The 144,179-nt window shown below is 27.1% G+C and overlaps 6 protein-coding genes and 1 pseudogene across 11 annotated transcripts in view; 2 read left to right on the forward strand and 5 right to left on the reverse strand.

The window, feature by feature from the left end:
- Positions 1 to 54,462: 54,462 nt before the first annotated feature.
- LOC119685288 (dynein regulatory complex subunit 3-like) lies at positions 54,463 to 56,759 on the reverse strand. Its single transcript, XM_038099530.1, has 7 exons — positions 56,619 to 56,759; positions 56,376 to 56,556; positions 56,024 to 56,307; positions 55,781 to 55,959; positions 55,141 to 55,717; positions 54,755 to 55,089; positions 54,463 to 54,656 (listed from the first exon to the last, which is right to left on the reverse strand). Exons 1-7 carry the CDS (start codon positions 56,619 to 56,621, stop codon positions 54,509 to 54,511), a joined length of 1,707 nt encoding a protein of 568 aa, XP_037955458.1. The 5' UTR covers positions 56,622 to 56,759; the 3' UTR covers positions 54,463 to 54,508.
- A 1,079-nt stretch (positions 56,760 to 57,838) lies between these two features.
- On the forward strand, positions 57,839 to 57,959 carry LOC119686559 (annotated as a pseudogene).
- Positions 57,960 to 58,867: 908 nt separating this feature from the next.
- Positions 58,868 to 61,783, reverse strand: LOC119680245 (dynein regulatory complex subunit 3-like). Its single transcript, XM_038092962.1, has 7 exons — positions 61,640 to 61,783; positions 61,397 to 61,577; positions 61,042 to 61,325; positions 60,799 to 60,977; positions 60,155 to 60,731; positions 59,745 to 60,079; positions 58,868 to 59,036 (listed from the first exon to the last, which is right to left on the reverse strand). The coding sequence occupies exons 1-7, from the start codon at positions 61,640 to 61,642 to the stop codon at positions 58,907 to 58,909; spliced, it is 1,689 nt and encodes a 562-aa protein (XP_037948890.1). The 5' UTR covers positions 61,643 to 61,783; the 3' UTR covers positions 58,868 to 58,906.
- A 2,242-nt stretch (positions 61,784 to 64,025) lies between these two features.
- LOC119680246 (dynein regulatory complex subunit 3-like) lies at positions 64,026 to 67,591 on the reverse strand. 2 transcript variants are annotated; one of them, XM_038092965.1, is made up of 8 exons: positions 67,445 to 67,591; positions 67,152 to 67,335; positions 66,800 to 67,083; positions 66,557 to 66,735; positions 65,919 to 66,495; positions 65,511 to 65,845; positions 64,992 to 65,002; positions 64,026 to 64,281 (listed from the first exon to the last, which is right to left on the reverse strand). In XM_038092965.1, exons 1-8 carry the CDS (start codon positions 67,445 to 67,447, stop codon positions 64,187 to 64,189), a joined length of 1,668 nt encoding a protein of 555 aa, XP_037948893.1. In that variant the 5' UTR covers positions 67,448 to 67,591; the 3' UTR covers positions 64,026 to 64,186. The 2 variants fall into 2 exon arrangements, with proteins under 2 accessions (XP_037948893.1, XP_037948891.1); XM_038092963.1 differs by lacking the exon at positions 64,992 to 65,002 and having other exon boundaries at positions 67,445 to 67,590.
- A 4,377-nt stretch (positions 67,592 to 71,968) lies between these two features.
- On the reverse strand, positions 71,969 to 113,706 carry LOC119673879 (protein NDRG3-like). 5 transcript variants are annotated; one of them, XR_005252195.1, is made up of 9 exons: positions 113,349 to 113,706; positions 96,863 to 97,255; positions 83,018 to 83,101; positions 81,534 to 81,727; positions 81,351 to 81,471; positions 79,043 to 79,607; positions 78,891 to 78,975; positions 76,391 to 76,601; positions 75,271 to 75,355 (listed from the first exon to the last, which is right to left on the reverse strand). XR_005252195.1 is itself a non-coding variant. In XM_038084977.1 (8 exons), the coding sequence occupies exons 2-8, from the start codon at positions 97,075 to 97,077 to the stop codon at positions 72,132 to 72,134; spliced, it is 1,668 nt and encodes a 555-aa protein (XP_037940905.1). In that variant the 5' UTR covers positions 97,078 to 97,255; positions 113,349 to 113,706; the 3' UTR covers positions 71,969 to 72,131. The 5 variants fall into 5 exon arrangements, 4 of the variants coding, with proteins under 4 accessions (XP_037940905.1, XP_037940906.1, XP_037940907.1 ...); XM_038084977.1 differs by lacking the exons at positions 75,271 to 75,355; positions 76,391 to 76,601 and adding an exon at positions 71,969 to 72,535; XM_038084980.1 differs by lacking the exon at positions 76,391 to 76,601 and having other exon boundaries at positions 74,593 to 75,355.
- A 12,684-nt stretch (positions 113,707 to 126,390) lies between these two features.
- LOC119682289 (zinc finger FYVE domain-containing protein 9-like) overlaps positions 126,391 to 144,179 on the reverse strand; it is a 225,511-nt gene continuing 207,722 nt past the window's right edge. The window contains exon 13 of the transcript XR_005252573.1: positions 126,391 to 126,729. The gene's annotated coding sequence lies outside the window, so the exon portion shown is untranslated. The remainder of the gene's footprint in view (positions 126,730 to 144,179) is intronic.
- LOC119682296 (FK506-binding protein 2-like) overlaps positions 130,576 to 144,179 on the forward strand; it is a 204,481-nt gene continuing 190,877 nt past the window's right edge. Inside the window, exons 1-2 of the mRNA XM_038095706.1 lie at positions 130,576 to 130,730; positions 140,655 to 140,835. Of these exons, the coding sequence (XP_037951634.1) occupies positions 140,657 to 140,835 (179 nt within the window). The 5' untranslated portion in view covers positions 130,576 to 130,730; positions 140,655 to 140,656. The remainder of the gene's footprint in view (positions 130,731 to 140,654; positions 140,836 to 144,179) is intronic.

A 144,179-nucleotide genomic window follows, 5' to 3' on the forward strand; every position in this document is an offset into this window, starting at 1 on the left:
TCATACAGACTGTACTGATATCAATACGGTCTTGGAATGATCTTAAAACGTACGATAAATAATTTTATCTATATTAGAAAGATTGTACGATCTCTTGCTGCTGTACGATCTTTGCTTTTGGGTAGAGCATAAAATGGTTTAAAAATAAACTACACTCAGCAATCCTGAGCAATTAATGAATTTATCAAAGACACTCGTTGAAATCGTTATACACAGATTTTTTTTTATCCATTCACAATCGATTTGATTTTATAATATACATACGACTTTTTTGTAATTTTAATGTTTAAATCTACTTCAGGAACTGTAAAATTATTTGATAATATAAAATTGAATTAAAAATTATATTTTGCATTAAAAACTATTAAACATTTTTCCTGACCTAACTTATCATATATATGATTATTTTCTTTATATGATAAATTACAGATTTCTTGATATATATATTGATATAATTGTAATTGAATTGTAATTAGTATATATTCATTATATATTTAACATATAAATATTTTTTATCATAATTATTTATATTGCGTAATATTATATAAATTTTATAGATTACATACATATTTACGTTCTAGTTAATGTTGAGTGATGCCTAACTACTTAGGCATATATCACAGATATTGCTTGTGGTACATGTCTACTAGCGCTCGAGGAAGAGACACAGGAAGATCTGTTGTATTTAACATATGTTCAAGCTTAAGTTTTTAGGCGCCTTAATCTTTAAATCACCTAGCGATATTTTCAACATTCATATTAGCCAGATGCTTGCATTTATCAATACGAACAGCTGGTTCAAACTTTTCAATTTTAATGAGAAATATGAAATCAAAACGGCTTTCGTAACTAATTAAGAAGGATTCTATCTTTCTTCCACTTTGCATATCTAACTACCTACCTTATTAAACATTACTTTTTTTGACTTTTAAATGGATTGTAGAACTATTTATGAGTAATCAAAGAAGTTTATTTTGGTTTAAATAAAATTTTATGTTAGGACAAGTGCTACATTTGAAGACAGAGATGTCATATTACTTAAAAGTTATTTTACAGATTCATTGGGAAAAGCTTTGTCGAATCGTACTCAGTAACTATGAGTTAATAAAAAAATCTATTTTTTTTGTTAAAAGGTAAGAGAAGAGAACTTTAATATGGTGGATCAAGAGACGGGCACTATAAGTTATCATTAATTATTATTTTGTAGCTATTTGAGCCAGTGCACTTGAGCACTTTTACTCTCTATTAACTGCGAGATATCTTCAAAACCCCTCTTTACGACTTGACTGGATTATTATTTATCTCTTCATCAAACTAAGCCATAATTGACCTCAGATCTGCATACCTCCCCGAGGAGCCTGTAACCATTCTGAGTTTCGATAACGCGGTATTCGTAAGTCTGTCAGTTTTCGTAAATAATTTCAGGGCTCTATCCTTTATGTACTTTTTGATGGGATCAATGTTGAGCTCCCTGAAGATGTCATTCGTCCTAATGTACTATGGTACCTTAAAAAGTCTTCTCAGAGCCTGGCTTTATGAATTTCTAGCTGGCGAATAGTAGTGTTTGAAGCTTTGCTAAAAGATACACATCCATATAGGTGCCAGAGTGCCGGACGAATTATTTTAAATTCGTATATTTTTAAGTTAATTTTTATTCTTTTTAAATTAAAATTTTTATTCTGTTAGTAGATATTTGCGAGCTCTTAAACCCATGAATAATTGATCTTCAATACTTCAATCCTTTCATAATAATCTACAGAAAACTTCCCTTAAACATTACATCAAACACTTCTCTTAGTGAACACTTGCACTCCTTTACCCTTTACGTACTAAAGTTCATTTGCACTCTCGGTTCTTTTGTGCTCTGCACTTTGGTTAAAAGGTGGAAGTGGATTAGAGGAAGCTAATTGCCAGGCAAAAGCATTTTCGCACGAATATCGATATCTTGTTTTATTGATTTATTTGTTACATTATTTTTATTTACTTACATTATTTTTATTGTTTTTTTTATTTCAAATTTTTTTATATTATTTTTAACATTTCAATATTGGCAATTAAATTTTTACGAGTTCTTAGAAAAATATCAAGGAAATTTTTTTAATTTTTATTTAAATGCTCGTTGCAGTCATTAAGAGTATTTAATTTATTTCTGATAAGATTTTAAATAAACAAAATTTATTTTCATGGAAATTTAATATTTAAAATTTAGTTAAAAGTCGAAATATTATCAATTTCATTTAATTAACTTGACAAAGGTTGCGCACTGACGAACCTCAATAAAATCTTCCCAGAATATAAATAAAAACCAAGCAACTCAACAGTTCAACAGCTCAACAGATCCACAGCTCGACAATAAAGATGCTACTTATTATGATAATCAAATGAAATTTTGTGGTTTTAGTACTGTGGATAGATGAAAGCGGTTCTAAAATTTCGGATGCTATTCTGCCGCTAAACACTTATCACACTCACTTAAGGTTATCAACATGTCAGTATGGAATTTTAAAGGTTTTTTGACCAACAAATTATTTGTTGAGACAAAGAATATCGAGAAGAAGAAAAAAACAGAAACACAGATCATAAAAGAATCTAACGAAAATTGAAAAGGTAAGAAAGCTAACGCAAGAAATTATGAGAAAAATAACTTAATAGTTTCCGGTCAGTCTAAACTAGCCTCCTCACTTACCACTCTACTACTCTACCAGTCACTAGTCTTCAGACAACATTGGCTACTGAGTGGTTGACAACGAAACGAAACGCAACGTAACAGGTTTCAGCTCACACAGAAATTTCATCTGTCGTTTGGCTATAATTTGAGCATCCTGCTAGTGCGCTTAGTAATGAGTTGAGCCGCGGGTATAAATTGCAGGTTGTGCACATTGATTAGATATTGGCTGACTTGTTTTGGGGGGCTTACACAACCCCACAGGAAAATCGCCATCGTATGCGTAACAATGCAAATCAAATTTGTCATAGCGTGTAATTTTCAATTATTCCATTATAAACGTTTGTGCAGTCTGACTTTCGTGAAAAGTATCTGAACTGCCATTGCTAAGTGCTTATCTATTGTTCACTATTATTTGGTCCACACCCACAGCTGTTGCGATATTGAAACGCTACCAAGTACGAATACGGACAGCACACATGCTCAATGCGCGCCATCGAACAAAACCGATCATTTAAATTCATTTAAGCAATTAGTAATTTTTTCTCATTTTTTCTATTTTTTTGCATAAAATCAATGCAAATTATTTTTTTATTATAAATTTGCATTTATAAAATACTTTGTTTAACGAAATTTTCAGCGTTTATAAGCTCTCCACTGCATGACTTTGTTGAAGTGTTTAACTCAGCGAGAAAACGAAACAACACCTTCAATGTCAACTGAGACAGATGCTGCGTGATATTGTTTTAAAGTTGAATTTTATTAATTCTAGCTTAGATTCTTTATTGCAATTTGAGGGAATCAAGCATTTCTACTATAGGTTATATGTAAGTCATATAAGTCTGCACTCAAGAAAGTCAAGCAGCACTAAAATCACTGATGACATTCACATTCCAATCGAAGTTGGTTTGGGTGTGTTTCAATCTTCTCAACACCCTAACGACGAGAAATTCTGTGACTTTGTTATGGTTACCGGGACAATGAAGGCAATGAAAGGACAGATGTGTTTTAATCTTCTTAACACTCTAGCGACGATGAATTCTGTGATTTTGCTGTAGTATCCGGGACATGAGGGGCGCGAAGGTAATGAAAGGGCGAATGTTTCTTGCCAAAAAGAGAGCAAGAATACCTTTTTTAGGCCCGGAACCCTTCAGCAGAGTTAAGAACAGCTTCAAAACCAGCTTAGTACGCCAAAACTAAAAACAAAACCTAACTGACTTCTAACCTAACTGAGCCCAAAAAGGCATGCGACAGTCAAAAATGCTTATTATCCCTCAACATATAACAGTTGAAGCTGTTCTAAACTTACAGATATCAAACTCTACAGTGAAGTGATACCACCTAAAAAAGATTGGTCTGGCAGACAGCGATTCCTGCGGATTCTGTCAGGAGCAACAGGACAAAGCAGAACACGTTTTATGCGCCTGACTTGACTATCTAGACAGTGAAGTTATGAGCCCTAAGCACCTAGCTAAATTATGGCCCACAGTTGACACGAAATTCTTTAATAGTTAAGAATTACGCTAGTTAGTGGAGAGGCTGCACAAAAAATCTGAAATAAACTACTAAAACAACCCAAAAACATGGTATCAAAAGTATCCCAGATACGAGTATATGCGACTATTAGTGGCTGACATTGCTACTTTAATCACCGCTAGATGTCAAATGACTTTAAGCCTGCGTAAAGAGTTGCACCCTCAAGCGTGCATTTAAAAATATATTATTTAAAGTTGAGGTCTTGAGACTAATACAAAGGCCACGAATCTATTGCTGCTTTCGTAACAACACAAAATTTATAAGTGAACGCCACTGAAACTAAATGGAACTTTATTAGTATCTAAAATTAATGTCAAGCATTACACAAATCCGTACATAAGGTTAAGTTTTACCTACGATTCAAAAGAATCCCCTTACGACTATTAGCCCATTGTGTTACCATATCAGGGTCATACTCAGATGTTTAAAATCACCTGGAACCCATACAAAGGGATCCCCTTACCATATTACCATATAAGGGTCATACTCAGATATTTAAAATCACATGAAACCTTTGGCAAAGCTTAAAATGCTATTGAATGGAAGGTCTTTTAATTGACCAAGATCCTCAAAAAAATGGCTTCTTAAGTAGGCTTCTTAATCCGGCACTGCGCATGTAATGATCAATAACAAATCAGATGAGAGACACCGTTATAGTTGTCTCCACAACTGCGACAAATATAAGTAAAGGAGAGATTCAAACTCTAGGACGATTTCTCAATTCACAATGTCCTAAATGCGTCGTTCTTAGTTTAAAAATTCCGAGCAACATTTCTAATAATGAAGTATTTAACGTTATTATTCAAAAATATCTGTCGAAACATGAACTATAGTTAAAGCTTCTTTTAATATTTTTAATGCAAATAAAAGAGATCTCCACATTTCATATATTAAGGACAGAATAGACCTTAACTATTTCCTTAAGACATCAGCAATAAATATATAGCTTGCTGTCTCTTTTATTCTAGAGGCAATATTTATATTTTCCCTATGAAGGGGTTTTTCTATATTTAATGCAAATAAAAGAGATCTCCACATTTCATATATTAAGGACAGAATAGGGCCTTAACTATTTCCTTAAGACTTCAGCTATAAATATATATAGCTTGCTGTCTCTATTTTTTGAGAGGCAATATATATATTTTCCCTATGAGGGGGTTTTACTTTAGGTTATAAAATAACATTAAAAAATATATAATTATGTTTAGTGTTAATGAAGAACCTCCATATATCGCTGAAGTCATTACTACACAAGGAGTATTGAGAAGTAGCATAACAGATTTCATTGATCGCAGTGTACCATTATTCCTTCTATTAATAAAAATATGATTTCATGATCGATGTTATATTTTTTTGAAATAAATATAAGTCACTCCAATACACTGAGGTTATAAACAATAATAAAATATTCAGTGTTAACCGACTACATTGGAGTTATTGTTTGCGTGATTTTTTTTTAACTTTTTAATATCTTTGTGTTAACAAACAATTGCTATATTTTTCAGCATAAGCTGATTAACCACAATTTAAACAATAGCAAGAAAAAAGTTAAGTAGAATAACAAACACGACTGCGCTTCTCCAAAAACGATGAGTGATGATCAATCGATCAATATTTACCGAAACTCATAAAAACGAGGCATGAAACAAGAAAATTATTGTCTCTTCAGTGTTCATTCTGGATTTCTAGACTTATTTCTTTCACGTCTATTTTTTTATATCTTTCAAACAAAAAATACCTTTTTACGCTTTCAGAGCTGCGGTTGTGAATATTGAACCTTTTTGTTAAAAAAGTTTTTTACTACTTTTTTATATTCAAAAAAATATATTTACGCTTGTGTATTCGCATTCTGCGAGTACGAGTATCTCAACATTTGCTCGTATGTCGTATATATTATTTTTAGTTTTGTGGGTTTTTATTTCGTTTTGCTATTTATTTTGCCATCATTGCAGCTTTTGAAAGTCTGAAATTTTTGTCTATTCTTAAACAAATGCCGGTAACAATCCCACAAACACAGATTTATCTTCGCGTTTATATAAGCAGATATTTACGTTTGTATCTCGAAATGTGATCGGCCAAGCGTTAAGTTTTGGGTTTGAATATTTCAACGCTTTTAGCGTCATCAACTGTTTAGACAATTTTATATTTAATTATTTTTGGTTTTTTTTTATTTTGTTTTGTTTTTATTTACTTGTTTATTTTTGAGTTTTACGAGTATTTGTTCGTACAATGTTTTAATGGGTTTTCAATGAAAGTCAACCGACACCAAAACTAGGTCCAGGGCTTTGTCTACTTTAACAGTTCTCCGTTCCGTTGTGGTGCTGGAATACCGAAGTGCCGCACAATTATTCCATTGTCTGCTTTGTGGAAATCCACACATCTTTGTTGGTGCCTTTCAACTGCTGCCTGACTTTTCCATTTATATGGCTTTTGTGCCACGCGGCATGCAACAAAGTGTGTTGCTGCCGGAAATAGTGGAGTAGATCTATTGAAGAATCTGGTATGTACTAGCGTGTAGTGGAGTACATATAATGCAAATAATGAAACCTATGATAGTTTGTGTTTAAAACTTTATATCACATTATTTTAAATACTTTTATAGATTAAGGCTACATTACAGTGTCGGAACTAAATAGAAAACCCCACATTTTTGTGGGATCCTTTGATTGTACCATTTGGTTCATGTACCAATTAATAAAAATGATTACAAATAATATCGAAAATCGTGAAGTTGAATTAGTACAGAATCTGGTCTATAATAACACGTAGTGGAGTATATATAATAAAAATCGTAACAGAAATCCTGATGAAAGTTTAATATTTGTGATTCAGAGACACTATTTTAAATACTTTCACAGTATGAAGCTCAAACACAATATGAAAATTAAGTGTAAATCCAGACATCTTTATGGGTGGCTTTCATTGTAACATTTGGTTCATGTGTCATGCAATCAAAATAATAACGAATGATATCGGAAATATGGAAAAAGATATTATAAAGAAACTAGTAATGTATGTAATAGCGTGTAATAAAAAAAAGATGAGTATTTATTGAAAATAGTGAGTATTTATTGAAAATATTTATTGAAAATAATAGTAGGAATTTCACATCCTTCATATAAAAGGAAGACTTTATATTCTTCTATACTGAATACGTTTCTATACAGTTTTACGCTACAGGCTATAAAATTCCTTGCATATTTTACAAATATATATATATATTATTTTTCATAAAATGATGAAGATTTTTGCTGGATACACACAAAGTTTGGTTTGCGTAAAGAAGCCAAACTCAGCCATAAGAACCGAATAACAGAGATCTCGATCACTGGTTCAGACTCGCTTAAAACAATACCTCTGCTGAGTTATATTGGAATAACTGTATAAATATCCTATAGATTGCTATGATTATGAACTATAAACTAAAAATTGATAACTATAAGATAGTTGCTGGTGACCTTTATTTGGGGCATGGTATTTGTATTGCAGAATTTGCGACATATGGCATGTAATAAACGGATTATTTTGAAAGATGTCAAATATAAAGGAGTAGATCGAATATGGAATTCAGTATTTAATAACATGTAGTACAGAACTCACTATTCAAAATAGGTACAAATAAAATTTTAGGTTCATCCATAACAATACTTGTACCGAACGGCTAAGTATTTTAGGTGCCTGGAACTTAGTAGTATTTTAAAGCGTCTGATAAAAAAAAAACATTAGTTATAGTTATTTTATTCAAACAAAAAAACATAAAAGTAACTTAAATCCACGTAATCATAAAAACATCGCAATTCTCGAAATTTTAATAACGATCGGAAAACTACTTGTCGCTATGTTCCTATCCCGCCTTTAATCTGCCATACTCTATCATTGACGTTTTCTTCCCATATCTTTTGTTTATTTAATTAATTTATTTAACAAAATTTTAAATATTTTCATTAATCCATATTTTTTCGTTTACTTAATGTGTATTTCGTTTTTTGTTTTATATTATTATATTTATTGCTAATTAAAATACTTAACACTTGTCACAAGTGCAATAATAAACTCAGTAATCCAAATATTTTTGGTGTCACGTAATCGAGAAATATTTCAATGTTTTTCGTTAAATATATATAATAATTTTGTATATAATATATATTAATTATAATTATTAATAAATAATTATATAAATCTCTGTAGAACTTATAAATAAATAATTATGAATAAATATTTATATGATTCTTTGAGCTAATCATTTCCTCGTAATTAAAATTGTTAAAAATGAAATCATGTAATGAGATGTCACGACTGCATTTTCTTATCATAATATAATATATTATGATCTCTCTTTTTTTAATAGAACAAATAGTTGTTCGTAACAGTTATATTAGGCAGGGGATTAAATGATCATCAATCACCAAATTTGTTGTTACTTTCAATTTTTAACTTACATGAAAAGCAACAACAAGTGCGCGGATCCATGATCATTTGATCGTCTATAACATATTATATAGACTGTATATAATATGGCACTAAAGTTTGTTCTGAAAATAAATCTCTTCTATTACTATTAATGATTGAAACTATGATTTCTTGACATAATGAACTAACTCCTTAAAAAGTTTTGGATTATGGACTTTCCATAAAAACAATCATTTTTGAATCATATTTTATAGATATGTGTGGTCGATTATAAATAGTTTTCCCATCAACCCAAAATGAAATCGGTAATGCGGCCAGAAGAGTCCTATTAAATCAAAGCCAAAATTTTATAATCACTGAAAAAAGAATAAAGTGTAAGCGATCCACAATTGAAAGTGTTGCTATATTTGCTAAATAGGTCTCAATTCTGTTTATGCTACCAAAAAGCAAAACCGTTTATCTTTTAATTATTACAATTAAAAACTTAAAATATTTTAATAATTGTCAGAAATATCACTTTTACTGTACTGTCTCTACTCTTTGTTCCTTTACTAATTGCGTTTTTTCACAATTTTCTAATCCATCTAAATTCAAAGACTTATCTGATCTCTAGAAACCTCTTGCTGAGTAGAGTTCAAGCTCCACCCAATATTTAAAATTCACAAAAACGAAATTGGTGATAAGGAAGTTAAAACAAAACATTGGTTTTTTTTTTTAAATACTCTCATTTAAGTAATTTTTTTATCAACATTATTTTTTACTGCTCTTTTCCTTTTCCTTAAGTAAATTAAATATTTTATCGAATTATATCTTAAGAACATGCATAATTAAGATTGTCACTTTAGTGCAGCTATAATCTCTCTTGGCGTCATTAAATTTCGCGTTAATATATATGCCGCCGCGTCACTTTCGATCCACATTCAAATTCACACGCTGCTCGCCCATACGCAAAAAATTCTCACGACACTGAAAATGTCAGTTTAAAAACTATGCCATGGAAACATTTAACAGATACGGAATGGAGAAGAATAACACAGAAAACTTCAAGAAGATAAAAACAAAACAGAAAATTTTAAGATAAAAACAAAATAAAAATTTAAGATAAAAATAGACAAAAACAAAAATATGGAATGATCTTCCATAATCTCTGGGCATGTCGCCCACATTTCGGTGCTGTAAATCCTTGTATGTGAGGTGGTTCTTACTTTCGGATGATGATTTTGTGATGTTGGAGGGACGCTTTTCATTTAATCGTAAATATCTTCTGAGGCATTCGGAAAATATGACACATTTTTGAGGGGTTATACCATAGTTGGAAGAGCTATGTACAAAGAAAGACTGGATTAAACTTTGAACGTCAATATTTATAAATAATATTTTAAATCCATTAATCTCTTCGTAAAATGTTTTTTATTATATTAACGGCAAGAAATGAAATATATTTTTTTTAAATTGATTTTAGGTATACAATTATAAATATTATCATTTTGATACATTTTTATTAAAATTATTTTTTGGAATAATTGATCCACTAGATATGGTCATAAGTATAATTAAAAGCAGAGCTATAGCCACATTTTAAATACATATGTCAATATTTATGTAAATTATTTTTTGAAATAATTGAATCAAAAGATATAGATTTAGATTGTTGATATGCATTTCGAAGAAAAATAATTTAATATAATTCTGGAATAATTGATCCAGAAGATGTAGTCTTAAGTATGTTTTAAAGCAGTGGAGTAGCCAGATTATTGATATGCATTTTAAAGAAAAAATAATATAATAAGCACAATTGATCTAAAAGATTTGATGTACTTTATTTTCAAGAACTGTCGATTATGTCGATTATGCTGGTATATTAGCTCTGCGAAGTCTATTCGGATAAGTGGTCTTAAAGTCAATTTCTGTACTCAAAATGAAAACATCTATTCGCAAATTCTTTTAATAAGCACATAACATACATATATGTACATTTATATTTAGCTACAAATTTATTCCCATGATCTCTTTCATTTATATACACAATTGTGTATTTTAGGCAAATAAAATGAAGTTTTGAATAAAAAATATCAACCATGAAGTAGTGAACAACATGTATGCTGCGAACAGGCCTTGCAATAATTAGTTTACTAAATCTAGACACGATTGTATTTACAACCGGTAAGCTTTTTTTTGCAGGGAGTGGAAAGCCACAATGTTCTACTTTAATCCACTTAAATAACCTCTTAGGAATGTATGGAAAAGGTTTCCAACGCAAGGAGGAAACTTCATTCTAGTCATTAAGAGGGAGAGATATGGCCAAGAGGCGTAATACTTAGAAGTCTGGGTTTATGTAAGCCAAAAAACATGAGGATGCCACGGGTAATCCCTAAGAACACCGTTTATGATAATACGATCGATAAGCTCCGCTGTTATTGAAAAGTTTCAAAATTTTTAAAAAAGCACAATAAGGCTTTGTTATAGCACTTTTTTTATTGAACATTATAAATAACAAAATGTAAGTCGTTGATGGTAACAGCTTTTAATATAAGATTTTTGTGTATGGAATATAATTAGGTTTTATTTAAATAATTGAATTTTATTTGGGATTCAATAATTTTTTTTTGGTATTTACTAAATGTAAATTGTTATTTGTTGAAAAATACTAATACTAATATGTTATAACTCATAACAAAGATGCGCGTAACTTTCTTAACTAAATACATGTGAAAAATAAATTGATGATATATCATCAACTATATTTTTTATCAGATATATTGTATTTTCCTTAAAATGATTTAGTAATTTTTTTTCTTAATCTCTGCATATTAACTCTATTATTTACGACTCTATAGCTAATGGTGCATATTCAAACAGGATGTGCACTTAAAAAAACATATGACTACAAATGCAAGAGTATCGGATGAAGGCATTAGAAGGTACTTAAAAATTGTCAGATATGAAGTATGGATTTGAAGTGCATTTCCAGCTGCATTGAGATTTCAACTGATGTGAACTGTTTTTCAATTATACGAATTCGCTTATTTACAAAATTTTCTCAATTGTTTTAAAAGAAAATATATTTACCAAAATATAAAAAATATGTGTGTGTAATATTCATATTTTAAACTACAAAAACAAAACATAAAAATAAAAATAAAATGACATTTTCAACACTTCAAAAATTCTCACGCAATTTTCACAAAATGTTTAACATTTACAAAGATACTTTTTCATATTTGTCTTGCTGTTTTTTTCATTATTTTTTTTTTTAATTTTTTTTGATAATATTACTTAGTAATTTTTGTTATTTTTTTTTTTTTTGATTTTTGTCTTATGCATTCATAATGACATATGCCATACATGCATACTATCAGTGCTCTTTATCCATGGGATACGAAAATATGAAATTATACAGTTCAGCTGTGAAGCAAACAAACTGTGCAAGCCTGACTTTGGGTTTAATTTGAATAAATTTTTAAAAATTCAGTTACAAATTTTGTATCTGAAATACAATAACGACTTTAACATGTTGCAACTCAATAAAGAAACACTGCCACTCGCTGTTTTGCATTAGTTAAGCTTTTGTTGAGCGAGTGTTTGTTTGATCGCATAAAGATACGAAAAACTGTGTTGAATATCTATCAATCATAAAATTAAGCTACGCTATAGATACTTCAAATACAAATTTGTATGTATTATAAACTAATGGCAATGTATCTGAAACTATCCGAAACTTGTAATATTAGTTTCAGCATCCAATATGAAAGCTTGTTACGAGTTACGAGTTGGCATATGTAAGCAGACAGAGTATCTCCACACTGTGTGCTACATATTTGACGCAATTAAAAGATATTTAAGTAAATGAGCCAAAGCCAAATGCCAGTGAAGTGAAGAAGGGGGAGTGAAGTGGTGGCGAAAGATGGCTGGCATCATTCATTCTTTCAACCATTCATTTGTTAAATTTGTGTAAACAAATTAAAAGAGTAAACCACACACTTTCACACCCTAAGACGAGGGTGCTGCTACACTCGTATCATATTATCTATTGGTTTGGAGTGAAGCAATTAATGTTGGGGGCAATTTAAAAAGTGACGTAACAATTAACTTATAGCAAAAATGAAAATAATTTTAAATTAATTTTAGAAAAATTTTCCTTACATTTATTTAGATGCAAATTCGCGTGTGAAACGTTAGTGCCAAACTAGGCGTTTTGGTGCCAAGTTGCGTTTTGGTGCCAAGTTACGTTTTGGTGCCAAGTTGGGTTTTAGTGTCAAGTTGCGTTTTGATGCCAAATTCATTAAAAACATTAAATAGAAAGATTATCTACACTTGCTGTTGATCATTGCCCGTTGTCTAAATAACAAAAAAATTTTACTTTTGACTCGAGCTATAAAAAATATCTGATAATCAGCTTATTTGAACGTGAATTTCACGTATCTCTGATGTCAAATGTTATCTACGACAGCATTTAAATATTATAGACTCAATCTACGTTGCACAATTTTGTTGAAGTTTCAAAATTCTAAATAATTTTATATTATTTGCTTTCATATATTTTATTTAAAAATAAACAAATCTAAACACACTTCAACCGAAAAATACGTTAATCAACAAATTGAAAAAAACATATTTTTTATTATTTATATTTTAATTGCTGTCGGGTGTTTTTCTTCCAACATTCAAATTATTATTTAACATAATTTTGAAAATAAAAATAATAAAATATTAGTCTTTGGAAGAAATAACACATATTACAAATGTATATAATTGATATACCATACATACTATTACATCCCATAAAATGTACTGTACATATATACATATACGTATACGTATATTATATTTATATACATTATATCTATAAAAATTGATTCCTAGTCATCTGAATTTTTTTTAAACGAAGAGATTAAGTCCCGTAATTAAGAGAGTATTTCATTTTAAAGTGCGTATAAACTTCGAGATCTAATGCCTTTTCCTAAGAAAAGTAAAAAATCATATACGTAAACAGCAATTTTCATAATTATAGTGTAGGTATTAAAGAAAAGTCTACCAGAAAATTGATTTATATCAGAGACCTGAAGTACCTCAAAAGTCATATGAAAAATACATACATATATAGTAGATTAAATATTGGTTATTATGTTTTCGTCATGAAATAATAATGATTAAAAAACTATAATGGTTCGATTTTATTATATTTTTTTTTTTAAGGACTTAATTTCTTTTTATTGAAAACTGCATTTTCATTCTTCATGTTTCCAAATTATTTTTTTTTGGTTCATTTTTTGCATATCAATAGTCTTTATCAACAAATATTTCTTATGAAAAAAATTATCCTTCCATAATGCACCATTGAAATCCGATGGGTTTTTTTCAACTTATGAGAAACTTATGGGCTCCCACTTTTTCAACTTTTTTTACTTATGGGAATTATGTTTCAAAGAATATTATCGAAACATTATTGCCGGAAAGTGATCGGAACTATTAAATTTCTTATATTTACTATATTTAATATATATTATATTCTATATTTATATATATTTGTTTTTATATTTGTTTTTTTATGTTAGACCTCAAGGTTTCAAAAGTTTTTGACAAATATATCGTGAGGAAAACTATCTCAAGAGCTATAATTTGGCTAATTGGGAGGTAACGAATTAGTAGAATGGAAATAGAACTCATTAAATATTGTAAAGAAACTCCCAACGATAGATAGCGTATTTTTATGTTTTTTAGTTAATATCGTATATTATTAATAATTAGACTCTACTATCAATTTAATGAGTTCAAAACAAATCGTCTTAACATTATGATAGAATTGTTAATACATTGATAATGCTTTTAATTATATACTCGTATAATAATTGATATAATTATTGCTCTGAACGAAGTGATAGCATCAGATGCAGTTTTAAGTTCTTACTACTTAACAATCCTAAGTGTAATATAGATTTATTGCCAATATTAAAAATTTTTAAAGTGTTCATAATAGTTTTAATACAAGTTTTATCACTTACTTGTCAGTTATTTTAAAATTATTCAATTTAGATAAGTATTCCATGCCAAGTAATTATCATTTTTTCAGTTTAACATACCTGTAAAAAAATAAATAAAAAATGTTATTAACATATATGACAACTAAAATATGAAAAAAAAGTTTTGAATACATTAAAAAAAGCTATATTATAAATCATACTTTTAAAAACTTTTAATTTCAATAATATAGTAGAGATATATGTATTATAATCTTTAGTTTTTTTAATATAAGATTAAATTTAAGAGATGATACTAACTCAGATTCATTAAAATTTATGTAGTAAGAAATAAACAACTTATTTTTAAGAAACCTAGCTATGAGTAGGATAATGCAAAGTCAACAAAGCATTTGTTTTTTTAATTTTAATATATTTTGCGACATTGAAAAGTATTCGCAATTTTTGTCACTAGATGGTGTTGGAACCCATGTACCTGGCAACTCTAATCCAATTATGTGAAGCGATAACGTGTTTGAAATGTAATATCTAGACTAAATTTGATTTGTAAATGTATAAAGTATCTAAAAAAAATACGCTAAATGATGCTTTATTAACATAAAAAATGCTAAATATATATAATACTTAGCATTTATATAAAAGCTCAAAAGTTAATTTTGATACAGCATTAACTCATTTATTATCCTTCTTCTTTGTATAAAAATTATTTTTAACTTGTTAATAATACATGAAGTTTTATTAAAATTATTATAAAGATCTTTATCAAGATTGTATTACATGTACGTATTTTATGGACTTAAAAATACTTAAAACCAGTCTTTTTTTTCTTAAAACAAGTTTGCTTCTTCACACAAATATATATAAAAATTATACTATATATTTTTAAGTAGTTAACTAAATATTTTAAATATTTGCTGTAATAACCTTTCTTAACTTTAATTTTTTATTTATTTTATTTTAAATTAAAAGTTAGATAAAAATATTCTTTTAGTTTGCACTAAATTGAGTGCTCTGAAATGGTCAATTTGGACATTTTCAAAAAAAATTTATCTTTTAAAAGAAATCTCTTATGCTGGATCGTTGAAAATCCAGCATAATAGTAAAAGATATAGATAGAATGGCACAAGCATTTAGTGAGGGTTAAGATGTAGGATAATGCTAGAATAGGATAGTTAACATATAATTTGTTATTGTTTCAAGAACTTTCAAGTTCCAAGAACAACGAAAACACCAACAAAATCATGAAGTTGGAAATTATCGTATGACACTTAAAGAATTGGTTAGGATGATGGGTATATCATTTCAGTCCCTTCATAACATAAATTTGTTTGGGCCATGAAACGATTTTTGCGAGAAGAAAACAATTTTGTTCATAAATAATATCGAAATCAACAAATTGAAAACATAGCATCCCGTGCTCTCATGGACCCTAGGTTTTTGCAATGCATTATAACAAATGATAACTTTTATGCACATTTTTTAAAGTAATAATTTCGGATACTTTTTGCAAAGTTTGTGCAGACGTATAATATTTCAAAAATAGTTATGAAGATGTTTTAGATTCCTTATAGAAAATGGAAAGAAAATATTTTTTTCTCTGAGGAAGTACAATAGGTAAGCACAATATATGAGACTCTTGAAACCTTTTCTTATTTTAATTTGTATAAAAGCAAAACATATGAATTTTTTAAACTATTTTAATCAACTTTAAAATGTACTGCTATAAGGCTAAAATACTCTATACATAGAGAAATTCATTTAAATCTATTCACTAGTAATCAATGAAGCATTCTATTAATTAAACAGCATCACTTGCATTGAAGAATTTTTCCCTATTCAATACTTTTCATGAATTAATTTAATGCTTTTACTAATTAATGCTGCACTAACGTTAGTTATAATGCAATAAATTAATACTTATTTGCACTAAGATTGCAGTTTCCTTAGTCACCATGTTATAGCCACTTTAATCACAGACAGGCTTTTACAGAGCTCACCAATCAACATCCAACGGTGCAGTAAACGCAATTGAGAAAATTTCAATCATTGCCTATTACCAAATAAGCAGACGTTCAACGAGAATGGCTGTCAACATGGTACCAAATTTAGCAAGCCATCTTTCCTGATGATGATGATGACAATACCATAAGTGAAAATTAAATAGTCAACATTACAACAACATTGTACCAACAATGCTCCATCGTACTGCACCATCGTGTACTCCAAGCGGTCTCAGACACAATGCGATGCAATCAGCAACATCCAACAGTAATGACAATGGCCAAATTTAATATTGCCACGCTTGTCAGTATTCAAGCAAAGGATCATTTTAGGTATTTGTGATATATACAATATCTACACATTTGGTTTGGACAACATAAGAACAAGCTTTAAACTACTTTATTTATGGATAATGCTACTACTATCTGCACATATTTGGTTCATATAAAAATAAAATAAATTTACAGAAAAAAGAAAGCTTCAATGTTGTTAAGTCAATTGATTGAAATCTTGACTTGTGATTTGTACTGCAAAAAGATTCAACAACAGCCTCAGTACTTATAAGTATCTTATAGCTGATACTCGTATAGTGATTTATATATACCACGTAAAACATAAAATTTATTATATTGATATGTTTATTTCTAATGAAATTAATCGAAGTATAAATTGATCGGACAATATTTAAATTTTTAAAACAATAGCTATTATTAAAAGTTTAAGTAAAAAAATGAAACTAACTAGTATTCGCTTTTTTTTATATAAATTAAATCTAATTTAAAGCAAGATTTTATTATAAACAAATTTGCAGCCATTTTTCCGACATAACTTGTTGTTCCAGAACGCCTTTATTTAATTTACTCTGGTATTTGCTAAACGATTTCTATCATTTTATAAACGTTCACTTCGTTGTTCATCAATATCAGATTTATTTTTATATTTTCCCTTCTTTTTCTCTTCTATAGTTTCCAATATTATTTTTATAAAGGTCATACCTATATGAAACTTTTCTTCTTATTATAACGAAAAAAAATTATTTTTGAAAATAAAGTCAAAAAATTGCTTTTAAAAAAGTTTATTCCGTTTTTTTTATAAAAATTGTGTGTAAAATATTTTTTTGACTTAATTTATTTAACTTTTAAATTTAAAATTTTAAAAATATATGTAAACATATTTTTATATTTTTTTCATCATTTTTTTCATCAGCTCCACTTTTCAAATTCAAATCAATCTCATAACAATTAGTTATATTCCATTCTAAACTCCATTAGATTACATGCAAAATCAGTCGAATATATTCCGTTTATAAAAGCAATTAACAAATATTTGCTATGTATATATAAATTTTTCTGAAGCCAATTTTTTTCAACCCTCCTGACATAGCCACCTATTTATAAGTTCAGGAAAAAGTGTTGTATCCATAACTCGGTGTAGATCGTTAACCAGTTCATCATTACTTACTAATTGATTCAGTCTAAAAAATCTATGTGACTAAATTGTTTTCAGTTATCCACTCCCAGTGCGACTTTTTAGTCTACTACCTCCCTACAGATGAAGACCGCTTCATTATGCTTTTTAATAGTTTGCTAAACACATAATTTGTTTGCAATATTAAGTTGATAAGACAGAAAAACTCCATACCATGTGCTTAGGGACCGCCCGGTACTGATGCACAAGCGGAAGAAACACCTAGGAGAGTATTTCATGGATCATAAAGATTCAAGATTAGGAAACGTAGGCTCTATACTGTCTTTCATTAAAGAAATCGGACATGGAGAAACACTCTAACACAATAGATCTTTTAGGTCGCAGTGCACGATCATATCTTTTTAATAATAATAATACGTTGATTATGATCAATCATCTTCAAAATTGATAATAATTACTTTTTATTACGACACAACTGAAAGCAATGAACTTTCCACAAAATTTGAGAAGAATCGATACTTTTCCCATGATTTGTATTGCTACTCCCGTCCGTTATTTAAAGAAACTTTCCATAAATTGTTTATATTAACTTCATGTAGAATTTAAAGTTGTATTAAACTTAAAGTTATTATATTAAAGGATGAACTGATTAATTTAATCAAGTGGTTTTAAACTTTTGCACAGTTGATTTTTGATTTGGTTCTCAATTCTCTCAACTGGTCCTCAATTCAAAATTGACAGGGTTTAATTCCTGTCAACACAAATTGTATACACAAATCAAGGCAACAGATTTTTCCAAAGGCTATTGATGATGCATTCTTGGCGACATCCGAAACAGCTGCATGCTTAGCCCAAGATACAAATCGATTAAAAAATATCTTGTTGATTTGAAAAGTTTCTCACTATTATCACTTTTTACTATTTAATCTTAAATTTTGTAATATAATATTTCAATATAACAAAAAAAAATTGTATAAAATCGTTTAAAATATCGTTTACGTGTGTATATCAGTATTCTTGTATCTTGTTTGAAAAACGGAAGCTTCGAACTTTTTTTTGTGATTCAAAAAAAATTGTTTTTATTTATTTCCAATCTAAAAATTGAAAAAAAATTTACTTTAATTATTCAATCAACAACATCAACAAAAAACGTATTGAAAATTCATTCAAAATTTTCGACATTAAGTTGTATTAGCTACGCCTCTGTCTCCATGCCTTCCAATCTATATAGTTACCACTATAGAAGTTCATTTTAAAAAATTAATTTACGTATATGTGTATAAATATGTTATATATTTATTTTTACCAACAAAATTTTTTTAATTTAAGTTCAAATATTAAAAAACATTAAAAAAACCATCTTCTCTTTCAAACCACAAAAGAAAAAACCTTAATTTCTTCCGGCACAAACAAAGCATTAGCCCTCATATCTCGACCAACTCAAGCTGCTTTGGCCAGTTTTGCGTCGTATCTTCATATTTTTTTGGGGTCAAGTTTTGCCTTTTGTTGCAAATAAGAAAAAATATTTTGAACTTAAAAAAATATGTATATATAGAAATACATAATCTGAAATATAAAGCAAAGCACGCAAATTTTTTTATCATTAAAATCAGTTGTGAACTTCTTAAAGTTCTGTTTCGAGACGAAATGAGAATAATATATAAATCAAACTTTAACACATTTAAAAATATAAACAAATAAATTATAAATTTGAAAAATATGAAAAATAAATTTCACACAAAATGTGTAAAAAGTTTAAATCGATTTTTTTACAGAAAAAATAAATTATTTTTTCTTGGTTTAAGACAAAAAAAAATTAGTTCTTTCCTTATTAACAATGTTAAGATCTTTGAGCCTGAAATCATGCTGAGCTGCTTTAATGGTGTTTAACCTCTCCTCTTATTTGTATCTTGTATCTCACATATATCGATATGTATCCATATGTATGTGCGTTTGTCTGTCTCTATAACCGATCAAGCAAGAAAAATGATTTAAACTCACATCCTGTACCCATTTAACCATTACAGGCAAGTGGTTGTCTGTCTGTTTGTCTTTATTTGTCAGACTGTTTGTCAGTTCTTCGATCAAAGAAATTACTTCAATTTCTTCGATTAATAATAACATGACGAAGCAAAATATTTGATGTAAACATATGTTTAATGTTATATGAAAAATATTTATGTGCAGCATACATATAAATTTAAAAATTTATCATATACTCGTATCTTTCTTTGTTCCGTTGGGAACCTAACAAGTTAAAAAGGAAAATAATTTTCTGGAATTTTTCATAGTAAAGTTGAATACGAAAAATTGTAATTCAAATATATCATTTAATTTCAATATATAAATTCTTTATAGAAGAAATGCATACACCATTAAATTACAATTTTAATATCTTATACCTGCTTGATTATCAATCATTTCTCCGAATTGAATACGCAATAGTTTCCCACTTTCCTTAAAAGTGAATAGGATAAATTAGAGTGAATTATCTAATAAATTTTTACTTGGTCTGTGGTAGAGAAATTACAAGAGCTGCAGTGTTTTAACCAACATAACATATCTAATCGAGATCAGTGTATATTAATTATTCATAAGACGTTTGAACTGTTTCAGTTCTTTTCAACCAATGTACTATGCAGGTGAGGCACCCACATACCGTATCAAATTTTAATTAAAAATTTCTAAATATTTTTAATATTTCCTAAATCGTATGGTAGTTTTTTTGTTGAACTTTAAATATAAATTCCACTAAAATTTAATGTTCATATTCCACTGCTGTATATATATTATTCGCTTTCAGATAACCTAAAGCTTCCTCTATGGAGATCATCTCCACCTGGAAAATACTGCAATGATTTATTGTGAGAAATGACGTGTCAAAACACGATAGGTAACTGCATTGAATTTATACGATATCAAATCGGTTTAGGTTTAGTATATTCAGATCGATTCGGATCAGTAGCTGTTACACAAAGTAAAATTTAGGTAGATGATTCAATAATGAGAATTCTTCTTTTTGTTCATATATTTGAATTATATACATTTTATCATATTTGGGATTACAAGTATATCAATTTATATTATCTTTACAATTTCTTTGTTTTTTAGATTTAACACCATGATAATGATCAAGCCATTAAATCAATTGATCATTTTACCTGAACTCAAAAAAACGTTTGAAGTAACTAAAATTTAACTTGACTTTTTCAACTTTCTTAAGGGATCTAAGAAGATGGAATAGAAGAACAGAGAGAGAGTATAAGCATTGTTTTTCTCAAGACATCTTAACCCAACAATCTCAATTTAGTTTTGGCAAATGCTAAACAATAACAGAAGAAATGTCTTGTTCGTCCACATTCTGGATTCATGATTGATCTGTTGAATCTTTAATTAAACCTTTTGCAGTTTTTAACATTGTTTAATTATTAGAATACATTTTAAAATTAAACTAAATATAATATTCTTAAATTTGATCGATCTAAAACATTTGAGTAAATTGAGGTTACACACAATTCTGCTTCCATAACTCTAACTTCTATAACTCGAATAAAAATATTGTCACGTGTCGATAGGAATGTGGGAAAGTTCATTCTATTAGTCGAATTTATGTATTATTATGTATTATTTTGTATTATACATTTTTTAGTTATTAAACATCTTATGAAATTTTCACAATGATAATACCTAATTTACCTAATTTTTATCTAATTTATACTATTCGAAATTGTGGTAAATACCAAGATTCACTGCCATACCGACATAATTTACTATTTCCCTCAATTTACCATAAATTTACTCGAACTCGCACACGGCGCATATATGCAATGTATTGAGTAAGTTGGTTTTTTTTTATTTAAAACATTGTTTTTTTCAGTTTTTAAGATTATATAAATATTAAATTTTTCAGAATTAAACCAATTATTGTTCTCTTAAATATTATTGATCGAATTGATTTTCAAATAAATATTTAAATGCTAGAAAATGCCTTAGTTGGTCTACGTAAAAAGTACCTAAGTTTCTACAAAGCCGAAACAAAGTTTATAATTATATTAATATGTATATAAGATATTTGAGGTGTGGCCTACAATCTTTCGTACTTATCGATAAAGTTCAGTTTATTTAGAATTTCAGTAATAAATATCAGTAATCCAAGTTTTGAGTCTGTCAACGAAATTCTAAAGAAACCTTATTATCAGATATGAAAAAAAAATAAATCCTCCTTCTCCTCCAATAAAATAATTATATCAAAAATTCCTATAAGTAATTTAATTTATTTCCATGCTTTCCAAAACCGGTCATTTTCGTTCAATAAATGCTCAAAAATGCAGAAAAGCAAAAGTTAATAATAAAAATATGTGACAACGCAACTGAAAACTACCAAAAATGGCCAACGATTCACATAAAAAATTCAAGAAAAAAAAATGTAAACGTAATCGTACTTAAAAAACAAATCAATAATGATTCTGCCATAGAATTTTAAAACTTTACCTACAACAACACTAACACTGAGAACTGAGGACTGAGGACAAATCCAACATTACAAATGAGTTTTGTAAGTTAAGCCGAGCCTAAGAATACCACAGTAACAAAAACTACATAAAACAACAAAAACAACAACAATAATAATAACAACGCGAAAAAGAAGAGAACAATTTATTCATTTTTTTCTTTGTTTTGATATTTCTCAAGTCAGCATTTAATGAATGCATAAATCAAATCAAAAGAACTTATTTAACTGAAACGAAGCGATACGACAAGACGAAACGAAACGAGACGCAACGCGACGCCATGCAGTGCATACGATTACTTACGAACGCTTACAATTATTTGTTGTACACACAAATCGGTTACGTTCGTTGGTGTTGTTCGCATTATCGATAATAGCAAGCAAAATAAGATTTAATATCCATATTGTTGTTGTTACTGCTACTGCTGTTGTTGCTGCTGTTGTTGTTGTTGTATTTACATATCTTGTACAACAATTGTGAGACGTGATTTTCATGACAAATTCCATAAATGAAATGTAATGGCCATAACCTCAAAAAAACTGCAAAATGATTTTAAAGTACGTCGTCGTCTATGAAAATCGTCGTTAAGTTTGATTACAGATAAAATATCTGTTAACTGCTATTGTTGTTAAGTAAAAGAAGATAAATATTGTATATAAAGGTAGATTTAAAAATTTTATTAACGTATTTTGTATAATTGGTTTTAAAATTAAATTAAAAATTGTTATAAAGCGAGAACAATAATAAAATATTTTATTTATGAAATTAGATTAATAACAGCGTAACTGGGTATCTCGCACATTTTTTTTCTAAACTTTTAGTATTTTTTATAGTTTTACTAAACAAAATTGTTTATTATAACAGAAATAAATATCTGCAATACTTAGAAATCGGTATAGGAATTCATGCAGAGAAACTGCGTAAAAAGAAACCAGAATACATATTCTCTGTGAATGCCCATCTTCGGCGTCCAGAAGACATACGGTTCTTAAGAATATAGTTCTTGAATAGTTTATCAGACTGTTCATCTGTGAAGACGAAAGACCTATTCAATTATCTAAATTCGGTGGGATGAATTTAGTCTTTATTATTCTATATTAGGGTTCTAGCGAGGAATGTGGTAGCAAATATCGTAAATTGAGATTAATGGAAGTTATCTAATGGTCTGCCACTGCAACTAACCAGTTAACCAACATAGAAGTCAGAATTTTAACCGTAAAAATTCAGTAAGACATTCAAAAATTAAAAATATTAAATTCATAGATATAAAATTATAAAATATAATTTGTTATATTATAACACAAATAACTTATTTTCTAAAATTTTGCAATACCTTGAAGTCAGGATTTGAAACGTAAAAAAAAAAAGTAACTACTGAATTTATAGATGAAGCGACAAAACCTTGTTACTGTAGAGATAAGTGGATGACGTCTAATTATATAGGCAGGCAAAGAAGTTGAAATCTATTTATATAGATAAGCAAATTGCACATAAGTCTATTTTTCTCAATAAGCTAGAAAAGGCTTTTAATTTTATATTCTTCGTAATTTCGGAAAAAATTAACTGTTAAAAACTCAGTTAGACGCATTAAGGCCACTTGGCCGATTTTAAAAGTGAATATGCTACAGAGTATTTCAAACTGAAACCAAGTAAATGCGTATAATGGCATAAAAGAAATGTTGATGGTATTTGTGAGCGAAGTATTTGATGATCGGATTGAACTGCTGTTGTTTGTGTTTTTATGCTCTTTCCTTGTTTTACGTATTGTCATTTACATTTTCTACGCGTATGACAGCTAATTCAATATTTATCAAATCTCTTATATATTTTTGTATGAATTATGTATTGAATTTATATGCAAAATTAAACATGTTGCTAAATATTTGTTGAGTTAACTACAATAGTCTAAACATAGCATAATTGGATGTATTATCTTTTACTTTTTATTGGAGTTCTGATAACAAAAATAAAAATATATGCAGATATAAAATTAGGTAATTCATGTCGTTTTTAATGGGCGTTCAATATAAATAGAATATAAAATTCTATTTATATGTTGTTTATTGTCTTTGTATAGTAAATACATATTTCTCTGTGCATATAAAATTCTGCAGCTTTCTAAATACTTCAGTTTGACGACGAATATTTGTAAATTTTACTAACCAACTATTCCAACTGTGGGTCTATGTTATATTACATTTTAGTTAAGTTTAAGTTATGAAACTTTTATTTAGTAAAATTATTTTACAATAACTACGATCGTATGATTATTCGAAGACGATCTTGCGCAAGAGATTACAATAATAAGCCCTGTTAAGTGTGCAAATCACTATTAATTTCAATTAATAGTGATTTATTTATTATTATTGATTAATTACTATTAATATAATATTGATTCCTCTGATTATTGGTTATTATTCAATTTTACAGTTTCACTTTGCATTGTTTTAAATGAAATAATCTATATGTTTGCCAAAAACTATGGGAAACTGATGAATAACATAAGAATATACTAAATTTACTTTTAACTATACAAATTCATTTTATATTTAAACTAGCATAGAAAATAACGAACCCACAAAACCAAGAGAAACTCTTCAACAAATAGCAAATTAAGGGCGATTACCTTGTGGTTAAAGAAATCTAAAAAGGTTTTAAAGGTTATGTGAGGCAATCTTGCAGTACAAAAGTACATTAAGTTTTAACCACATTAATTGAGTATAAAAAATATATTTCAATAATTGCAATTCATTTAAACTTTTTTTATTTTTATATTAATAATACAAAATTTTGGTCTTAATGTTGCTGGTATGTAAATTCATTTATATATCAATACGTGTGTAATTATTTTGTTTTTTTCTGTATCTGAATAATATTACCTTTGCTGACTTGCAATATCTGTTAATGTGAAAATCTGTTTTCACCATAGCAAATCTGTGTAGATATTAACGCTAATATATTTTTTTCAACCACAAACAATTGCCATTTAACTGAAACACAATATCAGTGGCGACAACAAATTATTATCAAGTCTAACAGCAACACTAATATCTAATGATGATAGGTAATACCCCGTCGACTGTAATACCCATTTCCACAAACTCATATCGAATTCATAGGTACGTGTTATATATAAATATATATTTTTCTACAAATTATCATTAAATAATTAATAACGCCAGAGACAGGCAGAAAAATCTCAACAGCAATGCAACTAAGAAAAACAACAAGAAGTATTAACATGCACTACAAATTGCATCCGTTGTACAATTTCCAATGACAAGCGAACATAGCTGATCCTTACTTACTCAAGATAGGAAGCTGAAGCGGTGTTCACGCATGCGCCGCAATACACAGTACAGGTAAGACTAGTAGTGCAGTCGGACTGAATGTGGCATAATTGTGCAACGGAAAGTGGATGGAACCAAACAAAAATACTAATGATACTCGTACTCAAAGCGCTGTGCTCATAGTTAGAAACATAGTTTTAAATGGACTTTTTGTTCTTGGTTGAGTAGATGAGTTGAAAAAAGTACTTAACTAGTGATGGTACATATTGAAAATACCGGATGCCACTAAATAATGTACCAATATGTGTACACACTAGTGGCCGTACTGTAAGAACAAGTACAGGAATGTGTGGTAAGCCTGCTTCTTAACTTGTCCAAAGCACGATTTGTTCACTTGAAATGCGCGAAGATTAAAATTATTTCCGCTTGTCAAAAAATACCTGCACTGTTTAGTGCTACAAACTAAGCTCTTATGGAATAACAAGCTTAAAGTCATCTATCTAAATAAAGCGGTATGAGTTGATCACAAGTTAGTTTCCTCTCGACAAATAAATAAAGGAAGAGCACTAATGCATTACGGAAATAATTTTAGTTTGTTTTAAAGAATAAAATAAACGTGAAATATTAAGAATATAAAAAATCTAAAAGAAATTCCGATCGGAACTCATTCAGACATACCAATTAATAAGCTAAAGCATTTACTATAAATAAATAAATTAAAAGGAAATAAGTTTTTATTATATTGGAAGAATTTGTAGTGTGATCCAAATATCGTTTTTTTATGGATTTAGAGTGTTTCTACAACTCCAACTTTCTCTATAAATTGTAGTATTGAACCTACATTACAGAGTTTTATTTCTTCATCCGATATGAAATATTCCTAGGTAAAGAAATAAATAACATCCATATCGTACGATCTAAATTATGGATTAATTATTTTTGAGTTTAGCTCAGAATTGAAATCTTATTGGTAAATGAGCTACTATCTTATTCATATACTCTGCACACATAGGTTTCAATAACTATACGTTTTAATGACAAATGTATCTATTTCCATATAAAGTAGGTTTCAAAGTGCAAAAAATGAATTTTTGGGTTAACCATATGGCTGTTAATATTTAACTGCACTAGTCTTTCTAAATATTTATAGATTTAAACCATATATATCCATATATAAGACACAATCTGAACCTAGTTAGAAGTGTATTAGAATTAAACCAACCATATTAACACATAATTAAAAATTTTTATATATATAAGAAACTTTATACAAATAATTATACTTTAAATCAATAAAAATCTTATTATTTCGTATTTATTTCGTATTTAACTTAATATAAATACAATGAAGCTATTATACACAAGACAACATTGTTGTTATTGAAAATTTGTTGTTTTGTTTTTGTACATTGTGTTTGCAATTCTATTTTCTGTTCTCTCATACATCTCGTGAATAGCGGCTATAATCTCAACTCAACATTATTTAATTAAAAAAAAGAAAATGATAATTAGCTAATAAAAGTACTATTGGTATTACAAAATTTTTTTAGGCAGCCTCTGCTTAAACATTTTCAATATTAAAACACTATTAATGTTAATAGTTAATTTTAGTCAATTCATATCAATTACGAAGTAAACCCTATGATTTGATTTAAGTTATTCATTCAATTAGCGCTCAAAATTATAATACATATTAATAAAAACAACAAAGCAATAAAAAATTAAAAAAAATATAAACAAGAAAAAAGTGCCAACTAAAAGCACTACAATTATTAGAGCAATAGCTTCAAAAGTTTTTCTGTAGAAACTCTAGGAAAGCCTTTAAAACCCAATTCATATATAATGAAACATTAATTATAAAGCAGCTATATCAATTTATCGACTTGAGTACAGAAACGGAGTCAGTTTTATGTCATCAATATCAACTTCTTTGAGGTATACAGAATACACAAGATCATTCTAAATCCTGCATACAAACTTTAATATAAAAATGTATCTAGTTAATAATTAATATGATAAACGAAATTTCTGTACATTTAACTATCACTTCTATTCACCTATCATATTTAGTTAACCAGTTATGTGATAAAGACTTATGAAAACAAAATTGCAATTGAATTTTGCTTAAAATAATGAAGAAAGAAGATGAGATTCCACAACTTAATCTATATACATATAATATTACTCTAAAAGTCATTGTTCCGACTGAAGAAAGATGATCAGATGCAACTATTTAGTTTATTTTAAATATGTATTTTAAATATGTATAAAAAATATGTGAGCGGTAAGAACTATTTCGACAAATAGTCGCATGTGAGATTAAGTTTTTTTTATGAAACTAAAAAATCTATATTTTTCATATATTTCAATTACCTGAATGAGTACACAGAAATCTTTTACCAGATCGATATTCCTAGCTCAACTAAAGAACAGATCACTGAATCAAAATATGTCCTTTTTTCATATTTAAATATTATAAAGTCTATAGAATTAAAATTTATTTTTATACACATTTTTTGCCATACCATTCCACAAATCGACGCAAATGGATTATTATAACCATATATCATGACCATAACCAGTTTTATACATAGCTATGTTATTGGATTAGATAAATGAGGAGAAACTAAACTAATTACCTTCTGCCATAGCTACAATGTTAACGACTTAGTAATAAAGGTTTTACAATTTAATACACTATCTAATTAAATTGCTTGTAAAATGTAATTATGCAAATCTAATGCAAACAGGCCATCTTATCTATATTCTTACGCATGTATACCGGATTATATCTGTAATTACAGTAGATTACAGTAGCCCTGAATTACTTTCTTTTACTTTAGTTTTCGCTCTTGTATTAAACTTAAATTAATAATTTTAAATAAAAAACTGTAAAAGGTGCAACTTGCATTTTTTTATTTGAATGGATCCCGCAAAAAAACTTTAATCTGCTTTTATTCAGTACTTTTTTTTATGTCTTTAATTTCTGCAAAGTATATACGAGTATACAGGTATGATACGTGTATTATGTATGTCGATGTATCATATAACGACGTCATAAATACTGAAGCAAAATAACAAAAGTTTTAACAGGAAACCAAACCGGCTATAAAGGAATACTGATGTGTGTAAGCCACACAAAGCAATACATATACAATTCCCAACAAATGTAGTTGGGAATTGTTGTGAATTATTCAGAAGAAAGGAGTGAAAAAGAATTTGTGGACTCGTTCTTGCAAGAAAAATCATAAAATAAAATAAAATAAAATAACAGAAACCGAAAATTTTTACATGTCCAGTAAGACCACAAAGGGCATCGAGCGAGTGTTAACGGCAAAGGGCATAGGTATCATAACCTACTACCGCAGGCACGTTGTTTATGACCGACAGAAAGTAGGAGTTCAAAATACGAGTATCTATAAAAATGATATTATGTGTGAAATTAAAGTAAATGAAAAATAATTTAAATTTTAATTTGAATTTGGTTTCGATATAATATTAATATATATAGACTAGGTTGCTACACTTAATCAGTATATAACTATTTATATGTTTCAATTTATTTCTAAATCTTTAATATGTGTGTTTACTCATATCTTTTTTTGTCTCGAAGAGCTCAGCATAAGGGGTATCAGTGAGTATGCAGATGATATCGTCTTTTACACAGTTTTTGCTTCCAAGATCTCAATATTAGAGAGTTGACCATGCAGATGATATCGGTTTTTTATCAGATGATATTTAAAGAACCCAAAAAATAATATATTGTCTAAAAACTTATTTTAGAGTTTGGAATATGAAAGTTGACTCAAAATTACAACTAATTGTGTTTACAAGAGGTGGCCCTTTAGTAGCTAAAGAAAAATTATTCAATAAAAGCCATGGCTAATATCAGTAACAACACCAGGATGAGGACACACCAAAATTTCAATAGTTAAACTAATATTTGTCACACGTTTATAAAAATTTTCCTCACGGATGATATAAATGTTATGCTGAGATTATCTAATAAGCAACAGAAAACCTAGTGTAACCGAAAAAGCACGTGAAGTTCATTTAGAAAAAGATCTGAGCAATCGTTTGAAAGTGTTATTGAACATAAAAAAGAACTCAGAGAATATACTGATTTAGCTATGGCTATGCAAGCAAATATAGCTATAGTGTAGCTAAGTCATCATTGGAGAAATACATAATATTTAAATAAAATTTCAAACGTAATCTACCAATAATATATTCTTCAAAAAAATACGAAATATGGTAGCATATATATGATTTACTCAATCTATCTTAACTAGTTTCCATAGATTTCTGTCTCATTTTGCACCGTTTTTGATTTAATTTAATTTTTTAATATCGAATTAATCAGTTTTTTAGATATGATTAAAAGATGAGGAAATATGCTAACATATATGTGATCGCCTCGATCTTTTTCCACCAATTTCCATACGTTTTATTTATCTTATATTACCCGATTTTTTGTTTAATTTGTCTAATTGAATAGGTTTTATTTCAAAACTTTATTGACTTTAAAATGTGTCCAATACAAAAGACCAATGCAGTAAAGATATTTATTCGCTGTTCGACACAAACGTTTTAGTAATGATATAACGACATATCAAAATTGTCTTCAAATTAAACCCTGCGCATCCACTTCAAGCCCACTTATAAGTTCATCTTCGATGCTGTCGATTAAATATTGTTATTAAATTTAATAAGCAAAGAATATCTTAATATATTCTTTACTTGTCCACAAGTCTCGTTTAAATTATTTCAAAAGAGATAAAAAGATAGCACAGTCAACTTAATTTAACGTATTGATATGTATCTATTGTTTTCATAGAGAGACAATCGGATTACTGGATTTTTTTTATATTGCAAATTAGAAATAGATTTTTTTCAGACCTTTACTGTTTAAAAAACCAAAAAACCGATTTCTTAAAAAAGTCAAATAACCGATCAGCTCTCATATTAGAAACGTACCAATCAGATTTCAGGTGATTTTGAATTATTACTAACCTGTGGAAGGCAGATTGGCCTTTCTGTCGGTTTGGCTAAGTTACAGTGGAAGTAGTGCTCCAAAAGACGTCAAAAGATCTCATTATATGTAACTATATATCTATCATTCCATTGCAGTTAGTAAATATGGTCGAATATATTTATATACTTATAATACTTATGCATACAAATGTTTAAATTTAAGTTTTATACCAAAGTGAATTCAGGAAAAACTGAGAGAGGAAGAAACCAATTCTTGTACAGTATTTCTACCAATCATTGAGCACTTACTGTATTTTTTTAACCATTTATTTTCATTATTTAATTGTTTTTCTTAAAGGTCTTTACAATGTACGAGTGAATTAATTTTAAGTGACTTTTCAGTTGAAATGCAACAAATAATTTTATTAACAATTAATTTTACTGTCAATTCTCATTTTTTTCCAAATAAATGTGCCACTGGTTGCATGTGTTAATCCCAATTAACCACAATTAAAATCATCATCAAGTCCATACATATAAAAACCAAAAATTTATGTGGATTGTGTGAGTTAATGTCGTTCCATAATTTTATGACTGCAAAAACAAACATAAAACTTTAACTTCAAGAAAACATAATTTAACAATAAAATGGACTGCTATACTTAGTGTTGTAGTTGTCTTTAGCAATAATTTCTACATAAACGCCCCTTTGGCAATACTGCAAGTGCCGACCCATATACAGACCACGAGTATTTATTAGTTGCAAAACCTTTTGCTTTCACACTCTCCGATTACGCTCAATACAGACTTCCGAGCTTGGCCCCTTTTCAACTGTCGGCTTAAGTGCACTATTCTATTGAAGAAGAACAAGAGGAGAAAAAAATGCCCGAGCGCCCCTAACACTCTAAATGATAGAATATGAAATTCAGAAATGTACATATTGGTGCGCCATGACACGCTTGCCCTGTATCTTAATTGTTTTTAATTAATGGAACGCTTTTCTTGAAATTGTACAAATTCATCCACAAATATCAATGCTTGGTGTATGGCATCAAACGAATACCAATACTCGTACTTCTCATGTGCATATCTACTCAGCTAAGAAAAGCTTTTACGAGTATTTAACAGAATTCAACTAAAACAAAATTTTTCAATTTGAAAAAGAATTTTATTTGTACAATATTTGAAGCGAAACTGAAACGAAATCGTAAACGTTATGAAACGAAATGAAAATTCTTTTATTGAAGAATTTATGCCATACTGGGTGGGGTCAACATATTTTATAAAAGTGAATTCAATGATTCATTACTTTCTGATATTGCGCCTATTGATATTAAAGCTAATTGAAGAAGACGTTGTTGTTGATGATGATCGCGTTATTGGTGCACGAAGTATGACTAACTTTACATGTGATCGACTGACGTGAGCATTTAACCCTTGCGTAAAAAGGGTTAAATAGCCCAACGATATGTGCCGCTCTATATGATCTTCTAGAATCAGTTGAATATATATGCGATTTTGTCGGCTTCTTTATTGTAAAGTTATTTCATTTAGTTATTAGTTATAACACAAAAAAAAAATTATTTAATTACACAATTATCATTTTTTGATATTGTAATTATGCAAGATCATTGTCATGATCTTTCAACATCACAAAAAGTATTGTATCACCTTTTGATCATTTATGTAGACGCATGTTTTCAACTTCTCATACAAAATAAATGCGTATGTTGAACTCACGAACTTGTTATAAGTTTTGTATTTTTCTATTATCATTTTATAATGTATCTTTTCTTTACGATTTTCACACATTTCATTATACATAACAAACAACATGTATATGTACATATATGTGCCTTAAGATATTTTCACCAATTCAACATTGAGAAAAATAAAATCTTTTTATAGCAGATTTTGTCAAGAATTGAATAAAAGTATACATACGTCCGGCTCAAGCAAGTTTGTGCCTTGCAACAAGATCAAGGGATCAAATCTACGCTACGTGTAAATACTCTCTTGTTATCTTTATAGTTTGGCAACTAAATATTTATAAACACCATCAAAAGCTTTATACTGCCATATTGTCTATGGGCTATGCTGGTATTGTTGTTGTCAACAGCGATCATTGTGACATGATCCACTCCGATGGACTACCATTGTTTTGTGCAGACTCCTGTCGTTGTTGCAGTCACGGTTTTGCTTGCTGTTGTCTGTTTTTGTAGTATAAACTATACAAGCTAATATTCAAGTACGAGTATCACTTTATATTCACTTTATATCTGTAGTAAATATACCTCAAGGAGCATCAACTTGCTTTATTTTGAAAATTTTAGTAAAAAAATAATTGAGAAAAAAGTTTTGACAGAGCATATGGTAACATATCTGACACATGAGCTGTGCACGTATTGTATTTAATCACTGAAACAATTTTGAGATGTCCCTTTTCAGAAAACATAAGAAACTTTCTGCTACTCATCACTGCAACAGCAAGATCACCCGCACACAGTTTGTTTAGTTTGTTACAGTTACTACACAACGCAAACGTACTCACTTTCATCATGCCTTGCAGATACTCGTTCTTTAGCTCTTGGTTATGGTCAGTGGTTTCAGTTGCTTACTTCAGTTAAGTACAGTTCTGTTTAGTTGTATTTTATTTTATTTGGTTTAGTTTGATTGCCTTAATACATGCAACAGCTGGTTCCATGCATATGTAAGTATTACAAGCACGACCCTTCCTTCCATCGTTCTCAATTGCTACATTAATCGTCAGTAATCGTAAAAGCGAAACCCATTATATTGCATATTCTATTAACTGCATTTGTTACTTTATTGGCTGTCAACATTAACAACTACGAAAAGGCATATTATCATGCAGCATAAACATAAAAAAATTTGCTTTTATTAACATTTCTCTTTTATTATAATATTTTATAATAAAAACACTTAAGACTTTCAACTTCGAATTTGTTAATCTCATCGGTGTTCTTAGAGACATTAGCATAAAAACGACAGTCAACACCCAGCAGTGATGTGTGATGTACAAAAACAAGAAATCATTAAATATTCACTTCACTTCGAAATAATATAAAACACTTTTAAATTTTGGATTATAACACAAATATTTCCGGTATCTTTAAAATTTTATTTTTATTCTAATAATATTTAAATTTACTTATTATACCACAACTTCATACCTCATTTAAAAAATAGACACGAAAATAAAAAATTTTATGTTATAGTTTAAAATATTTTAAATAATAAACAGATCACGAAAAACAGATCAAAAATCTTCTTAATATGCGCATATCTTTATAACATACATTCATATATCATATATTTATATATATGTATATATCAACATATACAAAAATGATGGCTTGTAATAATTACTAACGTATATACATGTTATATATGTATATATCAACATAAACAAAAATGGTGACTCGTAATAATCACTAACGTAAAATTCTAGAATTGCTGTGAATAACCAGCTTCATATAAATCATCCTATTCCGGAAAACAGTTGTTGACCCTAATCACACTTTTCGAAAGTACTTCAACTCTGGAATAGCTGTTAACAACAAGCTTCATATTCAGCATCCTGTTCGAAAATCAAGTATTGACTCTGATCAAACTTTTCAAAAGAACCAAAATTCTAGAATAGCTCTGAATAACAAGGTTCATATTCAGCATCCTATTCCGGAAACCCAATCCAAGAAGCCAAAAAGATATATAGATTGAGGTCCCAGATAAATAAACAAAAATACAAACGCAAATGTTGAAAACCAATATATTAAATATGAATTACCAGCTTCATATAAATCATCCTATTCCGGAAAACAGTTGTTGACCCAAATCACACTTTTCGAAAGAATTTAAACTCTGGAATACCTGTTAACAACAAGCTTCATATTCAGCATCCTGTTCGAAAATCAAGTATTGACCCTGATCAAACTTTTCAAAAGAACCAAAATTCTAGAATAGCTCTGAATAATAAGGTTCATATTCAGCATCCTATTCCGGAAACCCAATCCAAGAAGCCAAAAAGATATATAGATTGAGGTCCGAGATAAATTCACAAAAACAAAAACGCAAATGTTGAAAACTAAAATATGAATGAAAAACCACGAGTGATGAAAACAAAATTAATATATCGGGATATTCTTAAAGAAATCAAAAATATTGTTAAGATTCACAATCCTTGAAAACGTTTGTTAGTGGTAATATGTTCATGAAGAAACCTCCGTACACCACATTTTAATTTTTTGATCTATATAAATGATTATACTATGTTATTGTACGAAATGCATTAATTGTTTTAAATTTTTGCTTCTTTTGTATTTATTAAACAAATACATATATTTACGATGATAAAAAAATCAGCTGTATTTGCAATAATACTTTTGAGTGCTCTGCGATGGCACACAGCCATTATAGTATAAAACTGTTTGGCAAAAAATTCATAAAGTGTCATCGATCAAACACCATGGTCTTCTGTTAATTTTTTCCGTTAACGAAGCTAAAATTACCATTTCGTCGAAGATGTTTAGAGTCAATTTTGGCCATACATTTAAATTGTTAAAAAAGTTAAAGGCTATACATTAATCAGCTTACAAAAAATGCATGAAGACTTGTAATCATTAGGAGTTTTTTAAAAGCGACAAAATAAAATTTGATTGATTGATGATTTTTGTGTTTATTATTTAGTAATTATGTATTATTTTTATAAAGATTGTATTATTTGATTTTAAAATAGAAGCAACTATTGATATAAATAAATCAAGTTTGAATTAAATACACACAATTTTATAATTAGATTAGTGCATGCACAGCGTATCCATCTTGTTGGAATAAAGCGACTACGTATCGGCTACTATATATTTCCGTTGACGATACTTTCCATAAATCGGGTTCAAATTGTATGCCTAAATAGCTCAGCGTTTTTTATATTAGTTACTGAAATCTTCATGATTTCATAAATTGTATTTTTTTCATATAACCAATAACGCCACCAGCTTCTTATTTAAAAAAAATTCCTTGTTATCCGTTGTATTGAAATGACTCATTGATTTTTTTTAAAGATTTTATTAATTATTTATTAATTTAATTTAGTTGGACTTGTATTTTTATACATATTCGCAGGTCATTGCACAGATTATTTAGGTATGTTTTTTTTTTATTTTATCACATTCATAAAATATATTGAAATTGTAAAGTATTATAAATCTTTCCTTTGAGAAAAATCCAACTATATATTATTATACTCGAGACTCAACTTTTTATAAAAATAGTTATTGTTCAATTATTTTAAATTCACTGAGTGTGAAACCACTACTGCACCATTAAAAAAATATTCCACCATTATAAATTTTAAAATAATTATAGAGTTTGTTATCAATTTTAATTACATTTACAAAAAACACAAAAAAAAACTGAAAAATTTTATTTAAAAATTTTTTTCCCTATTTTCATTTCCATTTAATAATTTTCTACTTTACACAGCGACTTTTAAGTGAAAACAATTCTGTCAGCACGTGTTCACTAATAACACGTAAAAATGTATAACATCTAAATTAGGAAGATACACACATCTACATAACTACAAAATTAAGTATTGTAATTATAAGCCAACAATTTCATTAGACTCATGACAAAGTACATAACTCCTCACTAACTCAAAGTTAATGGCACATACTTCCTGCAAAAAGGTTAGCTACTGGTTTGGAAAACATTTCTAAAATCAAATAAATTAATATATAATATATTACAATCATGCAGTTTAATTGTAAGATATATACATTTAATAAATAATTGAAATAAATGAGTAAATAATTAAAATATAAAAGCGCAATAAGCGCCACTGAAAGAGACTCCAAGAATTGCAGACTTCAGAATTAATATCTTTTTACTGCTACGACTACAATGGTTTTTTTGCAATGGTTTCTCTACTGTAACAGCGCAACCAAGAAAAAGTGCATCTTTCAAGTATCTCTGCATGGCCCAACGAATTGTGGGTTCGATCCGTCGTTGCAGTAGCAACGCAATACAACTGAACACCTAAATATGTGCACAATTAAAACAAACTATAAAAATCAAGTTTGGATCTCATGTGAAAATGTTAAAGTGATCATACTGTGTTGAAGTAGCAAACTGGTTCCAAACAAACTATCCAAAACAATCACAAGATACGAGTATGTTCGCCTGCAGTAATAAATATAAAAACAGACAGACAGACAAACAGACAGACACATCCATCTGTACTTCACACGAAAAAAAAAGTTCACATCAAATTAATAAGAAATCCATAAATTTCATTGAGTTAAGTTCCTGGGAAATGTACATATAACGTAAATTGATTGCTAAAAAATTCAATAAAATTTCTAAGCGACAATATAATTTGCATAAATTTATATATATACATATATATCTATACATATATTAATATCTACTTCGAATATAACAGATTTTGAATTATAATAACTTCACGAATTGAGAAGAATATAATAAAAATTTGCAACCTAAATAAATATAACAATGAAATTTATAACTTCCACTGTGTTATTGATAGCCCAATCCATTTTCTTAATCATTAGACATATAAGTTAGAAACACTGTAAGTTCCTTAGTTTATTATGAAAATTATTAAGTAAAATAATTTTAAGCTCTTGATTAATAATCTAATACAGAACTTCTTAATAGCAGATCTAGGGTTCGCTCCTGATTTGCGTTTTTGCTACTATTGAGTTATACAATACTATACTTTTGGCATTACCGATATTATATTTTGGGAAGATATTTTACGGGATCTTAAAATGCAGATATTTTTTATTTCGCTAAATATTTAGACGGTGATATAAAATCCGATATTATATTTTGGGAAGATATTTCACGAGATCTTCAAAAACAGATATTCTCCGTTTCGCAAAACGTTCAGACAGTAATCTATAGCGCAAAATTAAACCACAATATATTTTAAAATAAAATCAAGATAAATCAGGAAAAACCTAAAAGTATTTAAGCTTATCGCTTAACCGAAACAAACTAAATTCTAAAACACTTCTTAATATAACAGAGGATTACTTAAAATGTTTGCGAGTTATTTAATAAAATGTTATAAACTCAGATATTATTTAAAAAATATTGACCTTTCAAATACAAATACTTGTCACTCGGTGGATAGGTTTGTCTATTTTATCTTATATTCTCAGAGAATGTTCAATACTCTATAGAAAATATAGCTATATGGAAAATAATATTTAGGAAGAAGTATATGCTTAGAACTTAGTATACCATAAAACGCAATTTTGAAATACGGTAATACATTCTTCGAGTATTGAAGAATTTTTGTATCAAACCAAAAGAGATTCCAAAATGCAAAAATTTTGTACCAATTTATTAATCTCGCAATGGTACATTCAAAAAAATACTTCATACGGACCAATAACCTTTAAAAAGTTATTGAAAAAATGATGTGATATTGTTGGTCCGAGTCACAGACTGCAATGCTATAGTTTATATGAGCTCATTATAATAATAGTAATACTAACATTTATCATTAGGTTTGTCTTTTAGCGGTCTTTTATTTTTTTCTTTCATCTTGCTACTTTAATTTTGATTTCAAATCCTGCTACTTACTGTGTGTAACAAATTAATTTTTAAATCTTGCTACTTACTCTGTGAGACACTATATTTTATAAAGCAAATAAAATTTAACTACTAAAATAAGTATTTCTTATAATATGAGCCATATTATAGACATACGCCACTGAAGTCAGTTAATATGTGAAGACTTCTATGAATATCTTCATTCCTTATACAGTATAAAACACAAGTGGTGGTTCTTAATATACCTATATATGATTGAGTTCTTTACACCATTTGAGTTCTTTGAAGGTTTTACGAAATATAGTATATGTTATAAATAACAATGTAGTAAAAATTTACTGGAACGAAATATGGATCTTCCAGATCACGGGATATGTTAGTCAAAGTTATAATAACAATTGTGCTAATAATAAGAAAACTATTTTCATTAAATGAGAATGGGTTTTTCAAGTTACTATTTATGTGGACCCATTAAACTATAAAAATATATTAATATTAACAATATTAGAAACATGCGAGTTTATTGGATGACATAATAAAATCTACATATAAAATAAACTAAATTTTTAGGTTACATTTTATATGAACCTATTATATAAAAATTAATAATAATATTTTAATAAGCTTATTCAAGATAATAGTTAGCAAAAACAATTTAATTTTTAATTAATTAATTATATAGAATATATGTTTTAAATTTTAAAATACAAATCAGTTTATTTTTCTTCACGACATTTTTCCAAGAAATATAATTTGTTTTTCTATTTAATAAATTTTTAAACAATCTGTTTATTCAAAATGTATATATTGATGTGATTCTAGGAATCAATCACTCACATGAGTACTTGAAATGATTTTAAATTATTGCTTTTCCAATATTGTTGCTAAGATGAAACATCTTTCAATGTGATTAGGTTTAAATGTTTAAATGTTTAATAATCAAGAATTGAATTAATTATATTTGTGCACATAATTGTTATATTAAACTTAACAAATAAAAATATGTACTTGTGTTAGATAATCAATTACAACAGTAATAATAAAACATTCAGTTAAAATGAACATTTTTCAATTTATAACTATTTAACATTAAAGTGCGAATGGCTTCTTATGACCACAAAGTTGCTTCTTTTATAAAAGTTAGAAGGGTTCAAATAGAAAAGAAAAGACAAAACAACACTTTTAGTTAATTTATTGAAATTTGGCTTACGTTGGTATTGTATGTACTGTTTCGAGTATTGCCAAATACTCATCATCAGTGATCTTAGCAAATATTCGAATTTTTATTTAATTAGTCTATGGTCCTAATATAATTTGTTTAGACTGCAAGTGCCAGGCTTAGAACTCGTGCCTGTCATATAAGAAGCGATGACTAATCATGTTTTTCCACAAATAGCCAAGACTGCACAAACTTTTAATACTCAAGTTTTAAGTTTTTTGTCACTTTCTACTTTTTAAGCGCCACTAACCAAAGCACTTACCGTGCTTCAAATTATGATATTATTTATTATAAAATATTTTAAAAACTAAATTTTTTTTGTAAAAATTAACCCACATTGAAGAAGAATTTAAAAAAAACTTTAAGTCGGATAAAGATATCAATAATATATATCTTCTAATTATATAATCTATATCTAAGCTATACAGATATTATATATTATATGTAATCCTTTAGTTTTTACACACTTTTATATTATTCATACGTGTATAAATTATAATAATAAACATATATAACAGAAATCAACAATTAAAAGGCAATATACATATATGTTAATAAAAGATTTCAACAATATATAAAATTATGTTTTAGTTCATATATATTTTTTATATATAAACTTCAAAAATCGTCAATATAAATCTAGTAAAAGATCTCAACAATTTATAGTATTGTGTCTTAGTTCTTATATATTTCTTATATATATTAAATATAAAAAAAGTCAACACAGAAACTTGAAAAATCGTCAATATAAATCCAAAAAAAAGTCTCAACAATATATAGTATTCTGTTTTATCTCTTATACAGTTTTAAATTCATCATAACATATATATAAAAATCATAATAATCATAATATAATAATATATGTATATAACAGAAGTCAACAGTTTTTATATTATCATTGTTGATTGCAGCTCATATGGTTTTCATGGTCTCCTGTTCCCTTCAAGTAGCCATGCCAAGTGTTGTAATTACAGATTGTGCAAACTAAGAAAAATTATCATACCCAGAAGACCTCAGATAAAAGATTTTCAATTGTTTCAATTAATGAAAAAATATCTTTTTTATTTACATTAAATTCATTTTCTTTTTGTTTTTGTGTTTATTTCAATCACTTATTTATTGCACTTTTATTGATGCGTTCAAATATTCGTTTGTTCTTAAATAAATGCCACAATAACGAAGTCAAAACGAACTAATAAGTGGCGCACAAATCAAGAAACGTGGAGTACTGCACATGACCGTTGGAGGCAATCTGTTGACTCGGCACAAATGCAAACAATCGAGCTTTGAGCTATGCAAAAATATATATATGCACACGCGAGTATAAGATAAAAACTAAATTAAAAGATATATGAGTTTGTGTATGGAAACAATACGATTGGTCGGCTGATAATGCCATCTCGGGCCAAGGAAACAATTGAAGTAAGCAGCAGCGTGTTTAGTGCTAAAATAAAGCACAATCCACTTGTACTCGTACCAGTGCCAGTAACAGAAACAACAGCAATAGCGACAGCAAGAGCAACGGCAACTACAGCAGCTGCTGCAATATGTTCTTTAAAAGAAAACGTGCAGCAATGGCAATGGCAGCGGCAGCAATTGCTGTTGCGTACTCTTTGATGATCTGTTTGTTTGCTTGATTGTTTATTTGATTTTCATGAATATTTTGCTCTGTGAGACTTATTGTTTGGCTTGATTAAATGTTCATTTCATCCAAATGGTTGCAAATGTTTGGTATCAAAATGGATATAATAAATAAGCAAGGCGTCAGTTGAAACAATATTTGGCAGCAGTCAAGTAAAAACAATATGTTTATAAAATAATTATTATTTTAAGGGGAAAAACATTTTGATTTCTGCTTATTTAATTATATGTATTGTAGATAGAAATTTATGAAAAATGGCGTTATAAATTAATTTTATAAGATTCTTCATAAGAATCAGTAGACATTTACAGGAATTCTAGGTATTATTATAACTGCATCAGGAAGTTCACAACAGCTTCAAACATATTGCATCCACAAAACGCATACATATTGCGTGTATGAGTACTGCACATTGTTGTAAGACAAAAAAGAACAAACCAAGCACTCAGTCGGTAACACTTATGCATGAATTATGCGTTGTTGGGTATATATATGCCCTCAAAAAGCAACAACAACAGCAACCAAAAAAAACAATGAATACGCCTACATTATTGAAATTAAATCATATCAATATGTTCGGTATATACTTATATCGAGCCACAGGAAACATTTTTCAAGTGTCCGTCAATAATTAACAAAATTCCTTTTTTTAAGTGCTTACAATGTAGCTCATAATAATTTGAATAAAATCAAAAAGAAAAAAAATTTAAAGGAATTTAAGTACCATAACGCATATGAATTAAAAAAAATATATTTTAAATATTTTAAAAAATTCTTTGGTTAGGAAAATGGAAGTTACTTATACAGGGTATTCTTCCCTAATACAATGTACTATATTTCTTTTTAATACACCAGCACTGAAACAATTGCTAATTGCACTATATACTAACAATATATATATCATACTACATAATATTTGGCAACTTATTATAGTCAAATTTGGAGTGAAGAAGGTCTAAAGACGATCCTTGACGTACTTATACAGCTTAAAAAATGCATTGTTTATAAAGAGGTGGTAGAACTGAAGCATACTACTTTAAAAATAAAGAAAATAATACAAACAACTCATAATTACAGTGTTAGCTAACAGTATGTTTTTGGCAATATACAAACAGCGTTTAAACGTTATTTATTATGTATCCAAAATGCATAATCAATTAAAAATGCTTGCAGAATGCTAGTAAAAGCCTTACTTTTATCATAATAATCTTGTTAAGAAGAAAAACTGTCAAGTATGACAACAAAACGACAAAGTCAATTCATTACCTAAAGAACTTAAAAATTGCACTATTTAGTGATATTACCATTAAACCGTACTACTAAAAAAAATAAGAATACCTGATTGTCATCATTAATGTGGAGAGAGTCTACTACAATCTATTTCTCCAAAGCTAGTTGAAAAAAAAGTATTCGATTTTTTATTTCAACAAGATGGTTTATATTGTAAGCATAATTAATATTTTATTAAGACATAAATACCATGACTTTATTGTCTCCAGAAATGTGAAATAAACTTCAAGATTCTCAGGAATAAAGGTACAGTATTTTATAATAAAATCTTTAGTATGATTTCAAAGTGTTACTATAATTGTCTTAATAGCTCTGATAAAAAGAAAAGTTACCAATTTTGAAATGCAGAAGATCTAAAGACTATACTTGCTAAACAGATGCTTCTTAAAAAATGCACTATTTATTGTGTTTTTTTCAAAATGCACTAGTATTGTTTATGAAGTTGTGCTGCAGTTAAACTTACTACTTTAAAAATGAAGGAAATCAAATGTGTGTCAATAGTGACTATATTGCCTCTCCAGAAATGTGTAATAATCTTTAAGACTAAAAGAAATAAATGCGGTGTTAACTGACGCCGGTATAATATTTTATAATGAAATCATTGATTTATGCTGACAAGATAACAACGATTTCTTCATTGTCTTTCAGCAGAAATTAAGTAATTCCTTCTTCAAAAACTATCTTAAACATTTTAAAATGAAAATTTTGAGAACCCAAAATACAATTTCTAAGATCCTTTTGGATTACTTTAATGACCAAAATAGTTTTTGATCAGTAATATCAGTAAAATATTTAACATTTTTGTTCCAATTAAGTTTGTTGTCTTATATATAGTTTCCAAACCTAAAACTCTTCAATAAAAAAAAACACCCTGTATGTATAGATATATATAAATTTTTAAATTCATTTATATTTTGCTTATGTAAAGTAGCATATCTCTGCAGCAAAGTGACAGCGCATAAAAATCACAATATATACTTATGAATTTTAAGTACTTAAAAAGTCAGGTATAAAGTTGAAAAATTTATCTACATTTTGTCGGTCATTTTATGAAAATGAAATTCGATACTTTTGATTTACAGCTAAATATGTCCTTCAACGACAGCTGCCAACACTGAAGAAAAACATATATCAAGTGAACAAAATCAGTTAGCCATAAACCAGATAAAATTTAATGTATAGAAAAGGTATAGAGGAGATATTAATAAATGCTACCCGAAGAAAGTAGCAAGTAGATGACGTAGCCAGCACAGTGCTAATACGAAAGTACTTATCGCTTATCAAGCTACTCGTCTAAATCGATCAAATTGCAGTTTGTACTATGTATAGAAATGACCAAACATTATTGTATATATTTTGTACTAATAACACAAAAAGTTTCATATTTCAAAGCAGTCGATACTAAGAAATCAAAAAATAAATTGACTGCAAAATCAAAAAAAAAAAAAACAAGAAAGTTGATTTGTTTGCGACACAATTTCTAAAAGTATCTATAAGTATGCAGTTACTCCTGTTATCTGCAATTGCGAAATAGTACAAAATCTATGTATGAAAAAAGGTAATAATTGTAAAAATAAAGAAGAAAAAAACAAGTAAATTAAGATTTTAAAGGTAATGCGGTATATCATTTTACCTTTATCGCTAAAGTAGCAAACAAAAACAAAGTTGATAAGAAATACTTCAAACTTAATGAATCATTTATAAGCATATGCAATATATAAGAATAATTAAAAAAATATATTAGTAAGACAGACGATAATAATACTTAAGATACGTTTATAAATATAATATTATATTTATAATATGTCTAGACCGAATTTTAGGTCTATGTATACATACAATACACAAAAATTGTAAAAGAAACTTGTTAATGCACTTTTTCAAATTCAACTAACAGAAGCATTAAAATCATTTCTGGGTTAATTACAATTCTATGAAAAAAATAATCAGTACACTTCGTTAGAAAGTTAATCTCAGCATAAAACCTAAGAAAATCCATGCAATAAAAAACTGCAAAAACTACTGAAACATAATGAAAAACCAAAAAAAAAATTGTTTTCTGTTTTCTAAACATAAAACAAAAAAAAATTTGTAAAAGTTTCATATCAACAACTTTTCATTTGAATTTGAAGGCACCTTTCAGCAAATGCAGTTTTCGAACTTAACAGAAAAAGGTTTGATCAAAAAAGAATTGCCACAATTGTTATATTTACTTTGCTTTTTTATACTCGTAATATTTTCATATAAAATTTTGCAATCTGCCAATCTACGCAAACACCTGCACCACTAGAGCAGATTTAACTAAGCCAACAACGGCAGACCTCACCAACCGTAACAACTTCACATGTATGACAGTTCACCTGCAACAGCAGAGTGCAGCAGAATGCAGCAGAATGCAGCAGAATGCAGCAGAGTTTGGCTTAAAACAATGCAACAACCATAATTGTAAACTAAAAACAAAAACAAAAACAAAACAAAAAAAAAGATATTTTTATATAAAATACCAAAACTAACATACACACTCCCATATATGCACATATCAGCATTCACACACTTAATCTGTACACGAGTATCCAAGTATCCAAGTATCTAAGTATCTTTTAATTTTAAATTAACAAATACGTATAAAATAACCTAACAACGTCTTGGCCAAAGTCGGTCATCAGTTCGTTGGTTTATTCTTGCTGTTAACATTACAGCAGCAGTGTTGCCACTTCACTTGTACGCGTACTTCTTGTTAACTCGTTTACTTTACCATTTGCGATTCTGATAAAAGACACAACACAACAGCGCAAAGCTGAGCTTGACTGTAATTTATACAGTCACATACGTACCTACTAGTATGTACTATGTACGTGGCATAAATTATGTGCCGAATTCACAAAAAATTTTAATTAAATTATTTAATTTATATACTTTGTAGCGCTATAGGTTGTTCGCACGAAGTACGAATACTCTAAAATTCAGTGCTTTGGTATAAATTATTATCGTTCAAACACAATAAAAATAATTTTGGTAAATTATACATGTAAAAATGTGGTAAAACAAAATGAATTTACATACTGATGTCCAAAAAAAAAAACTTTGTGGAATTATCTATAATCTATATATACCATATTAGTCATTATTTAAAATGAAATTTATACAAAATTTTATTTTATTTTTTTTTAGTTTATTTGAGCGACTTATCTAACTTGTCAAAATAATGTTAACAAGCAAAAATTCATACTGACAGATATTCGCAGTAAACATAAAACAAGTATAATATCAGTTTTTAATAATAAAAATATCTTATGTTAGATTGGATATAACAAATATTTTAACACTGAATATTTTAATGCAAAGGTCTTCTACAGAAATTATTACTAATACTTTTATTGTGAGTTAAGTACTAACGTCCAGAATTATTAACGTGATTTCCATAAAGGCTCAACATCACGGTGTTCTTCACACATGCATCCGTAAATTGTGCCGATGAACACCCCATTTAAATCTCTTTAGTAACTCCGCCCATAAAAAAATGTGTGTAGGACATAACATACACCTTGTTCTGATGCGAGGACTACCAATACCAATGCTACAATGTGGGTTGTAGCACCCGGTGTTGAATACGCAACTCCACGTCAAATGCAACCAAAACTGAACATTCTTCCCGTGTAAGTTTGGGTATTAACATAAACACAGCCACTACGAGTCCAATCTCAATTGGGTGGCACAGCCGAAGCTTAATAAAACTAAATTTAACATTATAACCGTATTTTTATTTTTGTTGAAAACAACTATGAACGTATGTATTTGTTTCTGTGACCGTCCAATCTGTACATTGATTTGAATTAGCCCGCGATTGCATCTGGTCTAGACAGCGCTGGTTTATGTGAAATTGTTTGCTAGCATTCCGCGTTTTATTTATTTTAATACATAGATGCTAGACATAAGCTAAGTTGTTGAGCACTACCTACATGATCTATCAAACTATAAAAAAAAGTGGAAACTTTCAAGAACCTTATAATAGAGTCTACTCATAAAATTTAGTTTAGCATCCATCTCTAATACTTCCTCTAATACTTACTAATACTAAAGTTGAACCTGCATCTTCTATTTCACTTTAATGCAAAGACTTTCGAGAACTCTATAATAGAGTCTGTTCTCAATATTAAGCTAGCAGTATCCATCTCTAACTTTCAAACCACCTTCTCCAATACTCCACATTAATTATTTTTACCACGATTGTGGGTTTAAAGAAACTCCAATTGCTTAATGTACACCCCATCCCATTTGTGTCCAATAATTTGTGTGGAATTTCGATAATAGCGCTATTCTGGAACCAAGTAGCAATTTTGTCACATTTTATTTGTCGAATGATGCATAAAATTGTTATAGATTTAGTGGAATAATTATGTTGATGTTGTAGAAATGAACTATAGACGTTTATACAAGAAAAAGTCGATTATGATAAAGTCGTTTTAGGTACTTTTAAAAGTTCATCAACGTCGCATTTTTAAGTATTTAATAATATATAGCTCTAGTATTATAAAATAAAATAAAAATATAGAATGACTAACGTTTTGGTACTTTTTTAAAAATTTCTTGTTTGACTATATAAAGATATTGTATAAAACTTTTTAATTCTTACATAAAACATTTAATCTTGAATTTATTATTTACTTAAATGTCTGTAGTAAAGAGATTACGTAGATAAGTAAATGGAAACCAATAAAACGTTTCCAGTTCAAGGTTAATAATTTATGTAGTTGTGATACCGACTTCCAATAAAATAATATATAAATAATTTAAACTAATTCTATGACTTTAATTAATAAGGAATTTGATCATATAGCACTCTACCTCTCCCTCATATCCTGTATTAATTTTTTACTAAATATTTATTGAAACGTTGATAATAACAAATATTGAAACCTTAATTAATGTATAAATACGGGGTGTATTTATGGTCTGTAGTGTAATATATAGTATATTAAATATATTTCACGTTTTTTAATGCAGCCTTTTTTCATTAATTTCTTTTTGTTTTTAAGATATATTTATTTATTATATAAATATATATTAATATATTTATTATTTAATTTTTGGCAATTTTTTTTGTTATTATTTATTACTATTGTTATTATTTGAAACGTGCTTTACTGCTCAAAGCCAAACCAAACAAATTTTAATCTATAGTTTTTGGAATGAGGAACACACATAACCATACTCTTAAACATGTCAGATATTAACATTAGCTTTACTTAACATTAAAATTAGAAATTAGTCTTACATGGACTAAGTCTCTGTAATTGTACAGAGATCAGTTAGGAATTCTTTAGATCAACATAATAAGCATATGAACTATATATGTACATAAATTATACATAAAAATTATAATGAATAATTTAAGCATAATTTATTCAAAAAATAAATTTATTTAACTTCTTTATAAATAATTTCTAAAGTTCTGAGATGGAAATATATAGACTCAAATCTAGTAGATTTACCTATAATAATCAGGTACTGTCTAATACTTAACATTAAAATTAGAAATAAGTCCCGCATGGACTAAGTCTCTGCAATTATACAAATGTCAGTTAGGAATTTTTTAGATCAACCTAATGAGCATATAAACAAAGAAATGTATTTAATATAATAAGAAAGTGTTAATAAAAAATTTTAGCAAAATTCATTCGAAAAGTAAATTCATTGCACTTCTTTATAAATAGTTTGCAAAGTTCTGAGAAGAAAATATAAGGGCTCAAGTCAAGTCACGTCAAATCTAGCCTATAAATGGATACTGTCTAATACTTAAAATTAAAACTAGTAATGAGTCTCGCATGGATTAAGTCTCTGTATTGTACAGAGTTAGGAATTTAGATCAGTTAGGAATTTTTTAGATCAACATAAAACACATATAAACAAAGAAATTTTTTTAATATAATAGAAAAATGTTTTTTAATGAAAAATTTTAACATAATTCATTTGAAAAATAAAATCATTTAACTTCTTTATAAATGTACTATAAAGTTTTGCGATGAACATATAAGGGCTCAAATCTAGTTGATCGTCTTATTGGCTATGAATGGGTACTGTCTAATGCTTAAATGAATGAGAGTATCAGTATTATGCGGAATTCCTCTTATAAAATGAATGAGCCATGAATGCTTACAAATATTAAAAGAAAATGCACAACGCACAATCAGTGCGTTTGTTCATTTTTCTTGTTTGTAATGAGTTCAAGATATGAAAATATACAAAACCATTTGTTGTTTACGGATAGATAGCAGGACAGATGAAGGAAGCAAACACAATGGCACAGTAAGCAAATAACATCCTCATCCCCGTATTTACTACCTGTGAACGCAAACAATGCACATAAACATACACAGTCACCAGTAGAACGAATTCAAAAAGGTAGGAAGAGAAAAAAAACATATACCTATAAGGTCTGTTCACGAATCATGGTAAGAATGGTAGTCATGGTCAGGCATGGAGAGATACGAATATTGCATGTGCGCAGGAATACCTTGCGCATACAAACCATGGGAAATAATAAGTAAACCTGTTTGCCAGCACTTTTAACAACAATGACTGGACTTATTTACACAAAGAACAGAGCAAATCAAGCAGGAACAGATGCATTTCCTCCTACTGTTAATATTTTAACGATTTTGATTAAAATGCTGTGTAGAATTATTGAAATGATGATTTTAAAGATATTGTATGCGAGATATTTTTTTCAAATATCGCTTTAATTCAAACAATAAGTTTTTTAGGAACACAAAAATCAAAGCAAATGTTGCATAATTAAATTTTTAATAATATCTACTGTACTTGCCTTTCATGTTTCCATGATCTCCATAGCCTGCAATAGTATCCGCCATAATAATATCTACCAACAGCAGTGTCAGCAAAATTCCTAACATTAATCCGTACTTTTGAATATCCATATTGAAATAATTTAACTGAAATCAGCAAATTTGTACAGAATTCTATCTAAAATTACTATTCACAAATTTTCAGTGTTTACAAAATATAATGAAATCCGTTGAATTTTAACGTTATTATGTTAGTTTTGTTGTTAAGTGGAAATTAAATTTTCTTTCATGGAATTTTATATATTGCTTTTAATATTTTTGCAAAGAATGAATTCCAGCGAGTGTTACAATACTCGGTGAAGCATAACGTATCCAACACTCTACTGCGTATTCATTACTACAACACTCGAAGAGCAGGAGAACGTTAGACTTGTCTCTGGAACAGTCAACGAAAATGCCCAAATCAGCATATTTACACTAAACTCATATAGTTTCAATATATGATATACAATATATGTATTTGCTTTATACAATTCGATGCATGCAAAGGGCTCGAGTTATACCAATGCATGAGCACATAAAATCTATTTCTGTTATTTATACTTTTAGTTTACTGCTTTTACGTCGAAATTGACCAAGATGCACTGAACCCGAACCAGCGAAAATATGAATTAAGAACCGTGAATGCAGTAAAATATATCGGTATATCGGTATACTATAGCGTGGTATTAAATATAAGCACACTATTTTTTTCTATTAGCATATTTAGTTTAGGCCGCATTCGCATTCGTACACGCACTTCTACAACCCCAACGTTACCATAGGCGGTATTTGAGAGTAGCCGTTACACTTGTTGATCACTGTTCACTACTAAATAAGAGGAAAAAAAACCCATTTCGTTGACATACAAACTTCGCTGGAAGCGTGGCCATAAAACTTGCTCTCTCCGTATTTGTTATTATTATTTATAATATTTTATTAGGAATTTATATTAAAACTATATTTTAATTAAAAGTAACGAACTTTGTACTTTCGGAAATTGAGCAATTTACGTATTTTGCACAAATTTAAAAAATTTATTTCGCTTACGAAAACATTTCCAGAATGTTGACAAAAATATCAAAACTTTTTTTTCAGCACTTGACGATTTTGCACTTTTTAAAATGTGTTAATAAAATATCAAACTTATATTGTTATTTAAATTCATTTCAATTATTCAATATGTACTACGTATACACTTCCAAACACACATAAATTTTTTAATTATTTTTCCATAAGATATTTAGTTTTTTTTTTTTTGTTTAATATTTAATATTTGAATCTTAATAACCGAAACCAAAGCTTGTTTTAAAATTGTTCGATTTGAGTCAAATTTCGTAGAACCGACCGTCAATCATCCGTCGCGCAAAGAGGCAAACAACACAATGACAACTAAGAGATCGCAACAAAACTTAACAAGTTGTTTGAGTTATTTTTAAAAAGGCAATCATATTACACAGCACACAATGTTAAAAGACACAAAGATAACATATACGTATTTACAGCCTATGTTAATAACAGAGTAAAGATCACATTTGTGTTATACAGACATTTCACTGGCATATTATAACAGACAATAGAACACAGTAAACTATTAAATCTGTCACACTGTAGACTGTGGGGCACTGTAGACTAAAACACCACCTTACAAGGCTGGCCACACATGTGCTGTTAGAATGCCCTACGCTAATGCACATATGGAATAGACTTCTGGGAATATATATTCTTACGGAAAAGGCAATAAAACTCCGTAAAATAGGTTCTATACTACCTTTTATTAAAGCAACAGGGCTTAGAGACCTACTCTAAACCCAGAAAGTGGCACAATAGACGGTCGCAGTCCAAATCCCCTAACAATAATAATAATAATAGCGTCTTAACATAAACGATTTATTAAATGAAAATTCTTAAAACTATGCAAAAATTATTAATAATCACAATTATTTGCAGATCAAATTTAGAGATAATAAAAAAATAAACAAATTATTTATTTTTATATTACATTACTGAAAATAATACGACATGCATATAAAAACGGTTTGTGGGTTATGAAAAAGTAATAATGAGTATTTAAATGCAATAAGTTTTGTAGGATTATGATAAACTATTTATACCGATTAAGACTTATATACACAAGCAAACCTCAAAGATGAAACAAGGATGAGATGAAACAGATAAAAAAAAGGAGCCAGATAAGCGACTGAAAACCTGAAACAAGCCCGGATTAGGGCAACATATAGTGAAGGAGTGTAAACAAATAGACAATTTGATTCCACGTAACTTGAAGATAACTGACTTACAAAAACGATCGAAAATAAATATAGATTGAAATATATATCAAAATAAGATTATTAGATTAATGTCGCTATTAGAAATTATAAGATTTGCATTCTCACTATCCGAGAAATTTTTTAATTTAACTTAATAACTGATTAATATTATATACACTAATTAATTTTATTAACTAATCTACGAGCAGAGTTATAACCTTCAAACATGTATTAACAAAAATATTTTATCATCAAATAAGATAAGTGATCCTTCTATTCGCGAAAGTGTCTGTGCTGAAAAATTAATTGGACTCTATTAATATAAAAATATAATATATAATAATAAAAATAATAATAAATAATAAAAATATTTTCAAGGGTTGTCTAGTATTGTAATTCCTTTAAGTCTAGCTCGCAATATTTACCCTCAGTAAATATTGAATACAATATTTACTTATATCATTTATTTACTTAGTACCTAATTAAAATGAAATACTTATTTACTGCCTTATTACATCCATAATCGATCTAAATCATATTCCATTTGGCAATGTTCTTATGATATCATATAACATATATCCATTAATATCAATTTTTTAATCAGTTAGACGCCATGTTTTTCTGGAGGGCCATCCAACACAACTCGTGTTAAGGTAATTTTTTTCAGATCCTCTAAGCGTATAGCCAATCTAAACCACCTATAATTTCGAGTTATATATGTTGCTTGTGTTTTATTTGACCAGATACCTAAACTTGATTGTTACATCAAAAAATAAAATTAATTTACAAAATTAGTTTAAATGCTTCTTAAGTCAAAGGAAATTCAGAAAACTCACCGAAAAGAAACACTGCAAGACGTCACTATGTTTGCATTGTGAATACAACAGAAGATAAGAATCCAATAGGAGTTTATTTAAATCAATATTTAATACATTTAATATATATATAATATATATGTTTCAAACTATTAATTACTTCACAGTTAATATAAATTTTAGTTAATATAAATTTTAATTTATATTAAACATACTGCATACATACATACACTATAAAACGAGTTAACATAATCAGCAATTAACATTATTAATTAACATTAACATTATCTATTCTGCAAACCAATTATGTTCACTGTTACTGTTGCCTCAGAAAAAGACAAACTTAACAGAATTGTACACGTTATTCATAAAATCAAAACACCATTATATTCATAATATATATGAATATAAGTTTATATACATATATATATATACATATATATTAAAAATTATTTATTAAAATAGAATACATACTAAAACTGTTTTCATAACAAGTAAATGTATAATATTTGTGTAAGTACATATTATTATGTAATATCTAATTTACATTATTATAATATTTAATATTTTGATATGATATAATTATACATAATACAATTAATATAATATAATTAATATATTTTTTTAATATATAAACCAGTTAGCTTAAAACATTTTCGATGTTTTGAAACGAAAGAATGAATTAAAAGTATGTGTTTATAGAATAGTTTATAGGAAAATATACATATGAAAGATAAAGATATATGAAAAAATTGTATATTCTCTACCTTTTTCAAATCATTTTACAGTAGTTTTAATTCAATAAGTTGTATATTTTTATGTAAGACGTTGCAGGTTAACGATGTAATTATACGTTCTAATATTATTCGTTATAAATACATAAAGAACTCCCTGGTTTGGGAGTTTGAAAGATCACTGCTAAAAAAAAACATGCAATTAATAACTCAAAAGTGACTAGGTCAAACATATTGAATATCCGTTAAATATTCTATAAGAAGTTACAGAATATTGCGTTTTACATTTGTAAAACTGGATACAGCATGCTGGTTCCACTTACCTTTAGTACTTACTATAACTGTAATAGTTCTCAATATGTTTAAAAAATATTTAAAATTAAAATTATATTTATTTTCATAAATCAAATAGTTTCTTATTAATTTGCTGTTTGTCTCTCTATATTAGCCGTTTCTTACCGCTCAATCTTTTATATATATATTTGTTCCTTTTTTTATCTCCAATTTACAAACAGTTCAATCGCATATTTTACAACTGTATTTAGTGGCAATGCTTATTTACTTAATAATACTAATGTTCATTATTATATTCTATTATTTAAACGATACAATGCAACTATTTTCGACAAACGATTGTTTATATATATGAAATATATAAATATGTATTTAAATATATGTTGCTAAAACACCTCTTAATATTTTTATCGTCTCCCCAACTTTATATTTGAAAGAACATTATATTATTTCCAAATACTTTTTCCAATCACAATTTATTATCAGTTTTAAACCTATTAACTTTTCTAAATATGTCTTTAAAAATTCATATATGTAAAACAATTCTAATAATTTTTCCTTATATTAATAAGTATTTTACAATTTTTGTATAGTTCTTAGATTCATATTTATAACATTAAATATTTTTAAAGGACTTTTCTTTTAATTTAGTCAGCTATAATTTTATAGCTATTGAACCGCACTCCCTGTTAATCTAACGTACATAATATCTCATTTTATTTTTATAAAATTACTAGTTATTATTAATTTGTTCAAATTTTTAATTAGACATCCTTATTTAATTTTAATACATTCTCTGCAATTTGTAAGTTTAATTAAATATTTAATTACTACAAAATGTTTCGACTGTATGCGTTTCTTCACAGCATTATTTTATATACACGAATACACATGAGAAAAATATTAATATTTATTATAAAAAGAAATTCTTATATTTTATTTTTAAATGTCGCTTTAGTATAAAAATATGTCATTTACAATTAAATATATCACTGCCAAATTTATTTTGAACTTATCGAATTATCTTTGTCACCATATCTTAAATAATCTTCTCTAATTTCGTCACGAAAAACATCCCATCTGTCCGTAGTGTAGTCGATAAATTCATTAATTTCCAGAATTTTATGTCCATGTCTTTCTTCCTCCTTTCTGTAAATTTTAAAACACATTACATTTTCTATATGTATACATATATGTATATTTACAAATATATATAGCAGAGTAAGGTAAATACAATTATTACTAACAATTTCAGCTCTTCAATTAGTTTTTCAACATATTCCCTACTTCGAGTTATTAAACGATCTTCACGTTCGTCAATCCGTCCAGTATGTACGTCTTTCATACCTGCTAATAAATTATCAAGAGCATCGCGATCTTCCATACAGTGTTTTAGTTCTGGTAAAACATTTTCATATTCTTCTGTTCCTATCGTATTTATCAAATACTCAGAGACCTCGTCTTGCAAATTATTCACAAAAGTATGCACCACATCCCGAAGTTGAGAAAAATATGATTGCACATACTCCACAAATTTTGATATTAAGTCATATAAATTTCGTCCAAATAATGTAATTGTGTCCTTAAACAATTTATAAAAATTAAAAAATCTAAAAATAAATGTGTTTCGTACTTCAATAGATTCATGTAAATGTAGTTCAACTGTCATCAGAATTATCCATACTTCATCAGTTTTTTCTTTAAATTTTTCCATAATCTCATCAATACGAAGAATTATAGTTGCAAATTCTAAAGATTCTTCGTCTCCACCATCCAATAAAAATTTCTCCAATTTTCTTAGAATTGGAGCGCTTTTTTCTATTGACTTATCTGTATATGCTATATATTCCTCAATTTCAAATTGACATGTCTCTTGAAAACCTTTGTTACATTCATCAACGCATTCAGCAAATTCCTCCTCTTCTAAACAACGCTCGTGATATTTCTCCAAACCATGTTTATATATTTCCTGCGTTAATTCAAACATCTTCTCGTCATATTCTGTAACTATTTCATCTGCAGCATCACCAATGCTTAAAAGTATACGACCATCTTCATCATTTTCCCATAGTGAACGGAAAAGTTGATGACCATTTAAATGTTCCACAAAAGCTCCCATCAACTTCTCAGCATCAGATATTTCCTTCTCAGCTTCGTAACGTTGTTTCACTTCATCCTCTTGTTCTGCTTCAATCGCACGCAGTCGATAACTTAAAACAAATATTAGATATTAATAAAATCTTACTTACTTACTTATATTTTACATTACTTACATATATTTTTCAAGCCCCAACTGTCGATCTTTGACAGTTATGTATTTGAAATCATAATATTCTAAGTTCGGTAGTATTGTGATCGTATAGTATTTCAAATCAATATCCGAATTACTAGCTATAGGATTGCCTTCCAAACTTATTGCTTTGAAATGTTTAGAGAAACGTAAACGATCTAACTGTAAATTTAGTATATTTTTAGATCTTGGAAATTTATTTACAATAAAATATTAGTTAATTTACCCCATCTATTGTTTTAATCTTATTGTAGCTTAGGCTAAGTATTTTCAACTCAACCAAATTATCTAAATTTTCTATTTTTGGGATTAAATTATGTGCTAGTAGAAGTCTCTTTAAGTTAACTAACGTATCTAAGTTTTCAATTCTCTCAATTTTGTTAAAACTTAGATCTAGTTCCTTCAGTGATGTTACTTTTTCTAAGCATTCTATGTTTTCAATATTATTGCCAGACAATACAAGTGTAGTAAGATTAGGCAACATCTCAAATTGTCGAATCCGTAAGATATCTGAGAATGTTAATTTAACGATTTATAACTAATATCTTATAATACAATATAAATAAATGAATGTTTACTTTTAAATTCCATACGCAATGTTTGAATATCCTCAAACCTGATTTCTTCCAAATTATGCAGACGTTGCTTTTCACCAACAAATACATTTAAATATGCATCCAAAATAACTTTCTGGTTTATAACTAATGGCTCATATTGTGGAAATATAACAACATCTACGGGATCCTTTTTTTGGGCTAACTATAATACATATATATACATATTTCTATAGTATCTGAAAAATTTGTGTAAATAGAACTTACCATTTTTATTGGTGGTTTGTTTAACTGAAAAAAGTTCAATAATTTTCTATTCCTCTATATAAATATATATTGTCATTGTCTTGTACATTAGATCAACTTAAGAAGTATAATTAAATCAAAATCAAAAGATAAAGGAACACAAAAATGTAATATTGATTAACAATAATGTTTTTATATTTTGAAAATTAGTGTACAATATAAAAAAAAATTATTAAAATCACGGCTTACTTTAATTTTTAAATTTTAGTATCGTTCAAAGTGCAGATAAATTCACAGGTCACTATTGTATGCTTGTAGGCTATAAAAAGTATTTTATTCTTAACGATAACTATACTCTGGTCTATACTGAAACACATTATTGTCACAACATTCTATTAAAAATAATATATATGTACGTATTTTCCTGAAAATACTTATGATGACTTCTAATCAAAATGAAATAAGAAAAGATAAAACCCAAATATAACATCGTTTAACGAACTTTGACATTATGCACCAGAAAGATGACTGTAGCAATTCTACATTTATAGCCTAAATTACTGGCACAAATAATATGTCCTAAAATGTTTAAAGTAGTGCTAACCTCCGCAACGCATGCAACATTGTTTCTGTTCACAAAGTATTAAGTATTGCTCTGTTTAACAATTGATACTTAATTTCTACCATTTCAGAAAGCTTTTTGCTAATATAGAACTTTTGATTTCTATTAAAACAGAAAGGTTTTTAGTAATATAGAACTTTTGACAATATGACCGGTTTTCACTGATCACTTTGAGCTAACTCTAATCATTTCTCTCGTATTCAATTTATTTGCCCTTGAGTGTACTTATCTTGTGTATATAACAATGCTCAGTGTATATCCTACCAAGCTAGTTTAAGCGAACTCATTCATTCCTTTATGTTCAAGTGACCTTGTTGGAATCTTGTTGTTGCGAGTTATAGAATACGGCACAGTAATTACTAGCATATCTTCATAACACCATATGACTCGAGGAATATTTCCAGATAAATAGTTTCTTAATTGAAAGTTCACCGAATTTAGTTCTATTACAGGGAATACCTACATATAATATATTACGTAAGCAGTATACTTAGAAAAATGTAGTTATAGAATTCTAAAGTATTATCTAAAACACATCTATCATACCATCATATTAAACTAGTAATCCGCTTTTGTTTTACGATATGACCTATTATTTAGTATATTATACTGTACAAAGGTCGCTTCTCGACCTTATGGCTAAGATCAAAGTGTAGTATCTGTTCTTATAAGCTTAACATCTGATAGATCCTCCATCGGAGGACAACAAATGTTATACTGTACAAAGATCTCAAATTTTTATTTAAATGTTACTTCAAGTAACAATTTAAATAATAATAATAATAACAATTTTAAGATATTTCTGGTTTCTTTATTTGGTGTGCAAAATGTCTATACAAGATTTTCTTTATATTTTTTGTGTAAAGGTTTTCATCTATGTTTATATATTTTGAATTATGGGTGCAGTAAGTTAGCGCTAAGATATATGCTTTTTTTACTACATGTAAGTAATTTAGGCATAAACTATTACCCGTTTTCATACCTCCATTTTCTATATAATTAAGATTCATTCCCTATCTATAATCTTGTTACACATTCTTAATATAGTTCATTCCAGCTTACACTATACAATCGGTATCATTGTTTTAAATCATTGAATATATGAATAATTGAACTTAACATTAGTCTTACACATAACACAATTCTTTCATCAGTTATAATCTCCCGGGCAGATACGTTTAACCTTCTGAAGTCTCCTACTGGTTCCTTTAGAACCACTTTGTTGAAAGCGTTTACAAGAAATAGTTTCAGTAAGTGCTAGGGTTACACTGAATCTGTTCATCACTTCAAAAAAGTGAAATAATATATGAAGAGTAAAGAGGTTAACTTTATTAATTATTAATATTCAATTAATAAGAATTAAGTTTAGTATTGCAATTTATAGTTAGTACAGCATTTTTGATATGATTTAATTAAATATGTGATGTTAAGATTTTTTTTTTATTAATTTTATACATTTTATTTATTCTTATAAAATACATTTTAAAATAAAATTATGAATAATTATATAAACAACAAATCAACATTTTATAAAAAAGATTCTATAAGCATTAAAAAATGCTTTTTAGTTGATTAAAAACTTCAACTTATAAAATATATATCAAAATAATACAAACTAAGAAATATTTTAAATATTTATTTCATATTCTTAAATAATTTTACTAACAAAATATTTTTAATTCATTAGTTATATATTGTCACCGTGATGTAGCAAGTCCTTTCTTATTTCATCGCGATATGCATCCCATCTATCGACAGTGTAGGCAACAAAATCATTGATTTCCAGAATTTTTCTACTATGACGTCCTTGCTCTTTTCTGTAAATAATTTTTTAATTTATCTGTACTTAACAGAAGAGAATATTTGTATAAGTTAATATATGTATAATATGAATGCATACATGTGAGTAATATATATAATAAAATAGTATACTATATATAAACTCTATATATATATATATATAAATACAGCATACTGTTGAATAAATATATATAAATATACATATGCTTGTAATATACATGTATAAATATAAAATATATATTTAAGCTTATGTCACATGTATTCTTAAATTTAATTATAAATCTATTGGATGAGTTTAGAGGATAAATAACTAATATTTTCAATCAACAAATCAGTTATGAACAAGATACAACTACTATTTTTCGTTTCTTGGGGCGATTTTTTAACAAATTACTCGAATTTTATTTTGATTATTACTGAGAAGAAATATAACTTTAAGCATAAATAAAATAATCATTGATGTAGAATATTATACTTCGAAAAATATCATAAACTGGAACAAACAATTTCAGTGCCTAAGTGTGCCTCTAGTATTTTTCAATGTTCTCGATACTGCTACAAAATATATAATCAATATACAAGTATCTTTTGCATGATTATATTGCATCTATTCCAAAAAACTATGAGTAAAATTCCTAATAAATATTTAATAAAAAATTTAAGCCACATTCCAATAAAGGTCATAAGATTATTATAATGAATACATTATACTACATTAAACATACTGCTGTAGATCCTCAATTAGATGTTCAACATATTCCCTACTTCGAGTTATTAAACGATCTTCACGTTCGTCAATCCGTCCAGTATGTGCGTCTTTCATACCTGCTAATAAATTATCGAGAGCATCGCGATCTTCCATACAGTGTTTTAGTTCTGGCAAAACATCTTCATATTCTTCAGTTCCTATCGTATTTATCAAATACTCAGAGACCTCATCTTGCAAATTATTTACAAAAATCTGCACCACATCCCGAAGTTGAGAAAAATATGACTGAACGTGCTCGACAAACATTGATATTAAGTCATATAAATTGCGGCCATAAATTACAATTGTCTCCTTAAGTAATTAATAGAAATTTTAAATTAGGAAATTAGAAGACTACTTAATTAATAATATATATAATATATGTACTTCAATAACTTCATGCAAATGAATTTCAATGTTCATCAGTTTTGTCCACACAGAATCAGCTTTCATATCAAATTCATCCATAACATCACCAACATAGAAATACATTGTGGCATATTCTGGAGATTCTTCATCACCACCCATCAATAAAAATTTTTCTATTCTTTTTAGAAGTGGTGCGCACTGCTCCAAAGCTTGATCTGTATATGTTGCAAATTTTTCAGTTATACTTTGGCCTTCATTTTGAAAATTTGTTTGACATTCTTCCATGCATACAGCAAATTCCTCCTCCTCTAAACAACGCTCGTGATATTTCTCCAAACCATGTTTATATATTTTCTGCGTTAATTCAAACATCTTCTCGTCATATTCTGTAACTATTTCATCTGCAGCATCACCAATGCTTAAAAGTATACGACCATCTTCATCATTTTCCCATAGTGAACGGAAAAGTTGATGACCATTTAAGTGTTCTACAAAAGCTCCCATCAACTTCTCAGCATCAGATATTTCCTTCTCAGCTTCGTAACGTTGTTTCACTTCATCCTCTTGTTCTGCTTCAATCGCACGCAGTCGATAACTTAAAACAAATATTAGATATTAATAAAATCTTACTTACTTACTTATCTTTTACATTACTTATGTACATATATTTTTCAAGCCCCAACTGTCGATCTTTGATAGTTATGTATTGGAAATCATAATATTCTAAGTTCGGTAGTATTGTGATCGTATAGTATTTCAAATCAATATCCGGATTACTAGCTATAGGATTGCCTTCCAAACTTATTGCTTTGAAATTTTTAGAGAAACGTAAACGATCTAACTGTAAATTTAGTATATTTTTAAATCTCGGAAATTTATTTACAATAAAATATTAGTTAATTTACCCCATCTATTGTTTTAATCTTATTGTAGCTTAGGCTAAGTATTTTCAACTCAACCAAATTATCTAAATTTTCTATTTTTGGGATTAAATTATGTGCTAGTAAAAGTCTCTTTAAGTTAACTAACGTATCTAAGTTTTCAATTCTCTCAATTTTGTTAAAACTTAGATCTAGTTCCTTCAGTGATGTTACTTTTTCTAAGCATTCTATATTTTCAATATTATTGCCAGACAATACAAGTGTAGTAAGATTAGGCAATATCTCAAATTGTCGAATCCGTAAGATATCTGAGAATGTTCATTTAACGATTTATAACTAATATCTTATAATACAATATATTAAGTAAATGAATGCTTACTTTTAAATTCCATACGCAATGTGTGAATATCCTCAAACCTAATTTCTTCCAAATTATGCAGACGTTGCTTTTCACCAACAAATACATTTAAATATGCATCCGAAATAACTTTCTGGTTTATAACTAATGGCTCATATTGTGGAAATATAACAACATCTACGGGATCCTTTTTTTGGGCTAACTATAACATATATATATACATATTTCTATAGTATCTGAAAAATTTGTGTAAATAGAACTTACCATTTTTATTGGTGGTTTGTTTAACTGAAAAAGTTCAATAATTTTCTACCCTTCTATATAAATATATATTCTCTTTGTATTGTACATTAGACCAACCTAAGACAAATAAATAACTATGAAGATGAAGAAACACAAATATGTAATATTGATTAACAATAATGTTTTTATATTTTAAAAATTTATTTACAATATAAAAAAAATGATTAAAATCACAGCTTACTTAATTTTTAAGTTTTAATATCGTTCGAAGTACACATTGTACGCTATAAAAAGTATTTTATTCTTACTGATAACTATACTCTGGTCTATACTAAAACACATTATTGTCACAACGTTCTACTTAAATTATATTTTATGTATGTATTTCTATGGAAATTCTTATGACGACTTCTAATCAAGAAGAATACATTAAATACGAGATTAGTCAGTACCGATAAAATTGATTAATAAATATGTAAATTACTGGTTATAAGTATATAGAACTGAATTATTCTTTAGTCCTGCTCTAAGAAATATTGACTTCATCTCTCTTATTTAAACAAAAAATTTGATATCGATTTTCCATCTGGAGATTTTTGGCTGTTAGGATGTTTCTCATTAGGGGTCGATTTAATCATACATACTCACGATTCAAAAGTAGGTGTTGGTGTATACAGCGGAATTTTCTCGGAGCGATTGAATAAAGATATATATAATAGGCTTCCTAATTATTGTAGTATTTTTCAGGTAAAAGTGATCGCTATGTATAATATATTGAATAGGAATGTACTTATATTCAAATATTCAAGCTGTTTTAAAGTTCTTAAGTTTAGAGTACTACAATCTCTGAATGAGATGTCGATGTAGTTAAACATTTACTCTCAGATGCACTTAAACATTTCTCAGTGGTATGGATATTTTGAGCAATTACAAAGCAGACAGGCTGATCAAACGGGGTGGCTGTAACAATAGTTTGGAACATGTGAAGGATTATGGCATATCGCTGACATCATGCAAATAGTTGGTAAAATCTGTCTGTATTAACAATTTAATACAAAGTGGAAATTCTCAACAATATTCAAATTTACCGCATTCCACTAAGAAACAATATAACGATCTCATTAATGTGCCCCGTAAAAATATCAGTCTCGCAGGAGGTTTGTTATCGCGTCGGAGCCGTTCAAGAAACCATGCTAGAACTTCCCATTTAACAATTACTATTACTGTTCAGCGTATTGTCGAAGTCGAATAACTATTCTTTGGGCTTACTTTTCTGACAATTTTGGCAAGTGACAGGAACTTCTTATAAAGAATATTCAAAGATTTGCTAAAGGATCAATGTGGTTTTTGAACCTATTAGTTTCTATGGAATATTTTTCTTAAGATCGCTACTTTATCTAACATAATCTATTATATAGAATACATATGTAAAACATATTTAGTCAGCTGTATACTTAGAAAAATTAAAAGTTCTGGCATAAAATTCTAAACAAGTACTATCTAATAGTGCTGTTCGTATTCGGTTTTAAAAAGTATTCGGAGAATCCGATTAATCGGACAATAAATGAAGTCTCCAAAGTTGAAAATAAAATCGGAATTTTTGTAAATACGGTGTCTTCGAATATCCGAATTTGCAGTTATTATTCGCAGTGAAATTATTCGGTGACTTCGTAAGCAAAAGCAAAGGAAGAGTACCAAATGCAAACAAATAAACATAAATTGTTTTAAAGATCATTTCTAGGACAGATTTAGGACAGATCTAAAACAGATTTACTTGAATGCGTTAGTGATTAGCGGATGTTTTTGATTTCACCACAAAAGAAATAAAACAAAACAGCTTTCTACCACGAATTTTAAATGATAAAACTTTTTTTGGAAAACTTTTAAGCCAGAATAGCTAAAATCTTACAAACGATCTTACGATCGGCTTTACAATGATCTTACGCAAGATTTTTAACGATCTTCGTCACAATTGTCCTGTAAATTCAATTCTGAAACTTTCTGGCTTCTTTATTTTTTTTAATATTCAAAATATTGGTTAGGATTCAAAATTGTTGATGTTTTCCGCCTTTTTAACATTTTTGAATATAGTAAATTACCACTTAGATATTTGCTTCTTTTACTACATGTAATTGAGCTATATTAGATATAATCTGTTACCTATGTTCATAACTCCTTCTTCCATATAATTTATCTTCCATATAATTTAGCGCAACTTCATTCAATTCCTTCTTCTCTGACTTAATGTGACTCAAGCCATTCGCACTTAAATTTCACTATACAGTCAGGGTCATTGATTTAAATACTGGAATGCATTAATAATCAAACTTAATTTGATAAAAAATTTAATAAATTTTTATAAATTTCTTTAAAGTTAATTAAAAACTCTCACTTATAATTTATCTACACCAGAAACATTTATTATATATGAATTGATAAAGTTGCATAGAAATATACATAACAATCATAAAAATTAAACAATATTTTTTTTAAATACAATTTTTACAATTAATTAATCTTAAGTTCACTTTGCAGTTATAATGTCACCGTGGAGTAGATAGTCCTTTCTTATTTCTTCGCGATATGCTTCCCATCTATCGACAGTGTAGACAACAAAATCATTGATTTCCAGAATTTTTTTACTATGACGTGTTTCCTCTTTTCTATAAATTATTTATATATATATATATATATATATGTGTGTGTATATTTATAATTTTGAAATAGAGAGAAATATATGCTTAATAACGAAATATAAATATATGAACAATAATATATATATATATAAAACAATACTTTATATGTAAATCTTGCATACGCATATATATATTTATATGTACATATATTCCCAAATTTAAGTATAGATTTATTATAGATTTATAGAACAATATATATATTCAACAATATTTTATATGTGCATTTTGCACATATATATGTGCAATATATTTATATATATGTATATATATAAATATATACATATATTACCAGCACATATACTGAAATTTAAGTATAGATCTATTGAATAAGTGGACAAATAATAATAAGGGGACAAATAATTCATTTTCAATCAACAAATCAGCTACAAACAAGAAACGACTATTGTTTCTTCGATTCATGAAACATTTTTTTTTTAAATTTCTCGATCTTTACTAAGAAGGAAAATAAATGTATGCATAAATGGAATAACTTTTGATGTGGAATATAATTGTTCGAAAAACATCCTATGCCTCTAGTATTTTTCAGTGTTCTTGATACTAGAACAAAATGTATAATCAATAACAAACCCCATTGTATAGTGTAGGCGCTCGGCTATGCTAACTATATAAGTATACTCTTACATCAACGTACTTATATCTGCAAAATTTCGTCTCACCATAAATATTTCTAAAATAACAGTAATGACCATCATTAGTTTTATATTTAAGAACAACAATTGAAAAAATGTAAATCACAAAATTTTTTCCACAATTAACAAGGGAAAAATTACATAAAACCAAACAAACTTAAAAGTACTTTTCAATCACTCAATCTCTATCTATTATTAGGCTTAATATAACTAAAATCGTTTACCACACATGGATACTTAATCGAATGACGACATTTAGACTTAACCTAGCCTCACTATTGGATTTTTTTGTCACAGTTTTTTAGGTGTACGTACAATCCATCAAAATTTGTAATCTAAATGAAATGTTTAAATTGTATTGTAATTCTACGATGCAAATTTTAATACATTGCATGAATACCAGAAAAACTGTGTAAAAAATTTCCAATTAAGTGGCAAGGTTGATTTAAACTTATGTGATAAAATATTAAATGAGAAATGTAATCAGCATTCCAATAAAGATCATAAGACTATTATAATAAATACATAGTACTATATTAAACATACTGCTGTAGATCCTCAATTAAATTTTCAACATATTCCCTGCTTCGAGTTATTAAACGATCTTCACGTTCGTCAATCCGTCCAGTGTGTGCGTCTTTCATACCTGCTAATAAATTATCAAGAGCATCGCGATCTTCCATACAGTGTTTTAGTTCTGGCAAAACATCTTCATATTCTTCTGTTCCTATCGTATTTATCAAATATTCAGAGACCTCGTCTTGCAAATTATTTACAAAATTCTGCACCACATCCCGAAGTTGAGAAAAATATGACTGAACGTGCTCGACAAACTTTGATATTAAGTCATATAAATTGCGGCCATAAATTACAATTGTCTCCTTAAGCAATTCATAGAAATTTTAAATCAGGAAATTAGAATACTAAATAATTAATAATATATATAATATATACTTCAATAACTTCATGCAAATGAATTTCAATCTTCATCAGTTGTGTCCACACAGAATTAGTTTCTATATCAAATTCATCCATAACTTCACCAACATAGAAATACATTGTGGCATATTCTGGTGATTCTTCGTCACCACCCATCAATAAAAATTTTTCAATTCTTTTCAGAAGTGGTGCGCACTGCTCCAAATCTTTTTCTGTATATGTTACATATTTTTCAGTTATACTTTGGCATTGATTTTGAAAATCTGTTTGACATTCTTCCATGCATACAGCAAATTCCTCCTCCTCTAAACAACGCTCGTGATATTTCTCCAAACCATGTTTATATATTTCCTGCGTTAATTCAAATATCTTCTCGTCATATTCTGTAACTATTTCATCTGCAGCGTCACCAATGCTTAAAAGTATACGACCATCTTCATCATTTTCCCATAGTGAACGGAAAAGTTGATGACCATTTAAATGTTCTACAAAAGCTCCCATCAACTTTTCAGCATCAGATATTTCCTTCTCAGCTTCGTAACGTTGTTTCACTTCATCCTCTTGTTCAGCTTCAATCGCACGCAGTCGATAACTTAAAACAAATACTAGATATTAATAAAATCTTACTTACTTACTTTTCTTACATCACTTACAAATATTTTTCAAGCCCCAACTGTCGATCTTTGACAGTTATGTATTTGAAATCATAATATTCTAAGTGCGGTAGTATTGTGATCGTATAGTATTTCAAATCAATATCCGGATTACTAGCTATAGGATTACCTTCCAAGCTTATTGCTTTGAAATTTTTAGAGAAACGTAAACGATCTAACTGTAAATTTAGTATATTTTTAGATCTCGAAAATTTATTTACAATAAAATATTAGTTAATTTACCCCATCTATTGTTTTAATCTTATTACCGCTTAGACTGAGTATTTTCAACTTAACCAAATTATCTAAATTTTCTATATTTGAGATTAAATTACGTGCTAGTAGAAGTCTCTCTAAGTTAACTAAAGTATCTAAGTTTTCAATCTTCTCTATTTTGTTAAAACTTAGATCTAGTTCCTTCAGTGATGTTAATGTTTCTAAGCATTCTATAATTTCAATCTTATTGCCAGACAATACAAGTGTAGTAAGATTAGGCAATATCTCAAATTGTCGAATCCGTAAGATATCTGAGAATGTTTATTTAACGATTTATAACTAATATCTTATAATACAATATATATAAATGAATGCTTACTTTTAAATTCCAAACGCAATGTTTGAATATCCTCAAACCTGTGTTCTTCCAAATTATGCAGACGTTGCTTTTCACCAACAAATACATTTAAATATGCATCTGAAATAACTTTCTGGTTTATAACTAATGGCTCATATTCGGGAAAGACCACAACTTCCATTGGATCACGTTTTTTTGTGAAAACCTTTAAGATGATATTACGAAATATTTATTAGGAACAAGGATAGACTTGTTTAATAAAAATGTTGACATAAAATAATTTTTCATATAAATACACTATTATCGGAACTTACCATATTTATAGTGTTTGTTCAAATATTTGCAAAGATTAATATATTTATTGTAAAGTTAATAAAGTAAGTTAATTCACATGCACTAAGTTTAATACAAAATATATATTCATATATAGCTGCAAAGTATGTGACTATATAGCAGAATGAAAATTTATTTATAAGATATTTGTATAGTATCAAAAATATTATGTCAAATACAAGTATTACAAATCCATGCCTACTTAACTTTTTTTTGATAGTGGTTTCGATTAGTTGTACCTTATGTACCTTATTAATACCAAAAATCATATAAACGACACGTAAGTTTTAAAAACACTACTTTAACTATTACTTAAGATATTTTGCCTTCAAACGATAGAAACCTTGTTAATAATTTACCTAATAAAAATGCTACTTATTATTATAGCATAAAAAATTATATTTACTATAATTACAAACTATCTTCAATTGTTTACTTTAGTAGAAGAACTTTATAGTTGATATGTATGCTGATGATGATGATATATTTCTTTTCTTCTAAGTGGAGCATGGAACCTCAATTAACACATATTTAATAAGGATATTATATATTAATATATATTAATATATAAATTATTATTTCACGAAATATTACTATTAACTTATATTATTGATTAAATTAACTTAATCAAAATTTTGATTCTATACCTAATATTTAATTATTAATATTTAATTATTAATTGAATAAAGTCATCAATATATATATCATCAAAAAACGACGTCAGCTACAACGTAAAATGTACAAGCTGCGTACACTCTGTCAAGAACAGACTGTAAAATGTCGGTAGAGCTACTAACAGAGCATTTTCTATTATTATCATATTTCTTGAAAATAGAATTGGTCGACAGCGACATATACAGGAAATATGGTATACGAATCTCAAAGAAAATGATAATTTGTTAAGACCGCTCGAATCTTTTTTTAATTGGCAGAACCGCTATCTTTGTTAACTGGTTCGCACTGATATCACTAACTGCCAAGTTGAACTATGTGACGACCTCTTGAACCAGAAAATCAAACGAAACCTAACTTAACCTATACCATATATTAAATTAAAGTCATAAAAATAATAAACTAAATTTAAAAAATATTATAATTAACATTCTATTATTGTTTTTGTTTAATTTTATTTATTGATGTAAGAACTCTAATTACGCTGGTTATACGTTTTTGAGATAGCCCTTAACTACGTTAAGTCCTTTTATTACAGCATCAGATTATCAATGGTGTGATATCTACAAAGATAAGACCCCAGAATTCTAAAATAAGGGAAGAATAGTTCTCGCTGAAAAATTACAGAATTTTGTAAAAAATTGAAAATTATTTTTTTCATTATGATTGAAAACCCTGAATACTTGTTGTCCAATATAATATTTATTGACCATGGATCACTTTCAGATTATTATTATTATTCAGATTATGTTGCTTAGTAAAAATAGCTTCATAGGAAGCTATTAAATTGAAATTTAAATAATTAATTAAAAGGGTTTTATATTAGTAGGTATTTTTTTTAATATACCGTCACACAAACCATAGATAATTAATATGTCAGCTTTTTTGATATATATTCGAAAAGTAAAACGTAATTAATTTTTAAAAATTTACCATTTATTCTAATTTTGCGAACATCTTTAATAGTCTTCCTTAGAGAACTGTTGCCCAATATTATCTTTTTTTTAATGTCTGGTAAATCATTATATAACGCTTTACTTCCGAGCATGTCTTTTATATTATTTATGTATGTATATGAACGACATCATAAACCTATAGAGTTCATAAGACACATATATTAAAAAATAAAAATTATTAACAATAAAATAATATTGTCAAATATAGAGTAAAAAAAATCATAAGCAATCATCAACTATCGATGCATCCAGCAAAATTCACTGTTTATATATTGGTAGTTCTTATTCAAAAAATAAAAAAATATTTATTAAAGAAAATCGGAACGATACTGCTAACAATGCATGGAACTGTACATACATTACAACGACGTATATTTCCCGCATAGGTAAGCATGATCAAAATGGATTTTGACCTCAAAAAAACTGTGCTATATGTTGTGTTATAACAGAAATCAACAAGCTTTTGATAACTATATTGTCTCTAGAATTGAAGCTATGTCATGACTCATAGATTTTATGATTACCGTCCAGTATTTGATCCATTAGATTTCATGATTACCAAACAGCATTTGAATTAATATAAAATTTTTATAGTATTATAATTTTAATTATATGCTATTATTTGCTACTTTTTTCAACTGGAAAGAAGCCCATAATAAAACATTAGCTTTTTTGCATGCGTTTATACTATGCAAATGATGATGACACTTGGTAATTGTAATAATCCCGGCAGCGCATATATCGTTCTTTTAAACTGTAAAGTCCGGATACAGCAAAGAAAGTATTACCTTAATGATTCGAATAGTAAATTTTTTACACTTTAATTAAATATTTCTTTTTATTTTATTAATTTTTTTTTTATTTTCAACTCTAATAAAAAGTTTGCTAAAATGTTAAATAGATACAATATTATTATTATATCATTCGATGTTAATTAGTAAACACATAAAAACATGGTATTTATATTATTGCTTAAAACAAAAACCTATCAGTCATTCTAACATTTCGGTAATTCAGACAATCTTTAGAACTTTATTATCACAATTGTCGAGAAATTGAATACTGCATATATCCTTTATTTATTTGTTTTTTGCTATGTAAAATTATTTCCAGTCACCAAACATCACCGGGCAAGTGTTAAAAGCGATGTACTGAGGGCATGGGTTTATAGCCATTAAGATGCATATATGTAGATCCATGAGGGTAGAGGCACTCCAATTGGAGGTCTGGACGCCAACACAAATGAAAAAATTTATTGAAATATACATATTTTTTTTAGATAGAATCCATAGCGTTAAAATCAAAACCTACTAATAGTAACCACCAACTTTAAAAACTTTTACTCAAATATACAAAATAATTAGATACAAATTAGGTTTCAAAAATTTATTTTATTTATTGTAATGTCATTTATATATTATTGTTTGCGAACAAATATAGTTTATTTTTATTTTAAAAAGCAAAATTCATATAATTTTTACTACATTTTTTCTGTAGCGATGTAATTTTTTACTACAGTTGTTTAAAAATAATTATTATTTTTATATATAATAAAATGTCATATTATTTTTGTTCTTCAATCTGTTACTAGAGTCTGAAACGAATTTCATTTTATTTATTACAATATCTATAAGTATTATTTATAAAGTACTTTTTCGAAATCATAAAATTTGTTTTATTTCCTTGAGAACAAGCGTTTTATGCCAATTTCAAAATTATTTCTAAATAAATATAAGAAAAATAGATTTCCGATGAAACGTAAATTGAAATTTTGCAAACATTTATATTTTTTTATTTTATTTTTTTTTTACAACACTTAGAGGAATTTTGATATGCTACACAATGGTTTTACCCATTTCAATTTTTTTATTTTGATTTTTAATGCAATGATTCGTATTTTTTTCACTTAAATCAATAATTATTTTTAATTAATTCATTTAAACATTAAGCAAATTTGTTTACAACAAGAAAGCTCGCTTTTAATTTTTTATTTTCTTTTTTTTTGTTTTTGAAAATTTAATATTTATTTGTTATTAATCAAATATATTAAATAAATTGTGTATCAGGCACAAAGTGAAATTATTTGATTTATTTTTTATATATATGTATAAATGACTGCAATATTAAAATTCAAACAAATCAAACAAAAAAATAATATCAAAATATTGCAACTGTTATAAAGTGTTATAAACGCGTTTTCTTATGGCTAATAACTTGTCTAAATAACAAAGACCGTATTGAGTATGTGCTCTATATATTGTATATGCGCGGTCGCTGTTATACATCATTTTACTCGTAAGTTATGTTAACTGAATTAATTTTTATTTGATTTTGTTTATATTTTCGTAAATTAAATATATATTACTATTATTATTATTATTATTATTATTATTATTTTGCAGTAGGCAATGGCAGGTGTACAATATTTTATTTCGTAATTATATGTTTACAAATAAATTAGACGACCAAATTAGGTCATTGGTTGTTAAACCTATTTGAAAACAGTTATATATTATTTATATATATGTTACTTAAGTCTGCTCTTCTGAAACGATTAATGTACTATACTAGAACATATATACTCCATATATAATAACAAGGTTACATTGAGAGATATACAGTAACTAATAAGCCAATAATATTATATATAAAGTCGAACTCTCATTGCAACACTTATATTTTATTGATTTTGTTTTTTTTTTTTTGTTATTAATTCAGTTTAGTAATTTGAGCTTGAATATAGAGAATAAAACTAATCTATTCGGATTTTGAACGTTTCTACAATTATATAAACTTTAAAAACAAAAACAAATTTAAATTAATTTTAAAAACTATACAATAACATCGATAACGATAACGATAACGATAACATTTCAGCATGAAAATTTCATTTGAAGTTTAGTGAAATATCAATTAGCATTGCAGATTTAGTTTTACACTACGAGTAATAATAATTAACAGCGGCAAGTTTTAGTTGTTTATTTCGTTTGTTTATTGTTTTTCGATATATTTATGATGCTGTCGATATATATTTGTGCGTTTAGCAACTAACTGTCTCCGGTATAGGGTTTTCGGTGATACGTATTTTATTTGCATTTGTTCCGCTGTACAGCACAGGTTCACCTGCATTGGCAGTGGTTTTCAATTCCAAATAATTCATTGTATTATTATCTTCATCATTTTCATTTGAATCATCGATATCGATAACATTATTGCCATTATTGTCGTTATCAGTTGCTTCAATTGAATTGGCATTGTTGCTGCTATTGTTATTACTATTGGATTTAATTGTAGTCTCTTCATGTTGTGAATTTTGTTGAGATTTCTGTTGATTTTCCTTTAGCATTTTCTCCTGTTGCTCCTTAAAATTTGCAAAAAATATTGAAGAATAAGTTTGATACTTGTTGCCACATGGAGATGTTGCAGGTGTTGATAATGGAGTAGCTGTTTGTTGTACGGCGATGGCGATACCCAGATGTATTAGAAGCGGCACAGGTCACAAGGGGGAAGCAGTTTCTTTTGTTATTACTAATTTTGATCTTCGTGAAAGTTGGGATTTGGAAAAAGAGTTTATGTGTTTTTGTGTATATGATTTTTACAAGTATTTATGTAAGCTTATTAGAGCAGTTTCCAATTTAAAATGTATACGAAATAGCAATTTTATGAGAATAAATTAAGAAAAAAATTCATATTTAATAAAGAAAAATTTAATGGTATTGTTTTGACTGTTTCTGCATTAAAAAAGATTAGTTAAGTTGCCTTATGTTGCTATCCGTTTACGAGAAAGTAGATGGAGATGACCTAATGACAATGATGATGTACAATTGATAAAACAGTCACATATTGCTAAAGCACTTAATAAAATATACAAAATAAATAAATAATATTTTCAAAATAAATGGAACACAATAAAGTATACATAAATCGGTGCCATAATACATTTATAATTTAAAATACAATGCATCAAATATACAAACTTTTATTTGTACAACAATAAACATTTAAGGAAATAAGTAAATTTTAAAACACTTAAATTTTAAATATATTTCAAAAAATGATTTCTTATAAGAACTAAAAACCCTTCCACTTCCAATAAATGCAGCCCTAAACAGTGTCAAAAACAACAAACTGAGTTGCATTATAGTGAAAATATACATTTAAAAATAAATTTTAGCTGAATTAAAAAGTTTCGTCATAAACTACTACCGTATAATAATATATACTTATAATTATACTATGCGACGCTAATTTTCCTTTTTTGATTTTTCAATAGTGTACGGTAAGTTTGGAGCTACTGCGCTCAAATCTATAACTTATTTTTTTCCTAGATACGTAAGTACCCAGCAATAACGGCTTAAAGCAATAACGGGCTTAATTAAAAGTTTTTCTTAAAAGAAATGAATTTTGTTTCTTGAGAAATACTAAATAAATATTTTTGCCTTCGAAATCCTTTACAAAAATTCCTTTCTTTCCTCTCAATAAATAAAGAAATTCAAATATTTCGTAAAACTGTGTTTTTCTACAAGTTGATTTTGGGAAAAATATTATATTTATATAATACATATTTAATAAATTTATAAATTTAAAAAAAAGAACAAATTTATCAATTAACACTCTATATTTAACCCATTATTCCATTATTGTCAGACACGTAGATGTCTGGGAGAAAAACGAATTACTAATTTAAATTTACCAGAACCAAATCTTAAAAGAGGATTTATACTAAATGTCTATATGTCTGGGAAAAAACGGGTTACAAATTTAAATTAAGTAGACACAAACTAAACGAAATCCATCGAAAAAGATTTTTCAAGTCTTCAATTTTTATCGCACATCGGTACTATGTATATAGAGATCGATACCATTAACACTTATTGAGATAAAATCACTTAAAAAACACAAAATACATATATTAACGCATACAAAAGTTATGTCCCAGAATTAAATATTGTAGTACAATAGAGAATATCAATTTAACTAATATATGTATAAATACATCAATTTCAAGTAACTATAGAAAATTGTAACTGAATTGGTTAAATGAAGTATTGTATTGTTTTATTTTATTATTAAAATCGTTTATACAATTTAAATGTATAACAAAACTATGATTGTTTTGGAAAGTTAATATTAATCTATACTGTCTCAATACTGGCAATTTATCATTTTATTTCCAATGGATCAGAATCCAGTACAAATATATCTATTCCTCTATTCTTTAAGTTGGTTTATTGTTTGATCTTAAAGAGTATTTTAAAAAAGTTTAAGACACACTTCCTTCCTATCAATATTATATTAAAAAAATCAATATCTACATTTAAATAAAGTTTATTTTGGGTAATTATAAGTGATTTAATTGGACAGCTTACAAACAAAATTCATATAAATCTGTAATTATACTGATACTTCATATAAGCGTAATATACTTTGGTACTGTATTTATAATTTATATCAAACAATATTTATTGATTATATATAAAAAACCAAAAAAAAATTTGCAATTCATTTTTTGTAAATTTATGATTGTTTTTATTAATTATATAATTTCATTATAACTCAATTCTTAGTATGTGTTAAAGAACAGCTTAAAATGCATAACTCTGTGAAATAACTTACATACAAACAATATCTCCTCAATATTTATTTGATCGATTTTATATAAAATTTGTAAGATATTTTGTATACAAATAACAATTAATAATAATACCTAAAATTAAATATTTCAAATTGTAGAAAGTCTAACATATATTTCTTTTTTTAATTTTAATAAAGCCAAAATCTCAATATTTAAAATTAATTTTTTTTGTTTTTTTTTCAATAAAGCCATTCATACTCCATACAAGAACGTAAAATAGTTTAATGAATGAACTGAGTGCGATGCAAATTGTTGCAATTTTTATGCACAATTTTTAATTTTAATAAATGTACGTATGAAAACTGTGTATATATGTATAAAATATATGCAATTATTTTTTACAGTCAATGTAAAAATACAATAATAATGCTTAAATAATTTAATACATATAAATTACAACAACATTATGATTATGTTTTGGTAAAACAAAAAAATAATAATAATAAAAAAGAATATATCATATAATAAATCAATTATTGCAAAAATGCGTTTAAAGCTAAGCGATTTATAATTTAAGGTGGAGCTGCAGCCCATTTAAATGATTCATTGTACTCTCAACTCAATGTGATTGGAGCTGCTCTGGCTTGCTGTTGAAAATTTGCGTCCCAACTTTTGTAGTGAACCAACAGCTAAATAAAAAAAATACAAAATAAACAAAATAAATGAATAAACTTTTAAATAAAAAATAAAAATTAAACAAATATTTTTAAATTAAAAAAGGGAACGTCAATATGTGAAGCTTAAAAAATAGAAAAGTGCAACACTAATAATTTTAATGTATATATAAATATATTAAACTATAATATTATTAAACTATGTTATTATTTTGAATTCATAAAAAAATACTACATAATAAATTTATGTATTTAATTAAAACATTAAATTTTGATATATCCAATTTGACAAATTGAGCTAATTAAATGTTTTTGATGTATTAATCAATCTTAAAATAGATTATTATTAGTATCTCTATACTTAATTTCATTTTATATATATATATTTTATATATATATATTTATATATATATACATATATTCATATATATATTATATTTATTATATATTTTAATTTTTTGAAAATAAAGCAAAATATTGCGTCATTATTAATTTACAAGTTTATACATAAATAGTTTTTTTAATTTACAATATTATAAGTGATTGTTTTAATTTTAATTTCGCTTTTTATTATTAAATTTATATTGTATTTATTATTGTAATTTATTATAAGTTATTTTAGTATTTTTATCGTTGCAATTTATATATTTAGTGAATTCGTTATTTATATATATATATTAAAGATAATATAGAATTTATTGAAGAAAAATATATCTTCAATGTGTTTTTTGAATTTATTATGGGGTTTAAAAATGTTAAAATGTTAATTAAAATGTTTACCGTTAATATATTTGTTTTTTAAGGAATTTTTTTTTTAATTTAACCATATTTTACATTTATAGTCATTTTCTTTATAAGTATCTCCGATAATCTTTGTGGATTATTTTAAGAATCATAAAAAATTTTAAAACGAATTTATAGATTTATATATTTTTAAACTACTAAATAATTTTATGAATTCAAAATAATAAACTATAATAGTAAATAGCAAAAAATAAGTTTTTTGTTATAAAAAAGCAGTTGGAAAGTGCTGACTAAATTAATTTTTACCTGCATTTAAAGTATTGTAAAATTGTATTCATATTATATTTATTAAAGATAAAAACTATATTCACACAAGTTTATTAGTCCTTGAACACACTAGCTGCGCTAAAGAATTCACATAGTAAAATAAATGTGCCACTACACGATAAAAAACTTTATTAGTATATAAATATATTTTCAAAATTAAATCCCTCATATTTTTTGATTCATGATTTTTCTAAAAGCATAAATATTTATATTTATATTATAAACAATAAATAATTGTGCCAACAAAATTATTCAGGACACAAAATTTAAATATACATACCACCGTAGCAAGTTTTAGTTTATTTTTAAGAATATTGTTGTATTAAATTGGTTTGGTTTGGTTTGGTTTGGTTTTTTAAGTTCCAATATATCCAATATATCAGTACAATTTAGAGAAAATTTACATATAGATTTTTTTTTTAAATTTTGTTATCGTAAGCAAAATAAAAGAAAAGAAAATTTATTTTTTTAAAATAAATTAATAATCATAATAAATAAATTTAAAATATTATATATAAGTATAAATTATACAAACAACGATTTGAATATGTAGATTATGAGCACATTAATGGATAAGTGGCACAGTAGTAAAGAGGTTACGTGGAGTTTAAAAGAAAATTGTTTTATTTTTTTATTTTTCAATATTTTATATATATTTTATTTGTGATGGTGTCATCAAAATGTGTAGAGTGGGGGAATCAAGAGAAAAAGAAAAGAAAATATTTTTTAGGTCCAATTTAATTTTATTATCTTTTATTTAAAATAAAATGAATTGTTTATGATCTGTTATTTGAATATAGCGCATTTATGTGGAGGACTATGCAGTTAACTAGGGCTAACAACTAGAGAATGTCATATTTTCATTGAATTAAAAAAATTTTAAAATGTCTATAGGTGAAATATAAAATAAAAAATTTTCAAATTATATTTTGAGCTAATACTCTACTAAACTTTAGAAATGCAAATTTTTTGAAATTATTTTAAACAACTTTATTGAAACGAATTTCATGTTAATATATGTATATAAATTTTGTACAAATCTGAGTTATAAGTATAAATACAATATAGTTTCTTATATTAATCAATATAACCTTTTTATGATTAGTTCGTTTTTACCTTCTCTATACAAGCAGTTGTATTTATTTATATATATATTATCAAATTTGTTTTGTTTTACAACTACTTGTATGTAATGTTAAAAAATTTTGCAATAAGCCGATTTCAAGTTTAAATCTTTTAGAAAATTTGCAAAAGCCAAAGCTTGTAAGTTTTGCTTATATGCTATATTGCTTAATTGCTTGAATTTTTAATGAGAATATAGAAAATAAATTTAATTCGAAATTATATCTCTATGACTGCATCCGATAAGTTAACTAAGAGGAGGCATTTTTTTAATATTTTCTGTCAAAACTTTTTATACATAAACAATAATAATTAATTTATTGGTATGTTTTAAAAAATTAATAAAAATATTTATATAAATATTTATATTCTCGTTATTAAACAAAAAAGAAAACAATTTACAAAATTTACTTATTAATTATAAAATAACTTTATATACAAATTTAAAGTGAATACAAATAAAACTTTATTGCCAATTTTTCTCAATTCCAATAAAATGATATTATTAAAAATATAATTAAAAATATTATTTAACATTATTTTAGTTATATGTTTGTTACTATATAGTTTTAAAAAAAATTATTGTTCCTTATTTTTTTTAATCAAATCTAATTATCAGTCAAAAAAAATTAATAAAACATATATTTTCAACATATAACTAATTTTGCTGAAGTTATAGTTGTTGAAAATACGTTTTAGAAAACTTTATTTAAAATTAAAAAATCCAATTAGTTTATATCTATAAAACTTTCTTAAAACAGTTTTTAGAGACCATCAAAAAATGTTTATATTTTTTATAGTATTTCCATTTAAAAAAATCCCCCTCTTTTTATAAAACTAAAACAATTTAAATTATTTGTATTTCAAAATTTAAAAATAATAGATAATATAAAACTATTATATACTTTGTATATATCTGTAATGTACTCGCCAAAAAAATGTATATCAATACTACATTGTATGCATATAGGAATATGAGTAAAGAAGGTGCAAAAAGAAAGTATTACACTAATTTGTTTAAATTATGTGCACAATTATGATGCATTAGTACTGGCAGCAGGTACAATAATGAATGCGATACTGGCTATGAATGTTCGTATAATATTTATATGCATATATATTTACATATATATTTATATAAATAAATAATTTTGTTTCTTGTTATGTATTTATAAATTTTTAAATTGAAATCGCTTTGTGTTTTTATGTAAAAATGAAATGTTTTCTACAACTATTTCGATTATATACGAGTATATATTTTTAAAATAATTTTGAGAACAATGCAATATTATCGAATCGCTTAAGTAAGTGTATATGTTTAGTATCTGCAGTTAGTTATGTTGTTTCTAACACTTACCGTAGCCTTCACCCTGCAGGAAAAGACGGAAGGCCTCGGCTAATTTATCTGGTTGTTCCTCTAAAACCATTGCACAATCAGATATCTACATAAAAATAACATAAGATATTTCAATATAATATACTATATGTTATACTCGTGTATGAAAATACCTTCATCCAGGAAGAGTTTGTAGGATCAAGTCGTCCATTTAGAGTAACCGTATCATCAACATGTGGCGATAAAGCACCTGTTATATTAATAACTGGCATTTTAAGTGTTGCTGTTGATGGTTGTGTTCCTGGAGTACCAGGTGGTGTACGTGCAATATTTAAATCATTTCGATGTATATAAGAATTAATAAACATGGCTAAATTGGTTGGATTCACACCACGTTCAAAATGTTGTTTATACATTTGTACCAAATCATGATTACGTTCTTCGGGATTACGACCAAAATGGTGCCACATTAAATAGTCTATAACTCCTTGTGTCATGCCTTTGGTACGCAAGAAACGCGCATTAAAACTTTGGTAACCCCACTCTATCCAGCCAGACTGTGTTGATACACAATTAATAAGGCATAGTGCCCCAATTTTATCTGGATGAGCCAATGCAAAGCGAGCCAATATATTAGCACCAGCACCAACACCAAGTCCAATAACAGACTTCAGTCCAAAGTGTGACAACACAAATAGTAGCTGTGATGCCAATTCATCCATTGTAGGGTAAACATAACTAGTAAAGAAAGAACAAAATACATTAATATATTATATTTTAACAAAAAAATTAAAATACAAATCTAAAATCTAGAATTGAATACCCTACGAATTACGACTTTCTTAAACGTTGGTGAATAACAAAAACTTTAAAATACAAATGTAAAACCTCCATTACCATACGAATTCTACCATACGAATGCCTCAAACATTGGATAGATTAAGTGAAAAAAACGGTACATGCTATTTGCAACAAGACGGCACTCTCTATGTTCTAGAGTCACTGCTAATATACTACACAGCTTTATGATAGCCTGGAAGCCTATAACTGTATTATTTACCTATATCTGTTAAATTAAAGCCGGTTTCATAAGTAATAAATATTAATTTTATAGTCAACTTTAATAAAATAAAAATTATTATTTGATAGCAGATAGTAGACTTGACATTCTTACAAAATTTTAAAAATCTGTTTTTATATATTACTAACTAGAGTATTTTTATTATAGTAGCAATATTTCACTTATTAGAAGCAAGAAAGTTGCCACAATATGTGCATTTTATATATAAATACAGAAACTAAATAAATAAAAATAGAAATAAAATAATACTATATGAAGCTTTTAAATGATTCATAAGAAAACCTATGACAGGCAGGTGTATTTAAGATTGCTGAACTAATCCGATTGTAACGGGTAGCAAAATTAGTTAACACATTAACACCCATTTACCAGATCTCTCAACTAAAATACAGCAATCTTACATTTACAAGTAAATTACAATTAATTAAGCTAGTAAACATTGTAAACGAATCAAGTTTTTAAAAAATGTAACAGTCATATATGTATAACATTATCAGTGCTAGGCAAAACCTAGCAGAGTAAAACCTTCGGAGACTTGTGAAGAGCCTTTAAAAACTAATGCCCAGTGAATTAAACCCATAAGCTGTAGTAAATACATTAATCATAATGTGTCGTTGTCTATTATGAAAATGAATAATATAATGTCTAATGCTACAAATTATAATATAGAAGATTACTAAATGTACTAAAGTTTTGCAATTATTACTGTACAATTGTGAAAATAATTTTCCGGCATGACTGAACATTTTTGTTTTTGAAATCCATTTATTTTATTACAATCTGTCAGGTATAAAAGACAATAAGTAATATATATAAATATAAATCGTAATAATAGTTATTACGATCTAAAGAAAGGCGCGTATGGACTATGCCCAGTGACATATCCATATATATTTAAAATAGAAGTGTGTGACCTATATATACATATCTAAAATGTCTCTCGATGTTTGCCTTCTCAGCCTTGTAAAAGTGTTGAAAGGGGACATCAGGTATGTAACCAGCGGGTTTGGGTGCATATATATGCGATGAGCGTAATTCTTTAAAATACTAGCTATTATTTCCTTGATTGTCCGAACATTTAATTGTTTATGCAGCTATAACTGAACATGCTTGCCTTAATTGGAATAAAATCGAATATTGCAGTTGATTCAAAAAAACTATTGATCTTTAAATCGAATTTTGTTCGGTTTTTAACCTGTAACTCCCTATCAAAGTGAATTTCTAGCTACGAGACTGTGAATAGCATTTAATTACAATAGTGATAGTGAGTAAACATCGTTTGAAACTTTTTCATTGTGATATCAAATTAACACTTATAAAACAAGTGGAAGAGATTCAAAGATTTCACATTATATATCATAAATATTTCAGATAGAGATTTACATATCTTAAATACTTACTCTTCGGGTAAAGTTGGTGCACCTTCTTCTTGTCCAGGAGCGGTAACATGATAAACGCAAAAGTTCTCTAACAAACCACGCATAACTGGATAATTAAAGAAACCCGCAAAACTAGTGGCATCTAAAATATTATGATTAAATGTTATTAAAAAATTTGCTGTTCAATTTTTTTTAAATATTTACAATTTAAGCCTAAATCATGATAAGTTACTATAGCTGGTTTCGATGTATCGCCTTGTATAGCAACAAGTATATCCCCTTTATCTGATGGTATACGTCGCTGATCACAAGCGTCAATAATTGAACCACGTGCATTTGGGAATTGCAACTGAACTGAACGCAATTCTATATCATCCATTGGATCAACTGGCATGGTGCTGCGAAAACGATTAACAAACATTTTACAATATTCTATAAAATATCTCATTTTGAAAAATATATGTTATTCTCTTTTATTTGTTTATATTTTTAAGGACTTTTTTGTTTATTTATATAAAGTTATATATCTGTTGTATATATAATTTTTTTTCGTTCTGAATTGAATAACTTTAAATTTTTACATTTTTGAATTTTTGAATTTTTAATTGACATTTTGATTGACAAAAGAAAAATTTTAAATCAAATATTTATAAATTTTAAATAGCTATCTTAAACCCCCCAGCCATTATAGAGTAAAAGTGCGTAATAGCACTAACTCAAGAAGAAGAAGAAGAAGAAGAAGAAATAGCTATCTTTATTGTTAAACAATTATTATTGTTTATTATTATTTATTAAACAAACACTATTGCTTAACTATTGAACAAAGTATAAAATTATCTATATATTTTTTTATAGACTAAATTAAATATATAATTTAAAATTTAATATAAAACAGTTAATATTTTTTAATGATTTGTTATTTTTTATCATATATAAATTTAAAATATTGTTTATTTATAGCATATTATTAATATTTTTTTTTTTTTTTTCTTCAGAACTTTAATAATTTCAACAATGTATCAAACGTAGGCCATCTTAGATACTTTTAACGCCTATTTTATTACGTATGTCTAATGAGTAATTATTATTTTTTATATTCTGTTTTGAGCTGACGCCGCATATGGGTAGCTATAATTATGGAGAATATTAGCTTTTTTTTGAAAAATAATACATATAAAAAATTAGAAATATTTTTACGTAAAATACTAAAATTTAAAACTTAAAAATTATTAAAATTATAAATAATTGTAATTGGAAGCTACTGCACTATGCAAAAGTTTAACTATGGTCTTAGATAATTACGATGGATTTAATTGTTTAATTTGTGTCAATATATGTAAATAATTACATATGCATAAATGCATTTAGTACGGATGTATGCAAAAGATCTATAGCTATGAGGTAGATGTGAAGGTGTTTCAATTTAAGTACTTTTAAATGTTCATACTAGTTTAGTAACTAAGCTAAAATTAATAATAATTGGTTAGAAGGATTGCTTATTACTAACAATATAAAATAAAAATATTTTAAAAAACTTAGTAAAATAAATCAAATTAAATCAAAATTCATTCAGAACAATTTAAAATAAATTAGTATTTAAAATATTTGTATGGTAACTGCTGGAGTGTTTGTACAAAAACTAAAATAGGATTTCGATTTATTGCGGTACACACTCTTTTATTTCTTACCCAAGTAGACGTGCCTCCTCGGCAGTGTGTGTTGGTGCTGATGGCATCTTCGTGTTCAGTGTCTTACCGATTTTGTCCCGGTCTCTGAAATAAATACTATAAACATGCAAGCAAAAACAAATCGATTTCGATTTTCCCCCATTAAAGATATCGTTAAGATACTGGCGAAAAATCGAATATTACATAAACTGAATAATCATAATATATATAAAATAAATTTAATAATCAAATATAATGCTTAATGCGTTTATTTGCTTAAATGTCTAAGAATTAAATTGGTTATGAGTATAAATTAAGCACAGAAAAATTAACGCAAAAATGACAAAAATAAATTTAATATATTATATAAGTAAAAGTATAAATTAAAACTTTTATATACAAAACTACAACTAACACATTTACACTAGACAAACAGAATAAGGGCAAACAAATTGTTTTACATAAAGGAAACATGCTTAAAAGTTGCCACAACAAACTTACTAACAGCAGGCAACAATCAGAAAGAAACAATCATAAAATGGCAGGCAGCGAGCCATGTTTGCCTAAAAATGAGTCAGCCAGGAAGAGAATTACAATAATAACAATGGTCATAAAACTGAAGGCGCCATAAGTTCGCCATTCGAATTGGATGTAGAGAAATCCTTGTACGACAGCACAAGTCCCACCTACACTAATTGACACTTTAGCAATGGCATGAAATGAAAAGTGGAACTATAAGCATCTAAAATACTATATATGTATATATAACAATCCAATCAATAATTTTACATTAAAAAATTGGTATGAATGTTATACGCATTGCATTATGTATATACTTAAGCTTATAATTGAGCTGAGATATATTAGCTACATTTGTACGAAAAAAGTACACAAATATTATACACTATACATATTTATATTCAAATAGTATATTATATCGAAAAATTCTGTTTAAAACGTAATTAGTTATATTTCAATTAGAAAATTACATAAAATTTGTAATTTAAAATGCATTTAAGATATATTCAAAAACACGATTTATACATTTTTTAAACAATAAAAAACTATTATACTGGAATATCATAAAAACTTTAAAAAAAGAAATTCGTTGAAAAATCTATCTACAATTTACAATCTCTATAATAAATAAAATTTAATACCTGCATATTTTCTTTACATTGAACCCATTTTTAAAGATTTGAGAATGTACTCTGAAAATTAGTGACTTGTTTCGAAAATTTGTTAACTCCCTAATTGAAGTACATAACAAAAAATAAGGCAATATGTACAAAAGATTGAAACTACATCCCAACTCGCCAATTGAACCTAATAAGTAGAGCTTTGGATTTACACGTTTCAACATAATTACGTTATGGTAAGACGTGAGATCCTAGGTTCCAGAAGGAGCTCAGGAAATCAGTAATAGTAGTAGTACGAAGTCATTAACAAATCTGACGGACGCAGCACCAACCTTCATTATATTTATGTCGATCATATAATTAATCAATTAATTACGGTCCAATGTTCCCCTAGAAACGCAATGGAATGAAGAAGAAGATATAATTAACCCTGACACCCTAAAAGCTACATAGGGTTACTATAGCATCATTCGTCGATTCATGCTATTGATATATTATTTGTGATTAGGTCAGTTTTAAAAAGTGTATATATAGAAATTCCAACAGATTACCTATATTACATTACATTACTTCAGAGCAAATTACTTTTATAGTTGTGAACTCTTTTTTTAAATTTATTATGAAGTTTCATTTATATGTCAGATATTATTAAGAATACCTCATCGAGCTGTCAGGTATTTTATCTGTTTAGGGACAGTCATTAATAATAACAAATATATCCGCTTAAAGATCTCGCTGAGAACTTCTTTTGCTATGACCACCAAGTGTGATGTGATATGTAACTGACGATATTACATCAAATTAATTTATGTAATGTGTTTAATTAGAAATAGTATTTAATTAAAAACAGAATTTATTTAGATCATATCATATATAATGTATATATCCAGCACTGGCGAGCAGGAGGATAATTGTCTTGGGACACGATTGGGTTGGTGATGACTTGGCAGCCCATCTCAATCCCAATGAACTGCTTGCAATAACAAGAGTTGTAGTTATGCGAAAGGACGCACCTTTAACTTTAACTTAATAACGACGTAAAAGAATCCAAGTTGTTTCGTGGTCTACATCGGCTAATCCTTCACTTCAGTGGGACCACTTGATAGCCGGTGCGCTGTCCCATTGTCCCACAATGTATATATATATATGATCACATCGCCCATTGTAATAATACTGTTTTTAAAAATGAATCACAGTAAATATTTAAAATATTGTTAAGGAAGACTTCTTATATTTCACAACAATAGCAATATAATACGTTTTTTTTCTAATTCGTGAACTCTATTTTGGAAAAAGTGTTTTATACCAATCCAAGAATATGAGATGAGTAATATAAAATGACTAATAGACTTAAAAAAAGAAAACGTAATAAAAACGAAAGCATTTAATTACATAAAAAGATATTATGTATCTATATGAATCTATAATAACAATGCACTGTTTACGTAGTAACAACCAAAACAAAATTTAAAAAAAATCAATTTTAATTGAATATTAAAATACGAATATCATAAATGAATTACGCTCAATTGATTTTAAAAATTTACTATACAAAACTATTTGATACACACGCATTATATTGTATATTAGTAGATACTTATACAGAACTTTTTTTTTATGTTTTAGTACCGAAATTTTCCATTCATTTCGTAGTAGACCATGTGCATGGTACATCTCATAAAGTAAATAAATTTTCAACAGCTGATAGGGATTTATATATTTTTAAATTCAAAGTTGAGAGTTAATAGTAAAACAATTGCAAATCAACTTTTGAAAACAATTAAATAAAATATAAATACAAGAAATTAACTAAGATAATTATTCATTAATCATAAAAGGCGTTTTTAAATGATAATAACAACAAACAATATGAATATAAACACTGAAAATATTTAAACATGTTCATTCTGGTTCATACCAAACACATTCTGGATTTAACCGGATAGTTTGATGTACTACGTATGAACTCAAGACGATATATTAACCCAATCCGCTTAAGAAATGTACGTAAGCGTTCAAGATAACTCAATCTTATTCGACTTCGAATGGTTGAAAATAAAATTGTTATAAAAACAATTCAGAAACCGGTTGAAAGCGCGGCAGTTTATAGGCCATAGAAAAGGTTCTCTCTATAAACAATTCATAATAACAAAACACGGTAGTACGCAACATATTCTCTGATCTCCGTGTTATTTTTTTTTTGTTGTTGCGTTTATTAACAAATAAACAAACTATAACTGAAATGTCGATTTTACATGTAATTGATTAAACTGAATACGTCACTACAAGCTGAATGAATAGACAACATTTTGGAATATATAATGCACTGTGTACACAACATTAGATGCAAATTAAAAAAAAATTTAAATTTATAATGCAATGAAGCACGTTTCATATTTTATAAAGATAAATTATTCTGACGAGTACTGCAAACGAGGCAAATCAATAAGTCAATACCAATATTTCATGATATATTAAAGTAGATGTGGAACTGCAACTAAATCGGATATTATGTCCCTTTTAAATAAAAGGCTTCAACGGAAGTGAAATCAAAGAAGAAACTATACCTGCAGTTCATACAAAATTATATACGCAGAATGTTTCCTTTTCTTGCTAAATGGGACAACTAAATGGATTCGAAAAACAAAAAAAAATTTAAGACAGGACAGAATAGTATTGAAAAGAAATCTACAAGAGGGAGAAAGAACATAAAATATTCTTAAAAAATGGACTTATTTTATTTATCTCATAGGAATATTATATAGGAGCATTACAAACAGATAATTAAATAAACACAAAATACATAAATATTTAAAAATCTTGTGTATTTGAAAAGAATATTGCATCAAAATTTAACACATCCACGTTGTTTCTGTTGTAACCCGCGTGATCGTGCTTGTCAAATCCTTTTGAGGCCTGTTGAACGGCACTTGGTCGCCAAAATTTACGAGTGTCTCTGGGACGAAGACCCAGCTGTTGGTGGAATAAGCATTGCGCTTATATGACTAAGTTTTGGGCATACATTAAGAATATGGGTCACAATCTGCTTCGAATGACTAAATGGACAGTCTAAATCGCTTTTAGATTTTTGTTTTGTCATTTCTTCGTTGGTTCCTGTTATTGAAATGCGCTGGTCATTTAATAAGAATAGTGAATTGGGTTTTCCAGAGTAAACCTATCTGTAATCAAATCAATTTTCTGTTAATTTGAGTTCCCGACTCGTAAATTGAAATAATTTTATAGTCGATGAAACAAAAAAATTCTACCGGAATATAATAGAAACACAATATTTCCTTGCATAGTGGTATTATTTTCTTGTTATCAACATTTTTAAAAAAATTATAAAAGAATATACTGATCTAAAAAAAGAAAGAAATTTTATAAAAGAATGAGAGGAAGTAACAATTGAAACAGTATAAATGTACATGATCTATAATAGAGTTCTCAAATGAAATTTTATCTCATAAGATATTAATATTTCAAAAACAATTTATCCTAAATGCATATTTAATATAAATTTTATAAAAAACTTATTACAAAAACGTTCACTTATTTCTCTTGGAAAAAGTTATTCCTTTTAGAAGAAATTTCGGAAAGTTCTTTCTTCAGGCTATTATGAAATTTAGCCAAATTTTTTATAAATATTTTTTAACAAATAAAAATTTCATAAGAAAAATAGCAGAAAATTTAAAAAAAACTAACCCGAGCTTCGTTTCCTTAATTCCAAATCATATAATAAAAAATGTTAACATTAAATCCAAGTTTTTTAAATAAGCTTTTGGTAAAGGATATTTTGGATGTTTTTTGGGTACTTTTTTTCTTTTTTTCTTTTTAATATTTTTAGTTTGGACAAAGGCATATCTTACTGAATAACTTTTATTTAACATCAGTTAATAATGAATAATAATACTATCACAATAATAATAAAGTAATAATAAAAATTACAGATAATTATTAGAAAAGGACTATTAAACTAGATTCAGAGTAGTTAATTTTTATTTATTATTTTATTTTGAAAAAGACAAATGTTTGAATACAAAATCTTTTTGGAACATTTTTAAATTAAGCATATAAGTAGTTATATAGTTAATTAATTAAAAATAATTAATTATTTAAAAAAAATTGATAATATTATTATAATATGAATAAATATCAAATATTCTTTATTTGAAGAAGTAACATCACAGTAGTCAAACTAGTAGAGAAGCATCCTTTGCCGACAAAATATAATTCCTAATACTGAAAACGCCTTAAGATAGGATACAAAATCATTTTGTACGAATGAACAAAGGAACTAATTTATTCAAAGTATTTAAAAAAAAAAATTCTATTATTTAAATATAAAATAAGTTGCTTATTTTACGGCAACGATTTTATTTATAAAAGTTGCTTCTAAAAAAAGCAAACGAAAGCAATTTTTTTTTGTAATTGCATATTTATTTCACTTTTATATAGCATTTCGGTATAATAAAATTATTATTATATATAATATACAAAAATTTCATGGTATTTTATATTTTCATGCTATTAAAGACTTAAGAAATTTCTACAAATTTACAATAGACATCAAATACAAAATATTTAGTACGCATTTAATACAATTTTCAATTAACATCGAACAGATTTATTTATTTAAGAATCAAAAATAGCTTTAAATAGGTTTTTAAGATAAAAATAATGCCTTTTCCATTAGATAAGGAAATTACAGAAAACTATATCACATACAAAGGTACTACAAATATTGATGAAATAACATTGTATAAATGAGCACAAATGCACTTAACTTTTAATAGCTCTTAATACTTTTAAGCTCTTCAAATATAATATATATGTAAGATTATACAAAGATATAAGCTGCTAATGAAAAGCGTTAATTGATCAGAAGATATTAACTTGTGATTCACGGATTAAGCTACAACAACGCAATTCGCAGAATGAAAATAAATACACGATATTACGATTAAAACTGAAGCAAAAAATTGTTTAAATATAAGAAAAAATACAAAGAACTCTTTCTTGTTATTAAGTACTAAACACTGAAAGGAAATAACAATTAAGACAGTATTAATGTACATGGGAAATAATGTATATAAGCACAGAACAGAAAGTTCTTAACGTTTAAGCGAATATATTTTTTCAGCTTCATATCGTTGACCTACAAAAAAAAGTAATGACGTCTTTTTGATTCGAAGCAACTCAAAAACTAATTAATGTTATCTTTGTCAAAGGAATTATAATTTTTTTTATTTTTTGAATATATTTATAAATCATATTTCAACTAAAGCAAACAAGTGATAAGATTGAGAAGGTAAATGCTGAAGTTTAATTAATTTTGATTTTTAAATATTTACTTTCAGAGACGTTTAAGCTTCAGAAATTTTCCACTTAATGTTTCTAAACAAAGTTTTCATCAAAAAAGTATTTCTTTATTAAAATTAATTAAATTTTAATTATTCGTTATTCGTTTCGAAAAAAAATTGGAATTAAATTTAGTGCATTTAGTTCTAAGGCAATTATAGTTAAGATCAACGCAAATGATTTACCAGAGAAGGAGTTTATCCAACGAAAACTTTGTATGAATAAAAATAAAATTACTTCATTTAATAACAAAGAAGAAAAGGAATTAATAAAATTAATAAATTAATAAATAGATAATAAATAAATTAAATAAATAAAAAATAAAAATAAATAATAGTTAAAAATAATACTACTATTAATACAAAAATTTAAAAAAGAGAAAACAATACATGTAGTACATAAAGTATAGATTATATTTTATTATGTATATATTTCAATGACAAACTACAGCTACCAGCAAATCAAAATAAAACAGTGGTAATCAATACGTAATAACTTGTTTAGTAATATAGTTCTCTAACTGGTACGATATACCGGGCAGAACTTAAGAATCATTTTCAAAAAATGTCGTTACTTTCCATCATACCGTATCGTATCAAGCTTGGCGACCAACCAAAGCATACCTATTTTGACTAAGATACATATATAAAGAGTAAAGATAGGATTAGATGTGTTTAAGAAAGTTATTATTATAGTTCTCTAATGGGTACAATATACCAGGCAGAACCTAAGGATCATTTTCAAAAAATGTTGTTAGTTTCCATCATGTAGTATAAATTTCTTCTCTGAAGCAACATCGTATCAAACTAGGTAAAAGGTAAAAGTATAGATAACATAAAAGTACCTATTTTAAATAAAACACATAAAGAGTGGAGTCAGAGTTAGGTATGTTTAAGAAAGTTATAAGCTAAAGAAAATCCCCACTATTTTATCATATATAAATATTTTTTCACCTATTTTATGCATACCGTATGCAGTGATCTGTTTTCACTTCTATCAAACTCTAATTGAGTAAAAATTTGAAATGTACAAGGTGAGATGAAAAAACTGCAACCAACTTCAGACTGCTGTCATTTCTAAACCGCTCGTCCCACAGCTGTCAGATTTATTCTAGTGACAGCTCATTATATTGTTTACAAGCGCACAAAAGCATTTTGGTGGGAATTTTTCAAAAAAAAAGTTATTTGTGATGGAATTCAAGCGTGATAGTGTGATTGCTTTGCATTTGGCTGGAAAACCACAAGTGGCTATCGTTAGAGCCCTCCAGCATTTAGAAGTGAATAAATGTTTTGTGTCTCGTACCATCGCTCGTTACCATGATACTGGTAGCGTAGCCCGACGTCAAGGAAGTGGACGAAAAAAAACAGCAACATCGGCAGAAATGGTTCGAAAAGTGAAAAAGCGAATTGAACGAAATCCGCGTCGCAGTGGACGAAAAATGGCTCGTGAGCTGAACATATCGCAATATGCCATTCGGCAAATATTGAAAAATGAGCTTGGACTAAAGCCATTCAAGTTCCAAAAAGTGCAAGATCTTACTGATGCGCAAAAAAAAGTTAGACTCGAAAAAGCTAAAGAGTTGTTTCGCTTGGCCGAAAGTGGTGAACTGCCGAATTTGGTTTTCTCCGATGAGAAACCATTCGTTATCCAGCAGTTTGTAAACAAACAAAATGATCGTGTTTACTTGCCAGAGAGGTCAGCTGAAAATTTGCAACTTCGGTTGGCCATCACAACTCAAAAGCCGGCCATGGTGATGGTGTGGGCCGCCATAACAGCCGATGGTCGCTCGCCGCTCGTATTCATCGACCGTGGTGTCAAATTAAATGCGCAAATCTATCGCGAAAATATTTTGGAGGGAGTTCTGAAGCCCTGGGCACGCAAACATTTCGGCCGCAGACCTTGGACATTCCAACAGGACTCAGCACCATCGCACTCAGCACGCGCCATCCAAGAATGGTTAAGAAATGAGGTTCCTCGCTTCATTTCCACCGCACAATGGCCACCAAAATCTCCGGATGCCAATCCGTTGGACTATTGTGCCTGGGGTATTTTGGAAAGCAAGGTTGGAACTAAAAAATACCAAAGTGTCGATCATCTCAAGCAAGCGCTTCGCCGAGAATGGGACAAAATACCGCAGAGCCACTTTCGGGCAGCGTGTGATGGTTTCATTGGCCGTTTGAAGGCCATAGTTCGTGCCAAAGGTGGCCAATTCGAACAAATCTAAACCGATTCTCAAATTTGATGTTATTTCCGACATTTTTTGCTTTCATTCAATAAAATTTAAAAAAAATGAAAAAATTATGGCGTTTTACTTTGTTGCAGTTTTTTCATCTCACCTTGTAAGTATTTTCAATTTAAAACAAAATGTATGGGTGGCTTCTTTCGTGCGCACAGTTCTATAGAATATTAAAGTCTACATTATTTTTTCATAGAGCATTCTATTCGAAGAACGATAAGACTTTATAACGTACTTAAATTACTAAATAAAATATTATTTAATATTATTTATACAATGAATACACTTGTAATTTAATACTTACAATGCAACTAGGTAAGAAAAATGCTATTATTTACAATATTTATGACCAAATTTAATTTTACAGATGCTATGGATATTGCTGAGATTTCTTTAATTACTTTTACATTGTTCCTTTTATGATTACGTGTTTCATTAAATTTTAAATCTATTTCAAAATTGAAATATGTACTTCAATTATTACAATAAGCATTTTTATATTCATAATTATTGTTGTAATATACATCGTTTATTTTATTAAAAAAACACCTAACCTTATACTTAAAATTTTGGCTTAAAAAAGTGGTACAGATGGCGACAAGGAGTTATAAAATTTAACTTTGTTGGCAAGAACTTTTAAAGCAAAAGCAGCAGTTGGACTCGTAAAAGTACAACCTAGAAATTTTATGCATAAATTTACAAAACAGCTATATTATAATATCCAATAAAAGAATATAAGAAATTTGTTTTAAAGCAAATAACTTAACTTATTAGTTCATGACAAGGTTAATATAAAACAGAAAACTATGTTTATTTAATTCATAAACTGATGGTCATTACTTTATTATGAGTAATACTGTTTAAAGGTTACGATTCGATTGTATATTTTGTATATATGTAATAATTAATAATTCTATATTGCTTTCTATCAACCTACAATCTGCAGAACGCCATTCGTCCACCTTTAGGCACCACCGGTCCAATATCTTCTTTAACGGTATTAGTTTTTGAAAACATTTTGATGTCAACTCTTGTGAAATACTGAATATTTCACCAGTCTTTGCATACCTTTTCGATCCGCAATACTTAACTTAAGAAAACCTGCTCTATATACAATAGAATTCAAAAACCTATATATATTTTACACTGATGTTAACAATATTTTTAGCTATGTTATATATAGTTTAGTGCGAACTTTTCCTGTACAAAAGAAGTCTCATAAAACTCAAAAATTATCGCACGTTTTAAAAACATTAAATTTTATTATTATTATTATAATTATCATTATTATTCAAATCATCATTATAATTATAATTATCATTATTATTCAATGTATCTTTTAAAATTCAGCGATAAACAGAACAATTTTTTTCGTTCTAATGAAAAAATCATTCATTTTTATTGAAGTGAAAAAATTTCTACATGAATATTAGACATATTCTAGAATGCTAATTAAAATTTCACATAACTAATTCTAATAAATTGAAAACAATATTTAAAAGTAATTCAATATTAAGAGATTAAGTATGTCTACTTAAATTTCGCTACGTTCGATTTAAAAACTGCCTTGATGTCATAGGCAAATCACGGTTAGTCATAAGACTAGATATTGTATTGGCTTAGCTCTTTAACTGAGATGGCGTTCTCTTCTTCTTTTCTAAACTTCTCTTATATTTTAATTTTATTACCGAAAATACATTATTAAAATTTGAACAATAATTTTATATCAAACAGCTGCTGCAGTTTGACGTAATGATGCGATTTATCTTAAAAACTAAGATGCTGTTTTTTTTTTCGTAAGTCCGTACAGGTTTGCAGAATAAAACTTAGCGCATCTAATACTGTTAATTTATTTAAATGAACATTTATTTATTCCTTTAAATAACATCAATTCATTTATGTCATAATTGTAGTAAACCAATGAATAAATTAAATTTTACAAATATGACTAAAAAATTTCAAATGAATACTACAATTCAAAATCCACTTTTTTTCCATTATCCCCTAATATTAAATTTTTAATACAATTTTATCAACTGGACTGCCTCTGTGATTCATTTTTAAGTTATGTACTGAGATAATAAAATAAAAATATTTTATAACTTTAAAATTATAATGGTAAAAGAAAGGGCAAAATTAAATTTCAATTAACTTTATTCATTAAGTTTTAATTTTGAGATTTTATAAATGAATTTTATAATTTATTACAAGAAGTACTTTCAATAAAAGATGGAAAGACTCAACGATTTGCAGGCATCTGTATGCAATCTGACCACTTTTCACTTAAAAGAAATCTAATATTTTCATTGAAATGCCTCGTAGAGATATTAGTCTTATGGTAGGTTTACTTACAGGTCACTGCAGATTAGGGAACCATGCTAGAAGATTATAACTCCCTTTCAATCATACCTGTCGCAGCTATGGGGAAGACGATGGAAGTGCCTCTCCATACTCTGTCTTTTCCCAGCTTATTATAGATCATAGAACTTAAAAAAATATTTAACTTCGTATCCTTAGAAAAATCTTAGGAAAGTCCATAATTCCTATTTGTGCTATATGTAATAACTTCAATATTTTTTTCTCATAATTATCAAAATAATTTATCTTTTAACAATTTCAAGAAATGTTTATATATTTCGTATTATTAGCTATCAAATCTTTAGATTTAAAATGTCTAAATATTTATTCACTAAAATGTTTAATGAAGTATTAGGAATAGCAGAAAAAGATACTGCAAAAATTTGGGAACAATAATAATATAAATACACATTTTATTTATTAGCTTTATTCAAAACGTTACGAAGTTTCTTCCAAGAAAACACGAAGGATAGCCAATTGCCAATAGGTATTTACATCCATAGTTGTTTTCATCGTTTTATTCATTTTCCGGAGGATTATATTTAATTATTATGACTCAGATTTTGAAAGAAAATTATGTGAACCTTTTTAAAGTATATGAGACAAAACATTAGGACGTACACAATAAGGTACTATAATGAGTTATAATAATTGATGAACGGAGATGCCATAGTTAAATTAAATTTGTAAAACATCAAAGATTGAAATATCTTAATTGGAAGAACGCCGGAACACTCAAATTAATTCATATTAACTCAAATTTTTAACATTATTTAACGGGAAAGAAGGGAAAAGAGCAAATTAAAATTTCATAAATTTGAATTTTATTCTTTATTAAAGAAATTTATAATATCAACTGTAAATACTCATGTAACTTTTATATTCAATATTATTAAACGGAAATGACACGCTGACGCCTATGTGCTCTATCGGGATATCTTTGGAAATAGTCTCCTAAGCTAGACTAGATCCTTAAAGGCTATTAGTAAAGTGAAGAATATTTCTCATACCAGTTCACATCTGGTTCAATATATCGAATTATGCATTGACAATTTGCGGATCATGAGCAGATAAGATGGGCTAAAATTTTACTTATTATTATTTACAATAATATACAGTCAAACTACCGAGTTCCATAACTTGAACTTCTATAACCGAATTTTCTTTAACTCGAACTAAATAGAGTGCAACAGGGTTTAGAGAGCGTAATTGTAGAGAGTATACAATTACAAAAAAATTCTTTAACTCGAAGTCTCCATAAGTCGAACGTGTTCTTTGCAAAATGGTACTTCGAGTTATGAAAATTTCACTGTAGTTATTTTTATATTCTAATTTTTTCATTTACTTCAAAATATATGTTTGGTTTTCTTTAAATATGTGTTTGGTTTTCTAATGTAAATATTTATAAAAAAGAGGTTTTTAGTGTTGGATTAGGTTATACCGGCGATCATTGTATTACAAATATTTTTAGTGTTTATATAGTTTTTTCTACATAAAATTGGTAACATTTAATAGTTTTTTGACCTCTACATTAGAGCGGAAATTTTTTATATATGAAATTTTTTTTAAAATTCATATAAGCCCTTCAAAACGAACACATTATTAACAAAAAATGAACTCAACACAATTAAGTTATAAAAATTGAAAACTCTTGCCATTAACTAATTTTTCAATAGCAGATAAAACAATTTTCCAAAAGCACTTATAACTAAAAAACGAAATAATGTTTTATATTATGTATTATGAAATTAAATTTATATTAAATTAATATGAATACTATAATTGTTTATGTTTTTTCCTAGTTAGTATCACCACTATTAATAAACTATTAATAAGAGCATAGGGCAGAATAATTTAATTTTACTGGTAAAAAACTAATTTAAAACTTAATAATTTTAAAAACAAGTAATTTATTTATATTTAATAAATATGATGGAAAAAATGTAAAAAGCAAAATTGTTTTGTAAAAAGCACGATAAATACATTTTAAATAGAAACATTTTATTGGACTTGAACTGTTTGATTAAACTGAAATAAAATTAGATGAACACTAATTAAATTTAATACGATTAAGTAAACAGTAATGATTAAGCACACTTCAAACGAATTTATAGCACAGTTTAAATATAACTAAACCAAAAAATTGGTCCTTCAGATTTATTAATTCTAAACACATTGTAAAAAGGATTAAGGTTTAACGTCGTGGTAGTATTGACAAAACAAATTACTATTTCCTTTGGTTTAATAAAGATAAAATAAAACTGCAAAACTAACCTTGAACTTTTTTCCCAACTATAAATGAAGTCAAAAAAGTTTTCTTACGATCGTACTAAGCTGTTTACATACCAAACTATCATATATACAGGAATATATGTATATATACTATATATGCAAAATTTTTTGCAAGTTTGTCTACAGAAGCTTCTCTAGCCGAACTTTTGAATGTTAAAAATACTAAAGTATATATACAAGGCAGAAAAGTTTGCATGACAAAATCCATAAACATCAAAATTAAATAAATATGAAAAAAGTAATTATTTAAAAAACAAAAATCAGTAATACTAATATATATCAGTCAAATCAAATAATTATAGTATGTAAATATACATATGTACGTATATATAATAAAGTCATAAATATGTATGAATTTGCGCTCACGAACTTTATTTTATACAAACAAAGCCAATTTAATTCATTTCGAATGATAATAAAAAACAATGTACTATAATCAATCGGTGCGGTAATAAAATCAATTAAAATAAAGAGTTTGCTTACCTGGCTCCTACGATAATTGCCTGACGCCCATCTGTAACCAAATCATCGGTGTCCTGTGCACCGTTTGAGCCGCCTGAAATGCCAATATAACGTTTCACTGACTCAAATACTGATTGTGGTCCAGTCGGCTCTGTGGTCGACTGGTAAATGGCTGCATCATGGCCATTTGTAGTGGCATTATCCAGTAAATTATAACCGCCCTCTGACTGTGGCATGTGGACGTTGTTTCTTATTTCTCAACTAATAATGATGAATATATGGTATATATGTGTGTACCACAATTTGTACTTATCCTGACAATTTGAGTGGGTTGTGCTCTGCACTTCCTTAAGAACTTTCGAGATATCTTTTCTTTTTCTTTTACTTTTTCTTTGTGTGTTTGTTCTTTTAGTTCTTTAATTATTTTTTTTTTAATTTATTCAAATCGTGGTTAATGCATTCAACATTTCATACAAATGTGCAATTGTTGATAATTGTGTAGATACAATAATTTGGTGTTGTTCAAAAATGCAATAATGATGTGATATTTTGATTTTTTTTTTTTTGGTTTTGGTTTTTGATTAATTAATTATTTATGTAAATTAAAATTACAGGCAATATGCAGTATGCAAAATGCAGGCAAACCAGTCGACAGGCAGTGTACGAGTATTCATTCATTTATTTTATAAAAATTTTTAAATTGTATCAGTCATTGTTTTATATGCAAAATTGTTTTTTGAAGAGCGTCAGCGCAAACAACAATTTCAAAAAGTATTTGAATTTAAATTTGAATGAACCCAAAAGAGAAAAATAAAAATAAAATAAATAAAATTAAATTATACATATAAATATACAAGACATACACATACATATACACAAAAAAAAATACACTTTTTGCGTATAAATGATTAAGTGACAAAAAAAATTAATTATGGAAAATGATATGATATTATGCAAGCTACAAAGACATATTAAGAGACATACTTATAGGTTATGAATTATTAGATTAAGGATTTAATTCTTATGAACGGTTGTAAATATGATTCAGTGATAGTAATTTTTAATGAGAAAAAATGTAACAAAATTAGACAATGAAACACTAAGTTTCCCGTTTTGATTTTGCAATGATGTTAATTTTAGACAGCTGAGCTTAAATCTATAACCCGTTTTTCTTCAAGACACCTGAGGTCCGTGGCACTAAATGGGTAAAAAGTTGATTTTTTAAAGGGTTAATATAAAAGAATTACGATTTTAAGAGATACGAATTTTGTATCTTCAATAAACTTGATACGAATAAAGATATTGATTTTAAGAGAAATCCCTTTTTGTAAGCGAAAGAAGGATGTTGCAAGATTGACATTTAATTAAGATGTATAAGCAAGTGTACTGAGCACTCAAAATTCATATAACTCTTAAAATAAGAATATTTTATTAACTCTTCAGGTCTACAATTTTCAAGCCTTTACCAATTTATACCGTAGTGCTAAATGTGTAGGAGAAAAACTGGTTCGATCTCAGCAGACCAAAATTTACACAGTTGAAAAGGAGATACTACTTCACTTTTGTCGTATTATGTTTCAAAAACAGACAAGAATTTGACAGCTATTGCGGATTTACACAGCAATATGAGAATTTATTAACTCTTGATGTCATTTTCTAAAACTAAAGGCTATTTAAACGCCATATATCATTCAAACATCATTCGCGCCACACTTGATCACTCACTCAGTGTAGTTTTCCAGATCTTTCTAGTCAAAGGGACTATAAAACAATTCAATCCAACATAATTTCTTGGGTAATTAATCACCTTGTTTAGTTAAAACATAATTTCCTGTCACCTTGTATAGTTAAAATTTTAGGAATGATAACAATACTTTTCGTGACAGAAATTTTAATTCTTAATATATTATCTATAAAATTCATAGTACAAATGTTTAAGCTCATTTGGAGATAGGACATAGACACTCCCGTTATAAATCAGTGTAACACACAAAAAGGAGCCAATGCCCCTTTAGCTGTATAATTTAAATCTATATGATTGCAAATCGAAATAATAATTGATATACTTTTATATGACAATATTAATATATTATACAATAAAGGATATTACTCAGATTTCAGCAGCAAGAAATTTACTATACATTTATTTGCAATTTGTGTTATTATAACAACTTTGCAATGTTACTATATTACTATATTGTTATAGAGCTCACTACTCGTCATCGTAAATACCACTAGTGTTCTTTCTATAACTTCGTATTCTATATAAGTAAGTATAAGTATAAGTAACTGCTATCTGCCATTATCGTAGCCATAATTACTCTAATAGATATTACACGGAACTTGGACAGAACCTTAGGTGGGTCATAACAAACAAGTTTCAGAAATATTAAAATAACATTAAACTGACATCTATTAAAATTATTACAATTATTGATAGAAATCACTTAAAAAAAACACATGTGATAAGTTCTAAATTACCTGTATGAATATTAAAGTAAGTTGTACTGTTACATACTTTTTGTATCTTTAGTAGAACTCATGTAGATAATTTTAGTGCATTTTTTTTTAAAAATAAAAAGCGCCTTAGAATTTTATTAGGTTGCAGTGAGTGTAATTTCTAATAATATTAATTTTTTATTAAATTAATACTAAAGATATTTTTAAATTCTAATAATAATTAGGTTAAACCATAAACCAATTTGACACCCAATATAAACAACGCTTTCAAATCTTAATAATAATTGGGTAAAATATTAAACAGATTTAAATTCGAATCTAAACATCGCTCATATAAAAATATATAATTTTCAAAATTTTATAAATAAAGAAAGAAATTTAATCATAAATTAATATTTAATTTACATTAATATATTATATAATATGTATTATATTATATATTAATATATATAATAATATTTTGGTATATTTATTCAATTCTCATTGAAGTATTAGTGTTTTTGTTTTTAATTAATAATTAATTTTAATTGTGAGAAAAAAATTAAAATTTTTGTTGTTTAAATAAACAAAATAAACAAACTTTCTGTATATAGAAAAATAAAAACGCAATAACTTTTCAACCGGACTAATAGATTAATCTGATATGTTTTAGTAATTAAATATTTTATGACATCATTAAATCAAAAAGCTGCTATATATTTAGTAATCACAATGACAAATGAAAAATGTAGAGTATTTGTAATATTATAAAAATTCTTATATACTGGATATAACACAGTTTGTCAAAAGGTTTGAACTGAAACAGGTAGGCAACATATAATTTTTTCCACGTTACTTCTTCAGAGAGTATAAGAGTTCAACGTGATATTTTTAGTGAAGTCATTAGAATGTTAATAGCTGCCGTAACAGTGTATTTTGTAAAATTTGCCGGAAATCACTACACAACTTCAATTTCAGAGCTAAATTGATCTGCAACATAGAGATCTACTGAACTACTTTGAAAGGATTCAGAGTATTTCCCCGATTTCTTTATCTCAATAACGACATCCGAGAATAGAAGAACGAAAAACGACTCAAGTAGTTTCGTGGTCTACTTCGACTAATCCTTCATTTCAGTGGGGCCACTTGTTGGACGGTGCGCTGTCCCAACGTCGCACCACATATAATAATATACCTCAATGCAGGGCAAGCACCCACACCTGCTTTGAGATTCATACATTGAAAGACTCTTGAAATAATTGAAATAACTATTATATAGAAGTTAAAACAGATAATAATTTGGTTGCGTTTTTTTTTCACATTTTAAAGATTTGCATATACTAAATCGTTTTACGAAGTTAAAGACTTGAACATTAATTTTTGCACTTTGATTATTAAATAATTTATGTTCAAATTTATATTATTAAATAATTATAATCTATTTAAAAAAAGTCAAACAAAGGAGTTTATTTTTCCAATAAAATTTCGTTTCTTTATATTCATATCTCGAATTTATTGAACACAACATTTCTCTTTATCTTATAGATCTTGGTTAATGCTACAAACGTAGGCGTAGCCAGTAAATAAGTCAGGGAGGGGCTACATTTAAAGAAATCTACTTGGAATAAACTAACAAGCACCCAGAAAAGGTTATTGCATTTAAACAATTAACATCTATTGTTATCTTATTGCTATCAAATCGAGAATCTATTTCAATTGCTGCACAAAGCTGCCTGCAATATAAAGACCTATACCTTCGGCAGCGATATAACACTTTTAGGGGGAATGGGGTAAAATACCATCCGACAACTTATCATCACGAAATTTTAATTTTATTATATTTTTAAAAATTGGCCACCGCCTCATATGCTCCCATTGACTACGCATATGACTGTCTAGTAATTAAAATTTGAAATCTGTATAGAATTTTTATCTCTTTGTAATGTGTTTACTACGAAATTAATTAAAAAATGAAATTATTATTTCATTGAAAATAAAAGTTATTTGAAAATACCCTTATTGAAAGTATAAAAACTGATTATAGATATTTGTTTATTATATATCTACTGAAATTATAAATATTTCCATTCTACTTACTATAAACAGCAGTCACATTTACATATTCCTTTACATTTTCAAGAATAATTCATTTAGTTTAAATAGAATAAATTTTCATATTTAATGATAAGAAAATAATTCATATCTAAAAGTAAATAAAAATGTTTTTCTTTTATTTACAAAAGATAACAATTTGCAAGATACAACAAAAATAGTGTCTATCACTGTCTTTCGAAAAGACACCAATGAATTAAATTGTACAGTTTTTCATTTATATAAATTTATACAAATTGATTTTTAACAATGATTTCAATTCATATAAAATTAACATTAATTTCTAAATAGATGAAATTCTTTTTTATAATAAAAAGCATTTTTTAAATTGCATTCGCTCGTATAATTACAAATTGCCATTATCAATTATTTCAGATTGCTTTGAGCAATTTCACTGTCATTTCAGGGCCAAGCAATAATAAATAATCAAATATACAATTATAAAATATTGAGTTGCTAATTTTAATAATTTGAAAATTTTAAACCTCCAAACATCATTTCAAATGAACTCGTACAAAAATTATATAAATGTGCATCAAAAAAAAAAAAAAAGGTATATATGTATATATAAAAAAGTCATTTAAAGATAACTGAGGCGTTGTTCGTTCGCAATTTGTTATCTTATTTAGATACATATTTCACATTATTTGCGTAAGTAGAAAATTAAAGTAAACTTTGTTGAAATTCATTTCAAGTCACATTTGTTATTAAAAAATATTAAACAAAAAATAATACTTTATTACATTATTAAAAATACTACAAAGTACTAAGTAATTTTTGAATGTAAAAACGCAGTTCTAAACTCAAAATTGGCTAACGAAAATGTTAGAGAAATAGAATATGGAACTATGTACGAGTAAATGTGTTGACAGAATTATCGATAATAAATATCGATAAATATTTTATTGTCTACAACATATTCAATTTAATTTTAAAGAGTTTCCACTTCAAAAATAATGCATTTATTTATTTTAATGTCATAGATTAACTATGACAAAACTATAAAGTCCTTATCGATAAGGACTTTCTTTCCTAATAAAAATAACAAGAGAGCATTATTTATTTAATAAACAAATATCTATTAAAATTATTAAAAAAACACAAACCAATTTTTTAATGTAAAAGGAAGTTCTAAACTAAAAATTGCTTAACGAAAACGATCAAAAAAAGAATATAGAACAACATATAACTAACTGTACTGACAGAGTTATCGATAAAAAAGTGTTATATATTTTAAATTATAGTCCGCACATCAGATAAATATATATATTTATTTATTATTGCATATTGCATTTCTATATTTATTAGTTATTTATTTGTTATAAATATGAGCATAAACAATAAACAAATATTTTATATCACTTATCGGTATTCTTTCCAAGAAGAAAATTATTAAATAAATATGTACTGAAATATTAAAATAATACATACTACTTTTTTAAACGAATATTTTAGTACTAAACTAAAAATTGATTAACGGGAAAGAACGAGAAAAAAAATATAGAACAACATATAAGTAAGTGACAGAGTACTAACAAAGTTATCGATAATAAATAACAGTATCGATAAAAAGACTGTCATGTAATTTAATTTATAGTTTGCAGTTCAAATTAATTTATTTATTTATTATTGTATATTGCATATGTATATTTATTTGTTAATTATACGCTGGAAATATGAGCATAAACAATAAACAAACATATTATATTACTTATCGATATTCTTTCCTTCAAAAAACAGTAAAAATAAATCTAATATAAAAATTTCAATTAGAAAAACTTTTGTCAGTGTAGCTATAAAAAGCTCAGTACATAACTTTTATTTTTATTAAGAAAAAAATGTAAAAATGTAAAAACCAATAAGAAAATAAATGCAACAAAAATACACATTTTAAATTACGTGTACATAACGAGTAAAATAACAAGTTATATATCAAAATAATTACAATACCCTCAATAGAGCACATTGACCTCATAACATATAAGGCGCTAAAAGAAAATTATGGAGTTTTTTCAAAAGGTTCTTTGAAACAATAAGAATTGTTAAACTTCGTATAAAACAAATAATTTTAGGTATGTTAGACAATTATAACATATAATTACCTACAATTTAAACGAAAATTATATAAATGTTTTTACTTTTATTTTTAAATATAATTTATAATTCATGAAAAAGAACACAAGCATATGGTTATGTATACATATCTTAAAATTGTATTACACACTTTTACTTATTTAAGTATTTATCTGTTTTCTAATACTCTTGTTTTTTAACTTTCCATCAAACTAATCCCCAGCCAAACTAAAAACGTCAATATGCAATTTTTAATGTAATTGTTTAATTCCCTATTTCTGCTTATATTAGATTGGTTTTCGATGTTTTGATGAAATGAGAATATTGGCTGTCAAGGTTGTTTACATACTCTGACTTAATAGAAAATCTCTTTTGCAATCATAGGTTCAAACTTCGAAATTTATTGTTTGTGTAATATATTCATAGAATAGGAATAGGAATAGGGTTAAAGACTTTCATTAAAACAATTAAACTATTGGGGGTCTTTTCATATTCATATTCTAAAAGGCATTAGAAAAATAAAGTCATTGTTTATATTCGTCCGAACTAATACAACAACTTTTTGCGATCATAGAATAAAACTTCAAAACTTATTTTTTTGTAATGTATTCATAGAAATAAAGACAGTATTAGACACTGAAAACAATCAATTACTGATCTTGATCTTACTGATCAATCAGTTGTTGATTATCTTGTGATATCTTGAAAAGCATTAAAAATAACAACTCGGTTTAAGATAAAGTTTCATACAGTTTGGCACATTAGAAAAAGTTTAATGGACATTTTTACATACTATAAAGAATTTGAAAATTAATCAGCCTTTCTCAAACAACTGCTTAAATGAAATATACGAAGTATTATACCGTGTATAATCAGAGAAAAAAACAAAACGACGAACAAACTCCAAGAATTACGAAAACGACCTGCTTAAACTATAGCAAGTTTGAGGCAAAAACTGTGTGAGTTAGATAACCATTTAGAACGATATGTACTTGTAAAAAATAGATCAACACATTTATTATATCAGCTTGAACCGCCAACCTTTGGACCAATATCGGTTTTGTAGCATTTTTGACTTAAACAATATTATTTTTTTGGGAGGACATTAGTACTGATCCTTACAAAAAACCACATTAAATATTTCTCTGGTACTTGTAAAATGCAGTGCATTTTACTAGTTAACTTTAATTCGAAATATCCAAAAAATGTAAGATATGCGGTTCGTAGTATGTTTTGAGTTGAAAAGTACTCGATTAGACTTATATTCCAAAATATCCAAAAAACATGTAAGAAATTCGAGACTTTTTAATTTATTATTTCTTACAAATTTTGAATTAAACATTTTGCTTTTTTATATATTTTTGATTTTGTAATATAACTTGTGATATATTATATAAATAACCTAGGTAGACTTTAACATTGGAAAGAAAGAAACACTTTCGATTTTCATTGAAGCGGAACTGTTGTGTAAACCGAGGATTACCTATACTTTTGAAACATATTACGAATATGTTTTTTTTTAAAAATATAATAAAAAATTTTTATGATTGTATATTGTCTTTAAAAACTCTTTTGAAGACCTTTACAAAAATATAGTAATAAAACAATACTACATAAAAGTATTGTATAGTAATAGTATAGTATAGTATAACAGTAATACTAAATAAAATTTTAAGACATGACTAATGGACGAATATCATCTTGTTTGACGAGAAAAAAATTAATTAACAATTAACTAATTCTTCAACAAACAATATTAATTAACAGATCGGTCTTATTATACCATAGCTTTCGAACGTCTAACGTGAAAAACTTTTGTTATGTGATCCTGAAGACACGGACAACCAAACATTTTAGTTAAAATGTGAAACTGGATATTTCAATAAGATTCTGTGTTGCCACATAAAGCATTCGTTTTAGCTTAAAGTAGCCATGTGTCTGTTGGATTCAAAAAAGAAATAAAAATCATCTTACCAGAAGCATGCCACAAACCCTCTTAACAGTCAAAACTACTTAAATCTGCTTTTAAATGTATGGTTTATTTGCGATATAAAAACGTGCGTGCACACAGCGTGCTCGCTAAGATATTTTGTAAGATATATTAAATCATACGTAGTACTACGCACTAGCTTACTTACATGCAGCTCTTTTTACCGAAAGCTTGTACTGGACTTGTTTCAAAAGTACAGGGAAAAATTTGTATCAATACAAAGAGGTTTTTCAAACAGTAGTGAACTACAACAACAAAAATTCTTTTAATGTTATTTTACTTAATTGAATTTTTGACTGACCATACAGCTGTTTCAGGAATTGCTAAAAACCTATCATCAGTGGTCTTGAAATTATTTTCTGTACTTAAGTATTAAGTACCAGGAATCAAACTCGTGTCCTGCCAAATTTGAAGCTCAGAGTCAGTGCACCTTAATATTTTACGTATTTTTCATCGCGTCAGCTGTATAATAAATTACTGATAAATTAAGAATTAAATCAGAGAATTTATGAATAATATAACTAAAGGTTTTTGATAACAAACAAAACTCATTTTATCAATGTTAGAAGCTATCGATTAGTTAAATACTCATAAAGAGTGAAAACTTATCAGTTAGGTATATGGAAAAAAAATTGAACAATTGATATCGTTTTCTACGTCGTATAAATAACGTCATTGTTAAATAACTGCTTGAATGCTATATCTACAACTTTTGTGCTGAATAATAAAAAAATGACTTTTATTGTTTTATCAACACTGTACTTATAATTTTAATTTAGAACTTTTAAATGAAATTTACAAATCTGAGTGTATTTTTAGACTGAGAATGAGATCAAAAGCATTTCAAAGATATTCAAATTAATTTTTTATGTGGGCAACGAACAAACAAGGCTTGATTAAAATAAATTAACGCCAACAAAGCGCTAAACCGAACTGCAACCAACAGCTTGACTAAAAAGCGTTGCACTTACTTTGTTTACAAAAACGAAAAAAAATACAAAAATAATTTTTTTTTAGATACAAACTGGCACAAATGCAAATCATATTTTTAAATTCATTTTTATAATTACAAAAATAGATGAAAACAACACTTAAACGTACGCCAGATTTTAGGGCGGTGAGTACTTTGATTGCAGTTCACTTTGCATACATTTTGCATACAGAGCTATTTTTCACAGTGTATAACTCTGATGAGAGCAATACTGAAATTTGCAGCAATAAAAATAATTTCAAATTGCAGTGCAAATTGCCAAAGTGGCAGCGGCAACTGTAGCATTTAAGTGCAGCTGCGACCGCAACTGAATTTGAATCTACCGCCTTTTGCGTAACAAAAAAATGCATAACAGTGACTACCTCTGCTCAGTGACTGTTCGGTGGGGTGGCGTGCAGTAAAACAGGTCACATAAGTGCAGTTAACACTTACAACGGACGCGGCTCACAGAAATCACAATCAATAAAACTTTAAAAGTGAGTTTAGAAAAACTTGCTACAAATAAAAACCTCTAACAATAGCCGAAGAAAATGTTGCCGCACGTGAGTTTATAAAAGTTTTATTATATAATGCGAATGCTACAAATAATTTCAGCGTTTGCTGTATCCCCTAGCAACGTAATTCATATAATTGGTACAAAACAAATGCTCCTCAACAACTGACCCAGTTACAAGAGAAGAGTGAAACTCTCAAACCATGCCAACTTTTGCATTGGTGTAATTTTTTTCTTCCTTCACCCATTTCTGCTACAACATTTCTTTGGAGTATCTCTCGCATTGTGGGGAAATGGAAACATACAACATAGTTCTAGTTACTTGTTTGCACAATTTCAAGGATTAAATGTATTTCCAACTTTCGATTGAAGTCGTCACTCGGTGTAGGATATCCGTAACTTAATGGAACCAACGACCTTGCTAATAAATTATATACAAAATAAATAATACTGCCATTTACATATGTACAATTATTCTAAATTTATGATTTGTAGTTGTTGCCAAGGAATAATTTTAGTATTCTGACATTTAACAATTGATCGATTGGATTACATAAAATGCCAACAATAAAAATATTTGTCACTGAAAAAAGCAACACATTAACATAACATACAAAGCATTACCTTTAAGTACATCACACAAATAAAATATTTTATTTTATTTACGTTAATTAAAAAAACATATTCACGTATGTTATTTTGGAACAACAAAAATTATAAAGAGACTTTTTTATAACTTCACATATAGAAATTCACACCTAAGTCCTATACCGCCCATATTACTTGGCTCTGTTATTATAATGACCCATCAAAATGCACCTTTGGGATATTAAACATGAATAACTCTTAACAGACAAAATTACATGTTTTAATATTGGATATGTGTCATGTGGAATAGTATATAATTTCCAACTTGGAACACATAACATAATATATAACAACGCATACATATTAATTATACGTTTGTACAAAGTGCGTACCAAAATAATCGGAACATTTTAAAAATAGCTATTCGTAGTACATCCATTAGGTAAATTCTTCATTGATGAGGTGTCAAATTTTCATGCCAATTTGACGAACTCCGCTGAGTTGTTACATCTAAATTGACAGTAGGTTTGGGTCAGTAAAACTTTAATCGACATATTTCAAATGACGGACTAAGTTTATGACAGAGTGGTATACGTAGTTTAAAAACAGTCAATATGTTAAATAATCGAAATTCTTAATCACCACAGTTCTCAACCAAACTGGGTGTGACTTTATCAAAGATCAGCCATAATCTTTAAATTCATAATACAAATGTTCATCCATTTGGACATTTTGGCTACTGAAAAGTGTGTTTATTTCATTAATGAATACTACAGTTCCCACAGTTTAAAATTGAATGTGAATACATTAAGGATTAGCCATTATCTTACTTAAAATCATTGGAATTGAAATTAAATATATTGAAAACATCAAAAATTGTAAATTAACTTAGATTCAAAAATTAAATTCTAGATTAAATTAAATTTAGATTAATAGATTTTATTAAAAAGAATAAATTTCTTAAAAAGTGCCTGAAAATGAAACGTAGTGTTTTTAATATAATCAAAATACCAGACTCCAAACTTTCAAACAGAAGAGACCAGACAAACCAAAACATAAAAAATCTTGTTAAAATAAAGTGAAAATAAATACAATTTTTTAATTTGATATTATCTGGAAGCAGTTCATTCATGGCAGTTAAGCTTATAGGACACCTCATGGATCGACATTTGTGACAGATTTATTCACCAAAAATCGCATATAACTTATTAAGTACTTCCCGTATCTACAGTGCGAATTTAAGCTTTTTTAAAACATGACTATGGAAGGATATACAGAGAATCTGAAGGGCATCCCTGGCAATACCCTAAACCACTTATTCTTTTTTGAATAAAGTAAATCGGTTTCACCAATAAAATATTTTTTATTTTATTAATAAAAAGTTTTTATAAATGTTTACACCTGATATTCGTAAAATTTAAAAATTTCATTTCGAATTTATTTACCATCACCTATATTCTTGAGATCATTAAAACTGACATTTGTTGATTATTTTTTGTTTTCAAAGATACTTAAAAGTCCTTAACGCAATCCACTATTTAGATGGACAACTTTTGAAAAACTTTATATATTTCAAAAAAATTTTTGAAAAAAGAAACTATTTATAAGTTAGAAGGGTTCGAATTGTAATAAAGAAACAACAACAATAATTTTCAATTAATTTATTATAGCTAAATTTCCATAAATTAATAAAAAAGTATTTGTTTCTTATCGTATTTGTATCTGTACAAATACACACAAAAAATAATTAAAAACTGTTTGAAGTGATAACTTTTTTTATCACCTAAAAATTTAAAAAGATACTCTTTAGTTTACCTCGATAGTTTATTATTTTATGTAATATATATAAATATATTACATATACTCATCTCGTATGAAAGCTACCAAGGAAATAACACATAGACACTCAATTGTTAATGTTGTAAACTGAATAAAAATGACAAATTAATAAAAAATATAAATTTTTTAAAGTAATTAAATAATTAAAACTCAAAATCTGAAACATGATGTGGGTTGAATAAAAAATAAAACAATTTTATTTAAAAATATAAATAAAAAATAAATCATTTTGACTTTTTGGCTTTCTAATAAATATTGCAAATATTATAATATTACAATTTAAAGAAAGTTTATCATATATATTGGGCTGGGCAAAAACTATTCGGCATTTTTCTGTTTGTTAACCTGGTAGTACAATAACTTTAAAACGCTTTGTGAAATATGGAAATCCTTCTTTTTTTGTATTGTGCAGATAACATATTATTTGATTATTGGTGACTATTTTCCTGAGATTGGTGTTTTTTGTTAAAGTTATATAAAAAATTACGACTGAAATTTCAAAAAAAAATCCAGTATTATAAGAATATTCCACAATAAAGTTAGGATATAACTCAACCATGTGAAAAGTTTTGCGTCTTCCATAATTAATTAATTTACTTTCCTTTCTGTTTGGCATATCACCGATAAAATCAATGAATTTATGAATTTTTTATTTTGAAAAGATATAAGGAAGTACCGATCAAATACAACACTGTTTTACATCATTTACATAAATCTGGTTATAAAAATAAGCTTTATGTATGAGGTACCACTTACATTAAGTAAGATTTAACGGATGAGATTTTCATCTATGAATCAAATCGTGAAATAAAGAGTGTACACTTCACCAAATATAATTCAAAATAGTATACTCTACATATGTTATCATATATTCTACGTAACATTAATCGTTATATGTGATGAAAAATGGATCACATACGAAAATACTTTAGAAAAATACTTTTAAGTAAAGAAAGATGCAGCTCTACAAACAATCGTACAGCGAGGATTGAATATAAAAGAAGTATCCGATTGTTTAGCAAGGACATCATTTATTATAAGTTATTACCGCTTGGTGAAATAATTGAAATCAATTTTTACTGCTTGCAAATTATATTATTATAGGAAAAATTTAAGAGAAAAGAGGTCAGAATTGATCAAGTGAAGAAATGTTATAGGACCCAAGTCGTTTCTTGATCTACTTCGGCTAATCCTTCACTTCAGTGAAGCCATTTGTAGGACGGTGCGCTGTCCCAACGTCCCACAATATATATATACCTTGGTGGGGCATTATTCATATTTTTACTTAGTAATTCTTATATAGCTTTGCAAAATTGACTTCATACCGTATACCCTGATTGATAACATTTTTCATAAAATTTAGTCAATTCTTAAAGTTTAAGTGTTCAAATATTTTTGTAGTTGTTGAGAACATGATTAAACAATACATGCAAAAGATATTTTTTTGCTCTTTTTTTAACACACGCATTTTTACAATCATAAAATAAAATCAAACAAAGCTAATGAATACTAATTTTCATCCTGTTAAATCATCAAGTGTGATCTCAAGCAAAATATTAATGAATCAACGTCAAAAAAAGCAATCCAGTATATTCAGTCAGAAATTTACTTCAGAGTGCTTTCATTAGTTCATAATAATATTTGTCATATTAAACATTTATTATTATGTTAAGGCTAGTTGAGTTAGTGCATTTGAGCAGTTTTACTCTCTATTAACTGCAAGATTTCTTCATAACCCTTCTCTACGCCTTGACTGGATTATTGCTTATCACTTCATCAGACTAAGCAATAATTGACTTCACATCTGCATACCTCCACGAGGAGCCTATAACCATTCTGAGATTCAATAACACAGTGTTGGTAAGCCTCTCAGTTTTCGTAAAAAATTTCAGGGCTCTATTTATGAAATGTTTACTAATGAATATTTATATGAATATAGTCATTATATTCATTTCGGCGGAACAGGTTGATCTTCAACCCTTAATCCTCCGTCCGACTGATTGTTTAGTTATACCCAAAAATCCCGTAAAGTTTCTGCTAAACTCAATATGAACTAAAATAAGTTGTTTAGACAATAAAACTTTTTCATTTAGTATTAAGATTGGACTTTTCCTTATACATTTTTAAAGCGTTTTTATCAAAGTTTTTGTTAAAACTTGTTATGTAAACGCCAATTACTTTTCCTAAACTTAACCATGATGACTCCACCTTACCTTTTAACCTTAACAGAATTTTTAATATATAAGCATCCGTCATATAAAGCACACAGCTCCACTCATAAATATGCAGAAAACAATAAAAATGAAAAATATTGGGTCGCAAACCCTTCATCATCATCTTTCATATAACAATGCGGAGACATATATAGATGGGTGACGAGTTCGATTGCTATTGTTACAGTGATGTGTGTATGCATGTAACGTTTTTTATGTAAAAATTGACGTCTAAGAGTCGCACTTAAGAATTCATTTTATTTATAGCAATGGGAACCAAAAATTTATTTTTGTTATATCTTTATGTTATATTATTTAATATTTTGGAATATAGAAAAGTATGTATATATATTTTTTTTATTTATTGATTTTCTTTTCTATATTTAACTCATTTTTGAAATCAAGTAAGCAATTAAAACCGCAATGAGTAACTCACTTAACAAATGCAATTTAAATACTGGCTTAATACTGTTTTTAATGCCTATTCATTTTATCAAGAGTCCCTGACCTAAAACGGTCAACAGTTCGAACACCTGCGATAACAATATGCAAAGAATATCATTTTTATTTTCATTATTTATTTTATTTTTATTTTTGTTTTTTTTTTTTTTGATTTTATTTTATTTTTGCTTTTGCATTTGTAATATAAACTACAACTCACATTAATTGAAGTATCAGTTTAATAAAAGCAACAAAAGAATTAATTTAATGTTTTATTTACACGTTAGCGAGAGCGGTGTTACCATACATTAAGTCAGTCCACAAGCTGCAATTCGAATGCACAAAAGGGACTTGTGTATCGTTGTTGGTGTTCGAATTGCAAATTATATTTTAGTTTAACAGAGAGAAATTACTTGGAAAGGTCACTCACTGTAACAGAAATGTTAGAGTCATCAAATGTTGATGACTTATGCGAAAGTGTATGGCGCAAGTGGAGCAATCATAATTGCTAAATAGGATAAGGTGAAAAGGGAAATCTATATATATATACGTAATGGTTGTGGCTTATATGGATTGAGTGAATTGCAAAAACAATGACGTCACACTTGACAGTTGTTTTTTACGCAAGGCACATAAATAAATAATTAATTCAATACAAATTTTTTTTAAAAAAGAATTTGTTTCTTTGTTTCTATTTAATAGCACCAAATAAATTAAGGAAAAAGTGACAAAATTGCTAAATTAAGAATGTAACTGCTCCAAAAATAGAAAATAGAAGTAGCACAGGAAGCATTCAATTCACTTGTTTTTCACACACACATTTATGCTGGCTAACGGCAATGACAAACATTATGCAGTGCGTAATGACGATTGAATTTTACAACAAAAAATAATGAAAATAACTAAAAACAAAAAAACAAAAAAATAAAAAAATAAAAAATAAAAAAAAACAAATTAGAATAAACACATTTTAAGTGAAGTAACTACAACAATACCAATTTTTAAATTTTTTGTTTTTTTTTTGTTCCCAAACAAACGGAATTTTTACATACATATCAAGATAAGGACAAAAACTACAATGCAAAAAGCAAATAAAATTAATAACAAAAAAAAAAATTAAATAAAAATAAAACAAAACTTATATAAATGATTTAAAAGAAAAAAGTTTTATTATCATAAATTGATGTGATGTTATTATGAGTTTGATGGCAAGAATCTTAAGCTAATTATACACTAAATTTAATCATTTTTTTTTCAACCCAAATTGAGGAAAATCATATAATGTATATACGCTCAAGTGTGGGTAGGAGGGAAGGCGTAAAACTTACCTCTTCAAAGAAAAATGCAATTAGTACAAAACTTTACTTTTATTCTTTAAGTTATATGAAATCTTATTGACGCTTTATCTTTAATTTATATAATAACTTAAAAATTTTCTTTTAATTGATGCAAGAAAATTGAAAAATCAATATTTTCATCAAAAGTAAATTCTTTTAATGTGTGTTAACTTCAACTTTAACTTAGATTAGTAAACAGATTCGTTGTTTGTTTCAAATTGATTCAGTTAATTTGTTTGGAATATTTCACTTATTTCAAGATTAAATAACTTTACACTTTAAATAACCAGTTTTCTCAATAAAAAATATCTTTCCGCGCCGAACTTCAACGTTACAATAGACAAACTTAAATGTAAAGAGAAATACATTTGACATTCTGTTATGTATGAAAAATTCAAGAGGAACGAATGAAATAGAACACTGTGCGAACATATGACTGATACAGGGTAAGAAATGTATGGGGAAAGAATGTGGTGCGTATGACAATAGTCAAGTGCAATGAACGCTACTCAAACAAAGCATAATATTTATGTTAATTATTAAATTTATTTATATATATTATGTATACTATTTACCGCTGTATTGTTTTTGTTTGAATAAAATATAAATATCCAAATAAAGAGCAGACATAATAATGTAAAATTTATATGTTATGTAAAAGAAATAATTTTAATAATAAAAAGTAATTTCATATAAAGAACAAATATAATAGCTTAAAATTTATACATTATGGAAATGAAATATTTTTAATAATAAAAAATAATTAAATTTCAATAAAGAACAGAAATAATATCTTTAAACTTATGTAAATAAAGTAAATGAAATACTTTTAATAATAAAAAGTAATTACATGTACATATTACAAAAAGTACATAATTACATAAAAAACCGATATAATAACTTAAGATTTATATATTATGTTAATAGAATATTATTAATAGTAAAAAGTAATTAAATTTCAAATAAAAAACATATATAATAACATAAAATTTGTATATTATGTAAATGAAATTTTTTTAATAATCAAAAGTCATTACATTCCAAATAAAAAACAAATATAAGAAGTTGAAATATATATATTATGTAAATAAAATATTTTTAATAATGAAAAATAATTAGTAATAAAAAATAAAAAACAGATGTCATAACTTAAAACTTATAAATTATGTAAATGAAATATTTTTAATAATAATATATAATAATATTTTTAATAATAATGTATTCCGAATAAAAAACAAATATAATAACTTAAAACTTATAAATTATGTAAATGAAATATTTTTAATAATAAAAAGTATATGTATTCCAAATAAAAAACAAATATAATAACTTAAAATTTATATATAATGTTAATAAAATATTTTTAACAATAAAAAGTAATTAAATTCCGAATAAAAATTCCGAATAGATATAATAACTTAAAATATATGCATTAGGTAAATAAAATATTTTTAAAAGTGAAAAGGAATTAAATTGCAAATTGAGAACAGATATAATGACTTAAAATGTATATATTATGTAAATAAAATAATATTAATAATGAAAATTAATTATAATAATTTTTTTCTCACTTCCAATAATATTTCCTAATGAATTGAAATCGATGAGATATTTCTAATATCTCATCCTAATAGTGAAAGATCATTTTTATATATTTACAATTAAATAGATATAGTTATATGTGTTGGACATGACCAGATTCAATTAATGGCACTATTGCTATCTATTGAACATCCGATTTAACAAAGAATTTGAGTAAAGTATTTAATTCTGAGCAAGTTTTTTCACTATTTTGAGAATTTTTCCACTGCATCTGCCGCGTCTCTTTGTTGTTATCAGTTATTTAATATTATCAATATATAAATTTTATATACCAATTGGAGTTAGATGGTGCGTAATTATTATTAGTGAATAAAAAGTAAACAACTTTATCTTGGAAACCAAGACATATCGGCTTATGGCGTTGTAGAGTTTCCCAGAATACACTACTTTACACAAATTCGTTATCAAATCGTAGTGCTCCAAAAAATAGGAATCCTGCTGAATGAATATAATTAAATTTTTGATAGTTGAACTGCAAATGCATTAAAAATTAATATTATGTTATGTAAAATTTAATATTTAAGATATTAGAAACGCAGTTTTTTACACTTAATTCTTAATTAAAACAATATGAAGGAAATGTGTAAATTATATATATTTATAATTCGCATTATCTTTGATTTTTCATTTCTATAAAGATCTTGAAACAAACTTGGTTAAATATGATTCTTTTCAAAATATAGGATGATTTAATATAAAATTTGTCTTTGAACGTGGCTCACGGATGAGTCCTGCAATAGATTTGCATAGAAGATGGGGAAACCGTAACTTCATTAGTCAATATTATTTGTTAATCTTATTGTTAATTATAATATAAAAATAATTATAATTAAAAAATAATGAAACTGCTAGTTACTGTGGCCACGGTTGCCACTTATGGTACTTTAGTACCAAAATTGGTACTTTTTTTTCCGTTTGGTACTCTGGTACTCATGTTCAAAAAATGGTACATTTTCGGCGACTCAACTTTATTGTGATATTGTATTGTTTTATACTTTTTGTACATTTTATATAAATTGTATTTTCTTATAAAAAGACAATAGAAAAATTTTGGACCTTTTTTTACATTTCTGTAAAAATGTTTTAGTACCTTTTTAAACCAATTTTGGTACAGAAAAAAATTTACAAGTGGCAACCGTGACTGTGGCATTAATAAATATTTTTAATTATACAAATTTTGTTTTTATTAACATTTTTTAATTAAGTATTATGTTAAATATATTAAAATATACAGGAATAATGGATTATTACGAGAAAGACAATTGAGTAAAAATGTTGAATTTTTAACAGGTGTATTGTGATTGTAGATATATTAATCCACTAAATGAATGCTATAAAGTCACTCCTATCTTACAAGGTGACATCCAAACTGGTATTGCAGTGCATTGACAAGCTGAACATACCTGAATCAGGTGCACTTTATACAGATTTCGGGACAAGCTGGAATCCAAGACAATGAGGTGGCAGACAAACTCGCAAGAAGAGGAGCGGCTTTAATGATGATAGGTCCAGAACCGTCTAGGCAGTCTAGGCAAAGAAACTCTAACCCTTATCAAGGCTATCACAATATGAAATATTTTTACGGACTTAATGTGTAAGCTGATTTATTACAGCACTAATTAAAATTTTAGTAAATTAATATATTCACAATCCACAAATTTTTTCTAAATTGTCCTTCTCGTAATTATCCGTTATTCATGGACCATATATTTAAGAATTTTTCAAATTTCAATTTTATTAGTAATAGTATATTTTAAAATATTTAACCTATATATAATAAATAACAGAAAAAATTTATTTAAATGAAAATATTTATTAATGCTGCAATAACCAAGGTGAATATCAGGGTAACTAGTTTTTTTTTTTGTTAATTGTAATTTCTTTTTAATTGTAATTTCTTTTTAATTGTAATTTCTTTTTATTTCATAATTAACAATAACAAACAGATTTTCTTCTTCTACATTCAATGCAAACTCAATGCAACTTTGTTACAAGACTCATACGTGAGCCATGCACAAAAACAAATTTTATATCAAATCACCTAATATCTTAGGAATATACACGCTAAATTATATTTGTTTTAAGTATTTTATAGAAGTCAAATATCAAAGATGATGTGAATTATAAATCTATATAAGTGACATATTTTCTTTTCTTGTAGTTGCTTTAACAACTACATATATATATATATATATATATATATATATATATATATATATAAATAAATCTATAAATTGGTACATATGTATTATACGATAAAACAGTAATTAAATAAAATTAAGTAAATAAATAAATAAAATAAATAACTAAAATTCTAATTTGACAAGCACAAGTTCTAAGTGTGGCACTTGCAGTCCAAACAAATTAAATACGAACTATAAACTAATTAAATAAAATTCGTTTATTTCCTAAGACCACTGATGATCAGCCAAATTTCAATAAATTAACTAAATTTTTGTATTTGTCCTTTCTTTTTTGCTATTCGAAACCCTCTAAATTTTAATAAAATATAGATTCCTTGTCATTACAAGAAATCGTAGCTTTTTCGGCAAAACTAATTAAACTTTAAAAAACAAATAATAAAATAATATAATGATAATAAAAATAATTAAATAAATAAATAAAAAGTAAAGTGAAAAATAAAAAAAACAGTAAATAAAAATTATTCGTATCAATACGAAAAATTATCAATTGTCTAATCACAGCTAATAATTATCAACTAAAAATTTTTATACTGACAATACTGCACACATTTCGTATTAGCAGTGTCAATACACAATCCGAAATGTGAAGTTAAGTTAAATTGCAACTCAATAATAGATGGCACGCTTAACAGTTTAACACATTGTGAAATATAGTTTAATTGTTTTTGTTGCAATCCAACCATAGATGGCACGCATAGCAGTTTGATACATTGTGGAACATGATTTAATTGTTTAGTTGTAATCCAACAGTAGATGGCACGCATAACAGTTTGACACATTGTGGAACATAATTTAATTGTTTTTATTCTTTTTTTATTTTATATATAAATTTAATTTTACATTATTTATTAAAAAAAATACACACCATATTTTTTAAATTTCTTAAATTATTAATAAAATTTTATAAAAGATATATATAATATTTACATAGAAAATTTAACACCACTATTAACTCCAGCTGTGTAGTAAACAACATTTGGCTCCATTTCTTCTGGTAAATAAGCTTGGTTGACATAGGATTTCATTACAGTTTCATGTAATTTATTTTATTTGTTTATTATTATTTACTTTCGTTTCACTTTGCGAGATTTATTTATTTTTCAAAATTATTTATTTTTAATAAATTTTAACGTTTTTTGAAGCACAGACTCAACACGACAAGATTTGTTTTCAAACTATTTTGCTAATTCGAACAATTTAAAGTCAAACAACCGAAATAACATTTGCCTTTTATATTAAACTAATTTTAATTTTAATTAAGTCAAATCGAAGAATTAAAATTTATTTAATTAAACATATATATTTTTTATTTGTTGCAAGCAATGGGGCGTAAAATCGTTCTGTGATAAGCTTCCAACGCTTACGCCGCGGCGTTTCCGATAATGAGGCGTGTTTTATGCAATTTTTTTTTTAATTTTTTTCTTAAATATTCACAACATTTTCACTTATTTTTTTCAAATAAAATTTTTATTTTGTTTTATTTATTTGACGGTCATTTGAATTCGTTTTTTAACAAATTATGTAAAACGACTTTTTACTATAAATTTCAATTGATCTCTCGACGATGAAGCCAATGCGACGATTCTAACTCGACTGGGATAAATTGATTGCGGACACCGCAGACTATTAATTTTTCCAACTTAACGCCGATTGCGATAAAAACATATACATATATGTGTAAATAAATAAATTTTAATTGTTTTACAATTAATTTTTAAATACCCTACATATAGTTGTTCTTTATAAAAATACCAAATTTCTATAGAATTTTAAATAAATTTTAATAGAAAAATATTTATTACCCCAGATTATTTAACTTTCATTTCAAAATTAAATTAATTACTGAGTAGACTCAAGAGGTTTTCACCGAATAAGTGCAAAACGAATCACTTATTTGTACTGACAAAACTACAGATCACTTAGATGGCCAGTTGAAGCTGATTGCTGGGTAGAACAGTTTCAAAGACGTTAAGGAGTTTCTTGATCTCTAACAATAACGGTATCTGTCTGAAGTTCAAACTCCAATAGTAACCACTATAAGTTCAATTGACAAAGCTTACATTCTAAAAGACAATCTTCCTATCTGAATTTTTGTTTACCATAGAAATAAGTCCAATTACCCTGATTAATATAGTTGCACTTGAAATTTTCGACAGAAAAATTCTTCTTTGGCTCTTTGGTTTTTTCTGAGTTGACGATGACTATTGCATTCGATAGACAAGCTCCAGTTCTGTATCGCATATGACACTCTTAAACGAATTAACATACAATAGATGTAGATAGATCCAATGACTGTACCCCACCATAACATAATATAGCATAACATAATAATAGTAGTAGTATATTCCATTGACATTAAGCTTGAAACACCTATTATATTGTACTAAATTAATTTATATTGATTTACAGTACAAATCTTTGTTTATTGATTATTTGTAAACATTTTTTTTTGGAATATAAATATATATTTCTTGCCGCGTTTTAATCCTTACATTTAATCCTTGCAACTTCATTCAGTTGATAAAGTCTATACTTTAGCAAAAAAAGTGTTTGAAGGGGCATTCTGAAGAAGAAGACTTCTTGAAATGCATACCTATAGTAAAAGTGATCAAATTAGGGGATTACTAATTGTATTTAATTTACTGAAAAAAGTACACACAAAGGTTCCCGGAAAGGTGCCTTCATTATATAAGCATTAGTCCGAAATCTGCCAATAGTCTGTAAACAAAGTAAACAAACGTAAGTAAAACAAGTAGCATAAATCCTATATAATATGCTTGGTCGGTCATCTTTAGTAAGTTATTTTTAAGAGTTGAGATTTTGCTATTCAGATATTTATATTTTTTATATATATAAATACAAAATATTAGTTCTATTTCCAATTAGTATAAAGTTTAACATGTAACTGTCACCTAGTTAACTTTGCATTAAAGAATTTTGATCAGGTCACTTACTGCTTGAAAGAACCATATCTCTAGCACCATCGTCTAATTATACAATCACCTTATATCCACCCTCTTTCTTTTCCTTTAAAGGTGGTATTCATAATGTGATATGAGTAATCAGTATAAATTCTTCAGAGTGTTGTTTTTAAGTTTCTTCAGTTTAGGTAAGCTTATTATTATATATTTATATGTATAAATACTTATAATTATTTATAAAAATACACAAAATATAAAATACATATATGTAGTTATGTTCATTTGCATTATCCTAAATTAATCATTTTAAATTTAGCATACTTAAGAAATAACATTACAGACCAATGGCAACCCCGTAAATATATCAATATAGCTGTAACCGTAAAGCTGCAGGATTAAATCATAATATTAATATAATAATAATAATATATATAACTTTTTGCTATGTAATATTAATGTTACGCTGCATTATGTTTTAGAGTATCGGGAGATAATCTTTATCCGCCTGTGCTTCATTAATGTCATATACATATGTATAAGATCAAAACATATCCTATCCTTTTCAGTGTCGTCTAAACATATTTCATTAAACTGTGAAAGTATTCATCAAATCTGGATGGGTTTCTTGTATATCTGTTCTGAAAACTTATATTACATTCCAGTGCGTAGTTTTTGACTAAACTGAAGACATAAAGCAATTTTCGTGAAAGAAGCTGAATACCATATCGGTATAGGTATAAATGACTATAAACAGTATTTTTAAGACTGAGAAAAACGTTGACATATGATGCATCAAACTGATCTACTTTAAGGGTACCCAATAAGTACTGATTGATCGTTTCCAAGGTACCAATATTTTCCCAAAAAGTTATATCGTCAAAAACAAAATTTAAAAGCAATATTTTACAGACAGCTAGCGCTAATGATGCAAACCAATGGTTGATAAACCTTCTGCTATATGACATATGCATCATTCGTCATATAGACTATGGATAAATAAATTTATGCGAAATTATGCATTTGTCAATGACTAAATTTTGTCAATCGTTAGTTAAGACTTACATTATAATGGGTATAAATGAAAATTGTTAAATGATTTCTAATACTTTTTGATATAATATATATCAAAAAAATCTAAGCATATCAGCAAATAAGGAATTTGGACTGTTTGAGTGTGTTACAGTAGTTGGGATCCTTAATATTGGCATTATACAATTTATATATAATTTTATATAAGTAATCACTTTAAAATGAAACTGTTTAGTTCTAATATGCATTGCTTACAGATTGTCATCATATAAGGTGGTGTCTAAACTAAACAGTCTATTTTAAAATATTAATTTATGATAACACCATAACTCCGCTTCTGTTCATCTAATTGCCATGCAATGTTGATGGCAAATCAGTGAAAGATAGACTTTACCGATGCATGTAGTTGTCCATAGACGATCTCAATACTTTATAATAAACATTGTATACTCATATGAGCAACTGATATAATCTTAAATATTATGTATGAATAATGTAACTGATTTCGCTATGAAGCTAACCTGTCAACACATATATATGTATCTACGTATCTTATTTATCTACGTACCAATCAAAAATGTATATTTATTTTTTATTGTAGATGTTGTTGTCTATTGAAAATAGATTCATTATCGTTAAAAGAAAGAGCAGAGAAACCGGTTGTTCTAAAGTTTCAGAAGTTTCTCTTTTCATAATTTTATATTATTTTTAGTACGAATTCAATTCTTAATACAATAACCTTTTTGTGTAAATACGTTAAGCATTTTACAATTCAGTTGTAGAGTACATACGGTAAAACCCTATTAGATTACTAAGTCACAATATTTTGCTAGAGAAGTTATCACAATTCTTGGAAACTCTAACGCGAATACAAAAACCCTTCCCTACTCTACAGACTAAGATGTCAAACTTGAAGTTGTTGCCGGTGATTTGTAATGCACGAATAGAAAAATTATAATTTATTTTGTTTATAATTAAACAAAATAGTTAAAATTTCAATTTCATTATGTTGTTAGATATATGGTACAAACATATGTATATGCATCTATATACATACAGATATTTACACGATGTTTACACGAATCAATTTTTATACATACAAATACTCTTTATATATAGAGTTCTAGACATATGTACGTACTTAAATTGCTAAATGACATAATCTGACCAATGATACAAAGCAATGATTAAGTTATAATTTAGTGACTTTCGGACACATACCCACTTTATCGAACCTCATTATTAAGCACTTAATTAAGTTTCTTTTTTACTCTAATATTCGCGTCACCGAAACCTGCTCGGTACCAAAAATTCATTGAAATAAGCTTAAAACTGTGTTAAATGATTTATTCATTACAATTTTGTTATGAAAATAAAAGCAGTTTTTTATTGACCTTTAATTGACGACTCCTACTTTTTCCAAAAAATTCTCTACAGACTAGAAATAATTGTTTTTTTTTTCTTGCAAAAGCAATGATATAACTAAAGGTTAGAACTACTGAAAAGTATTATATACTAAAACAATTGTTAAATAATTGTAAATATATTTTTTATAAAATATAATATAGAGAAACTAAAGTTGTTTATCTTATTAACATTATAGGTGATATATATATATATATAAATACCCATATGAAGGTATAGATACAAGAGACTTTTAATATACTCGTACCCAAATAAATTCAACAAACGATCAAATTCTGTCAATGACAAATACATAGAATGTATAATTTTATTCTACATATGCTATGTAACGAGTTATGTACTCGCTATATTCTAAAATATATAACACATTCTGGATCTGTCATATACAACAACGTTTCTCAACCACAAGTCCGCACTATTAACGCCAATCGCCTTTAAACCATTATATTTCCCCCAATAAAATGATATTATTTTTTGAGAAGATATTTTTACCGGTTAGAACAAAATACATTAAATACATTAAATAATATACCAATCTTTTTAAAACACATAAATTATTTTTCTGGTATGCGGTAACTTGTAGATTACAATAGCTTCTCTTTTGATTCGAGATTTCTGTACTTCTCGCAATGGGTTGTCTACTCTCCACGATGTCCAACTCATATTGGGTCCTTGACACAAAAACATCTTGAGAAACTATAAAGCCGACGAATTTGTTAACAGGTACGATGCGATATTCACTGCCCTAGTGTTAGCATACCTCTTGCAACGGTTAAACTGGCAATTAAGCATAAATTCCTAGGGCTTAATGTTAGAAATACCTGCTCCATATGTACAAAATTCAAAACAGTCAGATGTTTCAACCAAACCGGGACCAACTCAGTACTATGTTATTGTAGTATTCCATTTCATATATCGATGCCTATCATTGGCTAATAGGAGACTTCGCCAAATTCATAGATTTGTTAGGTTGGTTCCTTTTTACTTAACTTGGGTAAGCATACTTCCTGAAAGAGACACTGTTCGTGCACTAGATGTTTGTGAATTTTACATTTAAGATGATTCTTTAAGTCTGGACGGAATCACATTAATCGCGTATGAACGGTATCCTACTCGTGATATCAAAGCAGACCTATAGAAAATAAAGAGTAATGATTAGAAATATATTTATTACTCTTCATTTACTCTCTTTTTATATTTATAGAATATATTTATATTTTCTCGATGTCATAATAATGTTACTATTTGAATTTTTTCTATTCCATGCATTTCCTGATTATTTTAACGTGTCAGTTAGCTGACACTTTGGCACTTGAAATCTATATATTCAAGCTGATTGTAGCACTAACTACATGCGTAAGTAAAGTGAACAGATTAATTTCATAATTGATAATAATTTTATTATCCCGTGAAATTATTTATTCTGGTATTTGATAGTTTTGGAATTTTAAAGTTGTTATTAAGAATATGTGGTCATACTTTTTATTATAATGCTTGATTTTATATACATCTAATAATAAAAATCAAAGTTAGCTAAAAAGTGAATTTATTATTTTTTAATTTAATTTTAACAAATGAGAAATTAATATTAAAAATAAAAATAAATCCAAAATTAAAACAAAAATTAAAACTGTACCCATAGAAGAATTCGACCACAGAGCTTGGCTAAATCGATTGTGACTACGCCATTGTTTTCTTATATTTTATTTAATTACTTTCTGTAAGAATTTGACCCATTATCAACTGCAACATAGTTTATCTTGAAAAAAGTATTTAACATTGCTATTTTTCCATAGAAAATAATATAACTATGTTACGCAAATACAAATAAATACTTATTGCATCAGTCTGGTAGTTAAGTCCATTGACTCTTACTTTTTTTGCTCATATATACAGTGGAACATATTTAACTACACATTTAAATTAATTTTAAATATTCTCGGAACTATTGCAGTTTCTTACACCCAAAGATATGATGACAATTCCCATATATATATAGATATAACTTAAAAATTCTCACATCGATTATACAGCAAAACTGTTGATATAGCCTGATTCTTAATATATCAGGTTTTCAAGTTAGAAATGTTTATATGCATAACAGAGTCATCTACAGGCAAACCGAATATATAATATAATTTTTTTGCATTGAATACACACATGATTGATAATAACTAGGCCTTCAAAATTTTTATCTTCAACTATTAGAGCATATCAAACTTTTGCATTGATTATACAGATAATCTGGCTTCTCCAAATGGTGCATCTAGTTGTTATTGTTTTTTTCATAAAAAAAATTATAACATTCAGCCCGACATCTCAAGAACCAAGTTATATTAGCATATTTCGACGAAAAAAAAAATACTCAGAAGAAACAGTTTTACCAGAATCCGTCGTGAAATCGTGGCATCTAGGAAACTGTTATCATTCTGAATTTTTTTTAAACTATAAAATATATATGATATTATTATTATTAGTTCCTAGTTGATTTATTTTTAAATACAATAAAATATTGAAAAACTTATTTTTTTATGGACAATGATATATGCATTGGCGTTCGTAATTGGTGCCTGGTGGAATGGTTTATTTGGTGACTTAAACCGTAAGCCCAATTAGCGCTTTCACATCGTTTGATTACCGCATTATCGTTACCAACTAATTATTTGGTTGTTTGTGTTAACAAAACGGTTGAATTCAGTCCAAGGGATTTATCTTATGTAGCTATCCTACGTCGCCAGACACCAAGCCATACACAGAGGAAATGAAAAATATATAGTTCATTTTTCCTCTAGCTAGAGTACGAACAAAGTCTGTGTAACACTCTCTATTTTGCGCAATGTAATACATTTTAACCCATGATAAAATATATCATGGGTTAAAAAATGTATGATATATCATAATATATCATACATTTTAACCCATGATAGTCTGGCGAGACTATCACAGTGACACAAAATCTGTTCTGCTGTTTCCTGTTCTTCGCAGCTATCGTCTCTAGTAATACCTAAATTCGATAGATGCTTTTTAACTCCGCAATGTCCAGTGAGAAGCCCTGTGACAAGTCGAATGTCAATTCTGTTCAGCATAAGTAGCCCCCTAGTTTTGGCTTTTGATAGTTAGGTATAGATAGGCTTTGATAGGTATGTATTGTTTAGCTTGTCTGCAGGCAATTGTATTATCCCAATCATGAGCTGCTCTTTCCAGCCACTCATTAATTTTAAGTTTGAAAGAGCTGCATGAAGGACCGCAGAATGCTTGTGGTGCAATATATTTTGAGATCGCTCCTTTTCTGGCTAGATCATCTGCTTTTTCGTTTTCGTTTTCGTCTCAAATTCGCTGTGCCCTGGGATCCATATTAAGTAAACCCTAACACCCACAAGTAAATTTCTGGGTTTTAAAAGCAAGCCTGGGTTAACTTTTACTGAACATTATTTTTGTATTATTCTAAAAAAATGCTAAAAAATAAATAAACATTTGTCACTGATTTTGAATGTACAGGGTAATCAAATCATTACAATATTATTTTCAGTTTTGTTTGACAAATTACTATGGAAAGATACGCTGTTATACAATCATTTAAAATCTATGAAATTTAATGCAAAAGTAATCAACCTATTTGAACTACATTTCAAATATTAAATAAAATATAAGGTCAACATAATCGATCTACATAATCCAGTTTTTTCTGGATTATTCTCATATGGCCCGTATTTAAAAATTGCACCATTATTTCAATGAATTTTCAAAAACCAGTCAATACATATTAGTTATATTAACAAATACTTTAATTCTGTTTTATAACTCCACAATCATATATAAAAATTAATATATTCAAAAATATTTACTACACCCGAATATGGAATAATTTAAAAGCGCTCTTTAATCGCACCTGCATTTTCGTACTCGTATAATGTCGATATACACAAAGCATAGAATTTATTCAATGCAATTTACTTGAGATATTAATTTTTCAATTATTGGTCAAAAAGGTTTTCCATAAATATATTATGAATCCCTTAAGCACAGAGTGCGCAGGATTTGTGGCTGATATGGGCGGTGTCAGTTCTGCTCTTAGCAACATGTTGACAAGGGTCCTTCCTGTTCACACTTGCGGAAAACTGATTCCATTCAGTTGCTTTTCCACTCGCATACTGTCAACTGGCTGTGTTTTTGCGTAGCTTCAAGGAATCACTGTAAACATATCGTAGAAATTAATATAAAAAATAAATCATTATAAATAAAGTTCAAAAAAATATAAATTATATTTACATATAACCATTTTATTGGTAAATATAATTATTGAAATCGTAGAGTCGAGCTTAAAGTGTAGTGAAATTACTTTAATACAAAATTAACCATAATAAAATTAGAGGTAATTTATATACTACTAATAACTAATTAAAATTAATTAATTTTAAATAATAAAATTATAAACAGTTAATATATAAAATAATAATAAACTAAATTACGGATTTTAAAGTGTTTAATATATAAAATAATAATTATAATAATAACAATCCATCAAAGAAGATGCTGATAACTAGACTGAATAGTTTTTGTTTTCCATTGAGTCACAGTTATTGAGTCACACATCTTGAAAATAAAAGAGATTAATAAATATATTCATAAATAAATGAACATCTATACGTATATGTATAACCATAATACATACATTGATTACATATACTGAAATATATAATTCATTTTTTCCGTACGGTCAAAAATGAAACACTCTTGATATATATTTAAAAAATTTATTAAATAATAAACGAAGATAGATAAATAAAAACAAAATGTTTACCATTTTCAAAAATAAAGTCATACATTAAAATTATCACGCTACATACAAATTGGTCCACCAAATTAAACTCCTTCACACCATTCAAGTCAGCCGGCTGTGCTCAACTTTACTCAGATATGTTTATAAATATATTTATACATATTAGAAAAATAAACAAAAATAATGGTTTTCAATATTAAAAAGAAGAAAAAAAACAATAAGGTGTTTTAGAAATTAGAATCGTGCAATTCTATATCTATATTTAGGTTGACTAACCAGCCGGGTATTTTTCTAAAACTTTTCTAAAATACGTCACCAAACGATGGGCTCGCGCAATTGGAATCATTCAAAAAATGAAGAGCTTGGTAAACAAAGCTCATAAGTTTACAGACTTCCATTAAGGAAGCTCTGAAACTTACCAGGACTCAACTTTTAAAAGGAAAATGTTCAGTCGCTTTTTTCTTTTTTCTCTTCCAACTTCTACATTTCCGGTTGAAAGCAATCACAATTTTTCGATATGGGTGCGTACTATTCATCCATATAATGAGTTGGACAATCTATATTTTGGATGTAAACTAAAGAGCTTGATAAACAAGGCTAATTAGTTTATAGACGTTTATTATTGAATCTCTCAAACTTACTAATTCAGTACTTTTGAAAGGAAATACTCAGTTCTTTCTTTCGTCTTCTCTATTGCAGCTTCTGCATTTCTTATTCAAGACATACATAATATTTCGATATAGATGTGTGCTTTTTAATCGCCGTTTAGTAACGTCAGAAGTATACTTACTTCGATTCTGGCCTTGCCTAATAGAATTGTCCTTCTCAATAAATTGAGGCTTAGCAGTGTTAGTTTGGATCTTTCACATCCAATTCTACCATTTTTATTTTACTTCTTTTAAAAAATTATATAGGTTAAGTTAGTTATGATGCATTTGTTTTTTGGTTTGACTAGAATTTTTTTTATACGGTGGTTAGACAACACGAGAAGAACAGGGATACTGTTAAAAGGGATTGTAATATGTTGATTTTGTAAACTGTTTTCTGAAGTCGGACGAGCTGTCTTCTTAATAGCAAAGATTACGGCTCTGAAATCAGACGTCCTGTCTTCCTAATAGCAAGAATTACAGCAAAGATTACGGCTCTAAAATCAAACGACCTGTCTTCGTAAATGCAAGAATTACGGTTTTGAAAACATTATACGAACTCGCAAGCTGAAAAGCTTTAGCTTTGCTTTCTTTTTAGGTTAAAAATATTGTTTAGAACACACTTCTTGAACACATTAAACAAATTAAATCGTATAGGAAAATTAAAGTATATTGCCAACACATAATAAAGAGGAGCGAGTAAAAAAGAAAAATTACTAATCTTTGATGAAAAATATCACTAATACTGCAAGGGGCCAAATTTTCCTTCTTTCAGAGTGGCCAGTTTTCTTTCTAGGTCCTTCATTTGCATCATCAGAGATTTCATGTGGTCTACCGTTTTGAAATAAGGTCGCATGTTGTAGTATACTATTAAATTCCATAATGTTGATACGTGATCAACTATTCATGGGCAACTATTTTGCCCATGTATAGTAAGGTATCGTTGCCAAGTTCTTTTACTGATCCTCCACGAATTACTTCAGCGTTACCGCGCAGATACATGTTCAAGTTTGAATAAATACTGTATTCACATGTGAGTTTTGATTTTATTTAAGCTGTTAAAAATTTAAACTGATATCTAAAATCAAAAAGTATAAATAACCATTCACACGACGTATCATTGTAATTTGATTATCTGATTTATTATATGTCCAAACTTTTTTACTATTTTCATAAAATATATACTTTGAACATTGGATATATATATATACGTGGTAAATAACAGTTTTGTTTCATTTTGTTTGAAAATTTCATTCAATCGTCAAAACTATTCACAATAGTATAAGTTTTTACAACACAATGCTGTACTACTGTGAACTTCTCGATTTTGTAAAAGTTACGATTACGGCACAACAAAGAAGGTAAATAAAGAGGATACTAAAGACAAAAATAATTATTAAATTAATTTCATAAATAATAAATAATTTAATGAATAAATAATTTAGCTAATTAAAGAGCATCAAACCACATCGCCTGTAACAAATTTTCTGTTTAGACATTGAACTGAGTTATTCCATGAGTATTTTTTGTAAAATTATTACTCTTAATTTTTAAATGCTATTGCCAAACACTACCCGTAATATGTAATTGATTCTATATATAATTTAATTAATTTTTTTAATGTTTAACTTTGTTGTATTACAAAAATTTATATACTGATATAATTATATAGATAAAGCTTATAGCTATTGTGATTTTGCTAACATTAAAACCATTAATATATAATAAATTATTGTTTACATACTATTTGTATAAAAAAAATTTTATTATTTGTGACCAAAAATATTATATAATAAGCTACTAGCGGACTAATTGCTTATTTAAATAGAAATAAAAAACTATAATTTATTATTTTTATTAAGGCCGTGTGCGAGTAAATTGAAGTAGAGTAAATTAAAATTTTTCAAGGGAAATTTTAATTTCCTTGAAAAATATGCACTTTTAAAAATATTTATTTATTTATTTATTGCACTTATTTATTATTTTTGGTTAAAAGTTTTCAAATTTATTTATTTATTTATTAAATATCTCATAAAATTTTTACAATAATAACACCTAATTTACCTAATTTTTATTTAATTTACTCTACTCGAAATTCTGGTAAATAAAAACATTCGCTGTCATACCGACATAATTTACTATTCTCCTCAATTTTCAATCAATTTACTCGGACTCGCACATGGCCTTAATTACTATTTATATTTTAATAAAATATATTTATTTATTTATATATATTTATATATATTAAGATATAAATTATTTTTTAATATAAATAATCAATTATAATTTTTTTTTTGTTTCTATTTGAATGACCAATTAGCCCACTAATAAATTATTATATACTATTAGTTTATATAGATTATTACTCAATTAAACTAAAATATATCTTGACCACTGAAATTCATGCTACACAATATCAAGGTACATAGTTTACAGCGGCTAATTAGTATCAAAATAATATTCCCACTTAGAGAACGACTGTCACTTCTCTTTTGTTTTATAAATAATACGTGGCTGTCATCAGCTGAATCAGAGCCGCATTGCTTTTGTTGTTGTTTATATTTTTTTTTTGATTGTATTTTCACTTCATATACTTTTACGTCACGATCATTTGATTAGTTGAATTTTGTGTGTTAACGGTAGAGGTTGAATTCGTGGTGCGCAGTTAACTTAAATATTTTGTGAATTATATTTCCTGCGTTCATTTCTTTAAATTTAAAATTTTAGTGTTAAACTTATTTATATTAATTTAAATAAATACAAAGGTAATTAAAAGTGAAATTTTTTAAATAATAACTAATGCAAATGGACACGGTAAACGTGTAAGCTTCCAATACGCATTTCTTATCGCTTGCATATGATAAAGCACAATTTGTTTAAGAATTCTAGTGTCTCATTTACAATTGCCATATATTTACAAAAAACAATAAAAATAATTAAATATTCATTCAACAGAATTGCTGATTAGAATGAATAAATAAGGCGGATGTGCCGAATATTAAAAAATACACCGTAAATAGATATAAAATGGAATTTTTCTACTTGCACTAAAATGCAAAATTAGTTTTTCTTATCATATTTTGAAAGAACAATTTATTTCACTATATTTGAATATATTTCATTCAATATATTTAAATATAGAAAGTAATTATTAAAAATCATTTGTCGACATTTATTAGCGTTGTTGGTTATTATTGTTGTTGTAGTTCTTCAAACGTGACATAAATATTAATTTGTTTTCTATTATCTATTTTTTATCTATAAAATTAGACTTAAAATCGCATGTGCGCTATGGGAAGACATTCTATAAAAAATTGAGATGAAGCTATCTATTTTAAAGCCTAGAATTTATGAAGTTGACAGCGCAATTTTTAAATTTCATATCAGAATTATACACAGAAAAAAAAATTGATTAAATTTTCTTATTTCTAATCTTTTTTATCTCTGCTGCTGGCTTTCTTTAATGAGATAACGGTTTTTTTAATATTTTATTTTTCATTACAGGGAAGTAATAATTTTGAATGTTAAATTTGTCCATAAATAATTATGTTGAATAAGAAAACCAAAAATAATTCATTTTTTTGTTAGCAGGGAATATTTTCTTAAAGACTGCTGAATTAAAATGCTTATAATATAAACATATATAAACTAGTTCGGTCATTATATTTAAAATCTACTTCTTACAAAACAGACCCATAGAAGCCCAGAAAGTATATTTTTTGCAATATATTCCAAACTAAACTAAAGAGCTCCAAATACTTTCAAAAAAGTAGAGTTTAATATGTCAAATAATTAAATTAATAATTTCCTGTCATGATGTAGTTCTTCCACAATCAAAAACAATCCCATTAAAAGATTTATTTTTGCAATATATTCAAAACTGAATCCCATTATGTCAAAGAGCACTAAAAGCTTACAGAAAAATAGTTTAATATGTCAATAAATTAGTTCCGTTTTCGATTGGTAAATCTGGGGTAACTTTCTTAGTCAAGATTCAATTTTAGTGTAATTTTCATTCTCGATTAGAGAATCTCGCGCGAATTGTTTAACACTCGAGATTAATTTATAACACTCTAAATATTTTGTTAGAGCAGTAAAGTTACTTTAAAATTAAAAGCTGTTTAAATGACAATAAATGAAGTGTGATTTGTTTCGATTTATCTTTATTTATGAAAAATATGAATGTCTATTAACACTACTACAAAAATGTCAGATTATAGACAAACATATAGACGAACATAGGAACTCAATAATTTTTCAAAAAGTATCTACATTAAAACAAATCGATGCCAAGATTATTTAAAATGAAAGCAAAATAGTTATTAAATAAAAGTTGTATTTTAAATACCTGATATCTGCTTCTAAGAAACCCATAGATTCGTAATATTTTCTGGTATATATTCACATTAACATAGATAGAAGCTCAAAAAATGTATTGAAATAGAAGCAAATGGATATGTCATCGAAGACAACTTCAAGAGATGGAGACCTACCTATAGACCAGTTGTATACGGTCTTTAAACACATTTAAAAAAAAAAAGTGAGTAAAAGCCTTTCGACATACCAAAAAGATTGGATACGGCCATATCTTGTACTGCGCCCTTGTTCGAGTAAAATGTGCGCTCGGTCTTTGTTGTTTTCTTTTCACTTTCTCTTTACTATTTAAATTAAGATTATGTTGTTGTTTGTGTAATTATCTACTTATGTCAACAATTGTCGAACGATGTCCTCTAGCAGCCTTGAAGACAATGTCATCAAAGATAATTAAGTAGCTGGGTACTTCAGCTTAGCATGCTTATATAAAATAAATTATTTTTTCATTCAAGTTCACACTAATGAACTACTTTATGAGTTCGTTATCATAACATGAACAATATTGCGATTTTAATTCAATAGTTTAAAGGCAAATAAAGTTTTTTATAATAAATAGATCTGTTATTGTTTACATTTGTCTTGTCTTAAGAAATACATTTTGATTCTAGAAATACAATCAGTACTAGGCGAGTTTTCCTAATGCGACTATATATATTTTTACATTAGTTAAAGGGAGACAGAATCTATAGTTTTTTATAGTGATTATCTGCCGTTTAACCACGGTACACTTAACAGACGCATCAGTATACTGCTATTCGAATTTCAAGGAATTTCGCCTGTATAAATTGAAACCGTTCATTTGCATATAGTCTTCTCCTTAGGAGAGAGCGAAGTCTATCTAACACGTCTGCTGTTCTTTGGACCACAGCATTCGGTTGGAAAATGCGACTCCACATCGAATGAAACTAATGGGTACAGTCATTTTAACTGCATAAATTTGGGTTTTAACTACAGCCACCACAATACTCACATTAACCAATCTCTCACACAGTGGAGCCAACCTCTATTAGTATTTGTTAACCAACCTCTCAAATAGAGAGGTCAACCTCTTTCAGCCAGGACAATCGAAACTGTGGGCCTTGGCACCAATTGTACCAAATTTAAATCGCATGCGAAAATCACTCATTACCAGTTATACTTCAAACAGTATCAAGTGGTTCTTACTTGATTTTAATCGTCTCCTGCAATAGTCATGCCTTTCCTCGAGATTCTATCCCCAATTCGTGTCCTTTCCTGAACACATGCGAACGAAGAAATGTTCCGTAAATAAAAAAACAAGTAGTAAAATTACTTGAGTAAATCAAAACTTAAGTAATAATCTAATTTACTTGTATTTGTTGAATCATCTTGTTCAGTATTTATTATTATCATTATTTATTATTAATTATTATAAATAACCAATGAAATACGTGTAAGTATATCCATAATTGGTATTAAATGAATAGAGTCACAAAATGGCTCTGAAATGAAATCAACAGAAAATGGGAGGAGAAGAAATTTCCAAACTACTTAATAGTGTAGGTTAATAGTGTAGTCCAATGTCAAGAAAAATTATTTATATCCCAGTAATATCAAATTGAATACTACATTAACATAAATGTAGCCATTCCGTGAATATAAACTTTATTTCTCACATTTTCTTAAAAAAAAATTTCATAATCTGTTTAATAGAGTTTACTTGACGTGTTCATATTTTAAAGGTTTAAATTAGGTCTGAGCTTTAATATATTCTTTTCATTTCCATTCATTAAAAGTTTCCTCGCACTCCTCTGTACATATACTGAGCATGAGTTTTACTAACTTGATCAGTTATATTAAATAATAGATTATGTATATTTATATATAGGTAAATATAACATATTGATATGTAAACTAGTTTTATTTTTAAATTTATTAAAATCATACAATGTGTTATTGTAAGAAGAAGAATCATAATCGTCCATAGTTGCAACAAAAGAAAAATTGCTAAAAATATTTCTTAACTCATTTGTTACCCAGTTTTCTTCTAAAATCTGTAAAAAAAATTATCTCCGGCATCAAAAAGCGGTCACAAAACATTTCATATGAATTAACGTTATTCAAACTTACCGCAGCATCACGATCAACTGAAATCAGTTTAAGGGTCATTAACCTCTGACTGCCGACGTACCAAATTCGTTGCGTTGCTTTGTTTATCGTATGACGCGGCGCGGTACAAGCAACAAAAGTTGTTAATACAAAATGAAAACGTTAGCAAACTATTGCAATTGGTTTTGTATCTAAAGATCATCGCTTTAATGGCTCAATTAGTGAAATGATGTGTTTAACACTCTAGTGAAAATAAATAAAACATTTCATCGGGAAATTTATTGTTGCATCTTTAACATTTTTCGATTGATTGAGTTGTCACGCAAATGCTGCGTTTCGAAATTCACCAATCTGCACTCAAAATATTCGATTTTAAACCAATATTTGCATAAAGATTTTCCTTGAATATAAAACAATCTAATACAAAAATATCATTTCAATAACTTTTTAATAGATTAATTAAAATAAAATTTTTTTATCGTTAGAAACCTGTTTTTATGCCGCTGTTTTAAGTTAAGATCACAACTTTCATGTATTTTTACTGCTAGGTCTTTGACACCTTTCTATCTCGGTTGTTTTTAAAATTGTCTTCTCTTAACACACAATTTTTTTGTTTTTTTTTTGCTTGGACTGAGATATCACGCCCTATACAGTTTCAATTTTCTCAGGAAACACCTTGTATAAGAACACAGTTCGATCAAACAAAAAGTTATATTACCTAACTAAAATAAGACCTTGTATTGATGAATCATAAGAAATTTTAGACAGTCTTCTAGAAAAACATATTTAAATGTTTTTTTTACTTTTATTGATCAGTTTGATAGTTTTCCTTAATTTCCACAATCTACTTTTATTACCAATGCGATATATTAATTTTTTTATTATAAATAAATTCCTTCATCAGAATCTTGGATTAACAAGTACAGTAAGTTCTTAGTCTAACCTTTAAATTGCATATGATTAAATACTTAAATTGGTAAATAAAACTTGTACCAAAATGTTCTCTCTGAATAAAGATTCCTTCCAAATATCAATAGGTTTTGACATTATATCTTTCATTATAGAGAGAGTCTACTGTATGCACTTAAATTCTCAGTTTGAGTCAATTTGTTAGTTAAGCCACAAATATTTGTAAATAACAATTATACCCAAATGTTCTCTCTAAATAAAAATTAATTCCATATAACGAAAGATCTTGAGATTATATTTTTCATTATAAAAGAAGTCTATTATATGTAATTAAACTCTAAATTTAGGTCCAAGTTGATAAAGCCGTAAACAAAATCAAAACTTAATATTTTATTTTTGAATCTGACATTAATTTAATATAAACTCAATATGATTAAAGCCTTATGAAATAAAATCCTTTTTTGTTCTTTAGTTCTTTGTCCGTAATGGGTTAACATTTGAAAGAAAGATAATTTAGAATATTTATGATAAATTGTGATTTATAAAAAATAAGAACTTATTTTGCAATAGAAATGAAATAATTCAAAAAATTAGTGAATATATGTTATTACTCTAGAAAGAGAGCCGGATTTTTTTACATTAAATATATAGTTGGGATCCCCTTACCATCTGTTCTTAAAACAACTTTACTGATGATAATATGCTTGTATTTAAATTAGAAAAGTCATGTCATACATGCTGTAAAGTCTGTACGATCATCCAGTGAATGGGAAGAGGTGTTTATTGAGAGGCTAAACACCCATCCACCCAAACCCAAAATGAAGGAAAGAACTACATATGTAAATATTTCTATTCATTATTAACACATTACTGTTCATCAATTTACTTGATTAAATATAAAATAACAATTCGAGCTTGACATAAGTGCTTTTTATTCATTATTTATACATTATGAGATGATTGAATGTTAAATGAAAGTATCATAGATCTAGTATTTTTTCTGAAAACCTCTCCCTAGTAAATTTTTAGTTTCTGGCCTATGTATGATCTAAGGCTTTTGCCAGTTTTTTGGTATATGCTTCGTATAAGCTATTCAAATATGCGAAAGGACTCTGTTCCGAAATTATCCGGGTCAATTTACTATGCAATTGAATAGCCAAGTGTTTTGTCTTTACTGTCTAGGCTATAAGTATAGCATTTATTGAATCATATGAACAAATATTGTAGTATTTTTAGTGGTTAATTTCACTTGGACAGACTTGGTTTTTTTTATATTGATTCTTTCATTAACGAAATTATCAAGGTTCATCTGTAGTTTTGAAGATACCATATCAATGGAATAGAAAAAAATCACTGTGCCATCTGCTGATGTATTTCTTATAACTCCTTTGGTTTGTGGATGGTTTACTGTGTACAATAAATAGAATATTAACCATATTATGGTACACTTTAGTAGTCTTAATATATAAAATCGGTACGTCTTCTACGAATTTACTCATTATACCTTCTTCGGTATATGGATGATCTGCTGTGTACAAAAAATAAAGCATTAGTCTTATAATCATGTCTTATAGTACTCTAGCTCTATTATTAATTTTTTATTAGTAATAATTAATACATAATATAAAATGTGTCATATAATCATTTAAATAGTAAAAATAGTAAAAAATTGATTTAAATTAATTACATAAAGATTTATGCATTTTTCTAATGCGTTAATGATTGTATTGTTAATAATACTACTTTATAATGATAGTATATTATGTAAATATGTAATACAACGAGTTAATTGAAGTAGAATCCATTAAAAAAGTAATTATAGTAAGGTTCATATCGGTTTTCATCAAGTGAAATGTTAAAAATTCTAGACAATGACTATTTAAACCCTAAGTACTTGGTTAAAAGTTAGTAAAAAATTAAATTAAATTTGATTCAATTAAGGGAGTTTTTATAATTTTTATAATCATACTTTATATAAACATGTTATTGTTAATATTTTTATTTTTTTTTTATTTATATATATTTACAAACACACAGCTTACATATCAAGTTTTGGAAGTCCACTAACACAATTTTCAAAAAATAAAAAAACCAGTACCAAAACTGAACTCTCTTCATTAAAACTAGTAGAAATTCTACTAGTTTATGTGAAGGCAACTAGTTATTTTTAATAGTTATTTATTCATACGCATTTTAAATCGATAAATAAATAAAAAAAATATTTCATTTGACAGTTCTATAAAAAATAAACGTATATCGGTCGCTCTTTTTTTTCTGTCTCAGATTTGTTTTTATTATATTTTAAAACTGTTATAACCAGATTTTAAAAAAAAAATAAAATTATAGAAACAGATATATATTTCAATTGCCTATCAAAATATTTAAAATGTGAGTATAAAAACTAACTTTGGTTTTTCCCCAACGTTCAATTAACTATTTCTCTACCATCATTTAAAAAAAAAATATATATATATATATACTGTATAGATTTTCGAAAGATATATATAATTCTACTTATTTTCCCCCTGCTTTCTTTTTATTTTTTTAACATCAATTAATTTCGTGGTGAGATTATTTTTTGTCAGAATTTTTAATAAAAATAAATTCGAAAGCATTTAATTTTAGCGTTAAAAAATTAAAATCAAAAATAAAACAAAAAAAAAACAATTATAAAAACGAAATTATCACCCAAAGTGGGTTTCCATCTGGAACTTTTAATTTAATTAATAATTAAAGTCCAATTCTACCACAAAATTGTTACTAGTGCTTTTTCTTTTGTTGTTATTCATTGAGATAAAATTATTATTATGGTAAGGTCAATTCTAATGTTTGTTTTAATTATTTTTTAATAATGTTAGAGTTTTATTTTGAAATATCTTCTGTACTGTTTTTGAAGAGTTTTCCTACAGCTTTTTTCATTAATAGTACCAAATATTGTTTAAGAATCAGCCAGCGTCACAAAAAATATTGCATTGTTTCTTCACACAAACAACTGTTTCTTAATTTCAAACAGTCCAATTTTAATGAAATGGGAATACCGGTAAAATGTTCCATCAGTATACCTGACAGCAATTTTAGCTTTATTCCAGCTAATGTCAGCTAAGAAAGAACCAATTCTTTTGGTGATGGTTACCTGATATGTTCAATCGTTAGTTAAAGTCTTAATTGTATAAAGAATAGCAACTTTAATTAAATTAAAGAATTTAAAAATGAAGAGCTTTTCGAAAAGTAGTGAACTACAACAACAAAAATTCTTTTTTATATTATTTTAATTAATTGAATTTTTCGCTGGCCATACAGCTGTTTAAAGTATTGCCAAAGACCCATCATCAGTGGTCTTGGAAATAATTCTTGTATTTAATTATTTCCATTATTCATTATTGTAATCGAACTCGTGCCCTGTCAAATTTGAAGCTCAGAGTCAGCACTGCTTAATAACCAACTGACCCAAAGCCAGACTAACTTTTATTTTTCTGGAGTTTTGTTAATTTGCTAAATTTTAAAATTAAATTTGTTTTTAAAGAAATGTTTAGAGTACAATTTAAAGTTCTAGTTTCACATTTATTATTTTAACGTTATCAATTTAAAATAGTTATTTAAAACCTTATCGTTTGAAATAGTTACTCATTTTGAAAGAGAAGGTTATATATTGGAATTTCTTAAAAATGTTTTTTATTGTTTCTTTGATTAATTCGCTGGTATCCAAAGGATGTTTATTTTATAGTTGATTTTTAAATTAAAAATACAACCAAGTGACAACTATTTTGACAACTAACAGCTGTTTTTATTCATTATATTATACCATCTTAACTTGAACATTTGAAATTTATTTCCAAAATTGATGCTCTATAATAAATGTATATAGCGCTTGAGCAATGGGGCTCAGTTTTACATTGGTGATTTTGTCAAGAGGTAACATTTGGTATCATCATATACCAACACCTTTTAAAAGATATAATTTTTTGTGTCGGATTTATGAGTTATACTCGTATGTAGGGTTTACATGCCATATATGGAAAAAGAAAAGTCCACACCAATGGTGCCCGATATTGGCTAATCGATTTTGAATTTTGTTTTAAAAGTGCATAAACACAGTGTAGATTTTGGTTGCAACAAAGTGATGTTATTTGTCATATTTTTTGATAATACAATTTTATCCTAAAAAAAAAAACCTGGTGTCTGGTCACCACGATCGTGTATTCTGATACCACTGATCAACTTTTGTGGAGGTGCTTAAAATTATTAGTCTCGTTAGACAAACTGACATCAATTTTAGCCTTGGAAGTCAAAATAGAGAGAACTACTCGTACAGTACAGTTTGAAATGATCGAAACAATGGGAAAAAAATGGGTCTCTCCAAGATGAAATGTCTCAGACGCTCCTATACATTATAAATTTTAAAACGATGTCACAATATAAAAATTAGTAATAATAAAGAAAAAATAATAATAAGAAATAATAGTTGAAATAATTAAAGCCTTCTTTTAAAAAAAAATTCCTACATATGTATAGCGAGTACAGTTGCAAGGTATTAATTATATTAATTTCTAAACTAATTATTGGGTATAATAAAAAAATAGAGTTTCAGTCTGATATTGATGGTTGAATTTTTGCATTAAATTTTTGACTTAAACTCGTATTATATCCTTAAATTGTAGTTTTCTGCATATCAATTACTTGATATCAATATCTTATACAATTCTCGAATTATTCATATGATTGTATTTTGCCAATGTATCTTATTGAATGAATAACTCTCTAATTTAGCTTAACTTGATAAATTGAATCTCTGACGATACGATACAATTAACTAAAGCATTTCAAATTGTTGTTTTGAATTGTCATTTAATTAATATTTAATTTATAATTTTTACGCTAATTATACGGCGAATGATTTATACTTAAATTAAAATTTCACCCGCAATTTCAGAGTGAAAGCGTCATTATTAGTTTTGCTCATTTTTATCAATTCATGATTTCTTAGAAAACTAAAAATTATTATCTCATATTGATAAATTGTTTGAACTTTTTTTTTATATATCATAAAATTTATATTCTTCTTTTTGATGATTATGAATTTATTGCCTTTTATGTGGAGAAAGGTAAATCATTAATTGTACAATATTTGGTAATTTAAAAAGTATGAAATGAAAAAATTTTTAAAAATTTTTAATATCTGAAACGAAATTTATTTTTAGCCATAAAAATGCTTTCTTTTTCCTTAAGTGGCATTTTCTATTATATTTGTTAAAGTTTTTGAGCCCACCTACACAATTAAATAAATTAATAAATTATATATTTTTAATAAATTTTATTAAAATTTATGGTTTTTCTTTCAGAAATGTTCAAATCATCCGTTCTTATTGCTGCGTGCCTTTTGGTGTTGGGCGTTCATTGCGACGACCTCAAAGTTGACGTTGTTAGTGTACCTGAAGTATGTGACCAAAAATCTAAGACAGGTGACACACTCACCATGCATTACACCGGTACATTGACGGATGGAAAAAAATTTGATTCAAGGTAAGTGCAACCTTATATGCATTTACCCTTTAATGCATACAATTCACTGTCAAAAATTGCTTAAAATTGTTGCTGTTGATGTTGATGTTGTCTGTTGCACGTTGGTGCATAATTTAAGGTCAGAAGCGACAATAAGCCGAAAGCGACAACATTGACTGCTGCTACTGCTGCTGCAATGCGGATTAACATGCGTTCAATCTGGCCATTATCAATGTCGTAAATTAGGCGCACTGATAAGCGATCTCATTGTTGTTAAACTTGGTGAAATGCACTTTTCACACATTTTCATATACAATGGTTCCTTTTTTTGTTTTTAGTAACTGCATCCAAAATTTAAACCCAATATTTCAAGATTTTCCTATTTAATGTAAAAATTTTAAAATTTAAGTAAAAGCAAAATTTTAAAGATTTTTTGGGTTACTGAAATAGAAATTTAATAAATTTTTATTTGTGTTTAAAAAAGCATAAGTTGGAAGTTATTGGTAGTTCTTGACTTCATTCACAAATTACTACACATTTACCTCTATTAAATATTGAAAAAACACCATATATAATAACTATTTGACTGTTTAACTAATTTTAATATATAAATATAATATAATAAAAATATAATATATAAATATTAGCACACTTTGGGCGTTGTGTTAAATATAGGCAAACCAACGCCACTTAAGTAACGAAACTTTTGTATGTTCAGAACAAGATACTCGGAAAATGTACGTCAACAGACACTAGTGTCAGAATACATTAGCTTGTATAATATCTAAAATTACAGTAATGTATATAATCGCCAAAGGGAATCCTTAATCCACCCTGCTTTATTACATTTGCTAAGAAAAGGAATTATTATGCTTGACGTTGACCTACACTATTAAGCACATATTCTGATAACTTTTTTCGAGATACTTTCCTTCTTTTTGTCGGTTTTTAGAAGAGTTTAGAACTGATTATGAACATATTTGCGTTTTCTTGTACATAATCACCCAATTCATCATCTATCATCGTATTTAATATGTTCCGAACTCAATTCTGATATTACATTATAAAGATTCTCAGACGTATTTAGAAAGTTTATATTTTTATGTTTTATGTTATTAATGTTTTTAATATTGGGTCATTTGTTCTCACTCCTGTTCCTTATTTTCAATTTTCAACCAGATATAACAGCCCGGTTTAGAAATAAAAAAATTTATTTTCCAACTCTGATATTCTAAAAAATTTCTAAAAATTTCTGAATTAGTTTTGATGATAGTGTATATCCCTCTGTAAAATTATAGTATAAGATAAGTTTTCCATGATCTGTTAATGTCTCTTTCGAGCTTGAAGATGCCTTATAGTCAAAGAGCTCTCAGCGAGTTTCTTTTTGAGTTGAAATAGGAAACTGTGTAATACTTAAAAGCGCTATCAGGTTAGACAGATTTTCATTTTACCCTGTCAAAAATACAAAGTGACTATCGGTATTGCTACTGAGATGAATATCCAGTAGGCCATTCTGCATTTCAGGCTACTTCTTTTATAAAGCATATATGTATAGGAAAGGAACGCCCTTATTACACTTATGTAATAAGATTAATAAGTTTAGTTCTATGATGTCATTGTATTCTTCCGTAATTTTGAAATTAAAAATACTCTTATTGTTATTTGTTAATTTAAACAAACAAAAATTATTGGTTGGCAGAGTATTAGAATTCCACTAAATATTTATTTTATTTATTATAAAAAAAAACATTTAATTTACACTTCGTAAAGATACAATCCTCAAAGACAATTTTGTACCCCACCGCCTGTACTCTCAACATATGTACATTTCTCTAAAGTATCTTTTTCTGTGTAAGTAAATGAGGGATATGTGGAGGATGTGTAAACTAAAACCCAATTAACAAACTGTCAAATCCTTCTTGTTGGGAATTTATGTTCGTTAAAGATTTAAATTTCTTTAAAAATAGGATATTGAATTCCAACTTAAAAAGGCTATAATTAATAAAAGAATCAAATATATTAGTGAACTTTTTAATTTTTTAATAACCAATTTAATATGAAAATTAAATTTAAAGCAAAACTCTTCTTATCAGTTAAATAATCGTATTTACTTTTTCTTTACTCTTTTAAGCTATGATTATTCTACAGCAGTGGTTCCCAAACTTTTTTTGACCATGGACCACTATGATATTTTTGTTTTTTGTAGGGTCCACAAAGATTAAGAATAATAAAATGTATGATTATTTTAATGTATACTATGCATCGCTGGTATAATGTATATTGAATTGTATAAGTGCATATGTACATTATATAGGCTACAAAATAAGTATATAATTACTTGGAAATTTTTTGTGCTTATTTATTAATAACTACAACTACAAGCTATGTATCCATATTTGTTAAATCTGATTCACGTACCATTTTTATCCAACCGGACCATCGGTTGGGAACCACTGTTCGAAATATTTATTAAAAATAGTTATAAAAAACTTATTAACTAAACAGATATAAAAAATAATAATATGAAAATATTAAATATTTATTTAATATAAGATCATATAAAATTTTGCGTCTTAAATTATCTTTGGTGTCTACATTCCATAAAGGACCTAACCTTGCCATACAAATTCTTTTTAGCTTTTTCGATTTTTAGATTAAATTTTTCAAGCTTTGCACTACAATATTTTTTATATCTTTAATCTTACTATCGAAAACCAATCGATTTTATGCCGGTATATGATGCTTTCGTGAACTAATTTGTATAGTTTTTGATTATAAATCATATTTATCAGTAATCATAGATCGGACTACTTTTTATTAATATTTATTTTAATGATCACTATTCTGTTAACTTCAATATCTGTTCAAAACTTATTTACCTTTATTAATTAATATATATTAATTATTATATTATATATATTAATATATTGTTATTTGGGCGAATATGATTATATTTTCCTAAAATATTTTCTTTCAAAACAATTATTTTTCTAGCTTAAGTATGTGTTCAACATACCATATTTGTAACATATGTGTTGAACAGTAGACGACTCCTGGTCTTATGAAAGTTTTATATATTATTATTTTCGAGTTTTTTGTAAGAAACGAAGTTTTCATCAGAATACAAAAACCAATTATGACACTCCTTTCTAATGCAAACACTTTAATTCCTGTTCATCTATCCCGTTTAGTCTACTCTTAAGTATTAGATTAAATATTTATCTGTTATTGAAGTGATTAATCTTAAATCACTTCAAAAGTAAATGCAAAACTAAACAATTTCTAAAAAATTTGTAATTAGGATCACTTATTTATATTTTTAAATACTATTTATTTTTAAATCACTATTTTTACGTCGTTTTTTC

This window comes from Teleopsis dalmanni, chromosome 2 (genome assembly GCF_002237135.1).
Source record: "Teleopsis dalmanni isolate 2A chromosome 2, ASM223713v2, whole genome shotgun sequence".
In the NCBI taxonomy this organism is placed as follows: domain Eukaryota; kingdom Metazoa; phylum Arthropoda; class Insecta; order Diptera; family Diopsidae; genus Teleopsis; species Teleopsis dalmanni.

Excerpts from the sequence above, each read along its gene's own strand:
- LOC119685288 (XM_038099530.1), bottom strand. Across the intron at positions 55,718-55,780 it reads TTGGGGCTTGAAAAATATAT|TTATCGACTGCGTGCGATTG; the intron begins GTAAGTAATGTA and ends ATTTGTTTTAAG. Across the intron at positions 55,090-55,140 it reads ATTTACATGAATCTATTGAA|GACACAATTACATTATTTGG; the intron begins GTACGAAACACA and ends AAATTGTTTAAG.
- LOC119680245 (XM_038092962.1), bottom strand. Across the intron at positions 61,326-61,396 it reads ATTGCGTATGGAATTTAAAA|ATATCTTACGGATTCGACAA; the intron begins GTAAGCATTCAT and ends GAACATTCTCAG. Across the intron at positions 60,080-60,154 it reads ATTTGCATGAAGTTATTGAA|GAGACAATTGTAATTTATGG; the intron begins GTACATATATTA and ends TAATTACTTAAG.
- LOC119680246 (XM_038092963.1), bottom strand. Across the intron at positions 67,084-67,151 it reads ATTGCGTTTGGAATTTAAAA|ATATCTTACGGATTCGACAA; the intron begins GTAAGCATTCAT and ends AAACATTCTCAG. Across the intron at positions 64,282-65,510 it reads TTAATTGAGGATCTACAGCA|AAAAGAGGAAACACGTCATA; the intron begins GTATGTTTAATA and ends AATAATTTATAG.
- LOC119673879 (XM_038084977.1), bottom strand. The coding sequence starts at position 97,077 with ATGCCACAGTCAGAGGGCGGTTATAATTTACTGGATAATGCCACTACA. Across the intron at positions 79,608-81,350 it reads GCACCAACTTTACCCGAAGA|TTATGTTTACCCTACAATGG; the intron begins GTAAGTATTTAA and ends TTTCTTTACTAG. Across the intron at positions 78,976-79,042 it reads CAAACTCTTCCTGGATGAAG|ATATCTGATTGTGCAATGGT; the intron begins GTATTTTCATAC and ends ATTTTTATGTAG.